The sequence below is a fragment of the Lissotriton vulgaris genome, chromosome 1_1 (assembly GCF_964263255.1).
Source record: "Lissotriton vulgaris chromosome 1_1, aLisVul1.2, whole genome shotgun sequence".
NCBI classification, from domain to species: domain Eukaryota; kingdom Metazoa; phylum Chordata; class Amphibia; order Caudata; family Salamandridae; genus Lissotriton; species Lissotriton vulgaris.
In genome coordinates, this window is record NC_141685.1 from 1,081,220,714 (window position 1) to 1,081,364,892 (window position 144,179).

Below are 144,179 nucleotides of genomic sequence, written 5' to 3' on the forward strand. Positions count from 1 at the left end.
AGCAAGGGAAATGGGCCGGGGCCGTCCGCTGCCGTCCTCGAACGGCCTCAAACGGCCCAGTCTTTGCCCTGTCTTCGCCCCGGCTGCGTCCCGCGCTGCGGGAGTGCTGGAACAATAAATAAGTGGCCGAGTAAAACAAGGGGGCGTGGCAGCAGGGAGAGCGGACCGGATGTCAGCAATGGTCTAGCAGGGACTCCTGGGCAATGGAGTCCCCTGCACGCTCGCAGCCCTGCTGACCGCACTCACCCGGTAGCCGGTGTCCAAAGCAGCGAAGCGGCACCCGCGGAGCGGGTGCGGCGAGTCGTCCTGCAAAGTCCTGCAGAGTCCTGGAAGGTTCAGGGAGTACCGCTGTGGTTACAGGGTCAGTGACCAGAAGAGCCTCGAAAGTGCCTCAGTGCTTCTAATTGCGTCCCGCAGATGAAGGGGAGAAGAGAGTTCTTAAGCGGCGGAGGGCGGGGGGCGGCAGCAGGGAGAGCAGACCGGATGTCAGCAATGGTCTAGCAGGGACTCCTGGGCAATGGAGTCCCCTGCACGCTCGCAGCCCTGCTGACCGCACTCACCCGGTAGCCGGTGTCCAAAGCAGCGAAGCGGCACCCGCGGAGCGGGTGCGGCGAGTCGTCCTGCAAAGTCCTGGAAGGTTCAGGGAGTACCGCTGTGGTTACAGGGTCAGTGACCAGAAGAGCCTCGAAGGTGCCTCAGTGCTTCTAATTGCGTCCCGCAGATGAAGGGGAGAAGAGAGTTCTTAAGCGGCGGAGGGCGGGGGGCGGCAGCAGGGAGAGCGGACCGGATGTCAGCAATGGTCTAGCAGGGACTCCTGGGCAATGGAGTCCCCTGCACGCTCGCAGCCCTGCTGACCGCACTCACCCGGTAGCCGGTGTCCAAAGCAGCGAAGCGGCACCCGCGGAGCGGGTGCGGCGAGTCGTCCTGCAAAGTCCTGCAGAGTCCTGGAAGGTTCAGGGAGTACCGCTGTGGTTACAGGGTCAGTGACCAGAAGAGCCTCGAAGGTGCCTCAGTGCTTCTAATTGCGTCCCGCAGATGAAGGGGAGAAGAGAGTTCTTAAGCGGCGGGGGGCGGCAGCAGGGAGAGCGGACCGGATGTCAGCAATGGTCTAGCAGGGACTCCTGGGCAATGGAGTCCCCTGCACGCTCGCAGCCCTGCTGACCGCACTCACCCGGTAGCCGGTGTCCAAAGCAGCGAAGCGGCACCCGCGGAGCGGGTGCGGCGAGTCGTCCTGCAAAGTCCTGCAGAGTCCTGGAAGGTTCAGGGAGTACCGCTGTGGTTACAGGGTCAGTGACCAGAAGAGCCTCGAAGGTGCCTCAGTGCTTCTAATTGCGATAGTAAGATGCCACCAGTTGTCTGGTGATTTCAGGTGAAAAGGTGAAGTCTGTCTCTTCAGCCACGAGGTCCAGGAGGCGTCGACGACGACCAGGAGCTGGATTCAAGCTGTCCCACGAAGGATCTAGTTGACTGTGGTGTCGGTATCCGGATTGGACCAAACAAGCTTTGGCAAACGCAATCCACGCAGGATGTCGAGATTGGCTTTGGTGCAGACCAGCAAGGTCTGAGGAACTTCTCCTTTGCATGGAAGTTGGAGCAAGCCTGGCGCAACCAGGAAAGCAGGTTAAATCAAGGATTGGTCTTCTTGGGGGCTCACTAGCCAACAGACTAGGAGCCGCGAAGACGCAGCGAGCTGAAATGCACAAAGCGGGCCCACGGGACACTCTTACATTGTGGGCCTCTGAGCTTCAGTGCAAAAGGTGCTCCTGGCTGGGGCTTCAAGCACCCCAATGATCAAGTTCGGGATACCTCGGGAAGTCGATGCAGGTAGCAAAATGCAGGATGTCCAGGAGTTCCGGTCCCACATCTCTCGTGTCCACCACAGGTCTCAGCTTTGCTGGGAGCGCAGGTCAGCGTCAGAGATGTCTGGAAGTCCGTGTCCTGTGTCGCAGATTCTTCAGGATCGGGCAGGAGCCTCGAAAATGCAGACCGGCAAAGATGCTGTTGCTGCCTGTTTGAACAGGGTGGTCACTCCTTCACGACAAGGGAGATTTCTTCCATCCTCCAGTCGAAATGGAATGTCGAAGGTCCAAGATATATGTTGTACAGTTTCGTCCAGGGTCATCTAAAGTCCTTGGGACTGGGGTTCTATACTTATAGTAAGTTTAGGGGTTGGACTAACTCGAAGGTCCCTCCTATGGGTGGACCTGGGGAGGGGGTGGTTACACCCCTTCCCCAGGTCCCCTTCCGAACACTACTGGACAACGGAGAAACAGTTGCCCTCATCTTACTTGACCTCTCCGCAGCCTTCGACACAGTCTGTCATAACACCCTAATACAACGCCTCAGAAACATCGGAATACAAGGAATTGCTTTGGACTGGATCATCTCATTCCTCGCCGGAAGAACCCAGAGAGTTCGCCTTCCCCCCTTCAAATCAGAAGCCAAAGAAGTCATCTGTGGCGTACCACAAGGATCATCACTCAGTCCCACCCTCTTCAACGTCTACATGAGTCCCCTCGCATCCATCGCGCGCCAACACAACCTCAACATCATCTCTGATGCAGACGACACCCAGCTGATCCTCTCCCTCACCAAAGACCCGAACACAGCCAAAACCAACCTACACGATGGAATGAAAGAAGTAGCCGAGTGGATGAAGAACAGCCCATTTAAAACTGAATTCGGACAAAACGGAAGTCCTCATCTTAGAGTCATCCCCCTCGGCTTGGGATGACTCTTGGTGGCCACCAGCCCTGGGAACCGCACCCATTCCAACGGATCACACACGTAACCTGGGCTTCATCCTGGACTCCTCCCTCTCGATGACCAGACAAGCCAATGCCGTCACATCATCCTGCTTCAACATCCTACGCATGCTCAAAAAAGTCTTCCGCTGGATCCCCACTGAAACAAGAAAGACAGTCACCCACGCACTGGTCACCAGCCGACTGGATTACGGAAACACCCTTTACGCCGGAACCACAGCCAAACTACAGAAAAGACTCCAACGCATCTAAAATGCATCAGCAAGACTCGTATTGGACATCCCTCGACAAGCTCATATTTCCGGTCACCTGAAAGATCTCCACTGGCTCCCCGTCAACAAGAGAATAACGTTCCGTCTCCTCACCCACGAACACAAAGCCCTCTATGACCTAGTACCCGAATGCCTCAACACGAGACTGTCCTTCTACATCCCCACCGGCCAACTACGTTCATCCAACCAAGCCCTCGCCGCCATTCCACGCATCCACAGATCCACCATGGGGGGAAGATCCTTCTCCTACCTAGCGGCCAAGACCTGGAATTCTCTCCCCACCCACCTCCGCCTAACTCAGAACCACCTCTCCTTCAGAAAGCAATTAAAAACTTGGATATTCGATAAGTAAATACTCCCTCCTCCTCAAGCGCCTTGAGACCCTCTGGGTGAGTAGTGCGCTATATACATTTTCGAACTTGAACTTGAACTTTTGACCAGTTTCACGCCAGAGCTGGGGCTAAGTGCCCCAGCAACCAGCTTGAACTGGGAAATGCACGGAGCACCTTGTGTGCCCCAGGCAGTGTCTGAAAAGCATTCACTGAATGCAGCCCTCCCTGCCACAATACACTAAAGCCTGTCTGGGGAGGTTCCAACACCTCCCTGGACAGGAAACCTATTGTCCAAGCCTCCCCTGCCGGAGTTTGCTCCAGCAGCAGGAGGGCAGACTTGGTCTGTGGCAGCAGCATCCATTTTGTGATGCTGGAGCTCTGTTTAACTTTAACCGGGTTTAACAGTAACTACATGTCTTCTCCCTCTAGATGGGTGGAATGCTACCCCTGCTGCCAGAACTGGCGGGCGGGTAGTATTCCAAAGTGTTTGCCACTTTACACAACATGTTTTGATAAAGCCAAACCAAAGGTAGCATTAACTGCGAGGATTATAATGCACTTAAGAGTATATGGTATGGCTAGATCATAGAACAGCTATAAGGAGATGGTTGCGAAAGCTGCAGAGGGGCTCAGCTCATGCTAGGGCACCCTCTCACATAAAACCAAGCACTCTGCCTCCAGGATTGTTAAGGCCTGCCATAGGAGTGACTTATAGGTTACTATGTGCCTATATATAAGGTAGATATAGATATACTATATATAGGTAAGGGGTGATTACACCACCTTACCCAGGCTGTCAGAACAGACCTGTGGTGTCAGTTTGGAAGGCTAACCAGGGGAGGCACAATACATGCTGCAGCCCCTGGTAGGCCTAGGGTGCACCTATGCCCTGGGTACCTAGGGTACACTATACAGGGGTTCACAAGGGTGACCCAGTAACCAACCTGGTATGTACCTAAAGTACATGGTATCAATTTAGAGAGAGAACAGCTAGGCTGTGGGCCGGATTAGCAGGACCACAGCCATACTAAAGTCGAAAAACCAGAGAATCACAGCAAAAAGTGGGGGTAACCATAGGAAGCAGACTCTACTCTCCTAGACATTAACCATCTGTTTTTCTATACAGAACAGCTGCGGATTTCCTGGCAGCTGTCTGAACATTAGTCTTATTTGAGAAGCCTCTATGGGTGAAGGTTGGTAGTGGTAGACAAGATGTTCAACAGAATAGTCACACTAGCTTACCAAGCCATTTAAAGCTTTTCCACATACCTTATGTGTCATCATGCATTGCAGTTTCAGCATCACTCAGTAACTGGTCCATGTGCCTAAACCCACCCCTGTACTGGTATCTTACACAACGTTTGCACAAATGGCGCTCTGTGGAGTGAGTAGGGGTCCGCTTATGCTTAGCTCCTGCTTGGTTACACACGATAGTGAAAAATGCTTCTGGTTTAACGCTGAATTTTACTGTTACTTTTCCTCGTCCTTCTTACAAGACAGAACTCATAAGGTCATTTCTGTTTGTAGCTTGTTATATCTTACTTACTAGTATAACATGTACTCTAGCCCTGCTGCCTCTAGCTGCTCAGCCAGAGTGTGACTTGGTCTTAGAATGTTGGTGTGCCTGTGATGCGTTGAATGCCTAGGTGACTGAGTGGGATGAATGTGGCAGTTAGAGATGGGCTGAGCAGCTAGGCAGGCTGCTCCTGGTGGGGCTGGTACCACACTAGGCTGGCTGGAGTCAAGACAGATGTATCCTGAACTGAAGAGATAATAAAGAAGACCTAAATGTACATCCTGGCTCCTGGTGTCTTTCTACAAAGGACTCAACATAGCTGCATTGTAATTACTGTGTTCTTAAAGGAGCATCAAAGAATGGAACTTTTTTTTCTCTGGTCTGTTAGACTGAGTCTCCGAAAAGCATCAATCAGATGTCTTGTGGAGCACGACTATTCACCCGCAATGGTCTCAAGGCGAGGGGGAGAGCACGGCAACAGTTCACCAATGTTATTGGCTGTATTATTTAGACTGGCACGCCTACCTTTTAGACCTAGAGTTTGCACCTTACGTTCCAATACAATTAGCAGGGACCAAGGAACATTCTGTGATCCAGCCAGATGTACACATGAAGGTATATATGCTGCAGCTTTCTACATTGTTTTGAAGATCTAAGGCAGAGGTCAGCTTCTGAAAGGAGTGGAACTGGTTTAGAAGATACAGCATTTTACAAAGCTGACATATCATCTTCTTGGCTAGAAAGTAGAGAGAGCAGTAGCCATGACCATCTAAGAGGTTTAGGATAGGTTTTGCAGGCACTATGGGTACAAGCCTTTTCACCTCCACCAAACATTCTTTAACCGTAGATCGGTATAGCACATTGGAAGAAATGTTCGCATGGTTATACCTAGAAAGAATGCGGCTATACATTCAGGTCACAAGGGCACTTGGGGGCGAGGTCCACTATTTGATTACATGCCTATGGTACAGTTGCTCTGAGTAGTAGTGGAGCTGGTACGGAGTTGCTTCCATCGCAACAAGTCCCTCTGCAAATGTCTGCACGAACCATGCTAGAATATAGACCCATGAGCAGCTAGGTTTTTTGAAAATGAAGGCACACTCACTAGACAACTCTGATTCCCCGAGCCAGAGGAGGTCAGGCCTCCTGAGACAAAAACTCTCCAGTGACAAGGACTTTGGAGGACTAAGACCGGTCAAATTGCCATCACTTGACACCAGTAAAAATAATTTTATGTATATAAAGCATTGAAATGTCAAAGCCAACAGACTAAACAAAGCGGGACCAAGGAAAACAGAGTATGAAGGAATCTTGTCACATGTCAAAGGCAACCAATCACAAGCAGCAGAAGAAAGGGACCAATGTGTGGAGAGAGATGAAGCTTGCATAGGAAGAAAGCTCAAAGAGTGCATTTGCCAAGGGATATTTCACACATTTATTTTCTGTGTTGTGCAAAAGTTGTCGCAGTACCTTGTGGTCTAGACTTTTTAGGCTGCAGAGGGGCTAAGGGTTACCTGTAAAGAGGAACTAGGGTTTGGGGGGAGCAATAGAAGTAAAAAAAAAATCAATTTTTGTGTGACCCAAGTTGAATCCATGATTGTGCTCAGTTTACTGGTCCCAGAGATACATCATTGCAAATGCTTAGGAAACAATTAGAACAGCCTAGCCTTCTTCTTAGAAGAGACATGGGAAGCAATAGGGAAAAATCCCTTCTGGCTGTAAAAAGAAATGAGGTGTCTTGAGTAACTCAAGACTACTGGATGAGGTGATCAAAATTAACTTTCGTACTAGGTATGAAAGATACTGGAAACCTTTGGCCACTTGCAAGTTCTTCGTCCGACGAAAGGTACTATAACTCTTTGGTGTTTGCTGGCACAACAGAGCAAGGTTTTGGTTTGCTCGATTATTGGCCATTCCAGGAAGCATCAAATACTGCCAATATTTGTGCAGAGGTGTCAATCACATGAGCAGATTTTGCTCCACTGCCTATTTTCGCTGGATCAACAGGATCTTCAATTGTTCCTGATGCCTTGTAGCTGGCAGGAGAGTCTGTATTTCCAACATGATCTATACATGTAGACTGGAGTGATGTTTACATTGAAATGCCTAAGTAAACAAAAGGTGGAAACCCTGAAAAGATCAACTTGGAGCAGATATAAGAATTTGCGGCAAACCCCCTACTCTATAAGACCAGAGGGCAGAAAAGACTCCTGCATTTGTAGGACATTGAATACTCCCATGGAGCAGTGGCCTATTATGTGTATCCTTTCCCTTTTGTCTATTTCAGTTCGTGTTTGTGCACTATTTTTATTTTATTTATTTCAGCTCTTGTTTTGGGAAGGTCCCTTTAGTTTTGTTTCTTTGTAGTGTTGATGCTCCTAGCGCCGTTTCAGTAAACAGAACTGTAAATCCTTATCTTGTCAGAATTGCTAGTTTCCAAGGGGCCTTGTTTTGTCCACCTACCCCTCCCTCATGGCTGTTTGCACTTTCTGTCGCCACCGGCTATTTCAGTTTCCACCCCTCTGGGTCTCGCTTTAGTGTCCTGGCCGCTCGTTACAACTGTTTCCAATGAAGAGCTACACACACACAAGACCGCCAATAATCACACTGGGGCACAATGCATTAACAATAATTATCACAACCATAAATGCAAACAACTCTTTACAGATATGTATTTTATAAAAGGAACAGTAAGAGCAGTGTCTTGCGGCTACCCCATGTGTTACTAAGGTTAACGTTTAGGAACAAGCAAAGCAGTTGTGCAAGCAGTCTACTTCATCTCCTTCGTGCTGCATCACATGACTCAAGTTCGCCAACAGGTTGCGCAGTGACTATGCTGCAAGAGGTGATTAATTTACAGACATTCACTCACACTTTTACGACAAACCGCATCAGCAATACTCCACAAACCAGCTACCACTTATCATGTTTTGATGGCTCTGCCTTGACAATATACAGCGCTCCGCTGCCTTTCAATTAGGTTGTTCTGTACATGCATTATACATACAGCTTCTGTACTGAAACGAGGCTAAAATAAGAGGGCCCCCTACTGAAAGAACCAATCTATGTGTGCTGTGCTAAAATGACTTAACTAAAGCATGTACTATAGTTTACTGAACACATGCCAAAAGGAGCTTCTGTAATCTGCAGTAATGGTTATCATTGAGGTAGTGCTGGGCATTAATGCTTCAGCTAGCTAACATCAACAAAAATATTTGCAAAGCCAATAGGTCTACTGAGGCAGACAACTAATGTATCAGAGAAAACAAAAATAGAACCACTCGCAAAGGCGAGACCTATTGGCTTTGCCAATGCTTGTTATTATATGGAAGTCACCCCTAAGGTAGGCATAATGAGCCCTATGACAGGGTGCTGGATGTTAAAAATTGGAACATCTAGTTTTAAATGTTCCAGCAGTATAAAGCCCAAATTGTCGTTTTTACTTTGGAAAGACTAGTAGCCCTTCGGCAAAAACAACAGAATTCAGAACAATGTCATACATTCACCCCAGTACAGAGATCTGGGCCTAAATCCATTGTTTATTTGCTCACCACGCGATTCCAGTTTGAACCCAGCCATATGCAAATCAGTCTTGACCCTGTCCCCCTTGGGAACAGTCCAGCCTGAACTGCCAAGCCAGGTCCTTCCTGGACTGGAAACCAGCATCCTAGGACCGGTTTCGGGCTTTCAGCCCTCATCAGCCAGGATAGCTTAATTCCAGTGGCATGGAGAGCATGGGACTCATGTCTGAGCATACCCGTCCCACTCGGGTGACAAATGCAAAAACAACACTTGATGGACAGAATGCAGAACAATGTCATACATTCACCCTGAAACCGGTCCCATGATGCTTGTTTCCGGTTCAGGGAAGACATGGCTTGGCAGTTCGGGCTGGACTGTTCGCATGAGGCACAGGGTCAGACTGATTTGCATATGGCCATGTCTGAACTGGGGTGGCGGAGTGAACTAAAGAATGATGATGGATTAAACACAGATCAGTTGACTGGGGGTGAGTGCTTGCAATGTTCAACACTCCGTTCATTATCCCCTTTTGGTTTTGCTAAGTTCACACTAAGTTGGCAGTGTGTACCCAGACGTTGGTCCCTTGCTCACTTTGCCACTGGAATCAAGATAGCCTGGCTGATGAGGCTTATGAACCCGAAACCGGTCCCAGGATGTTGTTTCCGGTCCAGGGAAGACATGGCTTGGCAGTTTGGGCTGGACTGTTCCCATGAGGCACAGGGTCAGACTAATTTGCATATGGCCATGTCTGAACTGGGGTGGCGGAGTGAGCCTAAGAATGATGATGGATTAAACACAGATCAGTTGACTGGGGGTGAGTGCTTGCAATGTTCAACACTCCGTCCATTATCCCTTTGGTTTTGCTAGTAGCCCTTCTCAGCCTGCTAATTTGTGAATGAGATTACTAAAAGTGGGTACGGTCGGGTATCAACACAAAATCAGTGCATTCAATCAGATTTATTGGTTTAAATGAATGTAATGTCATTGGTAGGCAAAATGCAACTTTAGAAGCTGCCACTTTAGTTGCCCAAGATTTCCAGTGCCCGTTTTCTGGTGAACACGGGATCGGTCCGGTCGGCAATTTCTTCCTTCCTGGGAGGACGTGCTAACGACTAAGCAGAAGGGACACAATAGAGGCCTGCACAGTAGAAAGGGTTTACACCCTCCTGCAGGAAGCCACATAGGTGTTGACCCAAAAGGAGAGCTTCAAAGTAGAAGTAGCCTTTAAAGGACAAATGGGTGCCACTTGGGAGAGGGGTCGGTCCTTTGTTTAGGTACAAAGGCTGGCACTAGACACGGGGAAGGGTAAACCAGTTGCTAAACTGTTTTTATAGGGGCATGTAGCTCTTTTGATAGCCACACCTCTGGGATGAGCTAGGGAGCTCTGGACCGCTGAAAGAAGAATTGTGTTGTTTTGGAAGTGGGTCGAATGATGGATCCTGGGATAGCCAGATGCCATACTTTGCAGGAAGTGGTCACCAGGAGGGAGGGAACCTTGTAGCTCATTAGCTACCAACCACCTCCTACCCTGAGGGCATTTTCTGAGCATAAAAAGAGCACCCCTGGCAATCAGAACTCAGATCTCGACTGAACCAGAAGGACTGCCCTGCTGCACCAAGAAACTAACAAAGAGAGGCTGCACCGGCGTGGACTGCACCTGCTGCCAAGCAAAGAAGGGACTGTGCCTGCTCTGTCCTACTCGTGGAGTTGTCGTCTCAAGAGCCCAGTCAAAGCAAGAGACTCCAAGGATAAGTTGGCTTAGCTCATGTTTGCAGCACAGGGTCACAACAGTTAAAGAAGCCAGCTAGGCCATGTTGGCAGCCCAGAATCCTCAAACCGTCACCAACTGCTGCTGTGCAGCACCAGAGACCAGAACCAGGTGCTCAAAGTTGAACTGAGTCCGCTAGTCCCGGGAGAGTTATTGGAGTGAAGTTTGATCACCCAGAAGATGAGTTATCGCCCACCAAGGATTAGACTGTGACCGCGATACCGGATGACTGGCAGCCCAGTAGCGACTGGACTTCTACCAGGACCAAGAGGTCTTTGAGGGACATTGACCCTGTGACCAGGACAGAAGGAAGACCCCAGTCGACCACATCCCATCAACAGCATCCTTGAGCATCTACAGCATCCTGTATCCCTTGCATCAAGACACTTCCATAGGGAAGTAGAGCAACGGATATAATTGCCTGGAACTGACAGAAGGCTGCTTCACCTGCTGTGGTAATTGAGGATCTTGCTGGTCCCCCCGACTGGATCCCTGTCGGAGTTGGTGACCCCAAGTACCTCTAACTGACTGCAATACAACCAGCCAAAACATTTTGCACAAAAAATGTTTAAGTGTCAAATTTGTTGGATTTACCAATCGTTGTTTGCAATTGATTAAAAAGTGATATATTTATTGTACCTTATCAAATCTATACCTTCCTGTGGATTTTCTCCTTCATGGTGTCTAAAAATACATAAAAATGCTGTTTATTTTTTATAAATTGGGGTCGGATTTCTTGGGTGTCTACTATATTTCTTTTTCAATTGTTTTAGTGCTGTTTAAATGCTTTACACTTGTTCCTCTGTGCAAGTCTTCCTGCTCAGAAGCCACAGCTACCCAGCGTTGAGCTAGAGGGTAACCAAACAAAACCTACTGGTCCTAAAGGGCTTTGTAAGTGCATTACATGGCAAGGTCGCACAACCACACCATATGATATACCCCATTTCTTCATAATCCATCAATACCCCCACCCCAGTGCTAGAGGCTGGAAAATTCAGAGCAAAAATAGCTCATTTTATGACCGGTATGGAACAAATTTCTACGGGACTCAAACAAGTGGCATGTAAGCAGTGGCATATTTGGATTCCCATAAAAGATAAATAAAAGAAAAATCTGATAATTCGTCTCCCATCACATTGCCTAGGAATGTCCTTGAATATGCATTAGCTGCACCTCTTTGTAGAATACAGAGGCACTGAAAGGTAAAGGCTTTACGCCCACGGCACACCAAGATTGTACAATAGTTGCTCTGTAACTGCTTCATCTAGTACCTTATGCAAAACATACTCCGGCAATCCCGCACTTACATCCCAGTCATCACTGCCACATCAAAACACGTTTACCCTCGGCAACCTTCATAATTTTCTTTTACATGAGAAAATAAATTCACTCACTTAAGTGCCTTCATGCTTGCACATATATTCTGAGAATACCAATGGAACCTTAATGTGCGGTTATATTTTATCAATTGACCCCTTAAGGATCTTTGAGAACTTGAAAAACGACATACAGGGGTATTTTTGTAAGCCGCTTAATAATTCCCAATCGAAAAGATTTTCAGCCCCATGGTTTAACAACACCTGCAAAATGGCCAGGGCAACCCTGATTGTAGCAGTTAAGGGAAGCTCTTCTTCTACCATAAGAGAGTGTAAGAAAAGCTATCAAAATTTTCAAAAGGAGGCCAAGAAAGATTGGGAAATTGAAAAATGGAGGCTCCTGGTAGAGGCCTCCCATCAAAAGACCAGTAAAGCTTTTTGGCACCTTTTATCTAGAAATGTATCCAGGGAGGTGGCTCAATCGGACTCCCATCTACAGCCCCAGGTATGGGAAGACTGTTATGGGCAGCTTTTTGCAAACTCTGAGGGAACAGTAGGCCCAGTTTTACGTCCATTGACCACCGATGATCCTGAAAAGGATTTTCATGAGATCAATGTTGGCGAAACTACTTGGGTCTTAAAAACCCTAAAGAAGGGGAAGGCCCCTGGCCTTGACAGACTCCCAGGCGACCTTTTTAGATCAGAGCCGGCTGTATGGGGCCCTGTTATGACTGAGGTCTTTAATGCTATCCTTAAGGGAAGCACGCTGCCGCCCACATGGTTGGGCGCAGAAATTATTGCCATCCATAAGAAGGGGGACAAAGGGTTACCAGAGAATTATAGGCCAATCAGTTTAATTGACGTCCCCCAAAAAAATTTTGGCAAAGTAATCCTAAACCGAATCCAAGTTTGGATGGATGACACAAACATTCTGTCGGACCTCCAAGCAGGATTTAGGGAATCCACGAGCACAACAGACCAGGTCCTCAGGTTCATGATGGTGATCTGGAAAGAGGCCAATATCAACAGGGGTCACCTGTATGTTGTGTTCGTGGACCTGAAGACCGCTTTTGATTCGATAAATCGGGAACAGCTGTGGGCCACCTTGAGGGACATGGGGATGCCGCTTTATTTGGTTAACATCCTGATCCGTATGCACTGTGAAACCTATGCAAAGGTGAGATGGAGCAGTGAAGCCGCCCTTTCTGGGAAAATATCTATACAGAACGGGGTACGTCAGGGGTGCATCCTGGCACCCACTCTTTTTACCCTCTTCATAAATAGTATTATTGGGGAGCTTCTTAATTGTGGTGGGGACCCCCCCAAAACTGGCTGGTCAACAGATCCCTTGTTTATTATTCGCCGACAACACGCTACTTATTGCAAAAACTCTAAGTGGCATCCAAAATTTGCTAAATAGATTTGAAAAGGCTTGCCAGAGTAGTGGATTAATGATAAACTGTGGTAAAACAAAATACATGGTTTTCAACCATTATAAGAAAAGCACAGGATCTTTGTTTCTGGACTCCCAGGCCCTAGAGAAAGTAAAAGCCTTTGATTATTTGGGTATCAGGATAAGTGAAGATGTATCCTGGTCAAATCAGATTAGAAAGAGTATTTTGACTCTTCAACATGTTGATAGAGCGCTATTGTGCAAGATTAGAACTTCCCCCTATAGACCACTAGCTCCTATATTAGAAATTCATAAGGCAAAGGGCTTAGGAGCGGCCTTCTATGGGGCAGAGCTGTGGGGCCTGGATAATGTAAAAGAGTTGACCAGGGCTGAAAATAAGTTTGCACGGGCAATTGTCAACCTCCCAGGATGCACACCTTTAATACCCCTCAGATCTGATTTAGGGTTAAGATGTATAGGACATTATGCTATCTTAAGGGCTTTTACCTTTTGGTTAAGAATTTGGGTGAACAGCACTAAGGTACCACTAAGGTATGCTATGTGCGAACTTCTTGATTTACATTAAAAAACACGGGGCCCATCAAATGGCTCAAACAACTAAGGGAATGGTTCATTAAGCTTAGTATGAGTTACTTATGGGATGATCCAGGGTGTATCCAGAAGGCGACTATTCAGATTTTTAAAAAAAGGTTCTGGGCTTTTATGGACCATGAATTTTTGATAAAAAGTACCAATGGCTCGCATACAATGAATGTTCTTAATTTTAAAAGCGAGCTCGCCTTTGAACAGTTTTTAGATGACATTGAGCCGCTTCAGGCTAGAGCTTTATATTTGCAGGTCAGATATGGGACCCTACCATTACACACTAGAAGTTGTTACTGGGCCAACGCACTTGTTTCATCTATATTCCCTGTGTGTCGGGATAAATCAGAGACTAGAGAACACTTTTTCTGTCCTGCATACAATGATCATCGGAAAAAATGGATCATCCCTGTGTGCCACATTTTATCTTGTATTCGCCCCTCTAATTCCATTAGGATATTTACATCTGATAATACCAGGTGGCTTGTATTTGCACTAACTAGGTATCTCTTCTATGCATGGCGGAAACGTTTGAAGTTTTTATCAACTTAATCTTATTACATGCAAAACAGTATTGATTGAAATGAACTGTTATTTTTTAATTGTAATTGCTGCTACTTGGAAAATAATGTTCCTATCCAATTTTATTCAATAGTTTTATATTGTATTATGATGTTTTTTATTTCTGTAAATGATCCATTTTTTTTGATCGAATACATTTACTTACTTTATTAATTGCTATTTCGTGCATACTTGATTACTACTAAAGCCTATTATTTCACACTTACACACATTTTAGATGAGTCTCCATATTATTTTTCTGTGCTGGACACTACACATTTCTGCTGAACCATATTTATTATAATAGCCTCTTTCTGAAGCAGTACACCCAGTCCTTGCTGCCAACACTTGTGTCATTTCCATCAGTCGTCCCCCCCATTCTTCCCACGAGAAATGCCTGCCACTTGCTCATTAGTATCTACCGTTTATAGGTTGCTTCCATTCACTTGCTCTATTACAAAGTTTATAACTACAGCACAAAAAAATATAGATTTTAGCATGGAGCTTTCTTCAACTGACCAAAGGTGAAGCTCTGGTCTGTTAATTAGGTAACTGCCTGACTTATTTTTAATGCACTTTCCAGATTGCTTGGTTTTCATTTTACATATTTGGATATCATGGTCACATAATGTTCTAGGTTTGAATTCTATCTTACTGAGCAGTCCTACTGGAATAGTATTCCTTGAACAGTCAAAGACCACCATAGCTTGTAAGAATCCTCGTCTATTCACTCTCCACCTTAGGCGCCATCATCTCCTTCGGGTCCAAGTAGCACTGTTTTCCATGGATACGGCTCGAATATTACCTCCCAGCAGCCACCTAGCTAGGCCTATGTATTGGCTACCATGAGCTACCAAACTGTGGGTGGTTACTGAATACCTAGTGCTTAAACCAGCTGAAAATGAAACAATCCATTTCTCAAATCCATAGCCCAACCTATTAATCAGTCCCCACCTCATGCCTCCCATCCACTTCAAAACCTGGAATTTCGCTTTGACAATGAGGTGAGCTCTACTTCCTCTATCGTGCTCATCACCTTTAAGATCCATCCAATTTGAAATTCCAATCAAAACCAACTTCCAACCCAAAGAACACACTGCCAGCTCTGCCGGTGTCCTGGGTTAGCTCTGCCAACATCCAAGTCCTTTCAAGAGAACAAAGCACAAGTACTCCCAAATGGTATAGCAAGTACTGGGCTCTTATTTCAAGTTCGCCTGTTGACATTTGAGCTGCTGCCTGACCAGACCCTCATGCCCAGAGACCAACCAGAAAAGAGAAGAAAATGTGCGTTGCGTCACACGCCCACAGCCGCCCACCCAGATTCTGGTCTATGTCCAACATTCACGTTCCCCTTCTATGATCTCTCAGCATTAAGAGATCATAAATAAACAGTTCTAGGGCCTCATGTAACATTTTTCTACATTCATTTTCTTTCAGATCTCATGATGCAAGGCTGAAAAGCACCCTATCTAGGGCCTCCAACCCACTGAAGACACTTGACAGCACAATGGAATGTGGGTATTTTTTTTATTTAAAATTTATTTTGCTCCATCTCCACGTCCTAATTCTCGTTGGTGGGTACAGAGAGAAGCAAACATGAGAATACAGTTCAGAGCACACACAAAATTAAGCACTAGAACTCGAAACCCCACCAAAAACCTACCCCCACATAACTGAATACAGCGCTTTGAGCCACTCTTAAATTACACAAGATACGTTTTAGCCAGCTTGACACTGGATTTCAATACAATATAGCTTCATTGTTTTAATTTTAACATAATGAACAAAAAACACACACACAAATATCCATTTCATCTGTAGGGAATTTTGATCAATGTGATTAAAGAAAGAGAAGAAGGAATAAACAGTATCGTCTCTCTGTATGTATGTATGTATATATATATATATATATATATATACACACATACATATATGCGCACACACACACACACACACAGAAAAAATTATAAAACACATACTAAACAAATTTGATTTCTACATTCTGGTAAAGATGCCACGAACAAGGGCAAATTCTTAAGTGTAACTTGGTTGAGTGATTCATTCAATAAAGGACGGATGAAAAGGAGTGATTAAATGTTAGTGAGAAAAGGAGGGCCCTTCTCCAAGAAAAACACCAGTTATGTAGCCTCTTTGACATTCATTAGCAGACAGAGGGAACTCTGGATACAACGTTTGCATGGGGGTCTTTTTCAAACTCAATTCAATACTCCAACATACTGACCATGACCACATATAGAACATTTTCATGATCCAACATACATGTTCTTACTTGTCAATGTTTACATAAGCATATGGGAGGTTTCATCCTTTCTCCGAGAACATACACAACATCCTCAGTGCTTCAATACACAAGATCGAACATATGTGCTCCAATACAGACATAAGAGTTCTCCTTGTTGCTCCTTTTCATGATAGGTCTTTATTTAACCCCTATACACAACACATACAAGCTTTTCCCTGTGTTCCTATACCCATAGCAGGGGTCTCTCCTCAGTGTTTCTACTCCTCAGCATACATGCAAGGAATTTTAATTTGCTATTCTCAAATACACAGCATTTTAAATTAAATTCACTAACACCGCAGTCTGTGTACGTTTCATACGTTACACCAGAGACTCATGTACCTAAAGCTGTCACAGTAGAGGATGTGGTCGAGGGGGGAGGCCTGTATCACTTTCAGACGGCAGACAGACCCGCAGATCCCAGTAGAGTGACACAAATCTACCCCGGCCACAATATTTCATTAGCATCTCCAAATGAATTCTGTTGAAGGAAGTACTGCTGAACAGAAAGTGTACTGCGGCCTAGTTTAGCAGCTTTTGATATTTCTTACAGGGTAACCTCAGTCTGTAGAAAAGCAGGAGCAAATGACAAATAAAACTACTGACCAGATTTGCACTTATTATGTTCTCTTGTGCAGGATTTTTTCCTTCCATTTTATGCTACGACAAAAGGGCACGCGCTACTGCATCTGTTCAAACAATGTTGATTAAAACACATCTATTTTTAAAATACATCAATGTACTTTTTTTTGTAAGTGAACTTACAATTACAGGGGTTCAGCTGGGCACATCTAGTTTAAGGCGGTGTTTTCCGGTGCTCAGCACTTAATTGGCAACCCCAGCACTTTTGACAGTCTGCCACATGGTGGTGGTTTGTGCGCACAACAACAGTTGTTTATTAATTCCATATAAACTTGACTAATACCTGCCGCCCAAGCCATTCGTTTGGCTTTGGGAGCTTGGAATGATCTGAATTGTCTCACTTGTAGGAGTGTGATGGCTTGTAGTTGTGTGGGTACTGCCATTGTCAGTGGTGGCAAGGGCACTGGTTGGTGTAGTATGCAGTGGGCTTCTGACATGGGTCATTGCACTCTCTTTTTCCACAAATTAAGCACGGAACCCAATAATCATTTTTTCCCGAAAAATGACCAAAACAGGATTACAAGTAGTGTAATGTTAACACACCTGGTAATCCTGGGTGCAGTAATATAGCATGGAACTTCGGGCACACATCTATATGCAAAAGAGAAGAGCAACATATGGCAAAAATTGTAGGCTTACATGTAGAAATGTGCGTGACAATACAGATTTCTGCAAGTTGTTCCTCATTCCATATGGCACTGTAGGTAAGCACCTTGTGATGACATCGTAATACAGGAACCTGGAATTAACGTTATCCCATGTCTCGTATTAAAACTACTAAACTGTGGACCAATATTCCTACCTTGCCAAAACGCCGTCCAGGGAGCCAATACCAATGCCACAGGAAGGCACAAAAGCGAACTTCCTTATTCTTGGGGACGAGAATGGAGCAGCAGGGGGTGGGGTAAAATAATTACGTAATCTCCTAGACAATACTACTGCTCATAAAAAAATTAAATAGTCTGCCAAGTCTAGATATTTTTTCTCTAGGTAAGGTGAATGTCTTAGTTTACAACACACATTTGAAGACGTGAACTGGTGCCTTTGAATTTCTTATTTTTAATAATTACCATCAGAGTTTGAAAATAATCTCACAAGGGCCGGCAGCGCATTCCCTCTTCTCTTCATCAGATGATTACTAGTCAGTTCAATGACTGATGACAACACAGAACGCCTTTAATGGACAGGATATGCGTTAAAAATGTGTGAATTCAAGTAAACGGAGCACCTACCGGAGGCATGGGCAGGGTTAAATATAGCACTGCGATGATGGCACCTGCAGAATTCAAATGTGTTTAGCACTACAAGGACGGTATAGGGTTGTGTTCTTGTTTATGTAAATAGAAGTGCATGTATATCCTACAGGAAGAGAGGGTGGTTCCAAATTTAGCATGACTCGTCTTAAATGACGGAGTTTGGTTTGCCGCTACCATGACAGTACAAGTCTGTGGTACCGGTTTGTTGAAACTGGAAGTCCCTTTCTGCCCTAAAAGAGACGCTTGGGTCGAATATGATCTGCTACATAACACGTTTGCCACCACTACCTAGAAACAACCTACCATCTTGGGTGTTTGGGTGTTCTTTTTGTGGCCAGAATAGTGCAATGTGATGGGTGGATAGAGCTGCTAGAGCTGCCAAAAGCTCCCCAGAACACCTAATCTGCCCTGACCAGTTTCAGCAACTCGTTGCAAGTGCACCTCCTACGTCTGATGGCACGCTGCTTGGCAGCAAGAATTTTGAACTACGGTGAGAAGCTAAAACAGGTTTTGTACTTCATGGAAATTAATCACAACCACAGAAACATACAAAAAAAGTAGAAAAATACTTGATGAACAAAGCAACTTTTCAGCATTCACGCTCAATGCAATATCTTGAATCTCTTAATAAGTGCATGTCTTGTCACAAAAAATAGCTTTTGTTGGACTAAATATATTACCTTTGCTCTCCCTTTTCCCTTTGCACAAATGTAAAATGTCTTTCTCTATCACAATCACAGAACTTGACATGCTTAAAACAACTAACAGACTTTGCTCAACGACCTACTAAATGTTTTTACAACAGCATTCTATTCTAAATACAATGCATCAGTTTAAGTGCACTGCTACACAGTCACGCTCATCACAATGTATTAAACTTAAAGCTGCTTATATGCTAAACAAAAAACAGCTTTTACAGACTATCGTCCACATAGCTGTGTCCGCCACAGCTCACCTGTGCCAGTGCAATGTCACTTTACCACCGCTGGCAACCTGAACTCAGCATTGTCTCCAGATCTTTCTTGCTATTGAAATTAAGAAAGGACATCGCTTTAATTCCAAGCTTGCTTGAAGTCTTCTCATCAATGATGCTAAAAAGTGTTGCTGTTGCTCACTTGGGATGTTCAGTTACGTATATGGTTGATCATTAAACCAAACAAAGGCTCACCAATAGTTGGCAGGAAGCCAAGTTTAACTACCCTGCTCCTCTATCAGACGGATTTCAGGGTAAGATAATGGTTAATTGTGGTGAAGAGAGATAAATTATGTGTGTGTGTATATATATATATTTATGCCATGCCAGTGAAAATAAATATGGCTCTATAACACATTATTTCTAGCATATATACGAATAAACACACATTCATACATTTATTGCTACAATGCAAGGGTGAAATTCCAAGTTACTTCAGTATTGGAGCTTTCATGGATTCACATACCTGAATCAGGGACTCCCATCTCGACGACGGGGATTGATTCAGGCATGTGAATCTGTAACATTTTCCAATACTGGAGAACTACATGTGAATCTATGATATTTTCCAATACTGTAGAACTACAGTTACAGGTAAGTAACTTGTTTTCTTACTCCAGTAATGGAGCTTTCATAGATTCACATGCCTGAATCATTCCCCGTCGTCGAGATGGGAGTCCCTGATTCAGGCATGTGAATCTATGAAAGCTTCCAATAGTAGAGAACTACAGTTACAGGTAAGTAACTTGTTTTCTTATCACAGTAAAGTATAACTGATGTGAGAAAAAATTGCCCACGGTCTCGCAGAATACATAATAGAAACACTGTGTGATTTGCTCTAAATGCATGGATTAAAACCCTTTAAACTGGATTTAGTCAAATATCTCTGTTTAGGACTACTTGACATGACAAAACAGCATGGTATAAACAATATATGCAAATGTGCAGAGTGCAATATGATATTTATTACAATTGTTGATTGAGAGGAGGGGCGTTCTCATCCACTTAAGGTTTTGCCTCTGGTGAATCATAGCCCCAAGCCTCTCCCAATGGTAGTAAATAGCATCATATACAGTGTGCATTTAAATATACATATATATGTAAAGGAAGAATGTATCTTGCTATTCCAGTCTTCTTCCCGACGAAAACTGTAGGCAAGCATAGGGCAGGACAACATAAATAAATAAATAGCCCGGCGTCTAACCATGTCGCACTCCTGGATAGCTTCCGGTTTCTTAATCCTAAAGGCAGAGGCCCCATATTTTCCACTCAATGAATTATCACCTCCAGTACACAGAGAATAACCCAGTAGGGGATTTGGCAAATTAGACGTAATTGCAATGATGAGCTCCCACCAATCAGTTCACGGTGTAAGCACCCAAAACCACTTCCAGGGTACTTGCAGCATCTCTACCTAATTTCATCTCAAACTTTTCTAGAGCAAGTCTAAATATACTGATAAATATACTGAATAAATAACAGATCTGAATACGGTGGAGAGGCTGCTTTGAAGTGCTCACTTAATTGCAACAGAAGTCAGTGAGTATCATTTGGGCTTGCAGCATAGAACTCGAACAAAGGCTTCTGGGTACCAAGACAGGGTCCTAACCTCTAGCCCATTGCCTCTCCTGAAAATGTAGCCACTTGCTAAGGGATTCGACACAGTTATGCTATGAGGCTGGGGAAGAACACCTCTGTGGAAGCTTCCTTCCTCTGAGAAGCGAGAAGGCGTGAGGGGATGGAGTATCAGGTGGGGATGGAAACCTCTGCTTGGAATCTCTGGTCAAAAAACATAAATTAGCAACCTCAGAGTAGCGAATAAGATGCACCTGGCCAACTCCAGCAGAATTAAGGATGGTTTGCGCAGTGGTATACCTGCACCCATTCAGAAACATTCAGGTATTATACAGAAAGAAATTGAATAAAATAAAATGTAAAAAGTAATTTCCACAGAAATATAACAAAAAGAACAGCTGGCAAGGCATTAGCTGCCTTTGCGCTCCTTCCCCACAAATAGTCAACACATACACACAGGGGACACAATAGCACTTCCTTTATGCTGAATTAAAGCATACCTCACCTCACATTCTGCTGTGAATTTCTACAACAACAAAAAACTGCATTTCCAACATCCACCGCAGTCAAAGGGCTGATTAAGTCATTTCCCCTTTTCAAAAGCACAAAAAGCCAAGCTGTGATATCATCGCCATGACAAAAGGCTTCCTGGTGCGATAGGAGCCTATAAGCAAAAGAAGGAAACAGTGTGATGTCATAACTGAGACCGTGTAGATTAAAAACAACAGTGGAAAACCACAGAAATGGCATCACTCTGTAGCACATTATTGATTCCTCTGATGCAGGAAATATTGAGAGTGAACAAGAAGAAAGCAGTAGGATGTCATCATTGGGTGAATCTATCAAATTAATATGATGATGGCAGATATACAGAAATAAAAAAAAACAGAGATGGCCTCAAACGTTGCCTGCATATACCTTCCTGTGATGGAACAACACAGGACGAACATACTGGAAAACGCATTGTGGTGCCATCACTCTAGCTACCAACAGAGAAAAAAAACAGCAGTTTGACATCACGACTGCAGCAACATATAGGCTGCTGTGATGGTATATTTCAAAACCAACACAGGCAAATAAGCTGTGATGTCAACACTGTGTGCGACTGGACTAGGTTTCCTGGGATGGAGCTGGCCCGTGTAGGTTGGTCAGAAGTCACAAACTGCAAAAAATACATAAATGCAGGAGGAATGGATGGAATCAGGAATAGGCTTTCCTGAGAGGAAAGCATGGCAGTTAACCACCGAAATGACACTGGAGTTTAGCACCTATGAAAACATAATTGTCCTTGCTCTCCGCCCAACTCCTGTCCCGAGGGACCCACACAGCCTATTTGGCTACCGCAGCAACCTTCTCAAAGTCTTCGGCAGTGCAGAACTCCTTGATGGTGACAGTCAGCAGGTTGCTGGTTACGTCGGTGACAACCACGTTGGAGCAGGGCGACATATCTGGGCGCCAGTCCCCACCGGCCTCCTCGTCCTCCTCCTCCTCCAGGTCTGAAGATGGAGTCTGCTCACCAGGTGGCGCTGCAGCCCGCTTCCTGGCCGCGGAGTCGGCCGGAAGGGACAGGTCGAGCGCCTCAGGCTCGCGCCAGTCGGGTACAGCTGCGCTCGGGGTCTCCGGAGGCGGGGACACGAGGTGGGAGCGGGGTGGTCCCAGGGATGGGCATTCCGACGAGCTCGAGCTGCTCTCGTCATCATCATCGTCGTAAGCCATAGCACCTGGAGGGCAGAGGCTCGTGGCAGAGCTGGCTCCGGGCCTCCCGCCGTCCTGCACTTTCCCGCGCTCTCCCTCCTGACTCGCGACGGGAGGCTTGCCGTACAGCGAGAAGGAGCCAAACTTGAGGTGTTGCAGTTGAGAGCGCAGCATGCTCTCGCTGTACTTCTTGCTCTTGCCTATGACGCGGTTGCGGGATGGTATTTTAGGCCGTGCCGATGCTGCTGGGAGCGGCCTTTTTCCACCCCCCTTGTCGATCACCTTTAGGTTCAGGATGATGCGGCTTCGCTTCGGCTCCCGGGGCTTCACCTTGCGGTTCAGGATGCGCACAGTTTCCGAGAAAGGGGAAGGGGGTGGACGTGTGCCGCCACTTGACAAAGGGTCCGGGCGGGGAAGGGGCCGACGGGACATGCGGTGGCAGCGGCGGATATCTTTCTTCAAACGGTGGACAGCGGCACTTGAGTGGAGCTTCGGTGAGGTGCTGGGCCCCGGCTTGACTGCAAAGTGTACATCGCTGATCCGCAAGGCATCTGCCTGGGCTCGGGCCTGGGGATAACAAAAGCATAAGACAGAATTAGTACAGCCCAGGGAAAGGCAGAAGGAAAAGGGGGAGCAGAGAGGTGCTGGGTAATGTTTGGGTAGTTTTCCTATAGCTCGATAGTTCTTGGGAGTCTGTGTCATGGTATCAATTACACAAGTTCCAATACTATGATAAGGAGGGGTATGTTTAATTCCAATGAAACACCATGGAATGGAGTTCCATTTTGGATGACGTGTTGACCAGTAAAAATGACTGCATCTTCTCAAAATGCAAGGATAGCAAAACTAAGTTGGGTTTTGACCAAGACAATGAAAACCATTCCTGCTTGGGGCCTGAAATTGTCAGACTTCAGTATGCCCAAGTGGTCATGCATAATAGCAAGCACCGTGGATTGAAGAGAGAAATCATTACTAATTTTATGCAAGTTTTTATCCTCTGCCTTAGCACTTTATTAGAGTGAATCTTTCCGTAGAGTAGAAATTAACTGAAAAAGAGCATGGAGCCCCTCAGCCCAAGGACACATGTAAGCTGCACTCTGAAGAGAGGCAGATAACAGGGACTAATCTGCCGACTGTGATGCTGCCCACCAGAAAGCATGCCATCCAAAAGTGGCATACAGCAGGTCCATTGAAAAGAAACTGGAAACCTCATCTGGAGTTGCTTGGTTCAAAATAACCAGTTACTTACCATATGTAATGCTTTATCTGGTAGAGACTATCTAGCTGCAGATACCGTGCCTTATAATATTCCCCAGGCATCAGACTGGTTCAGGATTGTTTTGAGCTGTTCCTCTGCATGCTGGTAAGTGTTGTTGTTCAACTCGGCATCAGCACCGAAGTGAGGTGTGCAGTGCCTTTATAGGAGCCACTACTGTACGCAGACAGATTCTTTTCGTCACATTTTGTGCCTGAGCACACAGACATGACAGAGTGCTTTTTGACCAGTGTGCAGAGACTAAGGACCTACAAGGGTTACCCAATGTAGATAAAAACGTTCGCAGAGCAGGAAAGATAGGGAGGTTGGTAAGGAATCTGTGGAGTTAGGCAATCACACACCCAAAGGCCAGAATCGCTATGACCCCCTCCTCCCGGAACCAAATCTGTGGTAAAAATATCTTGGCACATGGCTGGACAGCTCACAATCTTTCAAAACTCAAGTCAGAATCCTAGCTGGCTCATTCTTTGGCACTTTGGGATTATTTACTGGACTAGTCCGCCAACTGATTATATAATCAGTTATCAGACACCTGGATTATTGTAACTTTCTATATCTGGGCTCTAGAAGATCTGTCTTAAATTGCCCACAAGTTATCTAGAATGCAGCTGCCAGATTACTCTTTTCCCTCCCCAAATTCTGCTCCATGTATTAACTCCTTGGCAAACGTAATTGGCTGCCCATCAAGAAGCGTACACAGTTAAAAGCCCTATGAATCTCTCATAAGATCTTTTACAAGCAAGGGGTACCCCAGTTTGGCTGCCTCGATGCATCTGTATCTGCCTACTAGAGGCTTACACTCCGCAGGTTTGAAATAGGCCCATATATCCTGCATCAGAAGAGCCAGAATGGGAGGACGCTCCTTTCGAGTCCTGGCTCCAGCCTTATGGAACTCTGCCTCTTCAGTTAAGATAGATCCAAAACCCTTTGAGCTTTTGGAAGCAGTTAACGACCTGGCTGTTCTCAGCCTAGCTGCATCTGTTCCCCTCTACAGTGCACTAGCGTTCTTTTTTGCTGCTTTTGTCGCATCAGCGCCAGGAGGCCCCTCTATCAATGCAGCTGAGCACATTATACATTTTTTTTAACATACCACATACCCCAGTTTCTTCAGAAACTGGGGGCATAATGCATGCGAGAGACTGAAATAGTAAAGGGTGACTGTACTCTTGACTAGGGACATTCTTATATGATAAGCTCAGCTGGCCCATATGCACAGAAGAATGAACGTGCACCTATTGACCGACTGCATGGTCTTGAAAGAGAAACATTGGTGGTAGCACAAATGTGCACAGATCAAGTATGGGACACAACCACTCATTGTGCCCTGCCCTACTTCATGCAGGACCTTAACCAGGAAATTACACTGCAGGCACAGTGTAGCATGAACAACCGATAAAAATTGCTGACCAGGAAGTAAAATGATGCTCAGAGAGGGGGGCAGGAAAATCGTTGATTTCAATGCGTTGCACTCCACGTTACCTTCAGCAGGAAGTTTTTCGGCTTCGGCCCTCGTTTCTTCGGTCCATACATCTCCTGTTCCCGCTCCCTGAGCAAAAAAGGAAATGACAAGCAAAAACATCAGGCCTCCAGGAAATAAGTCCTCCCAGGTTCATTAGCTTAAAAATAGTTCCATGCCTCCAGGCCAAACCTCAAAAGCTATATTTTTTCAAAACTAACGGAAAAAAACAATATTTTTTCAAACCAATTCAAACAACCACAGACTGAATTATTGAGGGCTGTGACTAGAGGAAAAAGTAATCTGTTGCTTTATGTTTTCAGGGGCAAATGGCCCTGAGCTCCGAGAACAGGGGGCAAGAGAGATGCCTAGTCAGTTCTTTTTATTGCAGTCAGCTATTTCATCCACCATAATACTTTTCTATAAGGCATTTCATCGAATTTTACATTTTAAGCAGCCGAATGATTAAATACCTCTCATAAGACCCTAGCTTGTGAATTCAAGGTGTCATTGATCAGGCTGCCTTTTTGACTACCATCCCAAAACACATGGTTGCATGCCCTCAGTGGGCCAAAGTGAAGCACTGATCAATAGGCAAGCAGCCCACTTATTAGCACGCCTTATCATGAAAAGAAAAACGTCTCCCAGCCCCATTGCGGATACCAAGCCTTCAAAATTGTAGAAGAGGCCTGGGGTATTCTAGTTGCGAAAAGGGCTACCAGAGACTATTTGTTCTGCCTCTCCGGGGCCTCTTTCGGTACCAAAAAAACAATCACAGAATTCAGTGGTCTGCTCCACACTCAATACTTGGAAAACAGATACAGTTGGGGGGAGGACAGACTTAGTAGCAAGCTCTTTTCTAGAAATGTACTTCCGACTGGCCAAGGCATGCTAGGTCCAGTCACGCCACATTTAACCACTTTGACCACTATTAAGCAGTTCTTGACAACAGCATAATACACGGCTTTTTATTTACACCTACTCTATGAGGCACAATTCTCTTGAGGATTCTGCCGCGAAGAAGGTTCCCTGGGGGAACAAGCGTTGCTAACATCATCATAAACGTAATGTATAAAACAAACATTAGCTGCTAGGCTACAAGGGGCTATGTAGTACTTAAATACAGAGACAGCTCACTCAAATAAACAAGTCTTTAGGGCACTTCCAAAAGACATTGTTCGAGTGCCCCAGTCCTCTAGGAAGAGCATCTATAGGGCGCTCGCCAAAACTGGGAAGGACCTAGCCCCTAACTTTTTCCTGATAAACTGTGTGGGACTAGCATGTCTGCGGACAGCATCCTACTTGGACAGTAAGCAGTGAAACATTGCTTCAAATACCCAGGAGCACCTATTTCAATAGGTGTCCCTCAAGGTTCGACGTTATCCCCAGATCTCTTTAACCTATACGTCGAACCGCTTACAGAAATTCTCCAAAAGTCACAGATATCCTATCACATGTACGCAGACGACACGCAAATATACTTAAAGTACACATCCCTAAAAGACATTGAACTAATGAACAAGTCATTAAAAACGGCTCTACAATGGTTAACTACCAATCAGCTGAAGCTAAATGCTCACAAAACAGAGTTCCTACTAATCGCACCAGCTAGGAGCCATACGGAAATAAAGGAATGGACGAAAGTCGTGACTGCGCTAAACTGCACCCCAACACTAATCAAGTCAGCGAAATCACTAGGAATCACACTGGACGAGAATCTGGACATGAAAGCCCACATTAACTCAATGGCAAAAAATGCACGATTCCACCTGAATTACCTAAGAAAACTGAAACCGTTCATCTCAGAGACGGATCTCAAATTGGCAATCCAATCTTTAGTCATTTCGAGGATTGAATATGGCTGCACCACTTTAGCTGGATTACCAAAAACGTCCACAGCGCCTCTGAAAGCCTGCCTTAACGCTGCGGCAAGAATTATCACCGGATCTAGGAAATACGATCACATATCCCCACACTTGAAGGCTTTAAACTGGCTACCTTATGAAGCCAGAATCCAAATGAAGATAGCATGTATCACCCATAAAGCGCTACACCACAACACCCCAAGTTACCTAGCGAAGAAGATACAGCTGTCGGGGGGTAATAGACCAGCTAGGAGTGCTGAGGAGTTGCTGTTACGGCCAGCCTTTTTCCGTAAGAAGAAAACCTATGACAGAGTTCTCAGGAGCTGCCCCCAGAATCTGGAACTCACTCCCTCCTAACATTAGGAAGACCCAGAATTTGGCTACATTCAAACGAGAAGTGAAGAACTTTCTGATGAAGAAATACTCTACTTAGAGTAGAACTTTCATGAACATATAACGACCTACCTCATACTTGTCCCCTTATATTACTTGGGATAGAAGTTTATTCCAACAGACTATTAACGCTAACTACTCGTGTGTTTTGAATATATATCATCTACCTCATTTATGTTATTCGTATAACCGTTTGATATATTTGTTTATCTTCTACGTCTTCTATGTAAAGCGCTCTGATACCCACGGGTCTTGTTCGCGCTATATAAAACTTTATAATAAATAAATAAATAAATACTGTGAGTGACAAAGTGAACTGTCGCCTAAACAGATAACCAAGCATGAGCAGTTGTAGGCAGGACGTATCCTGCTCATAGGGAGGAGTTCTGCAGCTTACTCCAGTTAGCCTTAGATGTCCCTGTTAACAAGGCCTTGCTTTTCGTGCCAACAACATGACTCAAAGTAGATTTAGCCTCCTGAGAGATCAGATTTCGTACATTCTCTGCAGTTCCAAGTGGTAGCCGAATGGCGTGATGATATTCACTTAGTGAATGATCAACAGAAAAAAAACAGTAATCTGACCTATGGGTTTTTGAAGCACTGATACCCAGACAGTTTTCATACAAACCAAGCTAATAGCAAAAATATTTCCAACAGTCTGACGACCGATAGCTAAATGACCGGTCCATCAAAACACATTTTTTGCGCCATCTATGTAGTCCCTTCAACTCATCTCGTATGCTCTTTCGAACGAAAAAGTGGTTGGACCTGTTCAATATTAAACTGGAACCGGGATAAGCAAGAGCCTTGAGGCGCCCTGTACAGTACCATTATCAGCAGTCTTTTGCCCCACCGCCCCTCTGCTTTTCCGATCTAATACAAAAGACTCTAATCATCTTAAGGATAATTGACACCCCACCACTTCCCCACATCTAATAGGACAGGGTGGTAGAAGGTGTCAAAAGCCGCAGTTAGATCTATTAGTATAAGCAATGTCTCGTCCCCTGTGCCCCTGATACTTGACTGCAAGATCACCAAGATAGTTGTAGGCCTCTGTGTAGTCAGAAAAATGATTGTCCGCCTCAAACAATCATACTAAGTACCCCATATTCTTGCAATTGTAGAGTGCAACCATCTAAAACATTTTTTTTATATCCACGGAATATTAGTGATCAGATAATAATTTGTAACGTTTCTGGGATTAAGTCCCTATTTATTAAGAAGTGGTGTATAGCCAACCCCTTTCTAAGCACTCGGGTCCTCTCTAAAGAGGTTTACACTTTCTGTGATAAAGAAGGTAAGTTCCTCGCATCCCTCTTATCAATATAGTGGGACTCAGATCTCCCTTAAAATAGGAAGGACTCTGTGATGGCATGATAGAGCTAGTTTCTTCAAATGATATTTCCTGAAAAAGAATCCAATGGTGCCCAATGCTCATAAATAACTACAAATCAGGGTTAAGGACAGCATCAGCAGCAGGAATCCGATTCCTGATATACTAAGTCTTATTCTCAAAATATTTTGACATATCTTTGCACCACTTTTGGATTCACTAGGCCTTTCAAAATAAGATTTCTTTAAGAAATATTATCAACTTCTTTAACAGGGTACCCTGGGCTCTGCTTCTAACCTCTACTCCATAATCCTGGACTGGGGAAGGAGCCCAGTGGCCAACTATCTCAGCGTCCACCAATAACTTTATGAGAAAGCTTTAGTTATAACTACAGGACCGCTCCTGGTACCAGACAAAGCCTGTTTACCCTGGAAACAGGCTATAATTTCATTTCCATTGACACTATTCCCATATAATCAAAATGAGCACAGTTTAGATTAGCGAAGCTACATGGATAAAAGTCACACAACTATACATACTCTCCACCGATCAACACAATTTTATATTCACAATGATCCTCAGTAGGTGGAAGATTCACTCTTCCATGAAATCAACTCTACTGCACCAATAAAAAAAAAAGCAAGTAGCCTTCGGGAACTTCCACACAGAAACCGGACAATAAACCTTCAAGCGAGCCCACCAACAGGATGGCCATTGAGAAGTGCCTTTTGTGATGAAGCATGCCGTCTTAACATTAAGGGGTCAAACTCCTTTTTTTTACTATAACCAATAAAAACAATAGTTGGCACCAGTCTCTTTTAGAGGACCACAATACGACTTTGTACTTACTGTGAAAATGGGAGGTTGTGCAGGTGGCCGGCCCTTCAATTTCCTCTTGCTGCCATTGAACGTATAGGTATATTTTATGCTTCCTCCAGGACTCAAGCTTTCGGCCTATTTAAAATTCCGGTTCCTTGGCCATCCTTTCAATTCAGTTTTCCCAATGTCATCAGCAAATATATCCAATAGTTACCTATCCCGTTTTCTTTTTTGTCCTAATCAATCTGCCCCATGCTAAATGGTCAGTTTCAATTAATTTGTTAGCTCATCACTTCTCTGAAAGAGTACAACAATATTTTTACTATTAACCTTTATATACTTACCAATGTGCACATGTTATGGAAAAGTCAAACTATTGCAACTGGATCAGAGATTTCAAACTCAACCTTTCCAAATAATTTGATATCGATATCCTCAGGAGGACAAGAGTCAAATCTATGGCGCCACACTGGTTCACTCAGTCTCAGTTCACAATCCCGCTTCTGACGAGTTTTTGAAATTCTGTCAATTGCAAAACTATTCACGCTCTCAGATTTACATTATGAACTTCTTTAACATCAAGTGAGGTGGCATAACCACCATCCAGTTTCTCAACAGCATTTATGTGTCCTAGGATTCTCCGTTTAAAGAGTTGTATTGTTAGGTCAATCTAGTTTACTGCACGGAAACAGTTCTAAATATACCACGTTTGTTGTAAAATAGTTAAAAAACAAACAATCTTAAATAGGGGGGTTAAAAAGAGAGGACTTTCTAATGTTCTTTCTCGACTGCTAGCAAATCTGCAAGCCTTACAATGTCCGCAGCTGGACATTGCAATCAGTAGGAAAGGCAACCTGAAATCTTAGTTTCTTTAATTGCTCAAAGTGGACCCTGGTCAAGACATCCACAAGATAAGGGAATTTTCGTGAAGGTATGTATTTGCCAATTTTTCAGGAACAAGGCGCTTTAAGTTCAGCAGTGCTGGGTAATGAAGGAGGATCAGTCCTCCCTGCTGAATCTGGAGGTCCCGATCCTGGGGTAGCACAAGGCAATTACCTGGAGAGCAGAATCCAAATTGCAAACCAAATCCGCCTTGGCTTAAATGAGTTTAAGAGAATCATCCCCCAATTGTTGTAATAACTTTCTCTAGAGCTCGATGTGTCAAGTAAGATTGGTGAAAAGCATAAAAGATTTACTAGATGGGCTGCATTCTCTTCGGAATCCTCTACTTCACCCAGGTGAAAAGAAATCCGAGGACACTGGTGTTTGGACGGAAACGTCTCTTGCATGGTAATAGACACGTACCCCTGCTCTGAGATTCCCAGTTGCAGTGATAGCTGGATACTTGGGAACACATTGTGGTCATGGGTGAACGCGTATCATATGTGTGTGCCATGACCTAGGCCTGTGTCACAGATTGCGGTCTGTTCAGACCAGGAGAGGTGCACACTGCGCTACCCTCAAAGCTGTGAAGGACTACAGCCCTTACCAAGAGCTAGGTAGCATGAGCACGATGGTGGCAGCATACTGTTTTGTAATGAGTAATCAGTAGCATGGCCAAGCCGGTTTATCTATGCTATTGGAATGCGGCTTACTGGCCCACTCAATTGAAATTCGGTTGCTGTTTGCTTAGCTTACCCTTGGCCTCTCTCAGGATGTATGTAAGTACCAAAAAGCACGTGCGGTACACAGCATGCCATTATGTTTGCATACCAGTGGCAGCAGTGCATGGAGGCCTGTGCATGTCTTTACATGGTGCACTGTTATGTATGCCCATGGCAGTAGTACCTGGAGACATGAAAAGCTACACCCAGGTTTGTGTGCAGTACTAATGATGCAGTAGTGCCTAGTGGTACAGTGCAGGAGGCCCGTGGGTCCAGATTGGGAACTCCCAGTGCTGGCTAATGATGCAGAACTGCCTCTGAGTGGCAGAGCGCATGAGGCCTGTGGGTCCAGAATGGGAACTCCCAGGGCTGGCTGAAGGAACATGTGGATGTAGAGGGTTCGCTCCAGACAGATTTGTGGATTGCTGCTTTCCTGAAAGCTGGGTGGGACACACACCGGAGGAAGGAAGAGCAAGGCTTGTCAGTATACTTCAAAAGGGACTATTTGATTCCGAAAGAAGTCAAAGGGGACCTGGGCAAATTTCAGGAAATAGATGGTTTATATAAGGGAATCATGTCATTTGGTAGCCTTTTAATGCAGGTCACTCGGGTTGACACCCAGGTGTGAACCTCTAGTCACTCCCATGGCTTCTGTTTGGGGCTATCAAGATTGGAGACTGTACAACTATTAGACTGCTCTGAATGAAAAGCACAACAGAGGAGTGGGCACTTCAAAGTGGTCGACCCCAAGAACACAAACTTCAAAGACAGAGACACTAAATCACATTTGTGTCGGTTTTGGAAATGGATTATAAGAAGAGGAGCTTGAGAATCCCAAATTGTCAAACTGAAACTATACATCAGCGTGGAGAAGCTTCACTCTTTTTCTGCCTGTTGCGACCAGGACTGGGGGACTAAAAGTCTGCTCGTCTTCCATGTTGGGTGAGGGGACCTCACCCAGGACAATTATTAAAATGCACCTGCAGCACCAGCTTCTGCCTGATGCAAGAACAGATGACCCTGTGAGGAGAAGATGATCACCTAGAGGAAGTTAGGTTTAGTAGGGATCCTGCAAAGTGGATTCTGGAAGCAGATTGTGAAAGTCTACTAGGGCTGCTGCCCCGATCTTGCTGTCAACCTGTGTGCACTGTTGTGACCCACTCATACCAGTTGGAAGCCACGTAGAAAAGTAAGGGTCATCGCCCTTGGTGCCGCAACCGACAAGAAAAGATCCTCCACCCTGTGCAGCTCCGAGACCGGAGGAGGGCAGTCTTCTTATTTGTACTGCTCGGGACCACTGTGTGCAAAGTGGGGGCCATGGAAAAAATTGAGAGCCGCTGCCCTGGTGCATCGCTGTGACAAGAAGAGGGTTGTCGCCCTGTGCAGTGCTGTGACCAGAAAGGGCCATCACCCTGAGTGCTGTTGTTTGTGGCCCCCGGTATGCCAGAACGGTGGGCTGTGGTGAAGTAAAAGGGTTTGTCGACCAGAAGCAGCATGAATACATGAAGGAGTGGGCCGTGACCCGCAGAAGAAGAGCAACAATTCAAATACCCAAATCCAGACGCACCCAAGAGCTGCCGCCGGATTCAGGAAGATGTACCATATGATTAGAGGAGTGCCTTGGAAGCCTGCCACCCGACCACAGGACCCAGATTTTTGCTCTTTGCTGGGCCACGGACATGCCCTAGGACACTCTGCCTGACATTCCAGCAAGAGTGGGAAAGAGGAAATACCGGGCCGCCAGGCTTCGGGGAGAAATTGCTGTGACTTATGTGCCACAGCGCAAGATCACTTGACTTTCCCCAACCCATTGTGTAACTTCTAAGACTCAAACTCACTAGTGAATCTTAGACTGGATATCACCTCACAGAACTGGGAAACAACAGACCGTAAACAGGATATGGCACTTGGGAAGCTGACCTGGGGACGCTAGTGAGCCTGGCTTAAGAAGTCTTTGTGTATTATTTGTGGTGTGCCGTAATTTACTTTTGGTTCATATATAAATATTGTATCATGTAGACCCTAGCTCAAAGGAGAGGGGCCCTGGCAGCTTTATTATAAGGTCAAAAAGGCTGTGCTCCTGTAGTTAATCAAAGATTTATCAAAGGGCTGATGCTCCAAAGAAAAAGGGGCAGGGTCTCTCTCTCAAGTGGTAGAGAGTGCCCGGAATAGGATCATTGATGGAGAAAGTCAGTAGGACTGTTCCCTGTTGCCCTCACTCATCCCCTAGAGGATGTCATGCTTCATCATAGTGCAGTGCTCTTTGTCGGGCAGGCACTGCAATGCCCTAAGCGTCCCCCGAAGGGTCACTTTGGCAGAGATCTTTTCAAAGGCTCCTGTATGATGAGTGCAAGTGAGGTGATTCGTGATGTGGAGTAGTGGGGTGTGAATTACGGGATTAGTCCTCCATATTCAAAGAATACAGAGCTTCACCACCACTAACTAGGTGGTGAATCACTCTGTCTGCTTATGTGTAATGAGAAAACAAATTCTTCTGCGGTTGTGAAATGAAGAAATTCTAAAAATATTTGATGTATGCCATGGTATAATTCAGAAATGGAAGTGCTGCTGAGGAACTGAGCTGGCTTAGGGATGATGTTGCATTTTGATAATTTTCTTTTCAGACATTTTCATGATTTTGTTTCCATTTCCAGTACTCCAGGTCACAAGCTGCCTGCCTTGACTATGGAAAATTTCCTATCACCATAAAAGCCTACTCATTTGAAGCATATTTGTCAGCTTTCCAATGTAGAAGCAGACTGCTCAATAATAGATTCCATCCTAGTCAAAAGAGGCTCTGAAAAGGTTGACGGGTTAAGTCTACAGAAGAGCAAATTGCAGCACGCTTGGGGTACAGAAACAACTCAAGAGCATTCATTGTTTCGTGGTGTTAAGAGGAGTCTTCTGGGTGACTTGGCTGATGAGTCTTCCTAGAGCACCAACTGAAGTCCCCAAATCCATCATAATCCTCCATTGAGTGTACAGGAAACTAAGCCATAATCATGGAAATGACCCCCCCGACCCCCCCCCCCCCATCCCCTTCTCCTTGCCTGGGGTCAGAGGAAGCTGCGTAAGCTGGGCTGTCTCAAGCGGGCGGACTATTGTGGGTACTGAAGCTGGTGGCAGAGGAAGAAGTGGTGTACCGCCCCACACCTGGAATGAACGATATATGCAGTGGGAAGCTCCGGAGACAGACAAATACAGTGGAACGGACAGAGGCTGGGCAAAAGGAGGTTTTGACACAGGCGCTGGTTGCTGAACCTCAGGTCGCCCTGAACAGCGTTGCTGGAGGAGCTGCAGAGGATGCGAGGTTGGGCCTGGACTGGAGGCGAGGCCGGAGAGGAAGGACAAATAAGCAGACTGAACATGCAAGAATTACTGCAATAGGGATGTGATCCTGAAAATGGCCAGGGAGCGACCAGAGGTTGCCTATGACGGAGCAAATACAATGGAGGCGCTCTTTCAAGGACGTTAAAAATGATAATGAGGGTAACTAAAGTCCAGTGCATACTCCTTGTTTCCAGCAAGGCTCAAAGAGATTTTTAACTCAAAAAACCCTTTCTTTGATACACCAGAGGAAGGTTGGGAATGAGTGAGAGGAGAAATCTCGGAAACATAGTAAGGGCACACGAGGCTGGACACAGTGAAGTAAAGAGTATCAGACACTCTGAACACCACCCTGAACACAACCGCGAAACTAGATAAAGTGATGCTCTCCGTCAAGTACAAGGCTGAGGATTTGGAAGCACACTCAAGGAAGAATAACGTGCTCATCGTCCACATCTCGGAATCAACAAATATACAAAACATGGAGCTCTTCATAGAACAATTACTGGTAACGCTCTTGGGTAAAGAAACGTTCTCAAGCATGTTCATATTAGAGTGTGCACATCTATCTCTGGCCCCCAGGCCAGCGCCGGGCACCCACCGCGTCCCATTATTGCAAGGGTACGTAACTACAGAGACAGTGATGCTGCACTCAGAAAAGCCAGGGAACTACAATCATTGAGGTACGAGGGTATGGATATATCCATCTATCTAGACTTGACGCAACAGGTGCAAGAAGCGCGACGTCAGTTACTGCCAGTAACACGCAAGCTGAGAGATCTTAATTAGGATTACAATATGATCTACCCGGCAAAGTTGAGTGCACGCAGATGAGAAAGCGCATATTTTCAATGATCCTAAGCAAGCACTGCAATTTCTGAAAAAAAAGAGACGGCGACAGGCCCTGAGAAGGTTCTTCGAAGATCCGGTCGATGCAGGAGGACACCGCCCCAGGCTCTGGGGAACAGTGATCTAAGATTTTCAATTACTTTTGATTGAGTCTGGAGGACGAGACGTGGCGGACTCCCCTCCGGCGGACTGTGTTCGCTGGGCGGTGTTACCTTCTCCGCTGCCCACGATAAACTCAGTCCAGTGATGGGGAGGGGGGGGGGGGGGGGCGGGGGATGAGAAGTTCTTTTGTGAATGGGCTAACGGGGTTGCTCGCTTTGGATGCTTTACATTCCAGAGCGTACACTTAACCTGCGATAATGCACTAAATCAATGCAGGGTGGTAGGCCCCACAGACAAGGAGGCTAGGGGAGGGTCATAGGAGCCTATAAATGAGAGAAGCAACTCAGTTAACTAGTGGAATGGGCTTAGGAGGCTAAGCACCAGGACCATGCAATAGCGGCGCGTCTGCTTAAGGTAGATGACTGTCCGCATATATAGGGGGGGGGAATTTTAATTGTATACTGAATCCCATTAATGACAGGTCTAGGGGCCTGCCTAGAAGGCCGGCAGAAGCAGCAAGCGCTATCAAGGATTTGAATGAACAGTTGGGGCTGGTAGATGTCTGGAGGCAGAGACCCAACACATCCCAAGGGTTTATGCATTATTCTGCTCCACATAACACCCACACCAGGATTGACTATTGGTTGGTGTCCAGAAGCCTTCTCCCCAGGTCACAAATTGCGAGCCTCTTCCAAGGACCTATTCAGATCACTCACCGGTTCAGTTGGAATTGGAGATCCCTGTAGAACGCTTTGCACCATTCACATGGAAGTTCCTCCCTTACTCCTTACTAGACCAGGTATTTCACACGGAATTGGCAACAGTCATTGAGACCTTCTTCAGAGAAACATTGGGTCGGTCACCTCCTTCTTGATGGTTTGGGAAGCTTTCAAGGCATTTATTAGCGGGAGGCTACATCAAAGCATGCTGGGGTACTGCGTTCTATTCAGAATAGGCTCATAAGACTAGTCAGAAATTTCACGCTTGGAGCAGGAACACCAAAGTACAGGCAAGCGCAAATGCTTGGATAACATTAAAAAAAAAAACCTTGGAAAAAAAATCAAGACACAGCAGAGAGCGAGGTTAAACATTTGGGCAAATATGCAACAGCGTGAGTGTACGGGGAGGGCGAGCGTCCTGGAGCCCTGCTAGCCAACTTGTAGCGTTCCCTAAGGTACGCTAGCACCATTGCATACATTTCAGGGGAGGACGGCAGAATGATATACGATTCGTCAGGAATTGCTGACAGATTCCACAGATATTATGAGGAGCTGTATAGTTCTCGCATTACACAGGACGATAAAGCTACAGAGGAATACCTAACGCACATACAGATGACTTGGCTGACAGACTCCCACAGAGAGTACCTCATGGCACCTCTGGACCCTAGGGAGGTAAGGGTAGCATTAACATCAATGAGGGGTGAAACGATCCGGGATGGGATAGTCTTATGGTCGCTTTTTACTAAGCCTTTCAACACCTGCTTATTCCACACCTCGTCTCCTTATTAGAGGAGATGGTAGAGAATAAACTGATGACCCCCTCAATGAGAGAGGCTACAATAGTCCCCCTGCTCAAACCAGGGAAATCCCCTAATGATTGTTCTTCCTACAGACCTCTGTCTCTCTAAATGTAAATATGAAAATTTTCGCTAAAATACTGGCTAATCGAATTGCACCCCTGATCCCCAGCTTGGTGGGAGCAGGCACACTGGTTTGTCCCGGGCGTAATTTAACATCAAACCTTAGAACCGTCTTTGCTGCAGCGGCATCACTCCCACTCGCCTGCCGCCTTCAGCGGACGCGCCCCCGGCCACGCCCACTTCTTGGCCACGCCCCTCCGGGACGCTACTTAGGAGCTGACTACGAGCTCATTTTCATCAGGATCACTCCCTGCCTTCCGCGGGAGCACTTAGTGTTATTTTTTCCTTCCAGCCCTGATTGTTTTATTTCACAGCGCTTGAGTGCGCTTTTTAAACCCACCCTCTCCTCACCTGCCTCAGGGACCTTGCCCTCGTCCCTCCCTCCCGCGCAGCCGAGCTTGACGCTGCAGCGGCATCACTCCCACTCGCCTGCCGCCTTCAGCGGACGCGCCCCCGGCCACGCCCACTTCTTGGCCACACCCCCCTAGTCACGCCTTCTAGCTCCACTATTTAACATGTGCCTTCACCGTTTGCGCAGCGGACGGGCGCAGCGGGCGCGCCGAAGGCGCGCCTAAGGCAAGCCCGTCTGCGCCCGTCCGCGACGGGCCGGGACCAGGGGCGACTGACCCTGCCCGTCCTCTAGTATACTCTTCCGCTCACTTGTCTTCTCTCTCTGCTTCTACCCCTCTCTCCCCTTCCACAGTTGAACACTTATCCTCGCATGGTCTCTATGTCCCCCCCCCCTCTGGTCCGGTTTCACCCACCCCCCCTTCTTTAACTTCTTCTACGCCTCCCCTCACTTGTGCTCCCCCTGGTTACCCTGCTGCCTCTGCTTTCCTCCTTAACACTCGCTCTGCTGTAAAACACCAAACTGCTCTTTTTAACCTTTTGGATACTGCTTCCCCGGACTTCCTGTTCCTCACTGAGACCTGGCTCTCCTCGGATTCCCTTCCTGACCTCTTGGCTATCCTTCCTGGCACCCACTATGCCCTCCGTGCTGACCGCCCTGACGGAAAAACTGGTGGTGGAGTGGCTATGATAATCCGCCGCTCTCTACAATTCCAACTCCTGCCACATCCTAGTATCTCTGGTGTTGACTTTCTGGTGGCCCGTTCGCTTAACCTCCCGGTTCCCCTCACGGTGATCCTTCTGTATCGCCCTCCTCAAAACATGCCTTCATTTGTGTCCACCCTTCAGGACCTCCTGGCCACTCTGGCTGTAAATAACTCCTCGATACTTTTGCTCGGGGACTTTAATTTCTGGCCGGGCGATCCAAGGGAGGATTCCTCCTCTAAAGATTTCTCTGCCACCCTTCGTTGTCTTAACTTTCTGCCTCACGTCTCGGTGCCTACCCACTCTCATGGCCACACCTTGGACCAGATTTGGTCTCTACGTTGCAGTCCCTCGGTCGATTCAATCTCTCCTTGTGTTTGGTCAGACCATTTTCTGATCTCTTTTTCTATCCACCTATCTCAGCCCGAGAAAGCCCCCCTGCCCAAAAACATCTGGGCCCGGACCTGGAATAAGACTGATCTTAATGATCTTTCTTCCTCTCTGTCCTCATCGGCTCCCACCCTGACCGATCTCTCTGTGGAGAATCAGGCGGCTGCCATTAACACCTGGCTTTCCTCGGCCTGTGACCAGGCTGCTCCGCTTAAAAAGATCAGATCAGCCCGCCCTCACGATGCTCACAAGTGGTTTACCAACGACCTCAGATGCCTGAAATTAGAGCTCAGGCGCTCTGAGCGCCGCTGGCGCCGTAACTACTGCCCCACCCTCCGTCTTAATTATAAGGCTCTTCTAAACAACTACAAATTGGCCATCTTAGCGGCCAAATCCAGTTATTTTTCGGAGCGCGTAGCCCGCTCGGCCAATAAATCTCGCGAGATTTTTTCACTGGTGCGCAGCCTTGCCACCTCCGATCGTGCCAGCCTTTCCCCTGTCCCTTCCCAATCTTTCTGTCATTGCCTTAATGATTATTTTATCAATAAAATAATCACCATTAAGGCTAACATTCCCATCGTGCCCCAACCCAATCTACCGGATCATTCTCTTTCTCCTTCCTCTGTTCTGGATCACTTTAAACCCATCTCACCTGAGCTCTTCCGTGACCTTCTTGTTAAAGTCAAGTCCGGCTCTCCGGCGGACTGCGCACCCGCTCGGATTCTTAGAACCTTATTCACCAGCTGCCCTACCCCTCCTTTAACTCTTCTTAATTCTTGCTTAGCTCTGGGTTCTCTCCCCTCTTCTTTTAAAACTGCCATTGTGATTCCTATCCTGAAGAAAGCTGGCCTGGACCCCTCTCTTCCATCTAACTTCAGGCCGATCTCCCTTCTTCCCTATCTTGGGAAGATTCTTGAGAGCTACGTGACATCTTGTCTCTCTAATTACATCGAGGAGAATAACATCCTGGCCTCTCACCAGGCCGGCTTTCGACCTGGCCACTCTACTGAGAGTGTGGTCCTTGCGGTCCTGGACGAATTGAAAGCGAAGGCCGACAGTAATCTCCCCCAGGCCTTAGTCCTCTTGGATCTGTCCGCTGCGTTTGATACGGTCGACCATGCCATTCTTCTCGACCGTGTCAGCGCAGCGGGCATCCAGGGCACTGCCCACTCCTGGATCGCGTCCTTCCTTCAGGGCAGATCACAGGCAGTCCACCTCTCTGATTTCTCTGCACCCCCCCTTCCGGTCACTTGTGGGGTACCCCAGGGCTCTTCTCTTTCCCCCCTTCTTTTCAATCTCTATATCCGTCCCCTCATTTCCTCTCTTCTTGAGCTGGGGGTCTCGGTGTATAACTACGCAGACGACCTCCAGCTCGTCTTTGACCTATCCTCTCCCACTCACTCTCTCCCCAAGCTCAGCTCTACTCTTGTCTTTATTTCTCAATGGATGAGCTTCAATCATTTGAAGCTCAATCCTGACAAGACTGAGCTTGTCCTCACTGGTGGTCCCTCCAACCCCTGGTCCTCCGCCCACTGGCCCCTTTCCTTTGGCCCTCCCCACTCCCCAGTCTCGTCTGTCCGGACCTTGGGCATTAAGATCAATAATGATCTTTCTATGCACGCACACATCAGTTCCGTTGTCTCCTCCTGTTTTCTTTCCCTCCGCCTCATTCGTAAAATTTCCCGGTTTTTTTTCTGTTGACGCCCTCAAAGCCATCATTTCTGCCCTCATCACATCCCGCCTGGATTATGGTAATGGCCTCTACGTAGGCATTCCCGCCTACGAAATTCGCCGGCTTCAGGCCATCCAGAACCAGGCGGCCCGTCTTGTTTTTCGTCTTCCTAAGTTTTCCCACATCACTCCCGCCCTCAAATCCCTCCACTGGCTCCCTGTTCATTTCCGGTCCCAGTTCAAACTTGCCTGTTTGGCTTTTCGGGCGCATGCTCACTCCGCTCCTCTTTTCATCAATTGCTTAATCTCTTCTTATGCCCCACTCCGCTCTCTTCGTTCTTCTCTCTCTCTTCTTCACGTTCCCCGCTTCCGCAAATCCCGCACCGGAGGCACCCGCTTCTCGGTGCGGGCCCCTCAGATCTGGAATACTCTCCCTCTCTCTATTCGCTCCATTCCTATCTTTTCACACTTTCGCAAAGCTCTTAAAACTTTTCTTTTTCTTCAGGCTTTCCCTGGCTAATTCCTCTGGACTCCTTGGCAGATACGGTTGTGTTCCTCAGCGCCAGGAAGCCGCTTGGCCGCAGTGCGCTTTATAAGTTTCTTTTTCATTTTCATTTTCATTTTCATTTGCTGCGATTCAGCATATATATCCAAAAGTCAAAGCAGCGGCTGTCTTTCTAGACGCTGAGAAAGCGTTTGCCTCTGTGGAATGGCCTTTCATGGAAGCGGTACTGAGACGCGTAGGAGTGGGAGAGGTATTTCTCCAACTTGTAAAAGTATTGTATGAGGCACCGGTAGCCAGAGTCAGACTGGTAAATAAAGTAACGAGCCCTATTCCCATTGCTAGAGTCACACAACAAGGATGTCCCTCTCCTCTATGCTATATGCGCTGGTTGCTGAGCCTCTGCTGTGTGCTCTTAGGGAATATCAGTCACAGAGGAGTGCTCTTCCCAGATTACCAATTGAGAGCCTCAGCTTATGGGGATGACATGCTCTTATATGTAAGGGAGCCTGCTACTCACCTTACCCCAGTGTTGACTGAAGTGGTCCGCTTTGGGCAGCTGTCAGGCTTAAAACTCAACTGGACCAAATCCCTAATTTTTCTGTTGATCCAGTCTGCACAAACAATACACATGGAATTCTATTTGCAGTGGACCACAGACTCAGTCCGTTATTTTGGTATACAGGTGCACAAAGACTCAGAGGTAATCCTTACTGACAATTATAGGAAAGCCCTGTGTAGGCCCGAGGAAGACGTGGCCAGATGGATAAGATTACCGCTTTCATTGATGGGACCGATCTCTTAAATGAAAATGGTCGTCCTTCCAAGACTGTTATTTCTCTTTCAAAATATCCCCATGCTACTCCCTGCGCACATATTCTCTAAGTTGAGATTGCTCTTGATCACACTAGCCTGGGCAGGTAAGCAGCCCAGTGTTAAATGGGGAACCCTCAATTTTCCATATTACATGGGGAATCTCAACAGTCCAGATCTAGAATTATATTATAGAGCAACTCAGTGCTCACACGTGCATGCATGGATACATGGCCTAGAGTCTCTCCAGCACATACACATAGAGAAGATAGCAGCAGACCCATACACTCTCCCTCAGATGATCTTTAAGATGCCCTCTAGACAGCACAGATTGCTGGATTCTCTTAACCCCACCATACATGCCTGGCGCAATCTGCTTGACAGACAGGCGGGTGCGTTATTGTACCTGCCTTTGACACCTCTACAGTAGTGCACCTGGCTCCCGACGGGTAAACACAGAGAGGTTTCCAGTGCTCTAAACAGGGTTAACATTGCAGTAGTAGGTGACCTGTTCAAGGTGAGTGAATTCCACAAATGGGAGAATGTATTAGCTGAGGGACATACTCCTTCACCATTGTTTCTCTATCAGCATTTGAGAGTACAACATGCAGTAAAGGCACAATTGGTGGAAGGTCTCCAGGAACCACCTGAGGTGCTAGCCCTCCTTCACACTATCCAAGCTCCCACCTTTGCTAAGCTGGTCTCTAGGATCTATAATTTCTCCAGTATTAGAGGTGTCTTTCATAGATTCACATGCCTGAATCATTCCCCGTCGTCGGAGTGGGAGTCCCACGGTATATATAAAAGTAATAAAATGCCATAATACATATAGCAAATATCAGAAATACCCAACCAGGAAGTAAAGTAGCACCAGCTACAGTAGAAAAAACCTTCACAATCGTGACTAACCTAGTCATTATGTCTTATTCCAAACTGCAACCAATCAGGCGACAGCACCCACCAGAATGTTCTCCCCAGAGGCTCAGGCTCTCAGATTTTCTACCGCACGTCGTGTGAAGGGAGTCTCCCTGAGCTCTGCTCAGTTTTTTCTTCTCATCAGTTAGTTTCTTCAAGTTTTACAGATGTCTTCTTCAAAATCCCTATTCAGGGCCTGTGATTCTTGTGGGAAGCAAAGACTATTCAAGGAAGATCCCCACAAAAATGTTTATATTGCCTTTATCCTGACCATAAGGCAAAGGAGTGCAAGATCTGCCGGACCTTCCCCCCTAAGACCATCAGGGATAGAGAAGGACGACTGCTATTGTGGCTTAACAGACTCAAGGACAAGGAGGACCCTTTGTCTGAGGTAGGAAGCATTGCCTCTGGTTCTTCATTTCTTTGTACTAAGAGGAAGGCTGAAACTGAAGTTTCATCTCCAAGGGCTAAGGTGGCGAAGAAGGCCTCATCCTCTATGGATGCTCCTGGGCCTAGTACTTCGAGTAAGACTCTCCCACCTACTAAGGTGGATAGTACGCCCTCTAAGAAGTCTGGGAAATCTGCAGTTCCCAAGAAATCTTCAAAATCTGTGCCTCCTCAGTTGCCACCTTTGACAATTTCAACGTCAAAAAAGGACTGTGTTTCCTCTCATGTGGCCACGTCTACCACCTGCACTATGACTTTCTCCTCTCCAAAGCCTACTCTTGTCATGTCTTCGGCCTCATCGCCTACGCTGGTTCATGTACAGATCAGGCCTATCTCGTCGTCGACAACTGTCCCGTCGACGACGGCTAAGGTACCGTCGACGAGTTCCTCGTCTACGATCATGATGTCGACGGTTACCGTCGACGATGAAATCCACGTCGGCGGCGAAGTCCGCGTCGACGAAGCTACCGTCGACGGCGTCCCCGTCGACGATGATACCGTCGACGACCTCGTCGACGACGAAAACCACGTCGACGAAGCTACCGTCGACGACGACCCCGTCGACGATGATACCGTCGACGAGGCAACAGGTTCAACAGCAAACTGAGGTACCATCGACGCTGCCTCTATCAAGCTGCACTACCTTGCAAGTCTGGTCAGCGCAGACATCAGGGATTCCGTTACCATCACCTGCAACTACAGCTACGTTGTTGAAGAAAAGGGCTACTACTGAGACGATTTCTTCTACGCTAGTAGTGCCAGAGAAGCTTTTGGATTCCGATGAGGAAGGATCCTATGAGGATGAAAATTTTGGAGCAGCTAGAAGTCCATCTGACCTCCGCATTAAAGTTCAGGATGATATGGAGGAAGAAATGGATGAAACAGAGCCTACGTCACATGCAGACAGGCCTGCTCCTGGCATGCAGATGCCTGACGATTTGTTTCGCAATCTGCAGTATATGCTCAGTGACTATTACAGACGTTTCCCACCTTCAGAGTCAGGTGAATCTCAAGTATCTACACCAAGACCTAAAACAGCGACACCGCTTTCTAAGCAGACGCAGCCAGTGGTTTCTGTGACGTTGGAGGAAGGACGTCCAGCATTATCTGCGTCGCAAGTCACAGCTCCTCAAACAGGGGAGGAAGAGTTCTCAGATCATGAGGAGCAAGAAGAAGGAGAACTGGACAATGGGTCAGAATCGTCGGAGTATGATGATTATACTGCAAACACTCCCTCTCCAGCAGAACCTACTACATCTGAGACATTGCCTCATTCCACAAAATCACGGATAGAGCAACAAAGAGGTTCATGATAACCATGGAGTCAAAGCAAGAAGATTGCTTCTTGTATGATGTCAAGTCTATACCACAGAAACAGAGTTGGACCATTCCAATTATAGAATTCATCTGGAAGGAAGGACTAAAGATCATGTCCAAGCCAAATTCTTTGCCGGCAGTGCTCCCGAGAGTAGATAAGAAATATAGGGCACCAAATTCATCTCCAGCGTGCCTTATCGGACAAGCTAAAGCAGACTCTGTGGTAGCGCAGGCAGCGCAAAGGAGGTCTTCTAATCCAACATCTCAAGTCTCTGTTCCACCAGACAAAGATGGAAGACGCCTAGATTCTATCGGAAAGAAAGTTTCTACTATTGCAGCTACGACCATTAGGGCCGCAAACTCCCTAGCCATATTGGGGAGATCCGATAGGCAGATGTAGTCGGACATCTCGCCGTATGTGGACAAGCTTCCCGAGCCAGATCGAACTGAGGCGAAGAAGATCCTTCAAGAAGGAGAGTGCGTCTCCTCTGAGATAATTGATGCTGCAGTGGACGTTGCTGCCACGGGATTTAGTCAGCTGGCGGGTGCAGCTGTTCTCAGGAGGCAAGGATGGTTGAAGGCAACATCCTTTCGGCAGGAGGTCCAAACAAGGATTATAGACATGGCATTTGATGGAGAATACTTATTTGGAAAGCATGTTGATGATGCTCTTGAAGCCATCAAAAAAGATACTGAGACAGCACGTTCGCTGGGTACTCTACAATACCGGAAGTCTTCCTTTTGTGGAGCAAAAGGAAGAGGGAATTTCTCTAATAGAGGAGGTTATAACCAGCAGCGCTCCTATACTTCTGTCCAGGGAAACCAAAGATTCCAGCCATATCGGCAGCAGACTTACGGACAGAGGAAAGGAAATTTCTTTCAACCTCGAGGAAAATCTAACTATCGAGGAAGAGACAATAAGAAGTGAGGAACGCATCCTGCCACCACTTTGTGCCAACCCGAACCAAATTGGAGGAACAATATCCCAAAATTACTTGAATTGGTCCACAATTACCACAGACAAATGGGTTCTGGATGTGGTAGCCAGAGGTCACATTTTGGAATTCGTAAAAACTCCCCCAAATTGCCCCCCAAGAGGACCGCCTCCAGCGCACCTCAAGGAGCTGTTTACCCAGATCAACACCATGATTCGGAAGGGAGCAATAGAAAGGGTACCTCATCATCAGAAAGGAAAAGGCTTCTACTCAAGATTTTTCTTTATTCGCAAGAAGTCGGGGGAATGGCGTCCCATCCTCGACCTGCGTGCCCTAAACAAATTCCTAAAAAAGCTGTCATTCAGGATGCTGACACTTCAAGAAATCCTCCAATTTCTTTCGGCGGGAGAGTATATGGCAACACTCAACCTTCAGGATGCATACTTCCACGTACCAATTTTTCCCAGGCATCGGAAGTTTCTGAGGTTCAGAGTGGCTGGCAGGGACTTCCAGTTCAAAGTTCTTCCATTTGGACTGCGCTCAGCCCCCAGAGTGTTTACGAAGATACTGGCCCGGGTGGCAGCCCATCTTCGGTTGCAATCGATACAAATATATCCATATCTGGACGATTGCCTTATCAAGGCCAGTTCTTTCGACATGGCGCAAGATCACATTCAAACAACTCTGTCACTGATGCAAAGCCTGGGTTTCTCAGTAAACTTCGAGAAGTCACACCTCACGCCAGCAACAAGAAAGACTTTCTTGGGAGCGACACTGGACACCAAGCTCGCCCAAGCATTCATCTCAAAGGAAAGACAGGAAAAGATACAACGGTTGGCTGCGGCACTGTTATTAAAAAGGTGCGTTTCAGTGCGCATGTTCAAGTCCTTCATCGGGATGATTTCTTCCTGCATTCTTCTCACCCCCAACTGTCGTCTTCGGATGAGGCCCTTGCAAGAGGAACTCAGTCGCCAGTGGATTCAGGTGTCGGGGTCCTTCGAGGATATCATCCAAATTACGCCTCGAATGCGAGAAGCGATTCAATGGTGGACTCTACGATCCAACATACAAGTGGGATGCTCTTTCCTCACGGAAGTGCCCAGGTTCATAGTAACGACGGACGCTTCAATGACAGGCTGTGGTGCACACCTCCAAGGCATGACGGTCAGCGGGAAATGGAACAAGATCCAAATGAGATGGCACATAAACAGGTTAGAATTGCACGCCACATTTCTAGCCCTAAAGTCCTTTCAAGCGACTCTAGAAGGCGCCATAGTTTTGATTCGGACAGACAACACCACCTGCATGCATTATCTAAACAAGCAGGGAGGCACGAGATCAGCCCGGTTGTCGCAGCAAGCACAAGAGCTTTGGAGTTGGGCCCTGACTCACAATATCCATCTGTCAGCGGTCCATGTTCCGGGAATCGCAAATATGTTAGCGGACTCTCTCAGCAGGTCCACGGGCTGCACTCACGAGTGGGAATTACATCTACCATCTCTAAACCGCATCTTTCAGATATGGGGGCATCCGGATCTGGACTTGTTTGCGACGCACCAGAACCGGAAATGCCCATACTTTGCAAGCAGGGATGCCCTTACGCTGAATTGGAATCAAATATTCGCATACGCTTTTCCACCGATACCTCTGATCCCGAAAGTCATCAGGAAGATGAAGAAGCAGCCATGCCGGTTGATACTGATTGCTCCACGATGGCCCCGGCAATACTGGTTCACCAAGCTACTCCTTCTCTCGGAATGCAACCCTATCCAACTTCCACGCATTCCGAATCTTCTCTCCACCCAGTAGTGCAGAGTGTACCATCCGGACCCGAACTCGCTGAAATTGTCAGCTTGGCTCCTCAGCACATGGAATTTGCACACTTAAACATTCCACAAGATTGCCAGGAGGTACTGGCTAAGGCTCCATCCACGATCAAGACCTACAAACTTAAGTGGAAGCGTTTCTGTGCATGGTGCCACTCTAATGGTCTTCATCCCATTCATGCCAAACCGGAACAAATCCTTTCTTTCTTTTTGCATCTGGCCAGATTGGGTTTGGCACATTCTACTCTTAAAGTCTTCCTAGCTGCCATTTCTAGATTTCGTCAAGATGGATCAAATTCTTTGTTTTCTGTGCGGATCATACAACAATTTTTCATAGGATTGTTTCGTATGTTTCCGCCTGTACGGAAACCTCCTCCTGCATGGCATCTGAATGTCGTACTAACTCAGCTCATGCGTCACCCTTTCGAGCCGATCCATAAGGTGGACCTGAAATTTCTGACATGGAAAGTATCTTTGTTACTAGCCTTAACGTCTGCTAGAAGGGTTAGCGATATTCAGGCATTTACATCTAAAGCGCCTTTCATCCAATTCACCACGGACTCAGTAGTGCTGCGTACTAATCCAACGTACATGCCAAAAGTGCCTTTGGATTTTCATCTGAACGAGCCGGTTGTCCTAAAGACATTCTTTCCAACCCCACAGTCTCCAGCTGAAAGAGCACTACATTCGTTAGACATTAGAAGATGTCTTAAATTTTACTTATCAAGAACCTCTGCCATCCGCAAGACAGATCAACTATTCGTGGCTTATGGGCGGCAGCGCCAGGGCTGTGCAGTTTCAAAACAGACCATTGCTAGATGGGTCTCCTCTACTATTGGACTTTGTCATCAGCAGGCCGGTAGACCCTTACAAGCCTTGCCAAGAGCACATTCTACAAGGGTGGTTAGCTCTTCCACTGCCCTTTTTGCTGGTGTGCCTTTTCGACAGATCTGCAGAGCTGCTACTTGGTCTAGCAGACACACCTTTACTAGACACTACTGTCTAGATTCAGCAGACGAAGCAGATGCTTCGGTTGGAAGAGCAGTGCTACGCAATCTTTTCAAATAAGGTGAGCCTCTGTTTCCACCTCCTCCTCTATGCTCTTTAGACGTTATTCCAGATGTCGATGACTATTGTTATACATGTATTCTGTATATATATATATATATTGGATACTCTGACGTCTACGAGCGTTATGCTAGGAGTACTGCTTACTATTCTGATTCAGGCATGTGTATCTATGAAAGACACCCCTAATACTGGAGAAGAACGATAGTTACTTACCTGTAAACAGGTGGTTCTCCAGTATTGGTGTCTTTCATAGATTCACATGCAACCAGCCCGCCTCCCCCCAGAGACTCACTCAGGCATTATGGGGTTTCACTCCCGTGCGAGAAAATCTGAGAGCCTGAGCCTCTGGGGAGAACATTCTGGTGGGTGCTGTCGCCTGATTGGCTGCAGTTTGGACTAAGACATAATGACTAGGATAGTCACGATTGTGAAGGTTTTTTCTACTGTAGCTGGTGCTACTTTACTTCCTGGTTGGGTATTTCTGATATTTGCTATATGTATTATGGCATTTTATTACTTTTATATATACCGGGGGACTCCCACTCCGACGACGGGGAATGATTCAGGCATGTGAATCTATGAAAGACACCAATACTGGAGAACCACCTGTTTACAGGTAAGTAACTATCGTTCATCACACAGGAATGTAGAAAGGCAGTACACTCAAAAGTCAGGCAGCATTGGCAGAGCGATTAAGTACGAATAATTGGCTTCAAGGAATGGCGCTAGTGCTGTGAGGTAACTAGACAAATATCGTTAAATGGCAGGCATCGCCTTCTACATTTTAAATACATCAATAGAACATACTATACGCCAGAAAGGTTGTTTAGATATGGCCTACGGGAATTGGCTGCCTGTGATCGCTGCGCAGAGCCAATTGCCGATTTTCTACATGCAGCTTGGAGCTGCCCAGCAATATCACAATTCTGGGGGAAAATATTCCACATTAGAAATGAAATAACCGGACTCACTCTTGCCCCTGACCCTTTCTATGCATTGCTGAGGTATGACTGGGAGATCAATGAAGAGGTCCGAAAGTTGGTGGCGATGGGACTGTTACTTGCTAAAAGGCCGGTGGTGGTGCAATGGGCTAGGGGCCTGATTCCAACTGAGGGGGAATGGACTAGAGACATGATTTATTGTAATACTAAGTCTGACGCCTATAGTAAGCTCCTTCCTCCGGAAGCTAGACCAAGACCTTACTGGAATGTATATCAGCAATATCTGGTGGGTAAAGAAACCAGAGAGTTGGAGGGAGCAGGAGATGGGGAAGCATTAAACAACCAAACCGAAGGAGAGGAGGGGGTGGCAATGCCAGTGTAATGCTGAAAATGTGAATGAATGTGCAACCTTATGGAGTTTCTCGTAGTATCACTAAAGGATAATTCTACTTCAATGTGATCAAAACAAGACAGACCGGATGTACATGGCAACAGCAACCTGAATTGTACCCCTACATCGACAATGTATAACTGTGTTTGAGTTGTGTTATCTGAAAAATTAAGAAAATAAAAAAGTAATTTAAAAAACGAATCCAACGGATATCCTGATAATGTATTCCTAGGATTTGAGGCTGTTATCTTTGAATATTGTGGGTTTGTCCACCAAGTTTAATGACTGTAATTGGGTGCCGTTTGCCAGAACATTGCAAGTTATTTGCCTGCCAGAAACTTGGGAAGGGAAAAACATCTTTCTAGAGGGATACAAAACCTATTTATCTTTCCCCTGAAAAGGTCTCAGTGGCAGGGAGGGCTAAAGGTGGATTTATAGTATTTGTATCACTGGATTTATGAGAGAATGTCAAGAATCTCGCATGGGACTCACATTCGTTGCAAGTGCTGAAGCGATCTTTCCCTGGCTCCACTCCTCAGGCATTAATTCATTTTTATAATGCGAAAGCTTAGGCGGAGGAGGGATCCAACCTCTCAAATTTAAGCTCCCCCATTGATACTTTGGCAGGATACAGGTGTGCGTGGGAAAATTGTATTACTTCAATTGTCACCTGAGTGAGTGCCCGCTATATTTATCTAATAGTAAGCCTAAATGTATGCTGGTAGAAGGGCTTCACGTGGCTCATGCACGGGAGGGCATAGAGCTAAATACAATGTTAAGCACTCGTAACCTTGTCTTCACTATGGAGAAGTTAGTGATGTCCTCCAATCCATGTATTTTATCAACATTTAGAGGGATGGGTTGTGTCTCTTTAATATATTTCATTTTTGTGTCACCTCCTTTGTTTCTGTTTATTTGCAGTTATATAGTTCACAGCCCTTTTAGCAATCATAATCCCCTGTTCTTAGCCATTGGAGGACTAAATGGTTGTGTTAGCAGTCGGACGGAGACTCTCAGTGTGTGATCAAGGAAGAAGGCTCAGATTGTCTCAGGTGTACCCAACAGTTTAAAGTGTCTCTTTTTGCAGGGTGAGGCAAAAGATTGCAGTGTCTGGATTTATGCTCCCCTAGTAGGTCCATTTTGTTAGCATTTGCTGGTATTGCACAGAAGGTGTTGGCATTGCTCAAGGTTCCTGTGACAAATAATATTTTGCAGGAAACAAAATGGCTGAACCGCAACACTTTTAAGGCCCTCAGTCAATTGAAGGCTGCTTTAAAGCAGGCACCCAGAGATAGGGATCAAGTTGTCTCCTGTCGGAGGGGATACAAGAAGGCTCTTGCAAACTGTAAACTGACCTTATGCAAGAGTGCATGGGACAAAATAGCACAATCCTGTGAAAGCAAAGATAGCTCTGTTCTGGAGGTTGATCGACAAGCAGAATTTTACTGATGCAACTGATCCAGCCATATGCCACCATCCTTCTGAGCAACAATAGAGAGAACATTTTTAAAGGATTTATAATTTTGGGTCCTGATGGTATACCCCCATTCTGTTTTTGGATGATATTCAAATTTTGTGCCCTGCCCGGACAATGGTCCTTAATGCTGCTGTAAGGGCGGGCGCACCGCCCTCTTGGTCCACGGCCATAATAGTCCCAGTTTTTAAGAAGGGGGACAAGGACAACCCCCAGTGTGATCGACCAATTTCTTTCGTTGTCGCATCAGTAAAGGTCCTGGGGGGAGTACTTTTAAACGGGCTAATGTGGGCAGATGAGAACGACATTTTTTGAGGTGCAATATAGCTTTAGGCTGGGCAGATCGACAATGGATCAATGTTTGAATTTGTATCTAATTATAAATAAGTACACTGTTGCACTGCCTGATTCACTTCACTTGGCATTTACGAACCTCATGTCCTCTTTTGACAGAGTAAATCGCAGGAAGTTGTAGGGCCTGCTCCTTGCGATGGGGTGGACCCAAATATTGTGTTTCTCTTTTCAGATTTGCATGCCCCCACCTCAGCGAGTCATTCTCAGGTTGGGAACTGTACCCAGACCTTGGGTACTAGCAGGGGAGTCCGCCAGGGATGTATCCTCGCCCCTTTTTTGTTTACACTTTATATTATTGAGTTGGAACAGCCCTTCTCTCAATGAAGGGTGACTGACCAAGGGTGGGGATGAGATTGCTTCCGGTTTTATTGTATGCCGATGATGCAGTTCTCATGTCACTGCCAGCTGTGGGACTGCAGCCATTATTGGACACCTTTGTCCCCTTTATGGCTAATTTGGATCTTGCAATAAACGTTACCATATCATGTTATGGAAGTTGGCCGGCAGTCCACCACATAAAAAACTTTTAACCCTTTCGATGCTGATGACGAGCTCAGCTCGTCATCACCCACGGGTGTCGTGTGCTGATGACGAGCTCAGCTCGTCATAGAAGCACCAAAATTGTAATTTGCAGCACAGGGCAAAAATCCCCGCAGCAGCCATGTGGTTAAGGTGAAAAATCATATCCTGGCTAAAGTCCCGGTCTGATCATACCTTGGGGTGGTGCTTGCCATGAATAAAAACTGGAAGCCCTTGACGGAGGAGAGGAAATAGAAGCTTTTTAAGACCACAGGCCAATGGCCAGTTTTGCCCATAGGTTGGGCTCTAGGCCACCTAGAGGTTTAGCTAAGATTTATCAAGCTAAATGTGCCATCAAGGCAATATATGGCAGTGAGGTAAGGGGTTATACGAAAAAAACTGACCCTATTCAGCCTACTGAAACATGTTTTTGAGAAGTATGTTGCAGGTCCCAAAAGTACCCTGGCCTTTTCTATCCATGAGGAGCTAGGAATACAGTATATAGGTGACAAGTGTTCTCTGGACCGGGGAGGGCACTCAGACGAACAAGCAGATTCTTTCTGATTGTTTGTCACATGACCATGTGAAGAAAATTCCCTGGATTGAGTAAGTGAAGGCTGCCTTCATCAGTCTAGGTAGGGAGGGTGTATTTTACAACCCCCACTATCTGTGCCCCCCCCCCCGACCCCACCCCAGAGCTGAAACGGGTAAGGACTCAGTTTCTACAACGCAAGTACCTACAAAGATAACAGCTAGAGCTGATTAAACCTATGGTGCGGGCATATGCTTTTAAAAACAGTGCAGGTTATGGAGCCATAGCTATCCGTTGTAACTAACGAGAGGGATAGATTTATTTTGACCAGATTTAGATTTAATCTATTGCACCATCTTCTGGCATTTCCCAGTGAATGGAGCCAGTCTGGTACTCTGGGGCCCTGCGGCAATATGTCTCCTCAGGACTCCCTTCATTTTTTATGTTTTGTAAATATTTTAGAGTGCCTAGAAGGTGGGTTATTATTCCACTACTGACACTGTTGGATTTTACTCAAGTTCAACTGGCTCTTATGTTCCTTTAGCTCCTACCTGATGTACATGCTATTTTTGCTCTCTCCTTCTTTCTAAGAGCTGCTTTGAGATCTAGGCTCTCTAGACCCAATTAATGTTTTTGCTCCTATTGGGGGATTTACATTTTAGGATTGGCTTTTTTTAATGAAGTATTTGACTCGCTGTTTTTAAATAATGTTATGGTTCTTATTTATATTGAATGAATGTTGTTTTTATACCCTTGACATGTATGAATCATGCTATTATGATTTTTGATGGTTATATTTATAACCAAATAAAGATTTGGTGATGATGGCCAGGCATGTTAGATGTGAGATAGGGATACACTGGTAATAGGGATAGGTGCATCAACATATAGTCCGATAACACCAGTGACGTCGGGTAAAAAAAGAGGCGGCTGTGTAGGTAACTCAAGGATAGGTGAATCAATTTTCATTATTGCCATTACCATGAGCATCAGGTGCCTGAGAGTTGGGGCACTGTAGGTAACAGGGAAATGTGCATCAACATAAAGATTGACATTATCAGTGACATCAGGCATGTAACATATGCTGTGCAGGCAAGGGACAGCTACAATCTTTACACTAACATTACCGAGTATATCAGGGCTCTACTGGTAAAGAGGCAAGTGCATCAATCTAATACTGGCATTGTCAATGACATGAGGTGGGTAATAGCCAGCAGTGCGGGTAACAGGGCATTGTGCGTAGGGTAATAGGCAGATGTTAAACATTGAGAAGATATAGGCTCACTTTTGCTCAAAGGCCACAATGAGTCGCGAGTCCAGAATATTCTCTTCTGGCTCCCAAGTGCTGTACCTAAAAGAAAAGAACAAATAAAAGGCAACAGCAATTTAATGCAGTTCTTTAGTATGCCCTGTCCATGTAAACATTACAAATACAGCATGCAATTAAAAAAAAAGATCAATTATTAAACATTTCCTTAAAACTAACAATATCAAGTTTTTAAAGTTAGAATAACAATTCAACTGATGACTGGATGTTAAACAAACTCTTATTAAAACTTATTTTCACTAGATTTTCTGTAGATTTGCAAAACATTGGATAGATAAACTGAAAACAAAGTGTGACACATTTCGAGCACTATAGTCAAGTATCCACTTACAGTAATATTGGATGTGGATGGTGTCCGAACCTTCCAGGGCGTTCAAGCACAAAATATATAACGCATATCCCCTTTAGCCTCCCCACATGGGTCTTTCCACCTAGCTGACCTACAGCTCCTAGTACTATCTCAATGGACCCCTCCCACTGTCTCAGATATCATCATTCCATTTTGAGATGATCTGTTCATTGCCCTCAGATTTTATTCTAGCTTTTCGAGGTCAACCACAGGCTGTGTACGCCGTCTTTCCTGCCTGCGTACACCAATACATATTTTAGTCCAGTCTTCTAACCTCAGTGTCCCTAAACTGCTCCCGTTTCCTGATGTCTCAATTGGCTTCAATTAATGCCACATGATGTCCATCTCTTACCAGTCACTCTTGAGAAGGTCTTTACGACTTGCACATAAAAATACTTGATTGCAGGCAGCCCCATAAAGGATGAAGTAATGTCCATCATTGGCTGCAACCTCTCGTACATTTGTTGTAATCTATTTTTCCAATGGAGAAATACCTGGTCCTGTCTTTAAGCTACACAAGGCAGAACCCTGCTGATATGGCCCCCTCATCGGAGTAGCGGCATACCTCTTCCCAGTCTCCCACCTCAAGGATCCCCAAACCCCTGTTCTGCATGTCTTTCAGTGTCCCTATGGGTGGCTGACTGTTCATTATTATTGTTCTATAGATCTGAGAAACTGCATGATTTACCAAGAGAGCCGTCAGCAGCATGTATTCTTGTGGAGTCTCTTCAGCCACCTCCTCAAATTTGTTGCTATGTTTTGTGAGGGCATGTTACATTTGTATGTATAAAAAGTGTTGTCTGTACCTTAACTCGTACTGCCACCCCCAAGCTCAAACGTCACCTGGCTTGGATATTCTCAGCATACCTCTGTCTCTTTCTCTCCAGGTGCTTAAGCTCTGCTAAAAAGTCTGGCTTCCAGAAGAGGGTTTCCAAGGTCACCTGCCTCCCACCACCCCTCCCTATTCACTGCGTTGCTTTCTTCCATATTTTAACCATGAGGTCTATCTGGGATAATGGCCAAGTTGTTCTGCTCTTACTATACAGTTGGTGTACATAACCTTCCGGCTCCATTATATTCCTGTATTCTATCACCGCTGGTTCTCACTCAGCGGTAAAGGCCCATTCACCACCAACAATTGGGCAGCCCAGTAGTACAACTGTAGGTTCAGGGAAGTAATGCTTCCGCTCATACTGGTAGATGGACAGGCTGGCTAGTGCTATTCCAGGAGTACCACCACTCCACAAATCGTTCCCATCACGGCTTCCACCATATACAAGAATTCACACGAGACCTCCTAACCACGAAAAGGAACTTGGGCAGCGTCACAATTTTGTAGAGGACAACCCTGCCCAGCAGCGAGATGTGGTGGCCCCACCACTGTTCCACATCTTTCCTGTACTCTTCCAAGATGCTTCCCAAGTTCCACCTCTGAAATTCAGTCGGATATAAGGTCACATAAATACACAAGTACATATGCATATCACCTGCATATGGGAAAATCACATACCCCCAATCTGGGTCTCAATGCAGGCCCTGAATATGAGCATCAGTCCTCACCCAACCCGCCAGGGGTTCTGATGCCAAGGCAAACAGGAGTGGGGTTGTGGAGACCCTTGCCAAGTTCCCCCCAAGCTAAACTCTCCTAACACTGCGCCATTTACTCAAACTCTAGCCACGGGTCTTACATATAGCAAACGTACCCAGGATAGGCACACCGAACAAATCTTAATTTTCGGAAAGTTTGCAAACAGGAAGGGCCTCTTACCTCATATAGTATGGCCCGGAGCCCTCTTAGTCTCCCCCCAACATTTGAATTATTCTGGAGGAAAGCCATTTGGCCCTGGGGTCTTCGCCCTATTATGGTGTTGAATCGCCTTCTTAAATTCTTTCTCCCCAAATCTTAGTCTAATGATTCCCTATCTTCACGAGCCAGAACTTGGGTGGGTACATTCTTAACAAATGCGCAAATATCCCCCAAAGACTTAGCTTCCCCAGATTGGTCCATAGCAAGGTGTGTCACAAAGGTTTGGGCTCTCATCTGCTTTGCCAACTAGTACTCCCCTCCTCGGTTTCCATCTTAGACATCCCCCTTTCTCCTTCCTCTCGTCTTGTGAGCCAAACCAGCAATTTGACAACCTTTAACTACTACTTCGTACAGTTGATGTTGTTTTGCTCTAGACTGTGCTTGGGCTGTTCCCTCTACTAATGGTTTTTCTTGTTTCCTGTCTAGAATTATTTCATGGAAGGGATCAGGAGTGGACTGTTTAATATTTTCTGATTCCCATCTATGCAATCTTTCTTCCAACTCCTTCACCTCACTTGCTCTTTCTTTCTTTTTCCCCATTGTATGTGAGATCAGGAGTCATGGCATGATTGTTTTGTAGGCTTCACATATCACCCTCAATGTAACTGGTTCACTGTTTTCTTTAAAATATAACTTTATGTTAGTGGATTTGAAGTCTGGCAGGAAAGATCACCACTGCAAGTTCTGTTTTCATAGTACCAATTTCACTTTGTTGGAAGGATCTCTTTCTAGTTCGTACTTCCTGGGTATAGCCTGGAAAGATCATAATGTGATTCATGTGATTCTTAAATTGCAGTGGGACGTGCGGATGAGTGGTCTTAGACAACCTTAGAAAGCTCTCTAAGTGGTAGCTGTGGAGAGCAGCCCTCAGGCTTAGTCCAGAAGGAGTATGTAGCAGCTTGTTTTATCAGTACTAATCATATAGTGTAGGTTAAGTGAAAAAGAACCAAATACTGTAGTTCTAAAAATATTTATTATAAACACTCACAAACACATTGTAATATCTCTTTCCCCGGAGATATAATCACAATACTTCAGTAATAGAACACGTAAGTACCACAAATACACAGAGGTGTCCAGGGGAGACCAAACCCTATACCAAGAAAGTGGAATGCGACCCACGACAAGACTCGACCCAGAAGACTTCGAAGAGCCTGAGAACCAGGGAACTACGAGAGGTAAGTACCCAGGAACCCCACGGAGGCCGTGTGCAGAGTGGAAACACGACTGCATGCTCAATACAAGTCAATGGGGAAGTCACAGTTTTCAAGCAAAAGGACCCAGAAGAAACCCTGGGGAAGATGGAAGGTTGAAGAGTCACCCCACCCATAGATACCCCGGGAACCAGGATACCTGCATCAGGGAAACTGGGTGCATAGGTGTTAAGTGGAGTCGGAATCTGCCGTAGACCACAATGGAAGACTTCAGTATGCCTCTGTTGAAGAAGGTGAAAGAGTCCAGTGGAATCCAAGGGTAAATTCAGGAAGAGAGGTACCTGTAAGCTAAGGGGACATAGTCTATGCCAATCAGGAGTGACCAGGAGGCACGGAAGACAAATGCAAAACGAGGTCGGAAGCTGCAGGAGAGTTGACTGTGACCATGGCACTGTAGCTGTGCGGACCAGGCGACCCTGTGTAAGTCCAGGAGCCGTTCCCGAGCTGTCCCACGGATGTCACGAGTCAGGGGGTTGGTGTCCGGCGGGAGCACCAACAAGTCTTGGCAGAGGCAACAAACGTGGCAGACGAAAAAGGTGCAGTGTTGTGGACCAGCAATGTCCAAGGAACTCACCAAGTGCAAGTAAGTAATAGGCCCAAGCAAGTAGGGGAGCCCACAGGAGCCAAAGAAGACCCTCAAGAGGACCCACAGGCCAGAGGCACAGGAGTTGCAAGAGGACCTCGAACAGTTCACCAATGATGCAGGCCCATGGTGCAGAGGATGGAGTGAGGACGAAGATGTTGGTAGCAAGAGAGGCTGGAGCTTCTTGGAGCCCGAAGATCTCTGGAGAAGAGAGTCAACAAGTCTTAGCAACGACAAGTCGACGCAGTGCACAGGGGTATGGCTCCAGCGGTGCAGACGAGGGATACTGGCTTCAAACTTGCTGTGAAGACAATGCAGGGCTCAAGGGAGTTGCAGAACCAACACCTGTGTTTCTGAATCTTTCGGAGTCCTTGGGAGCTCAGGAACAGCAGACCGGCCAGCTTTATTGCAATGCCTGCAGGTGAGTGACTCCTTCACTCCAAGGGAGATTCTTTTGAATCTGGCAGGGCGACAAGACTGGGAGCAGCAGGAGTCTTCCAGTTGCAGTCTCGGTTCCCAAAGCGAAGTTCAAAGTGCCCAGAAGGTTGAAGATAAAGTGGTTTTGGATCTGAATCTTGTCCCACAACGAATCTAAAGAACTAACCACAGGTAAGCCCTTAGGTACCCTAAAGAAACGGTTGGGACGATTTAGGGGTCCCTCCCAAAGAAGAGGCTGGACTGTGGGGAGGATACTCCCATGTCCTTTGTCCAGTTTCACGTCAGAGCGGGAGCCAACAGTTCCCTGAAATGGTTCCACCTGGAGTATGCAAGGAGGGCACCAAATGTGCCCTTCAAAGCAGTCTAGTGGCACTGGCAAGCGCCCACACCCAGGCCCAATACACCAAGTCCTGTCTGGGAGGTGGTCATACCTCCCTGTGACAGGAAACCTGTTGTCCTACCTGTAGGATAGTAGGGTCTGCTTCCTATGGTCACCCCTACTTTTGCTGTGATTTTCTGGTTTTTCGACTTAAGTGTGGCTGTGGGCCTGCTAATCAGACCCACAGCCCAGCTGTTCTCTCTCTAAATTAATACCATGTGTTTTAGATACATACCAGATTGGGTATTGTGTCACCTTTGTGAGCCCCTGTATAGTGTACCATAGGTACCCAGGGCATAAGTGCATCCAAGACCTACCAGGGGCTGCAGCATGTATTTTGCCACCCCTGGCTGGCCCTCCAAACTGACACCACAGGCTGATCACTTGGGTAAGGTGGTGTAATCACCCCTTACTTAGATATAGTATACCTATATCTACCTTGTATATAGACACATATGCACCTACAAGTCACTCCTATGGTATGGCTCGACAATCCTGGAGGCAGAGTGCTTGATTTTATGTGAGAGGGTGCCCTAGCATGAGCTGAGCCCCTCTGCAGCCTTCGCAACCATCTCCTTATAGCTGTTCTATGATATAGCCATACCATATACTCTTAAGTGCATTATAATCCTCACGGTTAATGCTAACTTTGGTTTGGCTTTATCAAAACATGTTGTGTAAGGTTTCAGACACTTTGGAATACTACCCCCCCCCCCCCCCCGCGCGAATTCTGACGGCGGGGGTAGCATTCCACCCTTCTAGAGGGAAAAGACATGTTTGTTACTACTTTACCCGGTTAAAGTTAAACAGAGCCCCAGCATCACAAAATCGATGCTGCTGCCACAGACACAAGTCTGACCTCCTGCTGCTGGACGAAACTCAGGCAGGGGAGGCCTGGACAATAGGTTTCCTGTCCAGGGATGTGCCAGCACCTCCCCAGACAGGCAGATGTCTAGTGGGACAGGGAGGGCTGCATCAGCAGATGCTTTTTGAGACACTGCCTGGGGCACACAAGGTGCTCCATGCATAGCCCGGTTCAACCCAGTTGCTGGGGCACTCCAGCCCCAGCTCTGGCGCGAAACTGGATAAAGGGAAAGGGGTGTAACCACCCCCTTCCCAGGTCCACCCATAGGAGGGCTCTAGGCAGGTAATCCAGCCCCTTAGCTTAGTATAAGTATAGGACCTGTGTCCCCAGGACTTTAGATTATCCTGGAAAGAAACTTTGATTCAGAACGCTTGGACCTTCGACATTCTATTCTGACTAGAAGATGGAAGACATCTCCCTTGTGGTCAAGGAGTGACCACCCTGTGCAAACAGGCACCACCAGTAACTTGCCGGTCTTCTTTGTCGACGCACCCGCCGGAACACGAAGACTCAGCGACACAGGAACTGGACTCTCAGACTTCTCCAACGCCGACCCACATCCACAGCAAAGCTGAGACCCGTGGCGGACATGGGAGATGTGGGACCGGACACCCTGGACATCCTGCATTTTGCTAACTGCTCGACTACTGATGTACCTTCGCAGTTGTGCATTGGGGTACGAGAAGCCCCAGAGTCGAGCACCATTTGCACCGAAGCTCAGCCCTCCACACTCCAAGAGTGCAGCGTGGGGCCTGTTCTTGCATTTCAGCTCGACACGTCTTCCCGGTTTCTTGCCCGTTGGCTAGTGAGCCCCCTGAAGCCTTTTCTTTTGAAATAAACTTCTTTCCTGGTTGCTACAGGCTTGCTCCAGCTTCCCTTCAAAGGAGAAGCGCCACAGACCTTGCTGGTCTGCAACAGAGCCAATCTCGACATCCTGCGTAGGTTGCGGATGCCAAGGCTTGTTGGGTCCAATCCGGATACCGACACCGCAGTCAACTAGATCCTTCGTGGGACAGCTCAAATCCAGCACCTGGTCATCGTCGATGCCTACTGAACCCCGTGGCTGAAGAGACAAACTCACCTTCTTCACCTTCAAGCACGCAACATCGCCTGGTTCCTTCCTGGTCACTGGCTAGTGACCCATACTCTGTCCCCTCTGCTTTCAGGTTCTTCACATCGCCGATCCACCCTTGTATGTTACTTTTCCTCTAGTCGCCTGCAGCACGTCTTTGCAGATCTCCATAGAAAACGACAACGAAACCGAACAGGAAAAGACACCTATGCACCCGGCTTCCCTGGGTGAGGTAACACGAGTGCTCCGGTGCTCCCGTGGGTCTTGACTCTCGAAGTGTCGTAGTTTAAAAGGGTTCCATCCTAGTCCATCTGGAAGTGTCCTTAAACAGTAAGTTTGTAACTTCTTTGTTTTCCCATTATAAGTCAATGGTAACGCATGACTGTGTTTAGACACTGCACGCGTCTCCCGTGGGCCTACAACCTTTGGTTGTTTAGTGTAGTCCCAGCGATTCTACAGGCCCTAGGCCTCCTGTCTAACTCTCACGTGGTTCTTATACCACTTCCTTAGTATATGGTTTGTGAGGCCCCTAGGGCATAACTATTTGTGCAACTTATCGTATGCTAATTGAGTAAAATGTGATGTACTTTTACCTCTGACCTCATTAAGAGTGCAGAGGGGTTGTTTTAGAAATAAATACATATATATTTGATATACACCTTGTGTGGTGTCCTTTCATTTGGTACTCAAGGGATTAGAATTGGTAAAACAGCTTGCTTCACATGCTCTATGAAGTCTTAACCTATGACTGCTGGTCCATGCTACCACTAGGATAGCTTGTCTATAAGGTTGACTTTACAACCACCATCAATAAGCGTCGATTAGACTGGTGCAAGGTACCCACTAGAATAGTGGACATCATATGCCAGGCTAACTTCTCACACTATCTTCCCCTGTTTGAGCTTGGCTCAGCAGCAGCAGGGTGGAATTGTGTCTGTGGTCGGCCGCAACCATAGCTTGCTGTCAGACTCTGGGAGACTGGTACCGGGAGCACGGAGGGCTTCCTGGAGGAGACCCACAGTGCATGGAATCATACCTCAACACCATTTACGGTGTTGAGGTATGATTCCAACATGTTTGATACCAAACATGACTGGGTTCATTATAGCCAGTTTAGAGTTAGCCATCGCGTAATGGCGCATGCCCACTATATGTATTGTGATGACTGATGCACTTACAATGCCTGGAGAATGGACTCCAGGAATTGTAGGGTTTCCTGCTCATACAGGGGCACCTTTAAACTTCTAACCGAGCACCCTCCCTTCAGGATTGAAAGGCATGCCTTAGGGGGGACTTGTAGGTTTTGAGTGTAGTGACCTCAGAAATAAGAAAACTTGATATCTGTCGTAAGTGGTGCTAGCACCAGCTTACACAAGCTGCAATGGCAGGCCTGTAGTCACAATTTGAGTAGTCTCCTATGGGTGGCATAATACATGCGTCCGCCCATGGGGGACCCTTAGTGTACCTATGCCCTGGGTACCATATAGTAGGGACTTACCAGGGTACACCAGTAGCCAATCTGGGCGATACATAAGTACTCGCCATAGCCCACATTTAGGGAGGAAGCACATAGACTAGGGTCCTGATTAGCAGGATCCCAGTCAGACGAAAACAGAATGACATGACATGTTATTCTAAATAAGAAGCTCGGTTAAATTGTACCTGAAATGTTAAAACTCAATAAACAAATTCACACAAAAAATAGTTTTAAAAAAAAGGAGGACTTGGGCCCAGTCGTTCTTGAGAACTTTGGCCAGAAGTGGTAGTGGCGGAAAGGCGCACAGGAGGCCTGGGTTCCACTTGCGATGAAATGAGTCACTGAGTGACAGTCGCCTAGGAAACTCCAGTGTGCAAAACTGCTGACATTGGGCTTTCCCTTCGAAGGTGAACCAATCTAACCAAGGCTTTCCCCGCTACTGAAAGGGACCTTGCGCCACCTCAGACTGGATGCACCATTCGTGATCCACTAAGTATCGACGGCTGAGTTTGTCCACCCTGGTGTTCAGTGAACCTGTCAGGTGTTGAACCACCGGGGTTATGTCCAGCTGTTCCAGTCATGTCCAGAGACACAGAGCCTCTTGACAAAGGGTCCACGATCCCACCCCGCCTTGCTTATTGCAGTACCACATGACAGTGGTGTTGTCCATGAACTTCCGCTTTACAGAGGGAAGAAATGCTATCAACGCCGGTCAGATCGCCCGAAGCGCCAACAAACTGATGTGGAGCAGCGACCCCGCCGGAGGCCAGTGTCCTCTAATCTCCACCTCTCTTAGATAGCTGCCCCATCCCAGGAGCGACGCATCTGTCACTACTGTGAGAACTGGTTGAGGAAGGGAGAGGGGTCTGCCTGTCACTCAATCACGGTTCGTCAACCACCACTTCAAGTCTTTCTTTTGCAGTTCCCGCTGAGATTTGGACCACATTGGCAAGATTCCCCTGATGCTGCGCCCACTAGAACTTTAGTTCCCACTGCAGAGTCCGCATACGCCATCTGGCGTGATTTACTAACAGAATGCCGGAAGCCATGAGTCCCAGCAACCTCAGTCATTCTCACGCCAATCCAGGAAAGAGGTTAAAACATTGGTATCACAGCCTGAATGTTCTGGACTCACTGCTCAGGAGGATATGCCCAAAACTGCACTGTGTCCAGAACAGCTCAGATTAAAAGGAGCGTCTGAGAAGGAGTCCGGTGTGACTTTGGCACGTTTATAGAGAAAACCAGCGAATGCAGAAGGTCCGCCGTAGTTCGGAGGTGAGAGACGACAGCCTGGAGCAAAGCCACCTTCAACAGCGAATGACTGAAACACCTAACCTGCGCAGATGAGCTGCAACCACCCCCATCACCTTGGTGAATACCCAAGGGGTGCTGGTAAGACCAAATGGAAGCACAGTGAATTGAAAGTGCTTGTGGCCTACTTTGAACTGCAGGTAATACCTGTGGGCAGGCAGGATGGGAATGTGAAAATACGCATCCTGCAAGTCCAAAGCTTTCAGACAGTGTCTTTGGTCTAGGCCAAACAAGACCTGAGCCAACATGAGTCTCTTGAATTTCTCGTTTTTGAGGAAGAGATTGATGGTTTGAGGTCCAAAATGGGATGCAATCGTTTGTTCTTTTTCGGTATCATAAAGTAGCGGGCGTAGCAACCACTGCCTACTTCTGAAATCAGAACCTTTTCATTAGCTACCTTGGCCAGGAGAGCTGTAACTTCTTCTCGGAATAATATTAGATGATCCTCTGTCAGCGGTTCTTGAGTTGGCGGTAAAGAAGGAGGAAAAGAAGGAAAGGGAAGAGAGTTGCCTTCCTGAATGATCTGCAAAACCCATTTGTCCGATGTTATGGACCTCCAGTGGAAGACATGGTGTTGAATTCTCCCTCCCACTTGACTTACATGGCATTGAAGAACCAAACTGGGAATGGTTGAAGGATGCTGCTGCCAGGGCATCTTTCCCTTCTTTCAGTGCATAGGAGAGCATATCCTGGGCCTCCTCCGGGGCTTGTGGCAGCCATTGTGCAATTGTTTCCAAAAGGGTGTGCAAGAAACAGCCCAATAAGCTTGCAGAATTCACCGACTGCAAGGCCAGGCTGGCAGAAGAAAACATCTTCCCAAGTGCGTCCAGTCTCTTGGATTCTCTATCCAGAAAAACGGAAGGGAATGTGCCATGGGACGTTGAAGCCTGGACCACCAAGCTCTCTGGGGAGGATGTTGCCTGATGAACCTTGGGTCGCCCGGTGCAGTGTGATGGTGGCGTGCAATTGTCCTATTCACAGGAGCCCCTGTGCTAGGCTTGGACCACATGCCTAGAAGGACATCTGTCAGTGCTTCATTAGAGGACAAAAGGGGTTCTGACGAGGAAGCCCCAGACTGAAACACTTCAGTGATGAGATTAGTCCTGACCTACAAAGGGAGCGGCTCCAGGCCAAGGATCTCAGCAGCCCTCCTTGCCACTATGGCATAAGATGTCCCCCTCCTCCGTAGCCACACCAGGTGGAGAGAGCATACCAGTGTTCCACAGGAACGCCTAGCTATTGTTCTAAAGGGTCAATGGACCCCTCCCAATCCTCGCCCATGCCTGAAACTTCCTAAAAAAGGAACAGGAAATGACATAGAACCTATAGGCTCCACCTGCACCGAAGTCGATATCAACCGATGTTGATCCAAGTTGTCTGGTATCAGAATGGAGCTGGCGCCGCCGGAGGCATCGACTTCGAGACTAGCATCGGGGAAAGTCACGTTGGCATGACCAGCGTGGACTTGGATCCATAAGACCATGCCAGGACAGGAGACGCAGGTGTAGTACCTCTTGGGGCCTCCTCCATCCCGAGGGGACCAAAGGCTTACCTGTTAGCTTGAGGGTCTGCTCACTCAAATACACAGCGCAAGGCCTCATAGAATTCCTTAATTTGTGTAGGGGTAGCTCCGGCTCTCAGAAATGGGGAAGGCGCAGAGTTGAACGTGGCTCTGGTTTCGCCGAACTATGCCTAGAGCGTCTATACTCCTTACCTGTCTTATTGACCGAGGTGATGAAGTCGAAGTCTGTTTGGACAACAACTTCTTTTTATGCCTCTTCCCCAAGTGTTCTGAGGACCTCTAATGTGAAGAAGAGGACTTGGGGCTCTTGGAGCAGTCCCGGGACCTTATCTTCCTTGAACGGTACTGGGATCTCAGAGGAGTCACACTCAATGGTGTTGAATGTCCGGCGACAAGAAGCTTCAAAGATCGCTCCTGCATGGCCCGGCAATCTGAGCACGACTCCATGTCATGGTCGCGCTCAAGTCACCACAAGCAGATGAGGTGGGGGTCTGTTATCGACATGGCACAGTGACTGGCACCCCACAGGTGGAACCCTGTACGTCTAGATGATATCCTCGACGCACAAGAAAAATATTTTGTAGACAAAAGACTGTCAAAAATAGACAGCGGGGTAGCTCCTCGGATCAGTGCTTAACTGGAGCAGAAAGAAAAGAACTGTCGTCTGTGCGCCTGGGTGGCATCTATGTAGGTGACTGCGACGTAATAACCAACGCTAACGATGTCGATGAGGTCACTCGTAGCTGAATGGAGTCACCCGATGGCGTGCAGGGGTACTGCTCACGCAAAAGTTTCCAGATCCAACCTGATACCTGGGAAATTCACAGGTAAGGAATCTGCAGCTAGAAGTCTCTATCAGATATCGATGATTATAGAAACAGAATATGCACCTCTATAGATCTCCAAAAAAGAATTATAAAGTAGTGAAAAAAAAAAGAGAAAACACATTCATTTGAAATGAAGAGACAGAATTGTTTTCTCACAGTCAATAGATTTTGAAATAACAATGTCTCTCTAGTCAAATCACCAACAAAATGTTAAGGCGACCCGTGCAGCGCAACTTCACAGAGCATTGTGACTGGTGGCAGGACTTCCCAGAGGATGGGACCCATCGACTGACAGCAAACCAGACCCCAGGAAGACAATCACAAAAAGAAGCTGGTTCATAGGGTTTGAAATGAGACCAGGCCCTGCACGCAGACAAAAGCGTGTTGGGCATCATAGAAGATGGGACACAGATGTGTGTGGGTACCTACTGATTCAGACTTCTGAGACCGGAGGGGGTGACTGCAAAATCAATAGTTGTAAATTTGAGACCTATTGGCTTTTCCAATGGTTTTAGCCTTGCTGTACGGCATACCTAATGCTTTGATGCATAGGAGAAAAAAACACAAATCCCCCCAAAAAAGGAACTATGTCATGATGTGGCGGTTGCATCACTGTGTAGGCGCACCTACAAAATGACGAGAGCATTTTTTTAATTTATTGATTTGGATTAGTAAAGAAAAAAAGGAAAAGGGCAAAAGTGTTTTTTGGAAGCATGGTTGGGTGGGAGCAATACAGAGTGCTGGAGTTGGGGGAAGCAACATAAGGGGTTGGGGGGCTGGGAGGGAGCAACACAGGTGGCCGGTTGGGACAGAAGCAGCAGAGGGTGGGCAGAAGCAGCAACGGACAAAAGAGAAAAGGGCCATGAGTGGGGGGAAGCAACACGTAGGGAAGGGGTGGGCAGGAGAAGCTATGAGTAAGAGAGCAACCTGGTGCTGGCAAGGAGAAACATATGGATGAGAAAGCGGGGAGGGTGAATATACAAGGGCGAGTGCAACAAGAGCAGGGAGACGCACACAGTTGGCAGACAGCAACAAGGAGTGCATGGGGGGGAGGTACACAAGGGAGACAGCTGGAAAACACATGCACTCCCATAGACTGTTCAACCCGAAAAAAAAATGTTGAAAAGCAAACGTGGACGCACAGAAGCCAGACAATCAAAAGAGATGGTAAAAATGGCTATGCCCCATGGCAGGGACAAACACTAGATAAGTTGGGACACGAATAAGAAGCAGGCAAATGAGTGTGACCAAGAAGTCAACCAATGGGAGGGTTCCAAACCACTGAATATTATTGATGAGCCCACAATAGGTCTTGCAACAGAGCATGCACTGTTCAGTAGGCTGGACCTATAAAGACTGAGTTGGCTGGAGTGCTCAGAATCTCTGCCTGGCTCGATGATCGATGGTTGAGGGCCCATGAATACAGGGGTCAATAAAAGAGGCCCAATGCTGAGGTGAGGAAAGAGGCTGGGGATAACCTCAAAAAGCAATTAGCAGCGGAGAAAGAAAGGCACAAACTTCAGATCCACTGCTGCTCAGTAGGCAAAAGAAAGTACCCCTATAAACTTGCACGCCTTGAGACCAGCTTGCCATGGATCCCCGGTCGAGACTCTCAGGAGCAGTATACACCTTGAAAGAACATCCCCAAGTCCACTCCACACCAACCTGCCACACCACGTCGGTCACAACTGCCCACACATGAACATCCAACTGAGCAAAATATGAAAAGGGCCACAGAGAGCAGCCAAGAGATTCCAATATAGGGGAAGATTAAGGAAGCCTCTATCAAAATATAACACATGCACTAAACACATTTCAGTCTCCCCCTTAAGTAAGAGACTGAGAGCACACCGAAAGGAGGTCAAGGTCACACTGAAGAAAGTCTGTACCTATAGAACTTGTGTGGCTCACTGGTTAGAAGCGGCAGACTCTGAAGCAGAGATCAGGCCCGGGACCAGGGTTCAATTCCCGACGCGGCAGGGTCTTGGGCTCAATGTCCGCTGACTCGATAATTCTCGCCTCAGCGCCTACTCTAATCATGGGTCCCACGCTGCAACTCTGGGCAATAGCTTGCTTAATCTCCAAACGGCCCCAACAACACTGGGATGCCTGGCTTCAGCTTGGGGGTGCCCAGGAGGGGCATCTCACAGGGAGAGCCAGGAAGGGTTCCACAGCGTTATACAGCGCCGGGACGCCCCGTTGCGGGGAAAGCTGTGCGCTTTACAAGTGTACATTTACTCAACTTAAAAGGCCCTGAAACTGTGACTCAAATAAAGGTAGTTCTGGGGGAGTGTCTGGTTTTCCCTTACTTTGGACCTAAAGTCAAGGATAATCCCAAATGGCGACCGGGTAGCACAAAAAGGACATTGCCATGAAGCTACAAAAATCGACACCTCCACCCAACTTAAATGAGAGTTCTCAAATCCCCTGCTTTGCCAGGCCTAACACATCCACAGGAAAAGACGTCCCTATTACCAGAGCATTTAGAGAAAAACTATTCCGCAGATTGAGGGAAGACTTCTTCACACTGAGGGCAGAGGTCTCAAAAGAACGTCACAAATTCCAGCATGGCCTAGCCGATCTGGGCAACAAAGTTTCCACCCCAAATGACACAAGGGATGCAAAAGAAGAAGAAATAGAAGCCCACAAATAAAAAATAATACTCATCAGGAAGAGAACCTAGATCTAAAGGCACATCTAAAAGATCCCAAATACTATTACAGAAGTAGTAATATTAGAACCAGGGGCCCACAAAAAAGACACAGAATCCTACATTGAAATACTTTTTATTTAAACAGATCTTGCCAACCAACCACAGACCTTAAAGACATCATTTGGACAGAACCCAGAGTGGGCATAACACAACCGGGAAAAGAAAGGGGCTGTCGTAATCCTAATGTGTGTCTATGAGTTCAAGTTTCAAGAAAATATTTTGGAGGCTACCAGTTCCAAAGGGACTGTAATATTAAAGGGCCATAAACTTTCTCTAAAATAAGACTTGTCCTTGACCACTGCCCAACAAGAAGGGATTTATGGCATACCACAAAAATGAAGAGATTCACGACCCATCACAGACTCCTTACGGCCAAAGTTTTCAGGTACAGAAGGGCCACTCCTTTTGTTTGATCTTCACATGTGCAGGCCAGTTAAGACAAATCAGAAAACGATCAGAAGCGAATGATTTGTTTGATATAGCATGATCGTCTGCCAACCATGCGGAAACTACTCTCAAAGAGATATTGGCAAAGCACTTAGCGGCAGCATCTGAAGAAGGGTGACAAAATAGGAGAGACTCAAAACCGGACTCTGCCACAATGGCACAAGAAAGATGAGCAATATTGGATACGCTGAAAGAGAACAATAGGACACAGCTACCCCACTGAGAGATGCCGAACAATGATGAAACACAGCATTCCAGGCAAATGGCAAAGTTTTTTCTCAATCATCTCGCTAGGAGTGGCAAGGGTCCAAACGCACAGGTACTTGAGTAGGGTTTGAAGGGGGGGATAGGTGAGAGAGCGTGAATATGGGTTGCTGTGGATGAGAGTCAAGTGCTGTGCTCCAATCTGGGTAGATCCTAGGAGGATAAGACTTTATATAGAATGATAGTTGTGGATGGTAAATTTGGGTTGTTTAATTGTTTCCCAGGAAGACAGGGTCTATTAAGACATGCATTCTAGAAGCATGAAGGGCAAGGAAACCAATAGTGAGATAGATTTTAAAGTGTTACCAGAAGAGGCACTCTTAACCACTAAAGGCCGCACTGTTACTAGAAGATATGTGACCCCCCGTTAAAAAAAAAAACCTGGGCTGAAAATCATTCGTTTTTATACCCACACTAAGCTGCTAACCGACCCACCTCAACTGCATTAATCAGTATGTGACATTTGCTGTGTTCATAAAATACACGTATTGGAAAAAGATTGGTGTTTACTTAGTTATAAATGGCTCCTGCAGGGGGCGCTAGAGGGCGCCGAGCAAGATGGCCGCACGTATGTGAGGCTCTGTCGAGACCGTTGAAAATCTGCTTTAATATCCTGCATATCCCAGCTTCCCAGTGCCTGGCTTGATGGCAAATGATGGCGAAGGAGACTGAGCGGAAGGAGAGGCGCTTTCCCTGAGCCGGGACGACCGTGTGAGCCGCTATCTGTGGGGCGGTGTTTGGCGCCGGAGCGGAGGACGGACTGGAGCGGCTCTGAAATCGGCGCCCGCCGGACGCCTTCAGGCCTGACGGCTTCTCCCCTGCTCGACGTTCCTCCCAGCGGAGAGGGACGGCCCGCGCTGCAGGCGGCGAAGACATCGGGTGCGGGCGGAGACAGCCTGTGGACTGAGCGGCCTGGACCCTGGCCCTGCTGGTCGCGGTGAGTGGGGCGGGGAACTAGGTGAGCCCAGGGCTGCGGAGGCGGCGCTGGGCCGCACTGCGCGAGCTGTGGCTGGTGGGGACGCGGGGGGGGGGGGGAAATCGGAACACAGCGCCGTGCTGGGGCTGAGAAACGCTGCTGACTACAGGCTCACTGCTAACTGCGGCAGACATTGGCGAAAGTGGCCTCGTGCCAGCACTCTGCTCTGAGACGCTGAAACTACCGGTTTACACGTGGAGCTGGCCGCGGAGGTGACGGGCGGTGGCCAGGTGGTTTTCGGCTTCCAAACGCCTTGGGCACTGCTGGTGACTGCGCTGAGAGGGACATTGGCTGCGCTTACCCACAGACTGCGGAGCCTGGGCTGGGCCGCGGAATTAACGGGAGCCATGGGCAGGCCGGAAAGGAACCAGCCAAAAATCACATTTGAAACCAAGAAAACTGCACTATCTTCCTCGCAAGGGCCTCCAGACTCGGACCCGGCTGGGGCGGTTGGGTGCACCCCGAACTTAGAGGCCACATTGGTGGCGATGCAAAAGACGCTGCAGTCCATTGAAGGCACCATGGAGGCGGTTAACCACAGGCTGGACCACATGGCGATGCAATTCGACCGCCAAAATGAACGAATGGGGGAAGTGGAGCAGAGCGTGTCCGCCACGGAAGATGGATTGGCCACGGTGACGACCAAGGTGTTCAACATGGAGAGAGTCTTGGCGGTGATTCAGGCGAAGAACGAGGAATTGGAAGGGAGATCGAGGCGCAATAATATACGCGTCACAGGCCTGCCGGAATCCACGAACGTAGGTCGAATGGAGGACTTCATGGAGCGCATGCTGGTGGACATCTTTGGTTCGGACCAATTGTCTAGAGTCTTCATCGTGGAGCGGGCTCATCGATCTCTGGCGAAACGGCCGGTGCCTGGGGCGCAACCGCGTCCTATCATCGCCCGTATTCTCAACTATCGAGACAGGGATGTCATACTGCGTCTTGCAAGAGAGAAGGGCACTATTGAATATCAGGGGAACAAACTTGAATTTTATCCTGATTTCACCGTGGCGGTGCAAACGGCGCGCAAAGAATTTGCGGCGGTGAAACAGCTGCTTCGCGCCGAAAACATTCCGTACGCCATGTTGAATCCGGCGCGTCTTCGTATCGGCCCCCCGGCAGACAACAAGATCTCCGCCTCCCCTAAAGCGGCCATGGACTACGCAAAGAAACAGAAAAAACGCAAAAGAGACTCGAATATGCGACAGGATGGAGAGGAAGACCTGCAGGAAGAGGTGGCTTAGGGACTTCATTTCTAGCTGTTATCCAATTGGACATGTCTGAGTGCTGTGGAGTGGGCTACCGCCCGGGTTCAGACTGCTTCCCTCGCCGTTAACAATACTTCCCTTGCAATATATGGAGCAACCTCTGATGCATGACACTGATCACCTGCGGGAGCCAGCATTTACTGTGTAAATGACGCATTGAACATTGACCTTCCTGCAGGTGCATTTACTAGTACTTGGATCTTGCGGGCTCTGAGTATCTCTGTGGGCCTACACGGTGACGATAGACGCGCAGACATGCGCCATTGCAATATACTGTTTGACCATGACATATTCTATGTGCAATGAGAGATATATTGAGGCGCAACAGAAACATTGGTGTCTCTGAGGTTATATACTGAGCGCCTTTTCTTGCTCTGATTCTTAATGCTGGGAAGCCGGGGCTGGAGGGATGGGACGCTCTACTGATCTACACGGTCTGCACTCTCGCTGGTTTTCTGGCGGGAGTTGTGTGCCACTGCGCCCCCTCGTATGGGAGATCCCCACACTCTTTCATGTATACTGTTGGATTTGTGGGGGGGGGGGATTGGGGACAGCTTTGGCAGGTTGGGGATGCTGAAATGGGAGGCGGGGGGACGGAGGATTTCTGGAGTTCTAGGGAATGGTTGCTGGGGTTCCTGGTCTATGGTGGGAGGAGTGGGTGGTTTGTACAGAGGTTGCAGCACTGCTGGTTGATGCACTGTTTGACTTACGGGGTGCTACCAAATAACATTTGGTTGATAATGTGTTGCATGCAATGTGCCCTTGGCAGCCCTTTGAGATGGTACTATGGTTTTTGGGGCATATCTCAAAATTGGATGCATGGATAGGGGGGGAAAACTTACCTGTGTTACTTGGAATGTCAGAGGGTTGAATCGTCCACAAAAAACTAGACAAATGTTGGCGTTCCTGAACAGGCATGGCGCTCAAGTGGTGTTTCTTCAGGAAACGCATCTTAGGGGAAGGGCGGCAGAAACTGTGGGTAAGCAATGGGCGGGTGTTCGACTGGCGACCACTTATTCATCCTATGCACGTGGTGTGATGATCCTGATCAAAAAAAATGTACCGTTTGTTATCCAGCACGAAGAGATTGACGATGATGGTCGGTATATTATAGCACATGGTAAACTATGCGGTACTCTGGTGACCCTCCTTAATGTATACGGTCCTAATGTTGATGATCCTGACTTTTATGTTATGCTTTGGAACAAAATTTACATGCTGCCTCCATCGGCGCTGATATGCGGTGGGGATTTGAACGTTGCTCTGGACGGGGAGATGGACAAAAAACAAGATAGGCCCGGTGTGCGAAAGAAAGCGGCTGACGCGGTGTGTGAGGGGATGAGAGGTCTGGGGCTGGTGGATGCGTGGCGTTTGCGACATCCTGGCAGGCGGGAGGGCACTTGTTACACGTCGGCCCATGACACATGGTCCAGATTGGACTATTGGCTTGTGACCAGAGATGTTTGCGGATGGGTAATGGATGTGAGACACCTGCCGCGTACAATTTCAGATCATGCCCCGGTAAGCTTGGAGGTGCGATTGCCGGCACACACACCGGCTCCTTTCACTTGGCGTTTATCGCCGGGGACTTTGACAGATCAGGTGCTGCGTGAACGTCTCAGAGGGATCATTGAGGAGTTCTTTGTTAAGAATGTTGGGTCAATAGACAGTATGTGCACGGTGTGGGAGGCCTTCAAAGTGACTGTACGTGGGGCGTGTATTGGTCTTCAATCTGGAGTCCTCAAGTCGCTCAGAGACTCCATGTCTAATCTGGAGCGAGACTTGTCGAGGCTTGAACGTCAATTGGAAGAATGCCCGGATGAGGCCTTGCTAGCTGCCATTAGATCGAAAGTTACAGAATATAATGAATTGGCTGATCAGGAGGTGAAGTTCCTGTCCAAACGCACTAGGGCGAGATACTATGGCGAAGGGGGAAGACCAGGGAAAGGATTGGCGGATCGTATAAGGGAACCCTGGGCTAGACACTGTACTGTGCAGGAGATAGAAGATGGGGAGGACACCGTGACTAGCACTGCTGGCATTCTGGACTGTTTTACCAAATATTATGAACAAATGTATGAATATAAGGAAACGGCAGAAGAAGGGGATATAGCCCAGTATTTAGAAGACATTGCATTGGTCTGGCTATCAAGGGGACAGCAGGAATTCCTTATGCATCATATCACGGAGGGGGAGTTTAGAGATGCGATAGCAGCCCTTCCAAATGGAAAGGCGGCGGGTACAGATGGGCTACCATCCGAATTCTATAAAGAATACGTTGATCTTCTGCTTCCGCATTTGGCAATGGTGCTGGAGGAAGCGGTAGAACAGGGCCAGTTCCCAACTACAATGAGAGAAGCACTGCTTGTGGCACTGCCGAAGCCAGGCAAACCTCTTAACAAATGCGAATCATACCGGCCTCTGTCCCTCAAACACCGATGTCAAAATTATAGCTAAAGTGCTGGCGACCCGGCTGCGATTCCTTCTTCCAGTCATGGTGCTGCCGGACCAGTCAGGATTTATTCCGCTCCGGTCCACCACCCACAATTTGAGGGCACTGTTCGCGGTGCTCCATCTGCTCAAACCGGACTTACCTGCAGTGGCTGTCATGCTCGACGCCGCAAAGGCCTTCGATTCTGTTGCATGGCGATACATGATGGCAATATTACACAGGATGGGGGTGCCCTTCTTTTTTACATCACTGATAACCCTTCTTTACACTAATCCCATAGCGCGAGTGAGGGTCAATGGACATGTTTCGGGCTCGTTTCCTGTGCAAAGAGGGACGAGACAGGGCTGACCGCTTTCGCCTTTACTATTTGCTATCGTGATGGAACCCCTGGCTTGCATTTTAAGGCAGAGGTATGCGGGTGCAGCTTTGAAATTCCCTCTTCGGTCCTTGGCGGTCTCCATGTACGCTGATGACATGGTCCTGTACGTGCGTGAACCTGCTCAATATCTTGAACCTATACTCGGAGAGTTTATCCGTTTTGGTCATCATTCCGGGCTCTCCATCAACTGGGAAAAATCTGTCATGCTCCCTCTCACAGATGCTACTCTCCCCTTTCCCTTAGAATTCCCGCTGGAGTGGGCAACAGAAACAGTGCGTTATCTTGGAATGGATGCACCGGGATAGCCAGGAGATTATCAGGGCTAACTCCGGGATAGCCAGGAGATTATCAGGGCTAACTATAGGGTGGCTATATCCAAGTTGGAGGATCAGGAAGCACGTTGGATCCGGCTGCCTCTTACCCTGGCTGATCGTGTATCGCTAATCAAAATGGTGGTGCTACCGAAATTTTTGTATCTTTTTGTTAATATCCTACTCCCGTTAAAATCGCACTTTTTTGCTAGGCTACGGTCCTTATTGATTACTTTAACCTGGGCTGGTAAGAAACCGCGAGTGACGTGGGAAGTCCTGATTAAGCCATATGACTTGGGAGGTTTTGCTATACCGGATATGAAATTGTATTACTTATGTGCTCAAGCGCACTTTGCTACCTACTGGCTTTCAGCCCCTCCGTATACCCCACACGTGGCACTTGAAGCCAGTGCAGTTCTGCCGAATCCGCTGCGGACCATGATAGTCAATACTCATTCAGTGTTCGAGAAGGGAGAAGTGGACACGGTACAAACCACCGCCAATGCTTGGCGGGAGCTGGGTAGGCGGGCGAACAAGCTGCCGTTGTACGCCCCTGATATGCCACTGCTGTATCACTCGGAGATCTCGGTGTCGGGTGAAATTGGGGGCTTGCAGGTTCTACAGGGTGCCGGACTCCATACCATGGGGAATCTATTCCCCGGGGCATCATTCCTCTCCTTACAGGCCATGATGGAAAGATCCACCAACGCAGTTATGTCCACCTTTATCTACGTCAGACTCAGGGCAGCAATACATACCTTATACCCTACATACCCAGAGGAACCACCGGCACTCGGTACCTTGCAGTTGCTCTATACTACTACGAATAGGGTCAAGCTACTCTCTAGGTTATACCGTGCTGCACAGGGTGACGAAGGGGGAGGCGCAGTGCTGGCTAGGACCAGATGGGACGGATGCCTTCCAGAGCCACTGACTGATGAAGAGTGGACTGAATGTTGCTCCATGACTGGGGGTATGCGGCGAATGGTAATTTTCGTCTCCTTCATTACAAATTTGTGCATCAGTGGTATTATACACCTGTGCAACTGCTACGTTACGGTCTCCGTGCCACTGCACAGTGTGTTCGTTGCGGTGAGGATGATGCTGATTTTGTGCACCTAGCTTGGGGATGTGCAAGAGTGTATGCCTTTTGGGGGGCCGGGACTGCAGCACTGACTACAATGACGTTAACTGAGGTTGTGTTGGATATACGCCTGGGTTTGCTGGAAATAGCCTCTGGACTACCGGCGAAAGTGCGACGCTTGATTGTATTGGCGTTACAGCTAGCTAAACGGAGAGTTGCTATGGTGTGGGGGGGCAGGAGGGCACCTGACGTTCTACTGTGGCTGAAGGATATGGCATATTGCAGGGACCAACTGACCTGTTAATATGAGGACTTACCAGCGGCATCACGACCAGCAGACATATGGACCCCATACACAATGTATATGTTATCCCTGGCTGCTGATGACAGCACTGGTAATGAGAGTGGGGGGCCGTCGGCGGGTGGGGGAGGGTCTATGTGATTGCCGGCATATGCTATCTTACTGTGAGAGACTCTGATGTATATTACCTGAACTATAGTATGCGGGAGGCCCTTAAGAGCATGACTGTTATACTGGGTCGACAATCCCTTTGACAACCAATAGTTACGACACATGCAGGGCCTAAAAGTCAGGGGCTACACACCATATTTGTTTGCTATTATGCTTTTCGGCAAGTTAAGTGTTGCTTTACAACTCAGATGTACCACAAGATCTTACTGTGACCAGGAACCGGGAAAGTTTGGGTGGGGGGTTGGGGGGAGGGCGTTGTTGGGTTTTAAACGAAAAGTCATAAAATGAGACCGTGCTCTGATATATGTGCCATGGCGACAGGACATGAGTTGTGTCTGACAAGTTGGTGATTACTGACTTTTGCGTTGTATCAAATGGTATTGCTACAGGCCGTAGAATGAGGACTCTGCACTATTTGATACTGTACTGATTGCAGCCGGCCCTGACATCGGGTTGTAGGCACACTGCTGTGTATATGTCTTACCTGTAATAAAGGTTTCGCAAAAAAAAAAAAAAAAATGGCTCCTGCAACAGTTCCTCTCATCAGGCCGCACGAACAAGGGATTGGGAAAAGGAGGGCTCGCAATTTTAATATAAAATACATTCTCTGGCGAGATACATGAGAAAGCATTTGAAGTCAAAGGATGACCGCTGATCACACAAAACTCACTGACCTTTACACTTGTCAATATTTATGCACCAAATAAAGCACAAGAAAGCTTCCTGAGACAAGTATTGATCAGCATCTGCCAAGTTGCATGGACGGATATCCCGGTGGTATGACACTCCAACGAAAAGGAAAGATCAGCACAGAGTGGCTGGCAAAGAAAATAGGAAGTCTAGGAGAACAAGGGTACCACAAAAAGCGAACCTGGGTTTCTAATATGTTAGACGAGAACAATGGTTCAAGGTTGGCCTTATAAGGGTTCAGAGCAACGACCCCAGATGGTTGGTGTGTAATCAATTTACACTGAGAAAAATATTCGTTTAATTAAGATTAATTTTCTAGTCTAAATTGATTACACACCAACCCTCTGGGGTCATTGCCCTGGACCTCGTAAAGCCAACCTTGAACCATTGTTCTCTTCAAACAAAGAAAATAGGAAGGCATGGCTTAAAGAAATGGGCCTACAATACATGGCGTACAGTCCATTCCAAATAATCAGATTTTACATACTACTCTCTATCACACTACTCCTACACTTGGCTAGATTACTCATTTTGTGCAGAATTTCCTCAGTGATATAGGTACTATCATACTCTCCGATCATGCATCTCTAATAACCTCACTTGAGATCCCCAAAGCTGCAAGGAAAATTGGCCAATGGAGACTACAGTGCTCCATGATACACATCAAGCAAATTAATAGCAGCTTAACAAAGCAAAGAACAGAGAGAAAAAGAGCTTGGGATGAAATTAAGAGAGGTAGTAGTGATCCATACACAAACAGGGGCTCTAAAAGTATGGCGCAAAATATTAACCACTAGAGCCCAAGCCAAAATGTTGGATACTCATGGGGTTGAATAAGCACTACTCCACAACACACAAATATACTACACATGGGGTAAAATACTTGCCTGTACAATGAAGGTAAATTAGTCCGAGATCGGATCTCAGAAACAGATAAAAACTGGAACATTAAAAAAAGATGATTCGGATATAGTAATGAATTTAGAAACGATTACAGTACATTATACACAGCCGATACAAAATTGCTACTGCACATTCAGGACTAGAGTTAAAGTGCCAAAATTGACTAAATCCCAAACAGACTCTACAGATCAGACAAAGTAATCACAAATAAAGCCAGACTCCAAATTAATAAAGCCCTAGGGCCAGATGGCTTTACTTCATATTTCTATAAAGCTTTCTGACAAACCCTGGCACTGCTCCTGACTCATCACTTCAAGCCATTTAAGGATATCGGGCGATTCGAACTTCCATGCAGGAAGGATCCATAACGGCCATACATAAGCCTGGCCAAGATCTCACACCGTTCTTCGTACAGACCAATTTCACTTCTCAACTTAGATGTCAAGATAATTATTACTATATTATCACAAAGATTAAGCCATTTCAATTTCGGCTCAGTGGACCATAACCAATCAGGGTTAATCTAGAGTAGACATCATCACAACATAACAAAGAGAACCCTCTTTTTATTGGTAATATTAGGAGAACACAGTAACTTGCACTCTTGCGTTCAACAGATGCTGGAAACAACATTTGATAGGGTACACTGGCCATATTTAAAAGAACCTCTTACAACATTTGGCTTAACCCTTTTTCATTGATATTTGTTAGGATATTCAGTGGTTACAAGGCAACATGCAACCTTAGAAATATGAAGAGGCACAAGGTAGGACATGTGCAGATTGAAGAAGACTACGCAACAAAGAAAGGGAACAACTGAAGGGGGATGCATAAAAATATGGAGTTGGAGTATAGGTGTTTACCATTATTATTCCTCCTCTGCAAGATCATGGCTCATCAAGGAGAACTCAATGCCTTGGGGACTAACAAAGCAGACATGGCGCTATTGCGCCTCAACAAAAAAAGTTGATGACCAGGGCAATATAATAGGCCCTCGGTTAGCCCAGTCAGACAATAGAAAAAGCCGGTTATCGAAATACTGGTGCTATCTGGCAAGGCTCTCACATTAGATGTGGACAAACTCCCTGTTTTCAGAGATTACTAAGGATCCTTGTACACTGCAGACACCCTTCACATCAAGAACAGAAACTACTTACGCTGGGCCCCACTCACTAAAGTCTTCCGCAGTTGAAGTTTTCGATTACAGCTGATGAAGTAAAGGCAGGCATAACATCTCTTTAACTGGGTCAGACTCTGGGCCCAGTTGGACTACAAGTAGATTTGTACAAAATGTTCATGAACCTTTTAGATCCGAGACTGATGACTGAGTCTTAGAAGACCTTCACAGAAAGTAAAACAATCAAACATACTATGGGCAAGTTGATCATTTTTCTTATTCTTAAGCCTGGAGCAGCCCTAAGCTTTTTCAAAATTAGGACTATTGTAGTGCTGAATATAGATGACATGTCGTCTAGAAACACTTTTACCTGTAATTATTCATCCTGGCCAGTCAAGCTTTATTAAGATTATGGTGCACCAAGCACATAATGTTAGGCGAGTGGTCTACTGTGTCAAAAAAGTCAACAGAAAGTGATTTCAATGATCTTTGACTCATTGGACGTGAAGAAGGTTTTCATCATGGTGAACTAGCATTTTCTCACTTGGGGAGATGAACGCGGCCCCATGTTGATTTCTATGATATTTGTCAGACATGAAAACCCCTAACCCCCCCCCCACCCCACCCCATGCCCAGAGTAAGGCTTAAAAAGGGAATCTCAAACACTAGAACATTTACTGAAGACTCCAGGAAGGGGTGGCCCTAACTTTAGTTACTCTTTCACCTTAGTATCAAGCACCTCACAAAAACGTATACAAGAGTATATGCAGGGATTGGGAGTAGCGGAGGATCCCATCTAACAAAGATGTCCATAAAGTTTCACTTTTCAACGATGATGTGCTGCTTACATTAACCTCCCCTACATCCTTCCTCATGAGACTGATGAGGTAGTTGGAGACATTTGAAAGAGTGATAAGAGATTAATATTAATCTTTCCAAACAGGAGATACCAAATCTCAAGCTTCCTAGGGCAGAGGTGGTGAAATTGGGGCCCGCTTTTCCCTTTTGCCAGGTAGATTGATACATTAGATACTTGGGAATAAATAATACCACTGTAGAATCAGACGTCTGTAACCAAACCTTCTGAACACACTCTCCGCACATGATGGAGACCTCAGACAGTGGTTGTCGCTTCTCCTGTCATGGATGGCGAGTCTATCACAATTAAATTGAATGTTCTACAAAAGTCCTATCATTTCAGGCCCTTCCCCATCTCCTATAGAAACAATTTTCTGATGACCTAAAGAAAATACTATGATTTATTTGGGGGTAAAGGCCATCCTCTGATATTGCACAAACTCCTTCAATGTTCAACCCAATGATGCAGCCTAAGAAGTTAAGATTTTTTAATGTACTATAGAGCATCAAGATTGGTCCCAGAGGGGATACTGATAAAATAGGGCCCCATATAAAATGGGCCCTTGCAGGTAGGTCACTATGGGACCTGCAGTGGACACCAAAAAGCAGACAGACCAGCTAAAGAAAAAATAAGTACCCCATTAAACACAAATCTAGTGATCTGGGAATAAGTGTGCAAATACCATGAACTCAATACCACACACCTCATTCAGATTTAATGCAAAATTTACTCCAGCCTTCGAGGAAGGCCCATTTGTGCTAAATGTAGCAGTGGAGGCTGTTTTACGATTTCTGGCCTATTACACAAAAGACTATTAAAATGTTTGACAACTGTAAGATTGCGTGTGAGAAATTTACTGGCAAAGGTAGCAAACTCAAGGGGTGCAACTTCTAATATCAAGCACATCCTGAAAGACTTGTTACGCTGTATGTGTCCCACTCCTCAATTATCTCTCGACTGGGTTGCCTACACTATCATGCCTTCCACAGGTGAGAGCCTTGAATTTGTTCTTGTACTGACCTATGATTATCCATCTCATAAGTTACACTTAAACAGATTTTTTTTGCATGATAAAAATGCCACTCACTGTCACAAAAGTAAATGGTTCACCTGGAACTCATTCATACAAACTTTGTAGATAAGCAAAGAAATATATTTTAAGCATACAAATGTTACCACACCAGGTAGGTCGCTGCCCCTCTGCACAGCACCGCCTGTGTCTCCCTGCCCCAGCTGCTGAGGAAGTTCGAGGCCCTCAACCAACCGCAGGCTACCACCTGCGCCTCATCCCTGGTGGCCAGTGGTAGGCCGTAGGTAGGTTTGTTCATCCTCCGCTTTATTGCTTTTATTGTATTGCCTGTATTTTCATTGTTGTGTCTGACTACTGTTGTCTGTATTCCCCCGATGCCTGTACGTGGTCCGTGCCTCTTTTTCTTCCCTCTGTTCCCCTCGCTGTCCCTGTGCTCTCTCTGCCCGGTTTTCCCTTCTGTTCCCCTCGCTGCCCCTGTGCCGCTCTGCCAGTTCTGCCTTCTGTTCTTAGCTGCCCCTGTATTTTGCCTCTGTGCCATTTGTTTTTCCGGTATTTCTGTGCCCTTTTGCGCCACTCGTTTTCCCCTGGTTTTTGTGCCCCTTTTTCCTTCTGTTCCACTCGTTTTTGGTGCCCTTCTGCCCTCTGTTCCACTCGTTATTTTGTGCCCTGTGCCACTCGTTTTTGTGTCCCTTTTGCCTTCTGTTCCACTCGTTTTTTGTGCCCTTCTGCGCCACTCGTTTTTCCCTTGTTTTGGTGCCCCTTTTGCCTTCTGTTCCACTCGTTTTTTTGTGCCCTTCTGCCCTCTGTTCCACTCGTTTTTTGTGCCCTCTGTGCCACTGGTTTTTCCCTCGATTCTGTGCCCCTTTTGCCTTCTGTTCACTGGTTTTTTGTGCCTTCTTGCCTTTTGTGTCACTTGTTTTTCCCCTCGATTTTGTGCCACTTTTTCCTTCTGTTACCTTCGTTGTCCCTCACCGCCCTCGCCGCTGCGTCCCCTGCGGCCCCACCCCCCTGACCGCCCTCTGCCATTTGCTGCCCCCGCCTCCCAGCTGCTCCTCCCTCCCACCTCCCCATATATGCCGGCCACTGTGCGGCTGCGCCGCTGGCGCGCCTAAGGCAAGCCCGTCTGCCCCCATATGAGCCTGGACTGTGCCCAGCGACAGAACCCCTGGCCCCCGCCACGACGAACGCCACCACTATGACGCCAGCACTCTGCACGCTCTCAACTTCGAACAGAGCCACACCTGCTTCAAGGCGGCCTCGAAACACACACACAGCCCCTTCACCTGCCGGAACTGCAGCTACACCAGCCTCAGAGCCGACGAACCACCCGCCAAGAAAGACCCCAACCACCTCTGATGCATACTACTGAACACCCGCTCCGCACGCAAGTATGCCATCGAGCTCTGGGACCTGTTCAACACATTCCCGGACATCGCCTTCCTGACAGAGACCTGGTTTAACGACTCATTCCCACCCGACATCGCCATAGCCATCCCAGACAGCTACAAGATCACCCGCCGTGACTACACCAACGGAGTCGGAGGAGGAATCGCCATCGACCACAAGAACAGCATGAGGGTCTCGACTAGCACCAACGACGCGCTCAGCACCGCCGAACACATGCATTTCCAGATCCACACAGCCCCTAACTCCACCCTCAGAGGCACCCTCGTCTACCGACCCCCCGGACCCCGACCCCAGTTCAGCGACTCCATCGCCGACTTGATCAGCACGCATGCCCTGATCTCCACCGACTACATCCTCCTCGGAGACCTGAACTTTCACCTCGAGAACAACAACGACAACAACTCCACAACCCTGATCGATAACCTTGCCAACCTCGGACTGAAGCAACTCGTCACAACGCCCACCCACTCCGCCGGCCAGACGCTCGACCCAGTCTTCTCAAGCTCGCACGTCTCCATCAGCCACACCACCAAACTCCTCTGGACCGACCACGGCTGCATCGACTTCGCCTTCCAGAAGCCCACCACTCACCACTGCACCCAACAGATCCCCCGCCGCTGCTGGAGCAAAATCACCAAAGACCAACTACACACAAACCTCGCTCTTAGCCCACCTACTGAACCCTTCAACACAGACGTCGCTGCCCACAGCCTCATACGCTGGATCGAGGACTGCACCAACACCCTCGCCCCGCTGAAGAACCCCTCCCACAGAGACACCAGCAAGAGGGCCAGCTAGTTAACCCCAGAACTCCTAGCCTCCAAGCAAGCCTGCCGGAAACTAGAGAAGAAAAGGCACAGTGAACAAACTCCGGACAGCCACTCAGCACACAAGGACGCCATACGCAACCACCACCACCTCATCTGGGCGGCCAAGAGGACCTTCTTCAAAGACCGCCTCGACAACACACATAATAGCAAGGAGCTCTTCTACATCGTGAAGGAAGTCTCCAAACCCAGCTCCAACACCAACAATATCCCACAGTCGAAAGCCCTGTGCGACTCCCTCGCCACCTTCTTCCACCGCAAGATATCAGACATCCACGACAGCTTCAACACCCAGACAGCCCCAACAGACAGCAACACAACAGACCTTCCGCACACCATCGACCACGACCCCCTGCTAGCCTGGGCCAGCGTGTGCATCGATGACACCATCATGACCATGCGCACAATCCACTCCGGCTCTCCGTCAGACCCATTCCCGCACCACATCTTAACCCCTTCCGTGCGGCCGCGATTTTTCCCGTGTGCGGCCGCCGGACGAACATGGGCGGGCCATGACGAACCCCAGCCGTCATCAGCACACGAGCACCGTAGTGCATGACAGCTGGGGTTCGTCACCAGCATGGAAGGGGTTAAACAGAGCAAGCAGCTCCATCGCACCCCACCTGCACAACATCATCAATCTTTCCCTCGAGACCGCGACCATCCCAGAGATCTGGAAACACGCCGAGATCAACGCCCTACTCAAAAAACCTAAGGCAGACCCAAGAGACCTCAAGAACTTCCGGCCCATATCTCTGCTCCCCTTCCTGGCCAAGGTCATCGAGAAAACAGTCAGACCGCTAACCCGATACCTCAAAGAAAACAGAATCCTGGACCCTTCCCAGTCAGGGTTCCGCATGTACCGCAGCACTCATTCTCCCAGACCTCTCTGCCGCCTTAGACACCGTCTGCCCCGCACACTACGCACACGCCTCCACCCCGCAGGGATCCGAGACAAGGCTCTAGATTGGACCACCTCCTTCCTCTCCGGCAGAACCCAGAGCGTCTGCCTCCCCCATTCCATTCCAAAACCTCCGAGATAATCTGCGGCCTACCCCAGGGATCCTCCCTCAGCCAGACGCTGTTTAACATTTACATGGCCCGCTCGCACACGTAGCCCGACAGCACGACCTCAACATAATCTCCTACGCCGACAACACTCAGCTGATCCTCTTCCTCACCAAGGACCCCATCAATGCCAAAGCCAACCTCCACGAGGAATGAAGGCTGTCGCCGACTGGATGAAGACCAGTCGTCTGAAGATGAACTCTGACAAGACAGAAGTCCTCATCCTCGGCTCCAACCCTTCAGCCTGGGACGACTCCTGGTGGTCGACGGCACTGGGGGCAGCCCCGACACCCACCGACCACGCACGCAACCTGGGAATCGTCCTCGACTCAACGCTCTCAATGACCAAGCAAGTCAACGCTGTCTCCTCCTACTGCTTCAAGACCCTCCACATGCTCCAGAAGATCTACAGATGGATCCCGACAGATACAAGAAAGACAGTCACCCAGGCCCTCCTCAGCAGCAGACTCGACTACGGAAAAGCCCTCTACACGGGAGCCCCGACCAAGCTCATCAAATGACTACAACTTATCCAAAACGCCTCGGCACGACTGATCCTCAACGCACCACGCCACGGCCACATCACCCCCCACCTGAGAAACCTGCACTGGCTCCCAGTCAACAGGAGGATATCCTTCAAGCTCCTCACCCATGCACACAAGGCACTCCACAAGACCGGCCCAGCCTACCTCAACAGACTGCTCTCCTTCTACATCCCCAACCGCCAGCTACGCTACACCGACCTCTCACTCGCCACCGTCCCGCGCATCCGAAGAACAACCACCGGTGGGAGATCCTGCTCCCAACTCGCCGCCTTCTCCCACTCAGCCTACGTCAGACCCAAGACCTGCTGACCTTCAGAAGGATACTCAAGACCTGGCTGTTCAATCAGTAGCGCCCCCCCCCCAGCCGCCCTTCTCGCGCCTTGAGACCCTCGCGGGTATGTAGTGCGTTTTACAAATGATTGATTGATTGACAAATAATCTACTAATGCACTTTAGCCTTATGGGTGCTTTTAATTAAACCACGAAAGTAAAGCTACAACACGTATAGTGTAGTCATTTGTACACCACTTTGACATTTTACATATGTGGCATACAAGGTGCAAAAAGCAGACAAATGTGCCTGCACTGTGTCTGATGCAAAGAAATGAAAAGGTGACAATTTTATGTACTGGCAACAGCGTTCAATATGGGTTCATAAATGCACACAAGAGAAATAATGAAAATGGTAAAAGCTTCTAAGCCAACGATAATTAGGGTGGTTTGGGGTCAACAGAGATTCGAACTGTAGAAATTTTTAGTTATCTTCAGGACAATGAGGTAACAGGGATACCCGATTAAAGGGTAGTCACAGGGTCGTGATTGAATGAAGGAACCAGGATGTGCAAGAGTTCCAGTGACTGCCTTTGAACTGACTTAGCTAGTGGCAGCCTGAATTCTGCACTGGCATCGCATGGGATATATTCATTACTAAGAGGACATTTGTCCCCTACTAACAGAACCACGGGGTGGAAGCACAAATTAGTTGCCCACGGTGACATCATTCAGTTGCAAGCACAACCAAGTAGGAACATTTTATATATCACAATTTGAGTGTCACTGGAACTCCTACACATCTTGGTTCCTTCATCCAATCATGTCCCCGTGACTGAACCCACGCAAAGTGAAAGGTGTGTCAAATAATGACTGAATACTCGTCTAATGCATTAGCTCTGAAAACAGGAAATAGCTACAAATTAGAAAAATATCTTTGCCCTATCCAGTGTGGACTTGTCAGTAAGAATATAGACAATGAGGATGATCAAGATACTAAAGTATGATTTGAAGACAGAAAGGGGAAAACTCAGCACTTCTTGGAAACTGCTATTAGACTATTCATAAAATTACTCGCAATGTTTGTATTAGCCCAAAACACTAAGACCCCTAATCATATCCTTGGATCCACAGACTGAGCAATGTTGGTGCACCCTTAACTGGTGATTATGACAGAATGGGTTGAAACTTGAAACACAACGTCATCTCTCTTTCCAGATCACATCAACCTCCTTAGATACCTTAAATAGGGTTGTATGATGGTACATGCCTGAACGACGCATGCCTATACCAAGCGGTCTCTACCAGGACAGTGTCTTTACCACGCATGCCTCTACCACGCATGTCTTTACCACGCAATTTCGTGGTAAAGACAGAATCGGTAAAGGGACATGCGTGCTAAAGATCATACCCCTGCCCTGTAAACTGTCCTTTTTCTCACTTTCCGGAGTCTAAAAAATGAAAACCCTTGCTCCAAAAACGACCCGAACCCAGGTCCCCGCCGCCCTGAGCCCTAACAACTGTACCCTACATCCCTAAGCTACCCCGACCACCCCCCCCCCCCCCCCCCCCGCCCTGAGGTCAAGAACGGCACCCTGACCTGTAAACGGAAACTTTTCCCTCACCCCATTCTTAGCCCCAAAACACCCCCACCCTAAAAACTATCCCACCCCAGCCCTCCACCTGAGCCCTAAAAACGCTCCCTATACAGCTGCTAACTCACCCCATTCTTAGCCCCAAAACACCCCACCCTAAAAACTATCCCACCCCAGCCCTCCACCTGAGCCCTAAAAACGCTCCCTATACAGCTGCTAACTACCCTGACATTCAGCCTCTCTTGCGCGGAGCCCTAAAACTGCTCCCTGTCCTATAAACAAGTTCAACCCCTTCCCGAGTCCTAAAACCTACCACCACCCCAAAAAACGACCGCCCTCAAGACCTGGCCCCAGCACCACTTACCTCACCATGTCCTTACCAGATCGTCCTCCCTATTCCTATCTTCCTCTTCCACCCAGCAACTAGACCGTGCATTGCCTTAACCACACATATACTTTGTGAAGACATATGCGTGGTTAAGACATATGCGTGGTTAGGCTTGCGTTGGTCGGAAACACGAGGTTGAGCCCACGTTGTTCAGACCATTTCCCCTTAAATAGAGTGCATACCGGCTCTGGATTGGGGAAACTGGCTGGGGTTCAGTCGTTCCAGGGGAATACAGAAATTGTACTACATCAATGGGAGTGTAATAAGCTGTACTTTGACTGAAAATATTATTTTGTGTTTCTGTTTTTACAAAATTATTAAAAATGTTCTCTATTAACTAGTACTCCAGGTGTCGTGATAGAAAAAGCAAGGTGTTTGCACTGTTCAGACGCACAAGAGGCTATTGGTGTGGATTTAAGTAATGGGATTGTGATTAAGTCGAAAAGGGATTTAGCTGTATACAGGGAAACACAGAAGTCACCGAAGACCTCTAATTTATCCTCTTGGGTGACGGCCCTTCCACCATGCAATTACTTCAATACAAGCAGTTTCCATTTGTTGTCTATGCTGCTTCCGGGCAAGAATGGGTTAGACCTCATAGGATTGGTCATAAACCCATATTTTTTAAGGTAGAACAAAATCATCCCCACTTTCTTGTAAGAGAAGGCCGCATTTGCTTTGAACATTTCCTACTGCTCAGAGGAGTCTAGAGACCCAGACCTCTACTCCTGCTCTGCGGAGTGTTCTCTATTGGCATCCTCTCTCAAGGGCACTCAATAACATTAAATGTGCTTTAATGCTAAGTATTTACCACTCATTACAGTTTTGCAAACTTCCAAAGGCAGACCTCCAGGGGAACATTCGAAAGAAGGTATTTGTCATTATGTGCGAGTAATTCTTCCCTCCGCACTGGGTCACTCGATAAAGTGGGATAGCATATCCACCTACTCAAATGTGTAGCTCGCTTTAGGATCTAGATTGCAGGAGATAGGGGCATGTCCAAGATCATTGTTAGGTGAATTGTGGCTTCCTTAAGTAGCAGCATCAATGAGTTATTAACCTAGGCGTAATCAGTTCATGAGTAACAGTGGGGGACATGGAGGAAAAGGCATTATCTCTCTAATCTCTCTTCAGAATTGATAAGGGATCCAGCAGCCTCAGCTCTCTTCATCTGAATATCAGTCTTTTAGAGAAGGCACCCAAATGGGGAGCTGATGTATCAACCAACACCTGCATCCAAAATCAAGTAGAAGTCTCTAGCTACAACTATTACCCCTTAGGCAAAGGTAGGGAGTTAAAAAAGCAAAAAAAATAAACCTTCTTGTCCTGCACTGGGCACATAGACTGCAGCTAAAGTGACCCACTTACTCCGAAAACAACTCTTGTTATCCTTGTTGGTGGCTAGGAGTATGAAAGTTAGGGATTTGTGAAAGAAGAAGGCAGCCCAGGAGTGGACACTTCACAGGGAAAGCCAGGAAGGGTTCCACAGCGGTATGAGTAATAGCGCCAGGAAACCACTTGGTGGCAGTGCGCTCTACAAATACCTTGACATTGTGTTTTGTGTAGGTTGTGGAGAAACAGGCCACCTGTTAGTGTAAGTCAGTTTCTGTCATGTAGCATCAATTATGTATCTTGCAGGGCAATAAAATATCTATCCTCCAGAGAGTGCTCTATCTTAACTCTCTCTTTAAGGAAGCAAACCCCATTTGTGTTTAAGGAAACAGTCCTAAGCATGCATTAAATGTCAGAGGCAGAGTCCAAAACAGTCCAATTTCCTCAGGCCACCTTCCAACTTGGCCATGGATAGGTATGGTGATATTTCCTGCAAGCTGCAGACTGTTTGTGGCAAACATAAAAACCCCAAACTCTCTCCCACCACAACTGAACAATATTCCCAACTAGGATGAAATATAATGAACTAATGAACAAGAGCCCTGATGAGTGACAATCTGCCATGCCCAGCATCTTTGTTTTGGTATACTGAAGACCACAGGGGGGAATTCTCCCAGACCCCACTGGCAGTCCCTCTAATACTGACTGCAGGAAAGTGCTTCACCCACCCAACCTCAACACCAAGGGTCTCCAAGCTGGCTCAGGTCTAGTGTCATGCCTACACTGCAGACTGCAATCTGGTTTTTGTTTCTTTGAGCTGCCGAATCCCCAGTAGCGATGATTCTTGCCCCATGTTAGCACCATTTGTCAAGCTCATACTTTCACTTTCCAGTTGAATGTCAAGAAACTGTGCAGCTACGTTTGTTTCTGTGAAGTGGTGCACATTGTTCTGATAATCAAAACAGATGCCAAACGTAACTGTCCACCGGCATCTGATTTTGTCTTTGCCATTTCTCAGTAATGGCAGATAATAGTGGGAACGAGATCATGGTACGGAGAGCATTTGTAATTCTTTGATTCTTCCTATTCAAAGTATCACCTCTTTCACCCTAAAGCTGTTGAATTTAGTCAGGACTTCCCTGGGTCGTCAGGTTTTCCTTAGCTTCAGCTTACCCACCTGGCGGACTCTCTCTAGCCTGCCCTGTGCTGGTAATTTCCAAGGAGATTGGAGAACAGACCCTACAGGAAGACCTCCACATCGGAACCTTCTGCTCCTTCCTCTAGACCACACATAAAGATATGATTCCATCTTGAATAGTTTTTCAGCTCGTCACAGTGCATTACTGCATTCTCTGCTTGCGCACTAGCGTTGTACAGCCTTTCTTAAATGGCAATACAATCTTGGCTTCTTTTGTCACTCAACTTTCCCCTCTATCTCTACTACTCTTGTGCCAACTGCTTCAATAATGGAATGCAGTGCATCAGTCTGTGCAACTAGATAAGGAATCCTCTCTTGGAGGCCTACATACAGACTAGACTTCATCTGTGCCCTCATCTAGCATTTTAAAAGTTGTGTACTGGAGCCATGTTGTTAAAGCCAGGTCTATTGGAGTGGAAAGTTGCCTACCCTCTTTCCCAGGGCAAGAGCTTCACCGGTTTCACAGGCCAGGCACAGCAGAGGTTAACAAGCTAAATATTTCTTTGGGAGATAAGGTTTCAAAATCTCTCCCTGCAGTGTGTAGTTTCTGAGGGGAGGTATCTTGTAGGCTATATTGTCGGTGACTTTTTTCATTGCTATTGAGTGTTCAAGGTGCATTACAATGTAGTCAAATGAAATATCTCTGTCAGCATCCTACTGTCCCTTATGAGCCCAAAGTAATAGAGATAGTCTTGTTTCATTTGTTGGAAAATCATCACCCTCTTTTTCTTCTGTCAGAAGTATGCACATGCTTTTAACGAGATAAAGAAATGGGGGGGTTCTAGACCTATTATGAGAACAAGGGTCAATTTGGAAATAATAATGTTACTTGCTAATTTTTTAGCCACTGAGCCAACAGAGGCTGCAGAGGACGGCAAGGTATTTGGATCCATCCCAAGATGGCAGAATGGGACAAGTGACGAAAGGTAACATCTCAGAGGGCTGGCAGCTAGACTGACTAGTTAACTCCATCCATGGACATTACTTTTCAAACCTCTATTTCCTTTCTCTCACATTACAACCATCATATGAGTTAATGTAATTTGTTCAATGGAAGCAAATAACATGGGGTGCTTGGGACTGCAGTCTTAAGTTTGTAAGTGTACAGAGGAAATCAAAGCATTTATTTGTGGGGCTCCATTTACAGGTAGTGCATGTTTATATGGGTGCTTTAGGTTTTCACAGGGAGAATGGAGGTAGCATTTTCAATACATGGAGGAGAGTACGAGCTAGAGAGAGACAGTGCATTGGGTTTGATGAGCAGGAGTTGGTGGAGGAGCTGGGTTTAAACAGCTAGTTCACACAGGTCTCAACCAGAATGGGTTGTCTTCGTCTCCAGCAGCAGTTGGCTGATGCTAGAGTCTCAAGAGCTTGTGGGGAGCTTTATTTTGTGTTCTACAAGAATCTGTGGCTAAAAATGATTCACCAAGTTAAATAGCTATAGGTCCACAGTTGAGATACTTAAATCAAAAGGGCGCTTTCTACAAACATTAAAAGTACATAAATAATATTTTTCGGAGTATTTCTTCTCGGTTTTGGAAACAGTGACATTTAACTTGCTTTTTGACAGTTAAGGATTCATTTCAATTCCGATCTTTACTCTGCTTTCAAACCAGATTGTAGAACATAGAATTTAAAAATGGTACCGGGGCTGTGAAGCAAGTGAATCTAGCACAGTTTCATACAGGAAAAGGGAAAATTCACTTAACCTGTAACAATAGTTTTGCAGCTTGAAACTATTATAGTCACATGCCGCACCTCCCAAATGAAGAGGGCTTTTGTGAATTTGAAGAAAACCATCTTTATTAATTTAGAAATACATTGGGTCCCTTGCATTAGGTGATTATAGAAAACAGAATTTGAATATTGTTAGGAATGTTTTAGACCAACAAGCATTTGCTCAACACCTAAAACATGTGTTTTTCATGATGCACTCATGAGCCCAACCACTAGATAGTGTTATATTGCACCACTTGTGAATCGAGAATAGACCCAAGCAGCTCAACTGTTAGTTCGGGCACATAACTTGGTTCTTAAGTCCTTATTTGGGATACATTGGATGCTCATGTTGTTGACATTGCCGAAGAAACTGTGGAGCACATTGTAAGTCCTCACTGCCAGTGATGAGGAGCCCACTGAGTACATGCAGGGTGATAATAGCCGTCTTTTCTAGTGGGGAGTATTTTAGTATGGAGGAGCTTGGTGGGGGGGAAGGCTGCACACCTGGGTGTACAGCAAGTATAGTTAGCTTTCAAAAGGAGAGCTGACTTACGGGAGTATTTGGTAGTGTTCATGGATATTTTTTGGTTGAGGGCTGGCAGCATTCTGTAGACTGCTTTGAGGATGAGGAAGAGAAACTGAAAGAGGACAATGCTATGCACTGGGAACACTTGCTTCAAGACGGGTTGGCTCTTAGCAGGTGGAAGGTGAATCACAGAGCTGAGTCTATTGTTCAAGGGAATGCCCAAGTGTTGTGGGAGGACTATAAAAAGCCTGGTGCAATAAATGATTTTGGTGAAGATGAAACCTTTATGTCAGCGGGGCACAGGGATATTTTGGGACGCTAAATAGGAGCATAGTCTGCTTAGTCAGAAGTTGGTAGAAAAAAAGGCTGCGGTAGCGGAACTGATGGAGGCTGACAGCCGCAGCCAGCTGTCTCAGTTCTGCCCAGGGACATGCGAGGGGCCTACAGTATCTTGGGGCAAGTTCATCGAAGCAGAGGTGATGTACGTGAGATGGACAAAAAAAGGTAGATTTTTTTGTCAAGTTCAGCATGAAAGCAAAGCACTTTCCAGTGACAGAAAGCCATTATTGTGGCTTGAAATTAGGAAGGCAAGGTTGTGAAGGAGATTCGGGTGCTGTGACTATACAGTACAAGACCCCCAATTAATATGAATCCCACTGGAGGTGGTCTACAGTAATGTGGTGGGGGGACAATAAATAGAGCCACTGGAAACCTCAACATAGTCATCACATGTGGGGAGTTTGAAGAGCACCAGAAGACCAGGAAGGGTTGGTCAGGTAGGCAGAAGGTGAACAAAGCAACTACAGTGCAAGTAATGTGATTAAAGGGCTTGATGTGTCAAAGGTCGCATAAGGGTGAAGAAGAAGAATGGACAAAAATCAGTTGTGATTTCCCGTAAGAAAGGTGATGATATGGATGTGACCAGTCACTCAAGTGCGACTTTCAGAACTATGGGGTGACTAAGTTGTACCTAAAAAGGATCTGATGAAGGCTGCTGGTGAAGAAAGGTTTTGAAGAAGAGAATGAGAAAAACCGGTGGTAGCTGCAGAATAGGGTTAGTTTAGCAACAGGTTTTTTAAGCAGTAGAATAACCATGGTTCGTGTGGAGCAGTGGAGGCCTACACAAGAAAGAAGCAGTTGGTTGGAAAACATGGTTCTGTGGGCTTGCACGAGCTGTTGAGATACAGGAGCTTAAACTGAGGGGTACTGAGAGCTAATTAACTCCTGCGTATCCTAGTTTTGCACTTGGCCTTTTTCCCGCGGAGGTTACCAAAAGCTGCAATTAAACACTAGAAGAAAGGGCTTGTTTATTTGTTCAAATATGAGAGAAGATAAACAAAGTACTTTTCAGTTTGTAAAATGTTGTATAATGCGTTAACCAAATAAGTTATTGATTTTTTTAAATAACTCCTACACTACTCTTAGATCTGCATTGATATTTTTGTCAAAACATTCAAAAAGGATTTTACTTTTTTATAAAAAATCTCTCCTTTGTACTTTTAAAAGTGTAGCTGTTGCCATAAGCTAAGACTGGTGTTTCGATGAGCTACTTGGTGATACAGTTGAATTCTTAAGCTGTACATATTCTTGGTACTGTACACTAAAGAACAAAAATGGAATAAAAAAAACCAATTAGCATGGAAATAGAAACAGTGTTGAAACAAGAAGGTAAGGAAATTTGGTCTCAGCTTGATATATAGAGAGGAACAATTTTTGTTCATACCATTCTGTGTAATTTTTATTTCTGTGATTCAACAATACAGCAAAATGGCAAGCAGTGCAAATACATTTCTTAAAAAATAATTTCATTTTATTATGTGGTCAATTTAAAAGGCCTTTTCAGTCTCAGTTGTTGCAGTTGTCACAACTTATGTGTAAGAGCATTTTGATACATTGAAACACCCACACCATCAGCAAATTGTTCACATAGAAAGCACGTCATATTGAGATCAAAGGGAAATTGTTCTCATAAAGGTGATACTAGGGTGTGCTGTGAACTTGAAAGAATTGAGTTGCAGTACGTGTTCTTGTGCTAGAGGTTGCATCACGATTTTAGGAGATAAGGAAAAAAGTTAATTACTTGTAACTCCGGTTCTTCAGCATTAGTATCTTTCATAGCTTCACATGCTTGAATCATTCCCTGTCGTCAGACTGGGAATCCTTGGTTAGAACATTAATATAGCAGTGTTGGCCCGACATTCAATAACATTGAAACTTTTCACCAAATTCAGTAACCCATTCATCTACTTTTGAATTAAACAAACTGAAGCCAATAAGAGACCAGTGTCGTCAGGGGCTGGCCTGCCAGCATCTTAAAGCGGTCAGATAATTCTAGCGTGTACAAGAACATAAGATAAAGATAAATAAAAGCATCATGACAAGGGGCAGAGGGTGGGTCGAATGTGAATCTTTGAAAGAAGCCAATGCTGGAGACCCGTAGTTAAAAGGTAAGTAACTTTTTCCCTGTTCCAGTATTGGATCTTTCATAGATTCACATGCTTAAATTAAGATTATCATAGCAGTACACCATGTGAAAACTGAAGGGTGGGCATGAAGGTTACCTTATTTAAAAAGGTTCTGAAGCACAGCCCTACTTAGTGCCGTATTTCATTTACATCGATGCAGTAATGCTTGACAAAGGCATGTTTAGTTCCCCAGGATGGCAACGTTGCAAAGGTCTTTCACCGAAAGTCCTGCAAAAAGAGTTGTAGTGGCTGCCATCGCTCTTGTAGAATGAGCTCTTATTGATCTGGTAAGACTTATTTAATAAGCTCATAGCATTTTGTGATGCACGCAACTCCATCATTCAAGTATGTATCGTAACTGGACCTCCATTAATTATTACTTCAAAAAGCTACAAAATGTTGGTCTGTTTTTTTAAAGGACTTTGTACCCTGTAAATTGAATTGTAAACATCTTACAACATCCAAGGAGATTCATGCTCTTTCCTCTACAGTCTCTGGATCGGGAAAGATAGGAGGAAGAACTATTTTGTGTCTCAAATGAAATGTCGATGGTACTTTTTGGATGAACTTTGGATTGGTTATTAACGTGCATTCTTTGTTTGCAAAAAGGAAAAAAGGCTCTTTAGACGTTCCTGCTTGTAACTCGGTCATTCTTCTAGCAGAGGTGACACTTAGCAGGAAAGCCATCTTCCAAGATACATGTTGGACACAAAGGGCCCCATTACGATGGCGGGCCGTAACGGAAAATTGGACCGACCGCCAGAGGTGCGGCGGTCCCACAAGGCAAATTAAGATGCACCCGCCACGCTGGCGGGCACATTCCTACCTTTAACATTGCGGAGGACGGTGCTGTAAACCGCTCCCGCCGCAATGTTAAAGGTGCATGTTGTGCATTGCAATGCAAACGTGACAGGCAATGAGAGGTGCCTGTCACCTTGTGTATGGCAATGATGGTGGGTACCATGGGTACCCCCCTGTGCAGGCACCCACGCCCCAGGGGGCCCCCAATGTCATTCTCTGCATGCCTTTCCATGGCAGAGTCTCCGCCAAGGAAAGACATTAAGCGCTATATAAATCTAATATACAATACAATACAATACATGCACACCGCACTCATCATCATATTGTGGGCCTTTTCTGCCCGGCAGGCAATCGTGACTATTGCCTGCCTGGCAAAAAGCGGTGGACGGTCTTTCCGTCCGCCGCGGTACCCCTGCCATGGTAATATGGCAGTCGCGCGGGGAGTTGTAACGTGCAGATCTCTACCACCGGTCGGGCGGTGGTGATCCGCACACCATCATAATAGGCCTCTTACTTTGTGGATTGGTTCAAAAGGTCGCCTCATCAACGCTGCCAAAACTTTAATCAACTGCTATTCCAGAGTCAATCTTGGAGATTGGGGGGGGAAGAGGGCCAGGGTAGAGTCTAAACAGTACTTTCATAAACTCCTCAATAAAACATTGGGAGAAAAAAGATTATTAGATTTCTTCGAAAATCTTGAAATTGCAATTAGATGTACTATGTACTTTGATATCAGCAATCAACAAGCTTTGCTTCACCAGACAGAATAGAGATGGCAAAGATTCAAAGGGTAACATCTGAACTGAATCTAGCTTTATTTTCATAGCCCATATAACAAAACCACTCCACTTGGTGTTATATGATTAGATAGTAGAAGGTGCTCTTGCGGCTTTCAAGGCTACTTTGCAATTCACTGGGATCAGCAAGAGACCAAATTCTAGGTGCTGATGAGCCACGCTGTCATTTTGAAGAAACTTGGGTAATGAAATAAAATGTGTCCAAATTCTAGGTGCTGATGAGCCACGCTGTCATTTTGAAGAAACTTGGGTAATGAAATAAAATGGGTCCATCGTTTTTTAATAGCAGGTGTGAGCACAATTTTAAATGGATCAGTGTTTGTACCAACATGTTCCACAGTTCTTGGAACCAATGTTGCCAAGGCCCTGCTGGGGCTATCAGATGGCCATGCAGCGCTCCATTTATAACTTGGTAATGACTATCATGATAAGTGGAATTGAAGGAAAGGAATACATTATATTAGCCATTCAATCCATTTTAAAGGCATTTCGACTGGATCCCAGGCATGGCCACCTGCTGGCAAAGTTGGGACAGTTGCTGTTCTCTGAACATGTCCCACTGTGGAAATCCCCGTCTGAGGAAGTGGAGTTCTGTACCAGTGGTAGAAAAGCTTTCAAAGCTAATAATACTGCTCTTTGTTCTAGGACATTTATGTGTAGATTGCACTTTTCTGTTATCCATATATTGTTCATTTTCAGGTCCTGGTGATGCGCCCTCATTTCGTGAGAGATTAATCTGTTAACAATATTTTGGGTTTCATTGGATTCAACGGTTGCCCCTTGAAAAGGTTGTCGCTTATCCAACACCCTCTGAGTGGCGTCTTCACTGGGAGTCAACTGGACAACATAGTCCCAATCTCCTTAAATCTGTTGCCAATGGGAATTTAACTGTTTTTGAATGATCCTCACCTGTGAATGACAGTGAGGAATCAGAAAAATACAGGAGGACATAGTTCTGCAACTGCTTTTGGTGTCTTCACTGTTGCATTGTTCTTTGTTTGGAAAGAGATTGTAAATTGTAAATTGTTGTGTCTTGTAAAGCGCACTGCTACCCGGAGGCCTCGTAGCGCTATAGACCGCTGGGGAACCCGTCCTGGCTTTCCCTGTGAGATAGTCCCTCCTGGGGGTCTCCAAGGTGAAACCAGGCATCCCCGGCGTTTGTGTGGGGCCGTTGTGGAGATGAGGCAAGCTAATGCCCAGAGTTGCCGAGTGTGCTCCCTGGTCGGAGTAGGCACCGATGCGAGAATTATCAGTCCGCTGATCCTGGTCCAAGACCCTGCCGCGTCGGGAATCGAACCCTGGTCCCGGGCCGTTCTCTGCACTCGGGTCTGCCGCCTCTAACCAGTGAGCCACACCTCTCCAGATTGGTTGCTGTATCAACGTTTCCCCTCTCTCCCTGAAGAAGGAAACACCATACTTAGTCATGTGCAAATCTTTGAGCCCTCCCACCACAAAAAAAAAAATCAGTCTTGCTCGGTATTAGTGAAAGCTTTTTTGTAGTTGATAGCTAGTCCCAAATTGGAGAGCGTTAGCATTTTGAGATTGAAAGCCTGAGACAGGTAGTTGCACATAAGAGCCAGTCTAGGTACAGGTATGCCATACCCCCTTTTTTGTCCTATGAAGGCTGCCACTCTAGCCATGCATTCCGTGAAAACTTGTGGCGCTGTTTTCAGACAAAAAGGCAATACTTTAAATTGTAAAACACAAACAATTGAAGAAGGGTCTGAGGGAAATTTAAAGACCTGCCCAGTTCGTATCCCCCTAACTGTAATCCTAACAACAAAAGAACCGGGGGTCTATAACGGAGCTTCAAGTACTCCGAGCTGCTGCAAATCTCCTACATAAGTGAGTAAGGCGCTAATAGAGCTATATAAGTCTCTATATCAGAATGTGTGCCAGGACAAACCTGTCGAAGGACCTACTGAGATTGTTGGTAAGACCTGTACAGAGATGTGTTGGATTCCCATCAAATAGGTATGTAGATCAAGTGTTCTCATTTGGTCATCCAAAAATGGGTTGGTATGTCTCTTGATCAATGAGACCCATCCATCGCCCTTACTCAATTGGGTCGCACCATCAATCGCTAAGGTACCTTAGGAATACTTTAAATTGGACATGGCAGCCTGCCATAATGACGCAAAATAATCTCATGTTTGACATAAATAGGGATATTGAAATAAGTGATCTCCAGATTAACAGATGCTGGGATATTCCCTTCCGTCAAAAAATGCAAAGTCTCTTGCAGGGTGACCATACGAAAACTTATTATTTTCATGCATTTGTTGGGATTTCTTAGACCCAGGATTTGTCACTAATCTCTTGATCTTTACAAAATAAGAAAAACTCAGGAGTAAAGTCCCGGAGATGTTTCTCCAGGCGGCACTTCTCCTATTGCTTCCTTTTACAATGGTTATTGCAATCTCCATCAGCAACTGAGAGAGGTATCAATTGTTTTTTTAATGGTGGACTAACTAGTGGCTTCTCTACACCCTCCAGGGTATGACCATGATAAACTATTTCTAATACCCATCTGTCGGATATTATATGTTGCCAGTTTTCCTAGAATAGTGCTATTCTGCCCCCTTCTAGCAATTGGTTTAGAGAACGCACTTCCACTGGGAAGTAATGCTCGTCCCCATTTAGAGTTGTATTTATAGGACTGATTCCCGCTCCTTTCATGTCCTCTATTATTAGTGCAATTGCTTTGATGATCTTGTCTTTGCCATTTACTTTTGCCAATCTGATCCATATTTTCTATATGAGCAAAAGAAATCCTTTATTACAGGATTTACTTCCTTGTCTCCTACAAATTCTAAATTGTCAGGTTTGCAAAACACCCGAAGATCTAGCAGTTTCGGTATCAGTCTTTATTGACTAAAGAGATTCATCCACTTGTTTCCCCAAAGAAGTTGGTACAGTCAAACAGTATGATTATTGCTCTAGACTGAACTTCAGGCTTAAAGGACATGCTTTACAACCATCCGTACCATTTCAGAACAGTAGCATTGCTCATTTCACAGAAAGCACAGATGGATGCATCTATAGCTGCATTAATTAGAGAGGCCAAAGCTTGTTCTCTGTCTTTAATCACTGCTGTAGATGTGGCTTTGTCTTCCTCCGACAACTTGTCTAATAATTGAGTTATACCACTGGATAGTTGAAAATCAAAGTGAGCCAATGGCAGTGGCAATATTAACTGCATCAATTGACTTTTTTACCCATAGAATCCTAATTACGTACTTACTTGTTCGTGGGCGCAGAGCGACAAGTGGAAGGATTACATCACCTTTGTTGTAATGCAGCAGAGATGAATGAATATAAGGTGATGCTGTATCGGCACACCTATATTTTATCACGATCCTTGATAGATTAAGAGTAGCCGTCGCTGGATTTTACATGGCTGCCAGGCCAAAGGTATTGATCTCTGAACTTCTTTGAATTAAAAAAGGAAAAAAATTTCAACTGGCGAAATTGGGAAGCTAAAGCATTGATGCTTTTTCAATAAGAGCCTGAAATCTCTCAATATCGTCAGGTAAGGAATCTCTTGGTTTTAGGCTGAGACTTGCTTCCTCTGGAATTAAAAATTCATTCCAGCCCGGTTCTCCTACTAGAGTTGTTGAATTCTCCTGATGAGAAGCATCATTTCCATCATCACACATTCCATGCAAACGTGGAGAACCGGTGTCTTCTGCATCCTGTAGAGCATCCAGAGGACTCAATAGTACTGGGTGTTCATCTTCTACAGTTGATAGATCACCATCAGAGTTCAACAATATTTTTATTGGGTATTCTAATTTTTTTGGGGGGGTACATTCTTTTCTGGTGTCTTCAGCTTAGTAATGAGTTGCTGTCTTGCCTCTGGTGGTGCGGAAGCACTGGAAGTGGGGGTGGTGGTTGTGGCACAGACAACTCCTGAAGTAGGTGGCAGTGTGATACATGCCTTTGACCATTTCTTGTATATTATTAAACATACATATTAAATCTGTACCATCTGTGGCTGAGGTTGCCTGCTTCGACTTTTACTGGCCTAAATCTGGGCGAGCGTAGTTAACCGACCTTGCAATGCAGAGTATAGGGTTCTGGTCACAGTCTGAATCCACATATCTGATTTTAAAAGTCAGATTGTCGAGTATTGTCTTCAACGTTATCATAGTCATTTTCTTTGCTAAAAAAACATTTCCAGGTCTTCAATATTATGTTCATCGTCATCAACGTTTTGGCCAGAGAACACATCTAGTAGCAACTTCGTGGGTGGTAACAGAGGCACTGGAGACAAAGGCGAGAGATGATAGTTCAAAAGGAGGAACAGGTAATGGCTCTGTAAATTCAGCCTGTTTCTGTGTTATATCTACTGTCTTTGAGAGCTTTTTCGAAGGTGGGGTCAGTGAAAGAGTAGGCAATGCTGCTTGCATCGTCGACATATGAAGTTGTTATTGTTAACGACAAAGAAGTCCTCGCCTAAGATGTCGGTGTCTCCATGTTGGTCGACAATACTGTCAACAGTCCTGTCGACAAGTGCGTCATAGATGTTTCCTCTTCCATTGTCAACAATGTTTTCGTCAATATCTCCTTAGTCATTCCCATTCCGTCACCAACAAGGCTGAATTTTTAACAGACAACATACCTAAAGGGTCCTTTTGGTTTTCAAGGGATGCTGTTCTGAGTTATCTATCGTGAGGGACCTTCTTTAATTTCTTTTTGAAAATGTTCTCACCAAATCAGCTTACCTCTGATTTTTCTGTGTGCCTTTTTGATGCATTCAAATCAGGGTGAGAGCGTCTTCAAGCCTGCATGGCAGTCTTGCTGACAGACTACATTTAGGAACCAATGTACCATTATCTTGACTTGACTGTGTGTCTTTTTCCACCTTTGCCTCAAGAATGGCAATAGCCAATCTTCTTTCACGATCTTTAAGAGTCTTTGGAGAGATATTGAGACATATTTTACCTCTTTGGATTGTGGCTGGGTTGAGAGTGATAAAGATACTCTGAAAGTGGATCACCCATAAAGATTTTCTTCTTTCCACAAGCTTTACAAGCTTTGAAGAGTGACTTCTTCTGTCCCTATTCTCCCACTATAATATTCTAAGGCTGCTTCAAAGAGAAAAAAAATATTGAAGAAAGCGCTTCCAATAAATAGCTCCTCCAGCGGGTTCCTCACAGAGAAGTGCCGTGAAAACAATTGGAAACATCTGGCCGGGAAGCACTTCAAGTTGCTGGTATTTGATTGACTGGAGATGGATTCAAACATAATGCGGAGAATGGGTTACTAACGTCTATGAGAAATATCAATGCAATTGCGCGTAGGACCTACATTGCTACAGTAATGATCTAACGAGGGTTCCGAGTCTGACAACGGGGGATAATTTTGGCATATGAAACTATGAAAGATCCAATGCTGGTGAGTGAGACATTGTTTAGTATACGAAAACCAGGGGGAGTGGGTTTCCAGAAGACAGAATGGGCAAAATGATTGTTTTACATAAAGTGGGAGTTGGAGTGTTCAGTAACTCTGCAGTACTCACTTGATTGCCCATCCTTTCCACTTCACCAGGTATTCTATGCGGCCCTGTAGAGAAAGAAGACAAGGTGGTCAGCTCAGGTCCTCTTCTGGTTCAAAGCCCCTCAAGCTGTGCACTGTATGCAAAGCTGCACCACTGAAGTTGTGCTCATCACATCAATAGCCAGCCCAAGCTGTATACTACAGACAGTAAATGCTCTCAAGGGGAACCATTTCAGTCCCTTATCTACTTTGCATGTGCACAAAACCTAAAGCACCCTCCGACCCAAGAGCTGCAGAATAAGGTCTCCATGAGAATATTCCCTGCACCTCACAGAGGTATACATGTGCATACTCCTATCAGACCAGTCACTGCACACAGAGCTCCCTTCAAGAATTGCCACAAAAACTGCAATTCTACAGCCATAAACTACAGAGAATCTGCTGTGCAGAGGACCCATCAAGGCTGTGCACCTCATACAGTCTGATCTTGCAAGGTAATATACTGCACTTACACATCACCCTTTCCAGACTATTCACTGCATGCAGTATTCATCAAGCATACACAGGGCATCCCAGGCTGTGCTTTGCATGCAGAGCCCCTACCTCGCAGGCTTTGCACTGCGCACATGAGCCCACACCTCCCCGAGTTCACTGGAAGCCCTTGCACTGGGCAAAGAGCGCTTCATGTGCATTATATACAGTAATGACGCGCCAGTCAGAGGACCCCACCCCCGAGTACTGCTCGCAGACGTCCTTCCAACCCCAGAGTAGCCACAAAGCTGGCGAGGCTACGCACTGCATTCATACTTCTCCTTAAACTACACTGCTCGCAGGGTTGTGGCTTCGTCAAACAAGATGCCGGCTGCATCCCAGGGCTGCTCCTGCGACCGACGAGAATCCTCCACCATCTTTGCCTGACAGTAAAGGTTTTGGTCTCCCCCACCGTGTCCAGTGAACCCGGAGACCCAGAGTGAACTTTTGGGAGCTGCGAGACCGCATATTAGACTCAAGTCGCAGTGGCCACAACTAGCCGTGAACAAGATGGCAGTCCGCGACTGAGCCTTGGAACTGGAAGAGGGCGTCGGGACCCGCGTGCTGGGTGAGCCCACAACACTCTTCTCCGGTGGCTCTGTCAGGGCTCTACTCTAGGACCGACAGGAGCTGGGCTGATACAGAGGAGTGCCGCAGCTGGCTCCCTGGAGGTTGGGGAGGGCCGATCTCAGCAGTCGGGCGGCCCAGAGGTGAGGAAGACACTGCGGCATGTGATGCGCCACTGACTCTGGACTTGCAGTGGCGGACGTGCCGGGTCACGTGGATTGGGGAAGTACATGCCTGGGAAGTAGCGGTGGCTAGCCCTGAACTGACGTTGTTTGACCTCCCCACTCCTTACCCATGCCCTGGTCCTGAGCGAAGTGCCCTTTGGATCCCGAACCCTGCACCAACCCCACCACCTCTGCTATGGTCTCCGTGGACTGTGACCAAGGGCCTGATAACTGTGGGGTGGTTGGTGCTATTGACTGGAGAGCCCACCCTTTCTGCAGCAGACTTGGTGGGGTGCAGTGTGCGAGGCGCATGAAGTACCTGCTATAGACTATGCTGGGCTGGCAGGCAGGACCTATGTCTGGGGGCGGGGGGGACCCCTCCCTGCCTTCCCAACTAATGGACCGTTGATGGAGGAGCAAATGAAGAGGTTGTGCCTACTTCTGGTGTACTGACTTACAACACTCCATCCCTCAACCCCCTCATCTGAGGTGGCTTGGAGCTGCCCTGGTTGCGCCTGCGTTCCACGTAGACTCTACCTGTCGGCCATTATTAGTCTGCATTCTTAACCACTAAGACAGGGACACTATCCTCCGCTGTGCCATGAGGCACCAAGATCTTCGCATTCAAAATGCAAGGATAATGGTCTTCCTGGGAGTGGGCGAACGGAGCAGCGCACACTTTGGCGGCCCAAGTGGGGTAGTCTCCCAGCCGTGGAGAGGGAATTCTCCCCCAGTCCTAAAACTCCCATGAAGAAGTGCACTCACTCCTCGAAGGCTCTTTCCTGCCCATGGGGGAGGCAGGACGCGCCGAGCCCCAACCGACAAGATGCTTAGACTTCCACTGTTGGCCCAAACGCCCTGCTTTCGGGCACTCTGGACCTTTTCCAATCCCAGGACTAGGGCGCAGAGGTGCCCCCATGAAACCCTGAATGCCCAGCTGCCAGGCGAGGCTGATCTGGTGACCGACTGAGGGGGTGTAACATGGATACGGTCCATACCTAGTTTTCACTATAATGTTTCATATTTTGATCTGGCTGCCTTGTTGGTGGAGTACTGGTATGACATATTGTTACTTGCTGTCAGGCACTTAGAATTCTTAACGTTCGAGAAGCTAGGATCTTTTGGGTGATTCTAGGCTCTATTTGATTGTTGTTTTGTGTGCGTTTGGCGTGACATATTTCAGGAGTGGCAGTATGGGGTGGGGGCACTTGGGGAGGATGGGTCGTCTTGTTTGTACTTTTAGGTTTGACCACATGCACCACTGACATGTTCCACGTACTTCAACCATACACGTTCTGGGGTGCCGCCTTGAGCATTCCCCTTGTCGCTGAGTCTCACCAGTACCCCAGGCATCTTCCTGTGGGGGCAGCCACCCCCCAGTTTTTCCGCTATTGATGCTGGTTAAGGTCCTATCTTTGAACGTTAATGGCCTGCTAAATCGCATTATGCAATCAGCTGTTATCATATATGTGAAGCAATTCCAGCCGGCAGTGCTCCTGCTTCAAGAAGCCGACCTGATGGGAGCACATTGTTCCTTTCTGGGTTATTTCGGCTATGATAGAGTGTTCTATCCTGGATTCTCCCAGGGATCATGAGGGGTGACCATTTTATTGCACAAGGGGTTCCCGTTGGTGGTGTCTGCCTCCCACGAAGATCCCCAGGGTTGATATGTGAGGATTGAGAGTCACCTATAGGGCAGGTACTTCAATTTCTTGTTGGCCTATGTTTCGCAACAGCAACTCGAGTCCACATTGCAGACAGGTTGGGATCTTCTGCTGACCCTGCCTCTGGGTGTCACAGTAATAGGGGTGACTTTAATGCTGTCTCCCAACTAGATATGCAAAAACTCCGACCCGGACACCGAGCGTGCTCCAGACAGCTTTCCTCCTGGGCGAACTTGATGGGACGTGTAAAGAACACTGTACCCCGACGAACGGCATACACCCATGCATCAGCAGCACATAAGACCGTGTAGTGCATTGACCAGATGCGGCTCCTGGCACTGGATGTCTTCCAACTCACGGATACTGAGATCCTTCCCTGGGGCAGATCAGAACACGCCCCTTCCTTCTTAGGATGGCTAAGCCCCAGGTCGAACCTGAGACCCATGTGGAGCCTTAACACCAGATATCTCACTGACCAAGCTCACACTGATTTTGTAGAAACAGAGTTCCACTCATATTTTGAGGTTAACCAGTACACAGTGGCCTCGTCTGAAACTCTATGGGCGACCAGGAAACCTATTCTTCGGTTGCTGATCAAGGGGTATATCCATGGCAGGGCGGTGTACAAATTGTCCCAGATAACAGCTCTGGAGACCCAGATCCCCTCCTTGGAGCGGCGGGTACAACGAAGGACCTTGGCTGACTCGGACCGCAAGTTGACACTGGACAGGTCTAACCTACAACAGCTTTCCCGGGAAGAGGCCAGAGAGTTTTGGAGGGCAGAGCGATCAATCCGGGAAGCTCTTATATTGGCTGGCCACTAGGGATACTGCCTCTAGAGCAGTGCCCTTAATTTGAGACGCTGAGGGTTACCTCCATGAACAGACTTGAGAAATAGCACAGGTGTTTGCGGACTACGATCGTGCGACTTACACAGAGGCACCCAGGCATCCACGAAAAATTGCGTGGCCGATAATGAAAGATTCTACACTACATTCAACCCCACCACATTCCTGGATCGTGATCAGCTGATGGCAGTTGAGGAGATCAGGGAGACACGGTCAGCCATGGCTCTGGGAAAAACTCCAGGACCCAATGAATTTCTGATTGAGTTTCTCAAATGATGTTGGCCTCTCCAGCTCCCCAATCTCCTTGCTATTCACGGAGGTGGCGGAAGGGGCGTCGCTTCCCCTGGAGTTGGACACAGCAACTAATGTTGTGATCCCTAAATCAGGCCTGCCATTGGACAGGTGTTCCTCGTACAGGCCTCTCTTTTATCAACGCTGATGTTAAGGTATTAGCAAAAGTCTTGGTTAATGGGCTCATCCTACCCTGCCCTACCTGGTCCACCTTGAATAGTGTGGTTTTATTCCAAACAGAAGCAGATGTCACTGTATCCGATTTTTATTCCAAACAGAAGCAGATGTCACTGTATCCGATGGCTCTATCAGGCTCACCACCTCTGAGGAAGGCATTCAACATGATTAAATGGTCCTTCTTGGCAGCGGTCGTACTGAAGGCAGGGCTTGGACCTCACTTTTGTAGATGTTTGCCTCCTATACGCCAGCCTGGCCACCCAGGTTCGCCTTAACAGGACCTTCTCACCTTTCCCGATTCGTAGAGGCACACACCAAGGCTGTACCCTCTCTCCTCTTTTATTTGCCTTGGCGATTGGACCCTTGGCACGCCTCATCCAATGCAATGCAACGTTCTAGTGCTGCAATGGTCCTGAGATAGGGAACCGGAGGAGTGTATAGCACTATATGTTGAAAATATCTTGGTGTTCTTGGAGAACTCGCAGTCCTCAGGCCCCCACTGTTTGGAAATTCTATGTTTGTACAGGGAGGCCTCTGGGCAATGGAGTAAATAAAGCAGCTATTCCTGGAATACAACTATCCCAATACGCCACATGTCCTTTAAATATTTATGTGTTTATATTTACCGCCCCGTGATTTGGCTAGGAGCCTTAACAGGACCTCACAGGTTGCCAGGATGAACAGGGATTTGCAGCGGTTGGGCTTCCCGCCATTGAATGCCCTGGGAAGAGTGGCCCTTTTAAAAATGATGATCTTGCTTCACTTTTTGTATATTTTTTCAAACTCTCTCCACTGGATCCCTAAGAGGTGGTTCCAGGCACTGGCTTTGAGGGTAGTCACCTTTCTTTGGGCATGAGGTTGTTCCCGAGTGGCCTTTGTCAACGGGCGACACTCCCCACGTGATGGGGGTTTGGGAATGGTAGACCTTTATGGCAACTACTTAGCTGCAAACTAGTTACGATAAATGACTGGCTCAATGGATGGAGGGACGACCCAGATTATCGGGGGGGGAGCACTGGCCTTGCTGAGCCAGGATGGCAACTGGGCTTGCTCTACAGGACTCTAATCCCTTCGGGCCCTTCCTGACTGTACACGAGTGGTGCTGGTTTGCTGGATGGAAGCACTTTGATGTTTTGGCTGGGAGAGCAGACACACCGTGCTAAACCACTGTGGCAGGAGATATGGTTATTTCACACTGCTGGGTTGCAGCGATTTGAGAAGTGGGACAGAATAGGCATTACTCATCTTGGTGATGTCTGGCGACGTGATGGTGTACAAACTTTTCAGGAAATGCAGGCACAATATTCCCTCTCCAGCATGCAATTTCACCAGTACTTGCACTTGCATCCCGCCTTGTTAACTAATGTTCTCCCCGATACACAAGTTCCCAAATTCAAACCCCTTGAGGCCTAGCTCTTAATAGGGAGGTTTGGCAAGGGGGCCATCTCCTGGATTTACCTGACTCATCATTAAGGCTCTTGAACGGTCCCTGGACTGCACAGGAGGTGAGAGGTCGGGGTGAGGATGACGACTGGTGTGAAGCCAGGTTGGCCCCCAGAGAACTGGCTATCATCACACCCCTCCGAATGGTCCAACTTAACTACTTGCATCTTGTGTACATGACTCCTCAGTGGCTTCACCGACCCGGCATGGGCCTCCCAGGCCGGGTGCGCCGTTGTTCCTTAGCCAAGGCTCTCTGGGATTCTCTGCCACAAGATTGACCTTATCCCCAGGGTTGCTTTGTTGGGACTGTTGGAGGAGGTGGGCCGGACAGAGGATGGAACACACTTTTTTTATCAGGGTGCCAAACGAGACACTGCCCTCAAGTGGAAATCCCTGGAGGCCCCATTGGTGGCAGAGTGGAGGAGGGGGGGTAGACTGGTGTGCCCAGAAGGAACTACCTATATACAAGGTGCAGGGTTGCCCCAGCAAACATGAGAAGATCTGGGACAGGTGGTGGGATAATCATGAACTAGATGTGGGAATTTTATGACTGTACTTCTGTATTGCCCCATCTGTGCTATTGAGGGTCATGTTGTACACTGTTGCTAAAATCAATAAAATGTGGTTCTCAAACTACACTGCTCGCAATGAGCTTCCCGGAGGCCTTGCACTCTGTATAGAGTGCCTCCAAAGCAGAGTATAGTATACGGACTGCCCAACAGGCCATGTACTGCACGTAGAAGGTAGTCTTTCTAGTCCTTACACTGTATGTCATCCTTTCAGCCACTGAGAGCTCATAAAACCATACACTAAGCAATCTCATGAAGTTAGAAATTCATAATTGCCTATGCAGTGTTTTTAGTTTCTAAAATTAAGTTATAGACATGTGTCCATATAAATATCGACAGCATTAAAATCACTCGTGAAAAACAGAACTTAGATTTGTTCATATTCCAAAGAAAACATACGAAGGCAATTGCAAGGTCAAAAGGTGGCATAGATTTAGTACGCTCAAGACCCAGTTTCATTGACATTATTCCCAAATAAACAAGTATCCGGCATATATATATATAAAAATATAAACAAACTGGAGTACTATTCACACCAAACATGCCCATGGTTGCCTGCTTGCGAGAGGGTTGGGCACAAAACCTGGGGCTGCATATAAGACCCTCGCCCAACCCCACACTCAGCCGAAGGTTGTACAAGGCGGGAAGATGGCTACTAGTGTGGGGTTGGGCGCAGCGCCTGGCTAGAGGATAGGGTTTGCAGCAAACTCCACAATTTGTATGGTAAACTAACCATGTAACCTGACTGAACCACTCAACAAACGTCCCCATGACACCCCGCACGGAAGCGGGAGAATCTGACAAGAGAGTACTTAACGTTGAAATCCTCGTAACCACACAATATGCAGGGCTGACAAGGAGGATCAGTAGGTGTATCGGACGGTGAGACACCTGAAGTAAATGGATAGATACCGAGGGGGGGTCATTTTTATTAACAGGAACATTTATCCCATTTGAACTGGTAATTAAATATCACTTTGTTTCATGGCTTACAGAGTGTGACTATAGGGTCCACCCCCTTGGAGCATCCCATGTAGAGATCAACTACCTTATTATGAGATCGTTTTTTGGTTTATTCACATTTGCATGCGAGTGAGATCTCACAGATGCAGGTCCAGGTGCAGAGTTCAGTCTGCCGTTAACAAGTAGATGCCCACAACAGTAAGAGGTATCTTTTTCTTATATGTATGTCTGGTGTTTTGTCTGGCTATGAACACATATGCTATTTGTCTAAATTGTATATCGAAATATCGAAATATAGGCTAATACTTCAAACTGGAAACAACAAAAAAGTAAACCTGCAACTACTAGTGGGAATGTAATTTACTGATAATAATAATAATAATAATAATAATAATAATATGGCATTTTATATAACGCGGACAGCTACCTCACGAGGAGGTGTCCCGGCGCTTACAGAACACAGTTAACCAAGAGGACTGAAGTGATGATGCCTAGTGCGGTTGGGTAAAGAGCCAGGTTTTTAGTAGCCGCTTGAAGCAGATTTCAGAGGGTGCTTGCTGAATTGCTGGGGGCAATGTGTTCCACAGTTGCCGAAAAAGTTCGACCCCCCAGTCGCTCCCTTTTCACTCGAGGGGCAGCACGCTGAACGCGGTAGTTGGAACGTAGCGCACGGGCCTGGAAGTATCTCGGGAGCAGAGCTTTCAGGTATTTTGGGCAGGTGCCAAACAGAGATCTGAAGGCCAACGTAAGTGCCTTGAATTTGATTCTGCTGGCAACTGGCAGCCAATGAAGTGATCGAAGATGCGGAGGGACTGAGCGCTTAAAAGGAATTCTCATTAACAGTCTCGCAGCCGCATTTTGGACCAAATGAAGTTTTTGAATTAAGTATTTTGGTAAGCCCAGGTAGCGGCCATTGGCGTAGTCCAGCCTAGATGTCACTGTGGCATGGATTACTGTTTTACGACAGCTCTCTGGTAGCAGTCTCAGAATCTTGCGAAGATTCCTCAGTTTGCTCAAGCAGCAGCCGACTACTTGTTGGATGTGCGTGGTAAAAGACAGACTGTCATCCCACCACACACCCAGATTTTTTGTCGTCAGGCTGGGTGAGGGGGCTTGTCCCATTTCCGCTGGCCACCATAGCTCTGGGGGTGGAGGGAGGCCTTTCCCAAAAAAGATCACTTCCGTTTTATTGGCGTTGAGCTTTAATTTATATGTATTCATCCAACAGGCCACATCTTGGAGACAGCCCTTGAAACTCGAGAAGGACTCCTCCGACACCTCTGAATACAGAAATACCAATTGGGTGTCGTCGGCGTATGAAATTGCCTTAACACCCCAATTGGCAATCAACGTAAAGAGTGGGGCAAGGTAGATGTTAAACAAGAGGGGGCTGAGTGGCGACCCTTGAGGGACGCCACAACTGAGGACTTTGGGTTTTGAAGATACAGATCCCAGCACCACCTTCTGTGTTCTCTGGGACAGATACGAATATATCCATCCCAGTGCCTGTCACGGGTGCCTATCTCAGCCAGTCGCATCAAGAGTCTGGCATGATCAACCGTGTCGAAGGCGGCCGACAGATCCAGGAGTACCAGCATCGCTGAGCTTCCTGAATCCATCGACCACCTTATTGACTCTGCCACCTCAATTAATGCTGTCTCTGTGCTGAAGCCAGGTCGAAAGCCTGATTGCATCTCGTGTAGTATCTTGTTGTCTTCAATGAATTTACTCAGCTGGCGCTGTATTATTTTCTCGAACAATTTTCCCGGTGCTGCTAGCAGGGAGATCGGGCGTAGATTGCTGAGGTCTTTAGGATCCCCATTAGGTTTTTCTTTCAGCGGGAGGAGGGTTGCATGTTTCTAAATGGTCGGGAATACCCCAGAACCGATGGACGTATTCCAGATCTGTTGTAATGTGGGGGCCACAAAATCAGCTATGGTGCTCCAGAGTTTAGGGGGACATGGATCGTCCGGTGAGCCTGATTTGCAGCAATTTAGTTCTAGTCTGACCACCGTCAGGGGTATCGCCTGGAATTGAACTAGGGTTTCACACGCCACCTCTTTGATGGCTAGATCAGTTTTCACTGTTTTTTCCGCTGGCCCAAAGGACTCAGACGTGTTTAATTTTCTGGTCAAAAAACTCTGAGATGTTTTCGCACAGAGTGGTTGGCGGGGGACCTCCCTCTCAATACATATTGGTTTGAAGAAAGACTGTACCACCTTAAAGATCTGTTTGCTCGAATGCTCTGCTTGCTGGATTGAATCCGCGTAAAATTGTTTTTTTGCCTTTCTAATCGCCTTCTGGAATTTTCTGGATGCTTCCTTATATCTAGTTTTTTCTAAGGGCCCGTAATTAGCCCTCCACGGTCTCTCCAGCCTCTTACAGGCTGCTTTCTCTACTCTGAGGTCCTGAGAGAACCAGGGAGCGGAGGGGGAGTCCCGTTTAGATATTGCACGTGAAGCTGGCGCAAAGGAAGATACCATATTCCCAACCCAGTCATTAAGTAGCTGTGCGTCCATATTAGCATTTGAGGTGAGAGGGGATATTCTGAGCCAAAACAGGGCCCATGATATCAGGGACAAGCTTTTTCCATTGTCTCTTCATAAAAGAGCATTTGCTTGAAGCAGGACTATCCGTAGCTATATTTAATGTAAATGGGATCAATGAGTGGTCTGACCAGACTAACGGTAATGTAAGCTCCAGCTCAATGAGGAGTTGTTGCGTTGGGTTGGTAGGAGCGTTCCTTGAATGGCTGCACACAGCCTCAGAGTATGTCTACCTATGTAACATATAGGTTTTCTCATGCTCTCTTCTTCACAGCAAATGTTACAAGAGGTGACTTTATCCATGATTGAAAGGTTTCTGACTTTCTCCATGATTGAAAGGTTTGTAAGTACAAACCTTTATTCATGTTGCCATAGCGGGCATGAGATTATGGTTTCTGGTCCTGACGAAAGCCATATTGACCCTTAGAGGCACTCAGTTGCATGGCTGAAATATGTTGACCACATTGAGGATAATTGGAATCAATATAAATATCAAAAAGATCAATAATGGTTTTTAAATTTAGACCAGGACCCCCATTATTAAAATCACTATGTGTGGGAGGAGTTTGAGCCAATTTTAAAATTGGCTCCCAGAAGCATTTGGCAACTAGAGTGGGAACCCAATGATGAAGCAGGTCACCTAATAGGTTGGTGAGTGAGGGTTCTTAAACACCTTGCCGGTTCCAAGGCACACTCGCCATAAGGATTATGAGAATTCCCATCTTCTAATCTTTGGCTGAGTAGGTAGCGAACTTGTTCTTGTTTGTTATAACAATATTCAAGCAGCACATGGCCAGAGTTGGCAACTTGCGAGGGGGTTGGGCACAAGACCTGGCTGCAGGTCAGACCTCGCCCAACCCCACACCATGCACAGCAGAGGGTTGTGCATGGTGGGGAGACGGCTACCTGTGTGGGGTTGAGTCCAGCGCCTGGCTAGAGGCCAGGATATGCAGAAAACGCAGCGGGGTGGCAACCCACGCAGTATTAGGCACAGGGCCTTTGGCCGTGTGCGGTGGTAGATTGTCGTCGTTACATACGGTCATAAAATATTAGCATACTTTTTTTTATCATTCATTGGTAAAAAAAAAAGGTTAAAGTGACGTCATAGGTAGGTGAAAATGTTAGTTTAAAAACTAAATTTTTACATTAAAAAATACTGAAAATCATCAAGTTATAGTTATTTGGAAAACTATATTCACACCCTCATCATGCAGTACTTATGACCACTCATATTACATCACTGATGACAAGTTCTATGGCATCACGGATGACATGACATGGCATCATTGATGATAACAGTGTGCATGGCGAGGTGTGAGTCATGGTTACTTGAAATAACTTGTAAATCAGATTATATGTATATACACCCACACACACACATATCTTTAGTCCACAACATCTCCCTAAACACTTTATCAAAGGCTTGCTGGAAGCAAAATATAAGTGTAACTTCTCTGCCACTTTACTCAATATCTCTATGCAATTGACCAGAGTAAAGCAGTGATCCACTGTACTAGACTCACTGAAATATCCACCCTGTTGAAATGCAATTATATTGTTGGCTTCTATCCAATCATTCACCACCCCCTAAACATTTTTTACAAAAACCTTGGATATTGTGTCCAAAAGTGAGATGAACCAGTAGTTCACTGGTTCATCTCTGGTCCCTTTCTTATGTAGAGACGTTCTAATACCACTGCCACTAAAGTGGCAGGCATTTTCCAGTTTGTTGCAATATTTTGAAATGTAGGTGCAAGACTGATGCCCAATCAGCCTGGATTCACACTTATAACTGCAGGGGGTACGTTAAAACCCCGTAGGAGAAGCTTTAATTCGGGAGATCAGTTTACTAAGTTTGTTAGAGCTAGCAATTCCTGATCTATCAAACATTCTCCTAATTGTTCATTTGCCTGGTTGAAATTATCTGGATTACATATTCAAATAAGAAACTGGATTTATGTTTGTGCTGATATTACAAAATTTAAACATATTGGGTTTGCTGCAAACCAAGTATTCAGTTATCTATGAAATAATCTGTAATTTCCAGTTATTCAGTTTTTGACTGCTGCACGCAAATTATTTTAATTGGATTCTTGATGCACTACCCCTTAAAGTAAGACATTCTTTTAAATGTAATTAATAACAACAACTTCCAAACTAGTATTAGTCCTTAATTTTCTCTAGTTTCTATCACAACTGAAACTTGTACATAACAAACCAAAAAGCTTAGTCGGATTCCAACGATTATCAATTTTTACAGTGTTATCCAGTTTATACAATAGTAACAATTTAATGTTTTTTTAATATTATTGACAATATATTTAATCAAGTGAGAAAACTCCTTTCAGCTCAGCATCATTAATAGGTATATAATGCAGAGTAGATTACATTTGGTCAATAAATGTATATCAATACAAGTTCAGAGATAGGGGATGTTCGTACATTTAATCCCACTAAAATTACAAGACTAAACATCAAATAAACAGTTTAAAGCTACAAAATAAACAGAGGTGGTGACAATTTATGGTTTCCAAAACTTTAAAATTGGAAATCAAATGACAAATAGTAATCAAGTCAAAGATATAATCCATAGTAAATGTAATGTAAATGTGTTGTATTTGTATAGCGCGAACAGTAACCCGTAAGCATCCCGGCGCTTGTACTCCTACCACAAGGGAACCCCTCCTGGCTTTTCCTTGTGAGGTGTCCACTCCTGGGCATCCCATGGTGAAACCAGGCATCCCTTGTGTATCGGGGGCCGTTGTGGAGACTAAGCAAGCTATTGCCCAGAGTTGCAGCGTGGGGCCCATGCTTAGATTCGGCACTGAGGCGAGAATATCCAGTCAGAGGAATTTAAGCCCGATCCCGCCGAGGCGGGAATCGAACCCTGGTCCCTGGCCAGCACTCTGCATCAAGGTCTGCCGCTCTAACCATTGAGCCACACTTCTCCTCCATACATGAATTAAACCTACCAAAAGAACTTCTGCATCACATGCTTACCCATTGAGTGGCTGTTAAAGCAGAAAATATTATTTTGAATTAATATTTGTCCTAATTGAAGCTTCCTTTGGTAAGAATAAAAAACATCTTTGAATAGTGTTGCAACAATGAGATTAGTGCGAATGCTTCTGTAAGGACAATAGCAGGACAGGATTTAGATTGCCCCCTATTATTGCCAGCACTTTATGGATACTATAATATTTGTTAGCTCCAGCAAAAAACGCAATTACCTACACCCACTACTATTCAAAATGTATGATAAGATCTAATAAGTGATAAAGTATGACATTGTCCACAAAGTTCCTTTTAAATTAATAACCATTTCCCCAATTTTATAAACTTCAAGATTAAATGTGGTAGAGATAAATGTTAGTATTCCATCAGCCAGGACAACAGAGATTTTCTTCTCTTGCTTTTCTGCTTAAGAGTTGTAAACTCATGAACAACAGGATTATGTAATAGGCAAATTTTAATCAAACACTAAATGAAATCGGTTAAAGAGGTTAGACATTTCTACCTGCTGTTGCAAACAAGTTAGACCATAAATGTTCCAAGAAATCAGAAGCATTCTCCCAAATGTCTAGAGTAATTACGAACTGTCTGAGAACACTATAACTCCTGACTAGCACTTGTTATGTAGCTGCAAAGCTCTAGATAGAGCCCGAAGGAGCCAACTAACACAGCTCTGGAACCAAAGTGGTGTGCGAACTCGCAGACAAGCTCTGCTGATTAGCTTCAAGGGAGAAGACATCCAACTAGCCTGTAGACTAGTGCACTTCATGAAAATAGTTAACCTTGCCCTAAATCCAGCGGCTAGTGATTGAACTTGATTTATCGAGATCTGCTTTCGCACTTTAAGACAATTCTTTTTTAATAACTAAGAATACAGCAAATCGTGAAAGGCCTTTTATACAAATGCACAGTACTGTACTAGTCTACATGTTTTTTTTGGGGGGGCTTTCTTCCCTTCTTTTTTTAACTTTTCTACTGCTTTTATCTGCTTTGTAAAACGCTTTGATTATGTATCTCCTTTTTTTATAGAGTAATTGCAAAGACTTTAATTAATCGTGCAATAAAGATTATTATTATTACTACTATTACTCCTAACCAGTCAGCTTGATTTAGGAGAAATTTTTATTTTATAAGTCCTCCCTTTGTTAACTAGATTAGGTGGAATTACTTCTATACCTTCCTGAAACAGTCATTAGAGGGCTCCGAAACCGCAATTCCTACCACTTTCGAGAACAGAGTTATTTTGATTGCCAATAGGTCATTGTAAAATAAAATTCAGACCAGTTTTAGGTCAGTAGTGAACATGGGTTGTTAATGGTGGATTTGAGAAATATCTGTAGAATTTATTGCTGATTAAGTAGTACTAATTTCCTAGGTTTTTGCCTCTACTTCTAAGCTCAAAATAGTTTAGGAACTCAGATACCTGTTCCAAATTCGTTTTTAGTTTGCTTCGACTAATGTCCAGATTATATCCTCAAGAATATGTTGCACAGTGGCATTTGAAGTTTTGTTTTTAGCTACAAGTGGGCTAAGCACTGAAATCATGAGGTGTGGCTCTGGATCAGGTAAAGGTTCTATTAGATCCTCAAGACCCATAAGGAGTGTGCTTTCAGGTGGCTTCTGCCTGCCACCCACGCTTTAACCTCATGCACCAAGAATTAAAGACAAGGCATTAACCTTAATGCAAAATAGTAAAAAGAGAATGTGATACCCAAATAGTGCTATAATTGCTCAAATATACCAGAAAATGTGTGATCAGTTCCAGCTTTTCAGCATTACTAAACTGTGTGATCCTAGGCAAATATTTTATTTTGCCAAGCCCCCTTTTCCTTTATTATCAAACATGAAAGAATCTCCAAACATGAAAGTTCAAGATGTGCACTGTAAAAAAGAGACCTAGTGTTACATATAATGGAATATAATGTTGCTACATCTGTATTAAGAATTCAGGTCACATGTACGGTAACTGACTTGCCTCATCAACGAGGAGGATTTATGGAGCGGTACTTATCACCTGTGAGGGTCTCCAGGCACTAGGTGGGGGCATATTCTGCTGCTCCGAGCTACTTGTTGAAGAACCAGGTTTTGAGTCTCTTTCTGAACTTCGGTAATGTTGGTGCTGACTAAAGACGTAGGGGGAGGTTGTTCCAGAGTTTGGGGGAAAAGTGGGAGAAGATCGGCCACCGCTTCAGATGATTCGAGGGGAGTGGGCGAGGCGGAGCGAATCTGTCTGATGGGCTGGTGGAAGTTCACTCTCTGGTTGAGGTAGGCTGGGCCCACATTGTGGACGGCTTTGTAAGTGTGGGTGAGGAGTTTCAAATGGTAGCGTTTGCCGATGAGGAGCCAGTGCAGTGCTGCGAGCTGGGGGGTCATGTGGGTACGTCTTGGGAGGTCAAGGGCGAGCCTGGCAGCCATGTTCTGTATTGTCTGGAGCCTGTTTTGGAGTTGGGTGTTGATCGCTACATAGAGGGCGTTGCCATAGTCCAGACGGCTGATGAGTGCCTGGGTGATGGCGCTTCTGGTGTTTGTGGGGAACCATTTGAAGGTTTTCTTCAGCATGCAGAGGATGTGGAAACATGATGAGGAGAGGGCATTCACTTGTTTTTTCATGCATAGATTGCTGTCGAGAAGAATGTCTAGATTTTTTGTGTGTTCTGTGGTCTTGGGTGGGGGCCTAGTTTGGTGTGGCCACCATGTGAGGACCCAGGGGGAGACAGTACTCCTAAAGAGGAATACCTGGGTATTTTCTGTTTTAAGTTTAAGGCTTTTGCTATGCTTCCAACTGCCGGTGCTGGTTGTGCAACAATGGAAGCTGGCTTTTATGTTGATAAATTTGTAGGAAAGAGACAGGATGAGTTGGGTGTCATCCGTGTAGGATATGATGTTCATGTTATGAGATCAGGCCAGGGTGGCTGGGGGGAGGAAGGTTTTAAAGAGGGTGGGGCTAAGAGATGAACCACAGAGGATGTCCTTTGGAGCTGAGAATTAGGGTTGAAGGTGGATGCTTTGGGTTCTGCCAGTGAGCCAGGAGGCGATGCATTTGAGGGCATTTCCTTGGATGACCATATGCTGGAGGCCGTGGAGGAGGGTGTAGAGTAATACGGTGTTGAAGGCTGAGGAGAGGTCAAGGAGGGCGAGTGAAGCAGTTTCGCCCTTGTCCATGAGGGCTCTGATGTAGTCTGTGCTGCTATGAGGACAGTTTCCATGCCATGGTTGGCACAGAATCCTGATTTAGAGGGATCCAAGAGGTTGTTAGTTTCAAGATGTTTGGTCAGTTGAGTGTTGATTGCTTTTCCTAGGACTTTGGCTGGGAAAGGTAGTAGCAAGCTGGGTCAGTATTTTTTTTAGGTCTGCTGGGTCCACAGTGGTTTTCTTTTTTTTTTTTTTTTAGAAGCGAGTTGACTTCTGCGTGTTTCTATGCGGTGGGTAGGTAGGCATGGGTGATGGAAGCGTTCAGGATGGGGGTGAGCTCCTTGCTGGTGGAGCTGGTTCCTTCGTTAAACATGTGGTGGGGAAGGGGTCCATTGGAGCTCTGGAGCAGATTGATATCATGAGGGTTACGGTGGTCAGCGTGGTGAAGATTGAGATGGTGGCTGAGTTGTCTTTGTTGGTGTATAGAGGGCTGAGGTATCAAGGGGAGGTTGGGGATCGAAGTATTTATATATTGTTGCAATTTTGTATGGAACAACTGTGCGAGGGAGTCGCAGAGGTCCTGGGAAGGGGTGATACCGTTCTCTGTTGCCGTTGGGTTGGTAAACTCCCTGGCAATGCCAAAGAGTTCCTTGATGTGATTGGAGCTGGCTTTTAGGCGGTTGTTGAGGGAGTCCTTCTAGGCACTCTTTAGTTGGGAGTGGCATTTATGTAGTGCTCTTTTGAGATGTTCCCTGTTGGAGGTGGTCTTATTGGCGCGTCAGGTCCTTTCCGGTTTTGTTTGGGGTTGGCAAGTTAGTCTGTGAACCAATTGGCTCAGTGGGGGGATTTGCGGGGTCCATGGGGCTTGAAGGGGGCAACTTTTATGGCACAATGGGTGATCCCGCGATTGCAGTTTTTGGCAGATTCATCAGGGTTGTGGGAGGGGAGGGGGGTAGTGATGCGCTGAGGGTGTGTGTCCAGAGGTCCTCTGATGCCTTACTCCAGCTCCTGGGGGGTGCTCGAAAGGTTGGTCAGGGGCTTGGAGGTGGAGGAGGTGAAGAAGTGTACTATAGATTGATCGGGCCAGGTGATTTTGCTGGGGTGGCTCTAGGTAATTTGGGTGCTGGCAGAGAAAATGGGGTACAGTGTGTGTGGGTCGGTTACTAGCTAGGAGAGTCTGAGGTTCTCTAGGAGCTCCAGGAGGTTGGCGGTGTTGGGGGTCGGATGGGTCCTCCAGGAGGAAGTTGAGGTCCTCCAGGAAGACTTAATCTTTCGAGTGGATAGCTAGTGGGGAGCCTGGTTATGAACTAATGGCATAGACATGAGGGGGGTAGGGCTGTTTCTAAACTCATGTTAAAAAACTATCACTTAATAAAATGCCTTTCAGTGCAGTAACAATCTGATATACTAAGGTAAAACACTTCTGCATTTTAAATAAATACAGTTTTTATTTTTTTATTTTAAAGAGACTTTATCATAGTTTACAAAAGGTTCGTTTCACGATTTACACACCAAACACTTTTATTGATTAGCTTATGCACAGATTCTTAGACCCAAGCCACATGCTTGGCACGGCTCTCCCTGCTAATTTGCCGGGTCGCCCAGCTCTATTTTTAACTTTGGTTAATGGCTCACAACCACAAATTCCAAAATTGAAAGGCCCGTTTTCTAAAAGACCACGATTGGCTAACTGGCTGAGCGTGTCACATAGAACATAGGGTCTCCAGTCAGCTATGCTTGCACAGACCATCCACCAGGCCCTGCACCGTACACTCCTTCGATGTCTTTACTCTGGCTCTGCACGGACCCCACTCCCATATCCAGCACCATTTCTTCCCCGGTGCTGTCCCTTTTCCTTAACCTCCTAACGCCCTTCGCTGCTATGCCCCCTAACCCTGCACTGGCCCCTCCAATAAGGCAGGCACTGTATTCTCCCCAACACAGATCAGCCCACCACCCCCAAACACCAATCTGTGCAGGCTCTACGACGACTTCAAAATCCCCCCAGCCCAGGGATTGACCTATTATGTTCCCGGTTAGGAGGGTCGGAGGGTTCACCTTGCGCACGCGCCGTTTGATGATGGACTCGGCGGCGAACACCCGCTCCCCAACCGCAGACAGCTCCATCTCTGCAGGAAGGCAACGAATGACACCGCGCATGCGCACCACTGACAGTGCCCACCCCTTCTCAAACCGGGAACACCGAACTCTTGTCACCGCGCGTGCGTCTCTCTGACAGCCCGGACGCGCACGCGCTGTAAGATTTTCTCGTCACGACTGTGCTGGGCTGTCAGCCCGCCCCACGCCATGACCATCCTGTTACTACGCACGCGCGACATCGACGGTCAACCAGTAATCGGCCACGCTACACGAAGAGTTGGCGAACGAAGTAAATAGATGCTTTGACCAAAACAAATGTAATGATCTATATCCATTACTTACAAGTTTTAAGGGTTTCTTTTTATCTGTTACGTTTCTAGGATATTTGAGAGTTGTACGTTTTTAAGTTGACCAGATCCAGGTAGGGTGACCAACTGGCCTGGGTGCAAATTCAGGATGGTGAGTGTAAAAATTAGGACAAAAATTCAGGACAGGGGGTCAAAATTCAGGACTAAACTTCTGGACAAAAGGTACGTTTTACAGACACATCGGAGGAGGTTGCGCAATAGTATGTAAGTAAGTAAATAGACAACCATTTAAGCACTAGTCAAAATACGTTTGTATTAGGTTGAAACAATCGTGAACCTCACGGTTTCTCAGTCAGTATGCACGCAGCTTTGCTCAACTGTGCAGGTCTTTTTGTGGTATTTCATATGATAATAATCTATATATATGGTTACAGCACTGAGTTGTCCAGTCTGATATTTTGTTTACAATTCATGGTCCTGAGCAGGCATGTTTGGTGAGAGAAATGGTCGGGAAGATCTGCTCGTTTAGACATTGTGAAATGTAAAGTGGCAAGCATAAGATGCAGCTAATCCAGATCCAAACATATTCAACCATTTGCAAACCTACCCGTCATGTATCCATCCATCATTTCACTCATCCATCCCTCCATCCATCGTTTTACTCATCCATCCATTATCCATCCATCCACCCTTTCTCCCTATCAATCAGCACACTCATCCATCCACTCTTCCACCCATCAATCCTTTCACTCATCCATCCAGTCATTACCCTTTCACCCATCCAGCCACCCTTTCACATACTCATCCATCCACCCAGTAACTCACCCTTCCACACATTCACCCTTTCAGTCATCCACACATCCATCCTCCCTTTCTCTCTCCATCAACTGTTTCATTTACCCACCCACCCTTCCTTCCATCCACCCAACCATCCATCTAGTCATCCACTCATGAATCCATCCATTGACCCTAACACTCATCCATCATTTCAATCATTCATCCATCTTTTCTCTCATCCATCCACCCTTTCTCTCCTTCACTCATTTATCCAACCTTTGCCCATGCACCCTCCAGTTCATGGACTCATCCATCCTTACATCCACCCTTTCACACACCTGTCCATCCATTCACCCTTTCACTTATCAATTCATCAATCCATTCATCCATCATTTCACTCATCCATCCACCCATTCTTTCGCTCATCATCCATCTATTCACTATTTCTTTCATCCATTCACCCTTTCACTAATCTATCCAACCATCCACCCATCCCTTCACTTACTCTCTCACCCACCTTTTCATATTAATTATGAGCTGAGCCTACGTCTGCAGAGTTGCAGACAGAAGAGACGCATCAGGAACTCACCCCTCGCTGTAGTTCCTAAAGCAAAGGGAGGGGTTCAAGGTGCCCCTACACATAGTCAATCTGAAACCTTGGAAATCATGAGTCATGTATGATGCACAGTGCCAGGACTTGTGTGACTGTGGCATGGTGTTGTTTCCAGGGCTTTAAGTGGGATCACAAAACTGTGGGGTCTCTCCAAAGGGGGTGTTCGATGTAATTAAGGGCGTAGCTTAAGAAACCTATGCTAAAACTCTGTGCTTAGCATACTTTGCCGCCCGACTGGTTTTCCGTTACGTCTGTTATTGCACCCAGATATATATAATAAATCATACCTACAACAAGCCAGGACTGCTGGCTTTGTCAATTGTTGTTAGTTTAATAAAATAAAAAAGCAGAAACATTTGCTTCCTTCAATATAATATTGAAAATGCATCAGTTCTAAAATGATGAGACTGTGAAAGAACTATAACCCTTTTTTAAAGTTCTTTCACCTGCTTATTTTGAGGAACTGGATTCTCGCGTAGCAGCATGGGCGTTTTCCTACATTGCTTCCTTCTGAAAGGATGCCCGAGGCTGGAGGAGGCCCACCACATGCTTTTCATGCCACACAGGCCCATTGTCATTCTGTGTGTGGGAATCAGTCGCATTCAGAATGACAATGGGCGGTATGGGGCTGCTCTTGCGCTCAGAGGAGTGCGAGGCAGCCCCATCAGGGAGTTGAGGATTTAAAGGCCAAAATTACGGACAAAAGGCGTCCGTAAAAGGGATCCTCACGGACAATGGACGTGAGGTCCCAATTACGGACGGTCCGTGAAATTTATGGACGGTTGGTCACCCTAAATCAAGGGTAGGTGCTTGACCGTACAGAACACAAAAAAAGGGATGGATCGAATGCTTGAATTATCTCCTCAGCCGTCTTCTTCACCCCAGTCATTACCAGTGAGCTTAGCACCTGTGGACAGAACCTGCCAAAGTCAAAATACATTGTACATACTGATCTTCCCATCACGCCAATATGGCCGACTTCCTCTTCCTGCAATAGATTATAACAAGCATTACAATGCAATAGGTCTCACATTGTTTTGAGCTATTGGCATTGAAAATGTTGTTGTTTTTATTTCTTTTTTCCCTTTGTGAAGCAAGTAATGGTGTTGTAAATGACAATGTTTTTTACCCCCTGTTGACCCCCGCAAAGCTCATTAGCATGTGCCCGTCATAAAAATGAATATCTAACAATCACATCTTAAACAGTTTGCAACAATTCTATAGTTTCACCGCGGTTCTAAATTGAATTGTAAAATAAAATTGATATTCTCATAATATTAGCACATTGAATGCATTCAAATAAGATGTTATTCTTATATTTCTCAGATCGCTTTGAGGAAATGGGACAGCGTGAATAGCATATGATGGGGGGGGAGGGGGAGGGGGGTGGTCATTAGGAAACCTCCAGTGATCAGACCAACCAATAGGTGAGAAAGAAGGGGGCAGGGCAGAACCATAAAAAGACAGATGTCCGAGGAAATGGGGAGAGCCACAGACAGGACGACTGGAGATAACAAGTAACATTGTGGACTGTCGCCTTCAGGAGGGGAGGAGGGACCCTCGAGGCGGGTGGCTCTCACATTCCATTTCACTATTTTCAGATCATCTGTGCCACCACATGAGAAAAGTAACCATTTTCAGATCCACATTGACCGCACAACAAAGAGTTCAGACCGAAGTACTGGCAGGGCCTCCTTCATGCAACCCGGACCCAACTAATCATGAGGCCAGACATCACCTGTCCTCAGAAAACATCTTAAAACACCCAACTTCAACAAGAAACACACTGTTACATCAACAGCAAAATCAGGCTAATAATGGAAAATATATGGCAATTCTAGAATGTTTTAACATCTAATCTTTTACCCTCCCCACTCACAAGATATGGCAGCCACCCACCAACCACCCAAGCATGTGGCACTTGTTTCAGCCTCGCTGGGCTCATCCTGAGGTGGAGGTGAGATCTTGCACCTTAGGGCGCTCTTTGGAATCTCTACCTTGTCAAACCTCCATACAGTCGCCATGGCCTTCAACAACAAAATCTATGACTGAACGGTGACGCCTATCCTGCGCCTACACTCCACCCTACGAGCTTCGACATCAGGTCCAGCTCAGATCAAACCAACTGTAAAGAGGGGGGGGCGAGTACTGACAGTGCCAACTGAGGAGTCAGACCCAGCAGACTAGACAATCCAAGCTAAGGGGGTTGGAAAGTATCATAATCTGGCACAAAATGTGAACCGCTCACTCGCTTCAGTGGATCGAAGCAAATCTTCCACAGTTCCACAGAAACCCAAAAAGGCATCTTTCATGAGCAATAAAGCAGAGCGACTACGACACTGATCGCCTGGATGGGCCAGAAACACCCAAAGCTCCTATTTTGTCGTTTTTTAATGTAGCGCATGTGGAGATTAAGGGGCAGATGTATCAAGATTCCATTTTGCGATTCCTAAATAGCGATTTTTAAGGAATCACTATTGAGAATTCGCAAAATGGAATGTATTAAAAAAACGCTATTTTTTTGCGATTCCTTAATCTTCCTTATTTGTGAATTCGCATTTTGCGAATTCGCAAATTAGGAATACTTTCCCATGCATTCCTATGGGCCAGGAGGCCCATAGGAATGATTGTGAAGTAATTCTCAAATTGCGAATTCGCAATTTTCTAATCGCAATTTGAGAATTATTTCAAGGGTGCAGGGGTGTCTCAAAAGACATTTGTTACACAAAGGAGCTAAGGGGATAATTGAAACAGGTCGTCCCACTCTCTAAATACTCACAACAACACAGACCTGTTCCATTTGGTGCTACAGTTATGCCTGGTAAACCCTCCTATATATTTTTAGGATTGGGAAATAGCCAGCATTTCAAGCTATTCGTTTCTACAGACCAGGTTCACCACATTCTAATTATTTGTTCAAAGGAGAGAGTGCATTCTTCCCCTGTATTGCTCTTTACACCACCGCCCCACTGCCAGTCTTAGAGCGAGAAGCAATCGGGAGGAAAGAATAGAACACCTGAATGGTGAAAAGAAAAGGAAATAAATGGTGAGAAAAAGAGTGGGGTCGCCTCACGGGAGTAACACCATGGAGGCTCTGCAGGAAGGTACTCGCCTGCCGCCTAGGTTCTCAGCATTTTTGAATTGCGATTTTTGTTTAAGAATTCGCAAATTACCATCAAGTTGTAGTTGATGGTAATTTGCGAAATCTTTAAAAAATGCACAATGTAGCATTTTTGATGGTGGCATGTGACGCACACACATGCCTGCACAGGGGTCGGTCTACCACGGGTGCTTTCCAGATTCACCCCCTCCACTCAGGCTCCAGTACCAACCCATTCCATGCAGCTTTTCCCGTCAGACTGACCCATCGCCCATAAAGAGGGGCGACTTGCTGCCTGTCACTCCGTGCCACTCCCGCCCTTCCCCGTTATAAAGGAAATTACTCCGTACATCAGGCCTTATGTTGTAAAACATCAGCTAAGGAAACATGTTTTACATAGGTGCTGAAGGTAGATACACCCCCATGCCTGTCAGTTCCACTGGCCATTGTAACAACCCAGCCTCTAATGTAGTGATCAAATGTTTATTTAATGACAGCGCATTAAATCCATTTACAACAGGTAGGTTCCGGGGATGGTGCGGAAACAGAGCGGGGGCTGCGGGAATGAAAGGGGTGCCACCGAACACAAGGCCGGAGGGCAAATGCCCCCTACCCCTCTCCTCCAGGTGGAGACAGGAGAGCTGCGTTGTAACTTAAAAAACTATGCTTTTAAAAAAAAGAACAACACAAGAAGTGCACATAGCTTTACGTGTCACTTTGCTCCGACTCAGCCCTGGACACATCAGCAGAAATGTTGAGCCTGTCCTGGGAGCGGCAGCAGCCCGGGCTGGGACACATGCCAGTGGGGAGGCGTGGGGCTAAAGCACTTTTAGCCAAATAGGCTTTGCTTCCCTGCTGCACTCATGGCAGCATAAACACACACCTACATGTATGTGTCTACTTGAAGCCATGCGCACAATCTTGCACCCTCCCGCACACAGCTGCACACACCAGCACAGACTCTCCTGTGTACAGGTGATAGCATGCATCTATGCACAAGTGCACATACTTGCACTCTCCAGCGCATGCACACACCTCCACACACATCTGCGCACACTTACACAACTAGGATTCACCAGAGACAATAGGTAAAAAGCTCATGGGTCGCTTTATATCCAGTGCTCTCCATATCGCTAAGTAAAGTTACTATCCGTGGTTGGGGGGGGGGGGGGGGGGGGGGGGGGTTCGGTGTTCTAAGAACAGTGCATCCTTTATGACTCTTATGCCCAACATCTCTACCCAGAAACCATACGTCCATCTCGACTCCCCCCTCTTATTTGGAAGCGCTCAAAAGAGGGTGTCATGTGACGTCAATGCTACTGAAAATATTGAAATGATAAAAGAGAGAGAACAATCAAGACAATTAGCGCAGTAAGGGGGCAAAGAATGATAGCGGAGGAATACAAATTTAGCGTAAGCCTGAAAGGCTAGGACATGTGAAAGGGAAACCGAGGATGGTGGGAGAGAGGGAGCGAGAAGCAGGGACCTCACGAGAAAGAGGGCAAGTGAAGGGGAAAGGGATAGCAGCAGGAGAAAAGGATGGCACGCGTGAGGAAGAGCTAAGAGGCTGGGGAGAAAGAGCGTGCAAGATAGATGGGGACAGGAGGTGAAGAGAACCAGAGCTCGCCATTGCGGGAAGGCACGGGGCCATCTGTTGTCACTCAGCTGCATGTTTATATTTGCTTCCCGCTTTCACTTTAAGTGAAAGCGCCATGCAAAAATAAAGACGAGGCTGGGTGAAAACAGATGGCCCCCATAAAGATAAGAAATTGCTTTGCGATATCAGCAAAGCAGACGACCCTGTCCGGATCGGCTGGCCAAAAAGGCGAAAGAGCATCAACAAAAAACCTAATTTTCAGTGGCAGGCCACCGTTTAGCATAAACGGTGACTTCAGCCAATGAAAATGAGGTGCGGGGCTTCAAGTCCCCTTCTCAAATCTACTCTCTTACAATGTCTCTCACCCAGCTTTGCGCTGCAACGCCAGGCGAGACCTAAAAAGGAAGTTGGCCCTCTTAAAGTCCGTTTTTTTCTTTTTTGTGTTGATCAGCGTCTCCAAGCAATCAGGTAAGTTTAAACGTATTATTTCTAAATACACCGCTATGTGTTTGGGGCCGACGTCCTGCTCAGCAGAGTCAAGTGCAAGATTTTAGAGTTCCTGCACGAGTGGACTCGAGCGGCGCCAAACTAAAGTATTGAGCTAGCGGATCTCTGTACCAAGTAAGCCTAGCATTACCCGGCTAATGTGATTCTGAGAAGTCCTGCACAGTGGATTCTGTTGTTTCAGGCTGCCTAGAAGGAATTTGCAGTGAATATTCGTCAACTCATACAGTGCCTGCCACTGTGCGATACACAGTATCGACTCCCATCACACGGTCTCCCGGTGAGGAGCCGATATCTCACAGTGGTAGGGAAAACTAGCTGAAAATCACTGTAAAAAGTGGTTTTCCTAAACTTTGAACTGCCGGCGTCCATTAAGGGGTGTGAAAACACCCCAGGACATCTGCACTAGCCTCAACAAGTTTTCTTATTTAAAACATTTTTCGGCAAGAGGGGGTTTGGGGGTGGGGTGAGGTGGGGTTCAAAAGTTCCTTTTAAGTACTTCTCGGCACGAGCCCCCCCATGTGAGCACCACACCCATGTCCCAAGGTGAGCTTGTTCATCAAGTTGGCAGGTATGCAGCTTGTTTTCTTACTTTGGATTTCTTTTTCCTCACAGGATGCTCAAAGCGTATCAGAACCCTTTTCAGAGGGCCACTGAAATGCATGGGTTACTGGACCCAACAATAGTGGTTGAGGCCTTTGACTCCTGATGTCCCGAGGCCTGACCTACTATGAATCCTGCTCAGCTGGGCCAAGTACCCGTTCTGTACTTGACTCTCAGTGATAACTGTAGTCGAGCAGTCACGGCTCCCTGGGGGGATGTTGATGCAGGTCAGTGAACACGACTCATAACTCAAAGTGAAACAGTACGTACAAAATAATCAGTGTCCAGCCAAATACTTGCTTTTATAAGAAAAAGTACTATTTTATTTTTAACTCAACACATGCAAAGAAATGCAACCTTCAAATACAACAACATAATCCTTGAGGTCGGGAATCGAGTAGTTGTCAGGCAAAAGCCTGTCCCACCCTCCTCCGTGTATCATGTTCAGGCTTATTCCCCAATCACTGGTGGCCGCAATCACGGAATGCACACTATTAGGCTGTACTCAAGAGGTCCTTTTAGCTACTCAGCATTTTAATCAAACATTTCTATGGTGCCACAACACCCTAAGCAGCGAATCCCCCAGGGCAGGGGTTCCCAAACTTTTGACTCCTGTGGACCCCCATTGTGTCACCACTGGAAGCCGGGGACCCCCAAGCAATTTGTATGATTTAAATTTCAAATATTAAAACAATAATAAAAAAAAACACACGTGTGCACACAAAACAAATACTCAAATTACTAAGGATTTTGGGGCCAGATGTACGACCATTTAATTTAGCGCCTCGCAATTGGCGACACATTGCGTGCGCAAATTCCGAGTCGGTAAATGAAATGTACAACAGTGTGTTTAACACTGTTTGCGATTCCCAATGGGGTCACAAATTGCGAGGCACATTAATATTAATGAGCCTCTTGCAATTTGCGAGCCCATTGGGAATGCCAGCCGTCCCAGGGATGGTGGCCTGCTGGGTTCAGCAGACCACCATGTCTGAGACTGCTTTTAAATAAAGGGGAAGAGGTCCCTTGCCATTTGTGAATGCATTACCATCTACTTGAAGTAGGTGGTAATTGCGAGTGTTTTGCGACCGCAATTGCAATCGCAAAACATTTGTACATGGTCTTGAGACTTGCTATTAGGAAGGGAATGCCCCTTCCAAATAGAAAGTTGCAAAACCTATTTAGCAAGTCGCAAAAAAACTGCAAAATAGGCTATGTACATGGCCCAATAGGCTTTTGCATGCGCAAACGTGTTGCAAACCCATTTGCGCATATAAAAACGGGTCGTACATCTGGCCCTTAGTATTTTATATTGAAGGAATTTGCAAAAAAAGAAAATAATCAATGGGAAGGTTGGTGCTGCATGTCCGTGACTAACTTTTAAATTGTTGGTTTTATTTTGCAGTAAGAAGCTCCTGCTCCTGCCAGGGCCAGACTGGAAACCCAAAGCAGCCCAGGCAAATGTTTTCAGACCAGTCCCCACAAGGTGCACCCACGTGCAGTGAGTGGGCCTGACCACTACAAAGGGGGCTTTGGGAGGCTCACACCCTCAAAATATTTAGGAACCAATGGTGCATTCTACAACACATTTTCATTATATATTGAACTAGCAGCCCGCCCCATCGTTGCATGGGGCAGAAAGGGGCTGGGGGCAGTACACCCGCTCCCGCACCGACTCCCTCCCGCCCCGACTCACTCGCGCCCCCCTCCCGCCCCGACTCACTCCCGCCCGACTCACTCGCGCCCTCCTCCCGCCCCGACTCACTCGCGACCCCCTCCCGCCCGACTCACTCACGCCCCCCCTCCCGCCCCGACTCACTCGCGCCCCCCTCCCGCCCCGACTCACTCGCCTCCCGCTCCGACTCACTCGCGCTCCGACATTTTCATTTACTGCTGCCTCCTTCTTGCCTCCCCCTGCATCACACAGTCTCACTTTCCCTTGCCTTACCTGTGCCGCCGCTCCTCACTGCACAGCCGCTCCTCACTGCACCGCCCTCCTCCTTCGTCATCACGCACGTCGCGTCGCGGCCAGCGCTAGGTCCCGGCCGGCGCTACTTTCAGGGGACTGCTTTGTTTACAAACGTAATTTTTTTAATATATATATATATTTTTTTTTAAACTTTTATTGATACTTCAAGTAAATACAAGCACGGGCCTACAACCATCCCGGCCAGCCGCTAATCAAATCATAGAGGCAGCAAATCAATATAAGGAGATACAGCAGCCAAGCTGGGGACGCAGAAGTGTCCAGGTTATAACTTGTATTTGAAGCAGAGCCGTCGAAAGGCAGGATTAAAGAAGGTTCATTTTCCAATAAAGAGAGACTCAAAATCAGTGCCGTACAGTCACACATGGTCCTACAATAGCAAGCCAGAAACAAAGATCAGCGCGAAATACAAATACATTCGAGATACTGGGGTAAGGCATACGAGTCAGGATAAACGTACGAACCAACACTTGCCGTGGCAAAGCCGCATCCCACCCCTCAACACCAAACATACTGTAGGAGACACGAAGCTGGACGACACCAAAAGGAAAGAAATACAAAGGGCCATAGAAACAAAGAAAGGACAAATCAACAAACCCCAACCCCCTACCCCCACCCTGCACCCCTGCAGAAGGCTATGGCCTATCCCCCCCAGCAGCGTGCCTGTCGACCTAAAGGAGAAAACCCGAAATGTAGGAGAAGAGAAAGAGAAAGGAATAAAAGAAGAAAAATAGAAGAGTATGGAGGAGGGCCATCAATCTGGCCACCCGGCCCCGCCCCCACCACCGCACAGAATAAACATCCTAAATCGGAATCAGTGTAGTCATGGAAAACATTAAACCCCACTAGAACCATCAATGACATCCCGACCGAGTGTCCCCCAAATCACCATCAGCCAACAATCAGTCCACTGAGTCATAGGCAGTCTCACCCCTGGCCTCTTCGGGCAGTTATACCAACATATGTCCATCCATCAAGCAACGGACAAAGCAACATAGAGAGGTCCAAGAATCCGGGCGGACCGGGCAGTATTGTTACTCCATGGGACTTCAGCCACCATAACCCAGCCGAAAAAGGAAAGCGGAAGCCCGCCCTCGGCAGTATCAAATCCGGAAACAGCCTCCAGCCCGAACATAGTCTCACCAGCCAGGGAAAGAAAGTCATACCATCCGTCAAGCACTGAAACCTCGCCGGGGCGGCACGAACCATAAATCTGTATTGTTTCTTCAGCAGCTGATGAGATATGTGCCCCGACGAGTCGCCCACTTGTACAACAATCTGGTCGACAGCGAGTTCACGGACCGGGTCTCCCAGCGTCTCTATGAACATAGGCAGAGCCGCAACACTCATCACTGACGCGGAGATCGACTCGTCGCGGAGATCGAACCATGTCCGCACGGGACGATGGGACAACAATGGTGGCCATCCTTCTTCCCAGATCCTAGGCATTACAGATCAGGGTCGTATGCAGAGTTGTTAACGCAGCCAAGATATCCTTGGACGTGGGTCCTTTCTCGTGCCAACAGGCCCCAGGATTCTCCCGTACAGCGGCTTCTCTGTCCGGAGGTGGCTGCGTAGGGGGGTGCCCGCCGCCATCTTAGTTAACACAGCCTAGCCCTTTTCCACTGCACCAAGGGATTAGGCCCCACAACAAGGCGCAGCAGGAACCAGCGCGGGGTCCCAAGGAGTCAAGGCAGGCGTTCCAGGGAGGGGCCACCAAAGGGCTAAACAAAGTATCCGCCGCTCCCTGGGAGCCGCCCGCCGATTTCAGGCAGGACCATTCGTTATGTCCGGACACAATTCTGGCAAGGGGGCCTCCAAATATCGGGCACTCCCCTCGATCCTGCTGTTGTCGCACTTAAGGCCGGCTGCCCTGCTCACTCGACACCCCGGTCCCAGCTCTACGAAGGCCGCAGAACAATCGGAGACAATTCCACGGGATTGTCGCACACAGAGGCCTCAGGAGCAAACGGTTAGTGAAAGTTTTCCATTGCATACTCAGATATGCCGTTGCGGCTCAGGGTAAGTGCCAGGATATGTGTGCGGGGCGAAAAGGCTCACGGGGCCGAGCGGCTATGCGACCATCCCGATCGCCATCTTGGCTCCTCCCCCTAATTTTTATATTTACTTTAAAAAAAAAATTATATAGCCTATGTCCATCTACACACCCTGACATTTTCATAGATGTATCGGGTGTGTAGATTGGCGCTGTGGTCCCGAGTTTACCTGGCCAAAAGGTGCAAGTTCTCTCTTTATAATAGTAGTATAGATTATATTAGCTTTTAAAGAATAGTAAATGAAGACCTTACTATGCAGCAGGATGCGAAAATCTTTGTTGGGGTTCTTTTATGATTCCCTTATTATCACCCTTCAACAGTACCTCTCATCGCTCCATAGCCCCTCAGTCACATGTATTTCATTTGTTTTATAGCATCTCTCATACCATTGTAGAATGTCAGAGCACTTTACATCACACACATATAGAGACAATGAATCATACATGTAAATCAGTGTACAGAAAATGTTACGTAAGGTAAAGGGAACTACAAGGTGTAGAATTTACATGCCATTTATACTGCTAGGCATTTTTAAAGAGTGCTTGGTCTGGAAAAGCAAAAACTCAGGATTCAGAACATAACACAATGGCTAGCACTGACTTTAACATTAAAAATGTATTTCCACCCAAATAAACCTTTTTAGCAGCAACAGGATAATGAATGACTGCAAAAATACATGAGTTACTAACTGGTACCATGCAGTTTGCAAGCAGCTCTTTGATGACAATTTCTTGGTCCCTCTGCTGCTAGATTACGATTGTCACTCACGAAGTGCACAGTAACAAAGGAATCACTGTGACAAAAGCAGTAACCCACGGACCTATACACATAAAATAATGATTTTTAAAATGCATGTTACACGTTCTTTGCAGTAGGAATATTAACCCTCTATGCTACATTAGTTAAGTCAAAGCTGCCACTGGACAAAAAACTCATCTCTTTCCAGTAGGTACATTAATCACTGGCATTATCTTGACACTTTTATTGTTGCTCGAAAGCTGCTAATTATATAAGAAACTTTGCTGTGCTTTTAAAACTGCTGCCTACGGATCCCCTGAGAATGTGTCACAGACCCCTGGGGGTCCAGGGACCCCAGTTTGGGAAACACTGCCCAGGGCTCACACTTTCTAGTTTAAGTCTTGCTCGCTCTTGCAGCACAGAAGTGTTTAGTGTTACAACGGGCAGGGCCGGACTGGGAACCTAAAGCAGCCCTGGCAGTTTTGTTAGACCAGCGCCTGGTGGGGTGGGGTTTGGGGGAGGTGGCGTTCAAGTGTGAAGCATTGCTGCTTTTGTTAGTGGGGGGGTCAATATTGAGGCACCGCTGCAAAACTGGACCCCAGTAACAACCAGCCCCCACCTTTCCTGCCTTCCGGGTAAATGCCCTCTATGGCCAGTCCGGTACTGGCACAGGTGCCCTCAGCTCTGGCACATGCAAGATCAGATCTTGCTCGGAGAAGTCAGGCTGCTCGTGGTACACGTGGCAGCGTAAGGTAGACGCAGGTTCACTCTCCGGAGTGGCATGGCTGGCTCTCCCCAGCGATCTGAGCAGCTTCCTGAATTGTAGGGACGCGGTCAGTCAAGTTCTTCCGAGTGGTTGGAATTCAATCCTTCGGCTCCCAATCAGAGTCCAGCGAGGTTGTGTCATACTCCTGGTCCCTGGGGGGTCAGTCAGGGCAGATCTGTTAGTGCAGTTAGACCCCCTGGTCACTACTGCACTCCAGTCCCGGGCAACGACCCGAAGTCTGTGATGATTTGGTCCTGGAAGCCGCCTCCTGGTACAAGGGGTTTCTGCTGTATCTTCCAGATGCAAAGTAGGCTCCTCAGGTGCAATCGCCCAAATCACAGTGGCTCCTCTTGGCATACGGAGTCGCACTCAGGCATTCACGTGTCCTGACATGCTGGTCACACAACTACTCCAACTGTGGCCCCCCTTTAGCATACAGGGTCACAGCAATGAGGCTGTGTGGGCTCAGCACCTTCCGCACAGCCTTCAATACTTGGCACAGTTAACGGCTCTGAAAAAATAAAGTGAGGAGGGTCAGAAGGGAATATTTAACGACCAAGGCAGCTCAAGCCCCTACAACTACTAGAAAAACAGAAAGGAGTTGCCTGGTCCACAAAACTGTTTGTGTGTTGCGTCAGACCTAAAAACCGTGAGACCATCAAGTCACAGCTGTGATAACACTGGGCTGGAAAGATTCCCATCAGCCCACCCTTCTGGTGGAATATCGTCATGTGGGATACATATCATAAATCCAGATCTCACCCAACGCACCTGGTAATGATGCAGAGATGGATTTTGAAGATGTTCTTCCAGAACACAGCGTTTCACAGGTAGTGCTAATGGAGTGCAGTGCTAGTGAAAAAGTGAAGGTAAAGTGAAAATAAAATTTGTTCCTGGGACAAAAATTTAATTTAAAAGGTATTGTCCCAGGGTCAAAATTTAAAACAACGCCTGATAGTTTTAAATAATAACTATATAATGGCGCAGTGCATTGAGGTCGACATGTTTCAGCTTGAATGGACTATGTGTCCAAGCTTTCTTCAGGACCAGATGATAATAGCGACTGCAATTTGTGAAAATTAAGCTAATGATTGTGCATTGATATAATGGATTACTCCTACCAGATACTTTGAGCCCAAATGTTTTCTGGCGGTTATCCAATTATTCATTCTCTCCCAGCATTCTGTGGGAGGTCGCCTCACCTCGCCCGGCACCCACTCGGGGAGAAGGAAGCCCCGCTCTGTCCGTCGGTACCTCTTGGGCCAGCGTCCGAGCGGACACTCCCACTTAATGTACCATTGCAAGCACATTTACCCAGTGTACACACTCAGTCTGCATGCACTGTTCAGCATTGAAGCTTTTCTATATTTAACCAGGGTGCATACCATGAAGACCTTGAGGGGAGCGACGATAACAAGACCATCCCGTGGCACGTAGTACATAATGACACCTCACCTCCTCTCTTTTCCTTTCGCGGAAGTCAAGCAGACCTGGACAGGATATTACTTAGTTCTGGCCCTTCGAAGAAGATGGAGGGGTGGAGACAGGACATCCAATGGAATATGGTTGTGGCCCCTTTAATACTCAAACCGCCACCGTAAGTCAGGGTGACCCGTAAATAAAGTGGCCATTAAAGGCTTCAAGGAAATCAGATGTGTGTGCTCTGTAAAATGATGCTACAACGTGGTACTGGAGTACCAGCGAGGAGACATCAGATGCCTTACAAACTGAAGAAGAGTACCGGAGAGGTGGACTGCTGCCCCATCTATGTGGACTCGTGGAGCCGCAAAGGAACAGAGAGCCCACCGACTTTACGTTACAGGAGGGACATGGCTAAGCCATGTACGGACACGTCTCCTGGTTAAAAAACGGAAGGCGAGCGGTTCTTAAACGGGTGGAGGGTTGGAGAAGAAGCAGGGTCCCCTTATCCTTGTAACCCACTCACAACCCTAAAGTTGTCTCGTTTTCTGTTGATTACACTGGGTATTTGAACACAGACATTTCAACATTGTATCTTTTGAGGACCCCTTGAATTGACTTACAAATTATCCTAAGGGGCAATACAAGCCTGTTGATAAGAGGTTGTCTAAATATTTCAGAAGCCTTGTGCAGTAACTAGGCTCAATGTGTCCTTTACCTTCCTTTTCCTATAAGGATAATCATGTGTGGTGTTGGGCCACGGTGTGTACACTTGATGCCCCTCCACTTATGACTCCTATTTTCCCTTATAAAGTACAGTGGAAATTTACACAGACTTACCTCTGGCTTTTCCTTTCTTCGAGGGTGTGCCTTCGCTGGGAAGTTTGGAGCCATAACCCCCTTGAAAGAAAACACGAAGGAAGATCATAGGAGAAACCTTTACATTCACAGAAATAAAAACCTGATCATACAAATAAACAACATGTCATATGTGTTAAAGCCTGCAAACTTTTATGGTGTGTTATTTACAAACACACACACTCACCATGTGCACTGTATGACACTTCACCCTTCATATATGGTAACTCACGCAAGTACACACACCAGCAACATGCGCTCATCGGGAAGGCTATGCACAGCACTACATCTCTCATGTCGTGTATTCCTCACTGGCATACATATACTCACAAAAAACAACAAGCATTTTCAATGCAATAGGTCTCGCATTTCTGAGGGTTTAAGCTATTGGCATTGTAAATGACTAGACTTAAACAATGTGGACGGACCCACTATGTGTGCGCATTACAATCACATACCTGCACAACACCAGCTCCGCTGTAATCAGGCGTCATACCACACCCCGGGGGCACTCGGCCGCCAGTTGGGACCCCAATGATGAAGCATGACACCAACCAGGTTGGTGTGTGTGTGGGGTTTTTTAGGATTACCTAATGGGTCCCATACTACACATAGTGATCGTAATGCGTAGACATAGTGGGTCCGTCCACATTGTTTAAGTCTAGCATCATTTTGGGGACCAGGACAAACCCCCGGACCTATCCCTCGCTCTCCCCTTGGTTTTTTCAGTCATTCATTGTAAATGACCATGCATTTTATCTGTTTTGATAATTAACACAAACATAAAAGGCATTGTCATTTACAATGCCAATAGCACAAACTCTTGTAAATGCCAGACCTATTTCACTTCCAAGAAGTGATCGTCATTGTCCCGGCCTGCTTAAAGTGAAAGTGGCATGGCGCGCAGAATGTTGCGGAAAGCAAGTCCTGCCTGCAGGAGGAGAAACTCTTTAAAGAAAATAGTGCTTATAGACTAAATAAGACATACCTTGTAACAACAGAAATAAAAGGGCCATTCCTCTTCGGCAGTTACAAATGAAGACAAGGTGGTACAAGGAATGGGCTGAGAAGCCTAATAACGAATAGGAAGCAAGCATTTACAAAGGACCATGACACAAGCCAATAAAAAATATTGACGGACCTTCAAAGCCGTACTCCAATACAGTACAGCATGCCTACGCAGAGCTCAGGCTCGACTTAAAGAAGGCATTATCAGCCATAATCCAGTACTGGAAGATGGAATTTAAAGAAATGTCATACATTTTTTTTTCCAGATATGCCAGTACACTGAGCCGACTTTGACAGAGCTATGCATTAAATCTTGGCGTATTTTAAAAAGGCACCTCTTACCAGAAGGGGGAGATCACTGGGCTGGAGGCAACACCATACGAGGGTGTTTTCGCCAGATGAGAGAGACCACGCCAGACAAGGGAACATCTGCAAGGCTACACAGACTGTGGCAAGTCAGAGGCAATGCCCCACAACGGACGAGAGAAGCGACGGACCAGGGGCACAGAGTTAAAAATAGATTACTACGCCATAAGAAGGTAGACCACTCAGCCAGGTTGATTAAATTAAAGCAAAAGTTCAAAGATGCTGCACAATACAACTTTGCGCTTTTGACTGAGGCAACAACTGCCCGCATTAATTGTGCACCGTTTGTGCTGACTGTTTAAGAGTGAAGGCGTACACTGGTTTTGTTGATGCCTCCTAACGTCAGACTTTGCCACTCGTTTGCGCTTGCAACAATGCTAGCACGAAGAAAGACGTTTTTGCACCATTTGTGGCTGCAGCTTGCATAGTTAAAAAGTGGCGCGAATATAGGCTAACCTGGCGTCCCGGATTTGCCGGGACACTTACGGTCGTCAACATCTTGGCATATGTGGCACATGTCACGGATTTTTAGAATGGGTCAACTGAAATCAGTAAGAGGCACTTTAATGGGTGTTTCAAAGCAGGGCTAGTTAGTAGCTGTTATAGGTAAGAACATTTATTAATAGGCATGATGCTGGTTTTAAAAAATTGCATTTTATTTGCTTAGTGTCCCTTCTGCGTTTCTATGTTGATGAGGGATGTTATTCTCTGCTACTTCGTTGATGTAAAATTGTAAGTCTTCCTCTATTTTTGCAAACACAAGATTGACAAGTATCAACAGGTCGAAATGGAAGCAAGTAAATGATAGTGGCAATAAAATGAAGCAATGACCGGGCTATAAGCCCAGGAAAGCTCTCAGAAAGCACAAAATGGTAGGCGCAACCTTAAGAGAAGGGAAAATCTACACAAGCTAACAAACAAAAAGCAAAGTATGGGTAACAAAGCCAGCCAATGGTAAGCGATGGGTGGGTTCTAAGCCCACTAAGCTGACAACGTTACTTCTCACAAACAAAGCTTAAGCGGTCTGGTAAACTAGTCTTACAACAGGGCAATAAGTCTTAGTTCTGGGTAGACCACTAGGTGTTGAGCACCCATAACACTCCAGGCTAAAAGTCGAGGGGATCACTGAAAACAACATTATCTTTAGTACGAACAGACAGTAGTTACACTTCAACAACAGCGAGAACCCGCTTAAACCTGGTTGCTGTGCATCTGTACTTTGCATCAAATGTTTGTTGTGGTATTTTGCAATATTTTATTGATTTGTATGATGACTGGCCGAATCTTCCAAATTACTATACCCCCAATTAAGTGTCGATAGTAGCTGTCACAATGTTACACGAGACACTACTTACTACCTGGTCCGATACAAATAAAACAAATTCAAAGTAAGAAAGTTTTAGATTTTGACATTCCTTGTATAGTCCTAAACTTCGATGAAGCAGTATTTTAAACAGTTGTATTGTGAGCAGAGAATTTTACGCCATTGTCTCTCCAACGTTCAGCTTCATTTTTCGCTCGTCATTCAAGTAGGAGAGGAAGGTTTTACAGCAGACTAAGCTCACTGGCTGACAGATGGCTGCAATTATTAACCAGAAGTGAATTCCACACACTTTCATTAATCTGCCTCACACGTTCCCGCTACATTCAACAGTGACGTCCCAGTTACAAACGTCCTTTTAGATAGCCTACACGGGGCGAGCAGGTGAGGAGGCTTGTAAAGTGAGGAGGGACGCAAGGGAGCGAGGTGTCGGGAGCAAATTTACAAGCCATCTGGAAGAAGAGTCAGCCTATTCCCGCGCCAACTGTGTGAGTTTTGGTTCAGAAAAGGCAATCGGTTCACTGGAGGCTGATTAGGATTCCAGCTAAGGCAACTTAAATGTCTAGATTGCTAGCAGTTGTTTGTGAAAGGGCCACGCTTCAAATGCAAAATGCAAGGAGGTTTAACATGAAACAGATTTCACATTCATACAAACCTCTACAGCACGTCCGAGGAGAAAAAGGTGCTCTCAGATTTACGACTTATACTCAAACGAAATTAGACTACATACAAAATATAACTGCACCGGGAACTATCCAGAAGTGGTTAATCCTTCACTTGGTAGTTTTATATAGCACCATACGGCAGGGTGTTCAATTTGGAGGGCTCAAGAAAAAGGATACATATACAAGCACTGCAAAACTTGCTGTTGCTTTAGAAGGGTTTGCATCGACACAAGGGAACTTCAGAATGGCTACCCGTGCGTTACGACATATACAGATGCATAAAAGGTAATCTTGCAGGCGGTAATAAAGAATAGTCGTTGGAGATGGCCACCGAAGCAAGTTGCAAACATTTTAGTATTTTAAGAATACCGTTCGAACATGGACAATCATTATTTTACAACAGTAAAGTAAAAATATTAAAGTAAGCAAGAGTAAGAAAAATAGGAAATAAACGATATTTGCTGCTGCCGGGTACTCGGCAAAAATAATGTAACTTAAACAAGGAAAAAGAAACGACTTCTGTTGCTGCTGTGTGAAATGGATCCAAAAATAAAGAAGAAGCGTGAGCGCGTGCCACTGCAAGCCATGTGTTTCTATTATCACACCCGTGTGTGAGCACGCTAATAGAAACCACGTGACGGCCTATTGGTGTCTATTACGCGCACCAAGCACGAATAGACACCAATAGGCCGTGGGCGGAGCAACTCACCCGCCTTTGGCCAATTGCGTGCAGTCTTTTATAAAAAGACGCACGCAAAGGCCAATGGAGTAGCACAAAAGGAATCGCACACGCACAAGTGTGTGCGATTCCTAGGTCAGTGCTAAAACCCCGTTTTTCGATTACAAAATGCCTCGCGCTGCGAAGCACTGCTTGGCAGTGCAACGCAGGTCGCGAGACCTAAAAAGGAGATACCCTCAGAATCCAATTGGGACAGGGTGAGATATTTAAAAATAAAACAAAGTCCCTCCACTAGACACACATTGTCATTCTTTGCATATTGCTAGTTTACAAGACATAGACAACCTATGGATACTAATGCAATCCAAATCAAAAATCTAATCAAAAGTACATCAGTAGAACTAACAGTAATTAAACAATTCAAAAAGTTACTTAAAAACGATTTATTATAAAAAAAAAGAGGGCTAAGCCTCTACAGATTAAAAACAATGTTACAATTCATATACAAACAAAACCAAACAGTCGACGCAGCGTTTCGGTGATTATATCGATGTAACACCTTCATGACGGTTGTTCTCTAGTCTTTGTGTGGAGACTAGTAATCAATTTTGATAGTCTAAAAAAAAAAAAACAATTCAGCTCTGTGATTTACACTGTTGCCGGTTTCCGTTTTTGCAAGATAAAAGCGTTCATTGGGCTCAATATAAAAAAAAAACATAGGGAGCTGTGCATTGGATGGCCACCGTATTTAAGTCATTCCGGTGTGATACTAAAAGGCTTATTGAGGCAAGTCAGCCATTTCTAGTATTGACCACTTTTTTTCTCATTAAGGGTCTTAGAACACCTAGACTGCCTCCCTGCCTCCAAAACATACAGCTTCCGGACCCGGAAGCTGTACGTTTTGGATAATGAATTTACTATTGCCTCTATTACCACCTTTTTAAGAAATGTTTTTAAATTGCAGAAATCAATTGTGATAAGATATATATTTGTTTTAATTTGTTCATGGATTCTTAACTGTGTAATATATGAATTGTGCTCTTATGGTTTACTCTGTACAGTAACCGAATAAAGTTATTGAACTAGAACTAGAGTTTGCTGTCTTTGATGAAGAAAATATGATTCCTCCAGTTTCAGAGGAGGTTTGGGTGTCTGAGAGTGGATCTGTTTATTTTGAGACAGAACCTTTTCTTCCATGCTTTCACATGAGTATTCCTTGTCCAGATGCATGGAAAATTGGTGCCATGTTGATCAGATGACCCTCAGGACTGCTTTATGCATTCCCCAAACCCAATAATACCCAAAATACTTCTTAAGTTGAAGGAGGACAGATCTGTGGTTCTCTTGGTAATCCAGAGTAAGGAGAGTCATCCCTGGTACCCTTGTCTGTTACAACTGGCAGTTCAACCACAGTAGACAGTTCCTTGGGAACAATATCACTTTGTAGGCCCACCTGTGGGAGATTTGATGCATCTTCATTTACAGGCATGTTAGTTGGGAGTATGAATTTATTGGCCACGGGGTGTTCATCAGAAGTTGCGAAAAATTTTCAGCATTCTAGATGCCCATCCACCCTTATTTGCAACTTTGGAGAACATTCAATAGATGGTGTAGTGATAGAGATTTTGTCTCAAATTCAGTTGAGCCTATCCGTATTTTAGAATTTCTGAAGGATGGCTATTAGTTAGGTCTTGCAACGTCTACTCTTTGAGTCCAGTGGCAGCATTTGAGGGCGTTTCAAAACCTTCAACTGGAAAATGAGAACCTTTGGTGGTGAGACTGTTGAAAAGTTTTTCTCTAGAAAGACCTAGGGTGCACTGTCTTTCCCCTTTGTGGGATTTGCCATTAGGGTGGAGGATGCTGCAGGCCCCTCTATTAGACCCCTATGTAGACGTACATAGGAAATGTATTACCCTTAAGGTGGCCTCTTTGGTGGCAATTTTGTAAGCCAGCAGGGTTTTATAGAAATCGTTTCATTAATAAAGTTTAAGCCTTTTTTAAGGATATTACCAGACAGGGTGGTTGTAAGAAAGTGCCTCCTTTTGTAGGGTCACCACCAAAGCTTTTGGACTGATCCTGCAGGTTTTTCAACTCTGAAATGCAGTGGGCCCTGCTGACCAGGCCCATTTCTTGGGCTCTGACCCCTCAAAAGTTTATGTGCAATTGGCTAATACCTGTTTGGCAAAATTAACCGTCCCATAACTCCCTAGTATATGGTACAGCGTGTACCCAAGGCTAGTAAGTTGCATGTCAATAGTGGACTGCAGTAATTATTATGCTACCACTACACTGACAAGGTCAAAACATGTCTCTAGGTCTGCCTCTCCAGCCTAGTCGGGCAGCTTTAAAACCGCCAATCCTGGTTGGTCATTCCAGAGGGATTCAGAGGGGTACCAAAGATTTGGTCCTTCGCCACTCTCAGCTCCTGGAGCTGCTATGGTATCACCTAGGGTCTGGGGAAATCAGGGCGCATCATGAGTAAGTTTGGAATCAGTTCTGAAGTTGAGGAACAACTCCACAGTCAGAAGGTATCTGGGACATTGCACATCTCTGAATGGTGATGTGCTGAAGGAGAGTTGTGTTTGTACTTCTTATGTTTTTTGGAATTCTTCAATTTCCTTCAGAGTTTGGCTTTGTGAGTGGCCTTTCGGTTCATCTTCGTCCAGCAGTCGCACAACATTGAGTCGTGTTAGAAACTGAAACATCAGAGACAGACATCGTAGGTGCTGGTCACCGATATCTGATGATGATCCTGTACAGTTTGAAACCTGTGGTCTTAGGAGGGGACATTCCTTGCACATTGTAGAGATTTTTAGGAAAATAATTCTGTCAAAGTGACAGGATAGATGGGACCTCCATATCCGCATTCGAAGAAGAGGAAAGGAATTGATGTCACAGTGGCACAAATATAGTGGTCCAGATGTCAAATCTATGTTGGGACAGATCCGACGTGGAGCCACATGACGCCACCTACTGGTGCATAAGGGAATTGCTATTGAAAAATCTCTGTGTCCAGTCTGGCACCTGGGGGTATTCATAAGCTGAGAAACCTGCAGTTAGAAGTCTCCAACAGAAACTCAATCTCTAGCACCTCTGGTAGAAGGAAAGGAATGCTTTTCTATCTCAGCTGAGAAAACTGAGCTGCTGCTGCTGCATCGGCTGTTAGGTGGGGGAATGACAGGAATCAGGACTCCTTCCAAGGGTAAGGATAGAAGAATGGGCAGAATGACATCCCCCCTATGCCAGGCTTGTACAACACAAGGGCCACACTGTGGCGCCGCATTGCATTTTATGCGATCGTGGAGGGGATATACTTATAGTGGCATGGAATAAAAGGGAAAGAATATCCTTCCTGCTGCATGTGCTAGGCTTTGTTTGGGGTTATAAAGCAGAGCAAAGGATAGCACAAACCAATCCTGTTGTAGCCTTATTTAGGATCAGAAGGCCACTGATATCAGCCACCAGGCACAACTGTAGTTAACGGTCTAGCTTCCATCTGGGGTGGCTTGTCTTTGCGACTACGCCTCAGGGAGCGATGCTGTCTCCGAGGCTGCTGTTTCTTGCATGCACTACAGTGGCTCATACCATCTTTGGCGAAGTAAGTGCTGGGAGGTTGAGATGTGGGGGAATTGGTTTACTGGGACATTCTTATACACATATACTTATAGTGATGGCAGACGCTAACATGGGTTACATTGTGCAAGAACATACGGATTGACATTAAAAGTAGTTCTAAAGGATTAAAGATCAGTAATATCTTTAATTACTGTATTGTTGAACAGTAATTTATGTTCTCACAGTCACATAGCCATCAGATGATTATACACACTGATTTTCTGATGACCTACCGGGTAATAGGGCGCATTAATCGAGATGATTTACACTCCTACATTCATTGCACACTCGAAGGCGGTTCACCAGCCTAGACTTTGACCTGGTGAACGCCTTCATGAGAACACGCAGTGGGAAAGCACACACACAGTAGCTCAACCTGCTGGCTGGTTAACGGTCTAGCTGTCAACCTGAGTGGTACGCTTACGCATTGCTGCCTCTGATTCTAATACTTCCTCAACAAGCCAAAGTGGCTCAAATCATCATTGTAAGGTGGAGAGCAGAATATTGAGCGGCAGCAGTCCCTTGACGGAGTAAGTGGTGGGGGGCTGAGACTTGGGGGAACTGGTGGATTTAAAGTTTGCTTTGAAAAGATTGTATTAGTAACAGTGAGAATTCATTTTTTTTTTTTGAAATTTTATTTTTAAAGACCTTTATGGCTCAAGACAGTCTGTTTTGCATGTACACAACGCATAGCCTACAACCCGCAGGGGCCGGCAGCAAAAGTTGGTAAACAAGAAATGTTGGGCGAGATGACACAGCCATTCAGCCGACAACCCTGGGGTCCGGTGGCGTAGTATAAATAGAACATGTAGGCATATTATAACGCATAGCACGGTAAACAAACAGGTCTATAGATTTTCCATTTTCTGCGTTCAGTTGTGTAGGTACATCAGTGCGTCTCCGACATCTGTACCACAGGGGCAACAGCCTATATCCACAAGGAGTATCTAGTGACTGAGGTGTTTATTAGGTATTGTGTGGACAGGCAACAGAGGGATTGAAAATTCTGTGTATGTGGTGTCGCCATGAGGTGAGCAGGCGTATAGTGGTATAGCTCACTAATGCAGGGAAGTAAGCTTGTATAGTCGGTGACGTCAGGTTGTGACTATTGCAGTCAAGACTGAAATGTTGGAAGGCGTGATGTGCGTGGTGTTCCCCAGTGGCAGCTATGTAAGTGCGTACATCAAAGGTGAGGGGTTGCACTCATGTTTGGTCTTCCGGTGTCAGGGAAGGGGCATCCGTCTCCGTTATGTTTCATAGCCCACATGTACTGAAGATCATGACGTGCCATCGTATCGGGAGAATATTATTTCACCGGCTACGTGTTGTCCCGTGGCATTGTCACTGCGTGTAGCATGTCGCTGTCTACAGCAATATAAGGCTCAGTCGGGGAACATGACCGGTGTCTAAGCAAATACGTATATTAACACAATGGTGAAATAATAAAGGGGTGGGAAGTAGGAGAGCTGTGGCGCTGTCAGCGTGGTATGTGATGAGAGGTCTTTGCAGTTGCATCAGAGGGGGCCGTGGTCCTGGGACGGGGCCCGGCGGGTCCGGCCCATAAGCGTGGGGGGGTGTCCGAGTAGGAACCTTTGAACGTCGTGCTTGGCCCAGTAACAGTGAGAATTCATAATGTGGATGATTGACTTTGCCTGACATCCTGCTCGGGGGACTGAGATGTTGGAAACTTGATTAGGATCGCATTAGTAACAGCCAGTACTTACAAAGAGATTGATATACTTTGCCTTTATACAGTGAGTGACTACAGGGTGATGCACCTGCCCCCACACCAGTTTTAGAGATAAAATACATTTACCATGGAAAGGATTGAAATGTGTGATTTTAGTATTATTCGTTAACCCCCCCCCCCCCTATGTAAATACAAGTCTGTTGTGTGGTGCTTCAAGATAAGGTGGTGGTTGTGTGCGTCAAGCGGATTAGGGTGCATGATACAATTAATCACAATGGTATCAGCCCACAATTCAAATGTTCGATTGTAAGGACTGCATACATTCACCCTTTTGAGGGATATGATTGACAATATTGTTTATTTGTTTTCCAGACAATTACTGGTCTCATTAACTAAGGTGCAAGGCCACTGCATGACATTACCTCATCACAACTTACTAATAAGAGAAAATGAGTAATGGTGATGATGAGTGTAGGGATTTTAGTCCTGAGGAAGGCCACTGACCCTAAGTGGCGATACATGATTGACCAAAACGTGTTGACAGCATAGAGAGATGATAGGGGGATAATACCCCAAGACCATTTCATGGAGTGTTTTAACCCTGCCTAGTAGAC

At 46.4% G+C, this 144,179-nt stretch overlaps 1 protein-coding gene across 1 annotated transcript; it reads right to left on the reverse strand.

Moving 5' to 3' along the window:
• Positions 1–20,166: 20,166 nt before the first annotated feature.
• CBX6 (chromobox 6) lies at positions 20,167–118,969 on the reverse strand. Its single transcript, XM_086963407.1, has 5 exons — positions 118,853–118,969; positions 100,910–100,953; positions 53,594–53,659; positions 25,247–25,313; positions 20,167–23,058 (listed from the first exon to the last, which is right to left on the reverse strand). The coding sequence occupies exons 1-5, from the start codon at positions 118,952–118,954 to the stop codon at positions 22,126–22,128; spliced, it is 1,212 nt and encodes a 403-aa protein (XP_086819533.1). The 5' UTR covers positions 118,955–118,969; the 3' UTR covers positions 20,167–22,125.
• Between the last annotated feature and the right edge of the window lie 25,210 nt (positions 118,970–144,179).

What these genes read in the sequence shown, in the direction of transcription:
- CBX6 (XM_086963407.1), bottom strand. Translation starts at nt 118,954, where the DNA reads ATGCGCGGTGTCATTCGTTGCCTTCCTGCAGAGATGGAGCTGTCTGCG. An exon ending in TCAAACGGCGCGTGCGCAAG is followed by an intron (nt 100,954 to 118,852) that starts GTGAACCCTCCG and finishes CTTTCTCTACAG; the next exon opens with GGCCGCATAGAATACCTGGT. An exon ending in CGAAAAACTTCCTGCTGAAG is followed by an intron (nt 23,059 to 25,246) that starts GTAACGTGGAGT and finishes TGTTATCCCCAG; the next exon opens with GCCCGAGCCCAGGCAGATGC.